This window comes from Nerophis lumbriciformis, linkage group LG13 (genome assembly GCF_033978685.3).
Source record: "Nerophis lumbriciformis linkage group LG13, RoL_Nlum_v2.1, whole genome shotgun sequence".
Classification (NCBI taxonomy): domain Eukaryota; kingdom Metazoa; phylum Chordata; class Actinopteri; order Syngnathiformes; family Syngnathidae; genus Nerophis; species Nerophis lumbriciformis.
The window spans coordinates 942,847-1,087,025 of NC_084560.2; the positions used below are offsets into that span (position 1 = coordinate 942,847).

The 144,179-nt window shown below is 42.5% G+C and overlaps 2 protein-coding genes across 4 annotated transcripts in view; both read right to left on the reverse strand.

The window, feature by feature from the left end:
- Positions 1 to 2,788: 2,788 nt before the first annotated feature.
- Positions 2,789 to 68,896, reverse strand: bard1 (BRCA1 associated RING domain 1). Its single transcript, XM_072914408.1, has 12 exons — positions 68,850 to 68,896; positions 68,676 to 68,769; positions 68,273 to 68,329; positions 57,327 to 57,475; positions 54,665 to 55,587; positions 50,390 to 50,470; positions 43,428 to 43,600; positions 26,332 to 26,455; positions 26,131 to 26,260; positions 16,417 to 16,509; positions 12,641 to 12,738; positions 2,789 to 3,176 (listed from the first exon to the last, which is right to left on the reverse strand). The coding sequence occupies exons 2-12, from the start codon at positions 68,765 to 68,767 to the stop codon at positions 2,832 to 2,834; spliced, it is 2,265 nt and encodes a 754-aa protein (XP_072770509.1). The 5' UTR covers positions 68,768 to 68,769; positions 68,850 to 68,896; the 3' UTR covers positions 2,789 to 2,831.
- A 29,164-nt stretch (positions 68,897 to 98,060) lies between these two features.
- The window catches only part of abca12 (ATP-binding cassette, sub-family A (ABC1), member 12), a 170,432-nt gene continuing 124,313 nt past the window's right edge, over positions 98,061 to 144,179 (reverse strand). For all 3 annotated transcript variants that reach the window (XM_061971824.2, XM_061971822.2, XM_061971823.2), the window contains exons 45-59: positions 136,629 to 136,737; positions 129,489 to 129,543; positions 128,455 to 128,632; positions 125,929 to 126,044; positions 121,789 to 121,951; positions 120,611 to 120,864; positions 116,127 to 116,328; positions 115,955 to 116,064; positions 114,480 to 114,630; positions 111,637 to 111,771; positions 109,468 to 109,571; positions 109,295 to 109,387; positions 100,933 to 101,038; positions 99,170 to 99,307; positions 98,061 to 98,531 (exon numbers count right to left, since the gene is read on the reverse strand). In XM_061971824.2, the coding sequence (XP_061827808.2) occupies positions 98,451 to 98,531; positions 99,170 to 99,307; positions 100,933 to 101,038; positions 109,295 to 109,387; positions 109,468 to 109,571; positions 111,637 to 111,771; positions 114,480 to 114,630; positions 115,955 to 116,064; positions 116,127 to 116,328; positions 120,611 to 120,864; positions 121,789 to 121,951; positions 125,929 to 126,044; positions 128,455 to 128,632; positions 129,489 to 129,543; positions 136,629 to 136,737 (1,995 nt within the window). In that variant the 3' untranslated portion in view covers positions 98,061 to 98,450. The remainder of the gene's footprint in view (positions 98,532 to 99,169; positions 99,308 to 100,932; positions 101,039 to 109,294; positions 109,388 to 109,467; positions 109,572 to 111,636; positions 111,772 to 114,479; positions 114,631 to 115,954; positions 116,065 to 116,126; positions 116,329 to 120,610; positions 120,865 to 121,788; positions 121,952 to 125,928; positions 126,045 to 128,454; positions 128,633 to 129,488; positions 129,544 to 136,628; positions 136,738 to 144,179) is intronic.

A 144,179-nucleotide genomic window follows, 5' to 3' on the forward strand; every position in this document is an offset into this window, starting at 1 on the left:
GGGTAGATCTTCTGTAAGTGTAAGTCATGTAGGGTAGATCTCCTCTAGGTGTCAGTCATGTAGGGTAGATCTTCTCTAGGTGTCAGTCATGTAGGGTAGATCACCTCTAGGTGTAAGTCATGTAGAGTAGATCTCCTGTAGGTGCAAGTCATGTAGGGTAGATCTCCTCTAGGTGTCAGTCATGTAGGGTAGATCTCCTCTAGGTGTCAGTCATGTAGGGTAGATTTCCTGTAGGTGTAAGTCATGTAGGGTAGATCTCCTCTAGGTGTCAGTCATGTAGGGTAGATCTTCTCTAGGTGTCAGTCATGTAGGGTAGATCACCTTTAGGTGTAAGTCATGTAGAGTAGATCTCCTGTAGGTGCAAGTCATGTAGGGTAGATCTCCTCTAGGTGTCAGTCATGTAGGGTAGATCACCTTTAGGTGTAAGTCATGTAGAGTAGATCTCCTGTAGGTGCAAGTCATGTAGGGTAGATCACCTCTAGGTGTAAGTCATGTAGGGTAGATCACCTCTAGGTGTCAGTCATGTAGGGTAGATCTCCTCTAGGTGTAAGTCATGTAGGGTAGATCTCCTCTAGGTATAAGTCATGTAGGGTAGATCTCCTCTAGGTGTCAGTCATGTAGGGTAGATCACCTCTCGGTTTAAGTCATGTAGGGTAGATCACCTCTAGGTGTAAGTCATGTAGGGTAGATCTCCTCTACGTGTAAGTCATGTAGGGTAGATCTTCTGTAAGTGTAAGTCATGTAGGGTAGATCTCCTCTAGGTGTCAGTCATGTAGGGTAGATCTTCTCTAGGTGTCAGTCATGTAGGGTAGATCACCTTTAGGTGTAAGTCATGTAGAGTAGATCTCCTGTAGGTGCAAGTCATGTAGGGTAGATCTCCTCTAGGTGTCAGTCATGTAGGGTAGATCTCCTGTAGGTGTAAGTCATGTAGGGTAGATCTCCTCTAGGTGTCAGTCATGTAGGGTAGATCTCCTCTAGGTGTAAGTCATGTAGGGTAGATCTCCTCTAGGTGTATGTCATGTAGGGTAGATCTCCTCTAGGTGTAAGTCATGTAGGGTAGATCTTCTCTAGGTGTATGTCATGTAGGGTAGATCACCTCTAGGTGTATGTCATGTAGGGTAGATCTCCTCTAGGTGTAAGTCATGTAGGGTAGATCTTCTCTAGGTGTAAGTCATGTAGAGTAGATCACCTCTAGGTGTATGTCATGTAGGGTAGATCACCTCTAGGTGTAGGTCATTTAGGGTAGATCTTCTCTAGGTGTAAGTCATGTAGGGTAGATCACCTCTAGGTGTAAGTCATGTAGGGTAGATCTCCTCTAGGTGTAAGTCATCCAGGGTAGATCACCTCTAGGTATAAGTCATGTAGGGTAGATCTCCTCTAGGTGTCAGTCATGTAGGGTAAATCACCTCTCGGTGTAAGTCATGTAGGGTAGATCTCCTCTAGGTGTCAGTCATGTAGGGTAGATCACCTCTAGGTTTAAGTCATGTAGGGTAGATCTTCTCTAGGTGTAAGTCATGTAGGGTAGATCACCTCTAGGTGTAAGTCATGTAGGGTAGATCTCCTCTACGTGTAAGTCATGTAGGGTAGATCTTCTCTAGGTGTCAGTCATGTAGGGTAGATCTCCTCTACGTGTAAGTCATGTAGGGTAGATCTTCTGTAAGTGTAAGTCATGTAGGGTAGATCTCCTCTAGGTGTCAGTCATGTAGGGTAGATCTTCTCTAGGTGTCAGTCATGTAGGGTAGATCACCTCTAGGTGTAAGTCATGTAGAGTAGATCTCCTGTAGGTGCAAGTCATGTAGGGTAGATCTCCTCTAGGTGTCAGTCATGTAGGGTAGATCTCCTCTAGGTGTCAGTCATGTAGGGTAGATTTCCTGTAGGTGTAAGTCATGTAGGGTAGATCTCCTCTAGGTGTCAGTCATGTAGGGTAGATCTCCTCTAGGTGTCAGTCATGTAGGGTAGATCACCTCTAGGTGTAAGTCATGTAAGGTAGAACTCCTGTAGGTGTCAGTCATGTAGGGTAGATCTCCTCTAGGTGTCAGTCATGTAGGGTAGATCTCCTCTAGGTGTCAGTCATGTAGGGTAGATCACCTCTAGGTGTAAGTCATGTAGGGTAGATCTTCTCTAGGTGTAAGTCATGTAGGGTAGATCACCTCTAGGTGTAAGTCATGTAGGGTAGATCTCCTCTACGTGTAAGTCATGTAGGGTAGATCTTCTCTAGGTGTCAGTCATGTAGGGTAGATCTCCTCTACGTGTAAGTCATGTAGGGTAGATCTTCTGTAAGTGTAAGTCATGTAGGGTAGATCTCCTCTAGGTGTCAGTCATGTAGGGTAGATCTTCTCTAGGTGTCAGTCATGTAGGGTAGATCACCTCTAGGTGTAAGTCATGTAGAGTAGATCTCCTGTAGGTGCAAGTCATGTAGGGTAGATCTCCTCTAGGTGTCAGTCATGTAGGGTAGATCTCCTCTAGGTGTCAGTCATGTAGGGTAGATTTCCTGTAGGTGTAAGTCATGTAGGGTAGATCTCCTCTAGGTGTCAGTCATGTAGGGTAGATCTCCTCTAGGTGTCAGTCATGTAGGGTAGATCACCTCTAGGTGTAAGTCATGTAAGGTAGAACTCCTGTAGGTGTCAGTCATGTAGGGTAGATCTCCTCTAGGTGTCAGTCATGTAGGGTAGATCTCCTCTAGGTGTAAGTCATGTAAGGTAGATCTCCTCTAGGAAGGGACTATGCATATCTGAGGAGAAGAACAAGAAAGGCTGTTTGCTGATAAAATACACACTGGAAGTGGAAGTGGCTTCCATGATTTAATAATTGTGTTTCAAAATAAAAGACAACTAGAGTGATTGAAGGTCGGGCACAGGAAGTAGTTGGAAGGCTGCGATACAGTCGATGATCCAGGAGGAAGGAGCTGACCACACTTTGCCACGTCGGAGCACATTGACCTTGTGCTGGCCCTGAGGGTCAAAGATGATGTACTGAGTACAGAGGGCCTGGTCAGACCCTGGCATGGCGTGGTAGGCTGCAGAGTCCAGGGTTTGAGTCACGTCACTGTCAGGTTTGGGCTGCCGACTCAGCAGTTGACCGCCGGCCTCCCGCAGCAGCTTGGCCAGCTCCTCCTTGCGGAGAGACTTGAAGGAGCCCAGGAGGAAGAAGAAACAACCATCGAAGAGCGGGGGGAGCTAGAAGAAGGCCAGACATGTCTTAAGTTTGGTAGGTTCTTCAGAGACTTTAGGAAACGTTGTTACTTTGATGTCTTAAGTTTGGTAGGTTCTTTCAAGACTTTAGGAAATGTTGTTACTTTGATGTCTTAAGTTTGGTAGGTTCTTCAGAGACTTTAGGAAACGTCGTTACTTTGATATCTTAAATTTGGTAGGTTCTTTCAAGACTTTAGGAAACGTTGTTACTTTTAATCCAATCCAATCCACTGTATTTCTATAGCACATTTAAACAACAAGAATGTTTCCAAAGTGCTGCACAACAATATTAAAAACAATATTCAAATAGTATCCTTAGCTCCACCAATGACTGGAAAAAAACAAAAAATAAATACATATAAAACCAATATAAAAACAATAAAAATAAATATGATTAAAAACGATTTTAAAGGGTAAAACCAATTAAAACAGTAAATAGAAATCAACATTATAAAAACCACAGAGGACAACCGAGGAGCACACAACTCACGTAGTGTTAAAAGCCAGAGAATAAAAGTGGGTCTTAAGACGAGACTTAAAACAGTCCACTGTGGGAGCAGTTTGAACATGGAGGGGCAGAGTGTTCCAGAGCTTAGGGCCGACCACAGAGAAGGCCCTGTCCCCCCTGGATTTAAGTCTGGTCTTGGGCACCACGAGCTGGAGCTGGCTCTCAGACCACAGAGCAGGATTGTAAATTTGGATGAGGTCCGAGATATACTGAGGTGCCAGTCCATGTAAAGCTTTAAAAACAAACAGCAAGGTTTTAAAATCAATTCTAAAATTAACTTTGATGTCTTAAGTTTGGTACGTTCTTTCAAGACTTTAGGAAAAGTCGTTACTTTGATGTCTTAAATTTGGTAGGTTCTTCCAAGACTGTAGGAAAAGTTGTTACTTTGACGTCTTTAAATTTGGTAGGTTCTTTGAAGACTAGGAGAAGTTGTTACTTTGATGTCTTAAGTTTGGTAGGTTCTTTCAAGACTTTAGAAAAAGTTGTTACTTTGATGTCTTAAGTTTGGTAGGTTCTTCCAAGACTTTAAGAAAAGTTGTTACTTTGATGTCTTTAAATTTGGTAGGTTCTTTCAAGACTAGGAAAAGTTGTTACCTATTTCAAGACTTTAGGAAAAGTTGTAACTTCTTTCAAGACTTTAGGAAAAGTTGTTACCTTGATGTCTTAAGTTTGGTAGATACTTCAAAGACTTTAGAAAAAGTCGTTACTTTGATGACTTAAGTTTTGTAGATACTTCAAAGACTTTAGAAAAAGTCGTTACTTTGATGTCTTAAGTTTGGTAGGTTCTTCCAAGACTAGACAAGTTGTTACATTTATGTCTTAAGTTTGGTAGGTTCTTTCAAGACTTTAGACAAGTTGTTACTTTGATGTCTTAAGTTTGGTAGGTTCTTCCAAGACCTTTGGAAAAGTTGTCACTTTGCAGATAAAGTTTGTTTTTAGCAGCAAGGTGCTGTCAGTAGGATGGAAGTACAAACAGACTTAGGGTTAATATTAGCACAACAACCTGCAAATAAAGAGCTTGTTTACGTTAGTAGGACTACTAAACAATGGAAGTCTCTTTTGCCACATCAAGACAATAAATGTCACCTCTTTTGTTGGCTTTGTTGGATTGACCAAGTAGATATGTCAGATAATCAATATTCCACCTCCTATAGCCAACTAGTCAACTCAATAGTGTGGTGGGCCACATTCCTAGTCAACTCAATAGTGTGGTGGGCTACATTCCTAGTCAACTCAATAGTGTGGTGGGCTACATTCCTAGTCAACTCAATAGTGTGGTGGGCCACATTCCTAGTCAACTCAATAGTGTGGTGGGCCACATTCCTAGTCAACTCAATAGTGTGGTGGGCCACATTCCTAGTCAACTCAATAGTGTGGTGGGCCACATTCCTAGTCAACTCAATAGTGTGGTGGGCCACATTCCTAGTCAACTCAATAGTGTGGTGGGCTACATTCCTAGTCAACTCAATAGTGTGGTGGGCCACATTCCTAGTCAACTCAATAGTGTGGTGGGCCACATTCCTAGTCAACTCAATAGTGTGGTGGGCCACATTCCTAGTCAACTCAATAGTGTGGTGGGCTACATTCCTAGTCAACTCAATAGTGTGGTGGGCTACATTCCTAGTCAACTCAATAGTGTGGTGGGCCACATTCCTAGTCAACTCAATAGTGTGGTGGGCCACATTCCTAGTCAACTCAATAGTGTGGTGGGCCACATTCCTAGTCAACTCAATAGTGTGGTGGGCCACATTCCTAGTCAACTCAATAGTGTGGTGGGCCACATTCCTAGTCAACTCAATAGTGTGGTGGGCTACATTCCTAGTCAACTCAATAGTGTGGTGGGCCACATTCCTAGTCAACTCAATAGTGTGGTGGGCCACATTCCTAGTCAACTCAATAGTGTGGTGGGCCACATTCCTAGTCAACTCAATAGTGTGGTGGGCTACATTCCTAGTCAACTCAATAGTGTGGTGGGCCACATTCCTAGTCAACTCAATAGTGTGGTGGGCTACATTCCTAGTCAACTCAATAGTGTGGTGGGCCACATTCCTAGTCAACTCAATAGTGTGGTGGGCTACATTCCTAGTCAACTCAATAGTGTGGTGGGCCACATTCCTAGTCAACTCAATAGTGTGGTGGGCCACATTCCTAGTCAACTCAATAGTGTGGTGGGCTACATTCCTAGTCAACTCAATAGTGTGGTGGGCCACATTCCTAGTCAACTCAATAGTGTGGTGGGCCAGATTCCTAGTCAACTCAATAGTGTGGTGGGCTACATTCCTAGTCAACTCAATAGTGTGGTGGGCCAGATTCCTAGTCAACTCAATAGTGTGGTGGGCCACATTCCTAGTCAACTCAATAGTGTGGTGGGCTACATTCCTAGTCAACTCAATAGTGTGGTGGGCCACATTCCTAGTCAACTCAATAGTGTGGTGGGCCACATTCCTAGTCAACTCAATAGTGTGGTGGGCCACATTCCTAGTCAACTCAATAGTGTGGTGGGCCACATTCCTAGTCAACTCAATAGTGTGGTGGGCTACATTCCTAGTCAACTCAATAGTGTGGTGGGCTACATTCCTAGTCAACTCAATAGTGTGGTGGGCTACATTCCTAGTCAACTCAATAGTGTGGTGGGCTACATTCCTAGTCAACTCAATAGTGTGGTGGGGTACATTCCTAGTCAACTCAATAGTGTGGTGGGCCACATTCCTAGTCAACTCAATAGTGTGGTGGGCCACATTCCTAGTCAACTCAATAGTGTGGTGGGCCACATTCCTAGTCAACTCAATAGTGTGGTGGGCCACATTCCTAGTCAACTCAATAGTGTGGTGGGCCACATTCCTAGTCAACTCAATAGTGTGGTGGGCCACATTCCTAGTCAACTCAATAGTGTGGTGGGCTACATTCCTAGTCAACTCAATAGTGTGGTGGGCCACATTCCTAGTCAACTCAATAGTGTGGTGGGCCACATTCCTAGTCAACTCAATAGTGTGGTGGGCTACATTCCTAGTCAACTCAATAGTGTGGTGGGCCACATTCCTAGTCAACTCAATAGTGTGGTGGGCTACATTCCTAGTCAACTCAATAGTGTGGTGGGCCACATTCCTAGTCAACTCAATAGTGTGGTGGGCTACATTCCTAGTCAACTCAATAGTGTGGTGGGCCACATTCCTAGTCAACTCAATAGTGTGGTGGGCCACATTCCTAGTCAACTCAATAGTGTGGTGGGCTACATTCCAAGTCAACTCAATAGTGTGGTGGGCCACATTCCTAGTCAACTCAATAGTGTGGTGGGCCACATTCCTAGTCAACTCAATAGTGTGGTGGGCCACATTCCTAGTCAACTCAATAGTGTGGTGGGCCACATTCCTAGTCAACTCAATAGTGTGGTGGGCCACATTCCTAGTCAACTCAATAGTGTGGTGGGCCACATTCCTAGTCAACTCAATAGTGTGGTGGGCTACATTCCTAGTCAACTCAATAGTGTGGTGGGCCACAGTTGGCTCACAATAGACAATAAACACTTAGGTATTTTTTACATGTGAATAATATAAATACAGTCTATTATACAGCATTATTCACATGTGAATAACATAAATACAGTCTATTATACAGCATTATTCACATGTGAATAATATAAATACAGTCTATTATACAGCATTATTCACATGTGAATAATATAAATACAGTCTATTATACAGCATTATCCACATGTGAATAATATAAATACAGTCTATTATACAGCATTATTCACATGTGAATAACATAAATACAGTCTATATTCACATGTGAATAACATAAATACAGTCTATTATACAGCATTATTCACATGTGAATAATATAAATACAGTCTATTATACAGCATTATTCACATGTGAATAACATAAATACAGTCTATATTCACATGTGAATAACATAAATACAGTCTATTATACAGCATTATTCACATGTGAATAATATAAATACAGTCTATTATACAGCATTATTCACATGTGAATAATATAAATACAGTCTATTATACAGCATTATTCACATGTGAATAATATAGTCTATTATACAGCATTATTCACATGTGAATAATATAAATACAGTCTATTATACAGCATTATCCACATGTGAATAATATAAATAGTCTATTATACAGCATTATTCACATGTGAATAATATAAATACAGTCTATTATACAGCATTATCCACATGTGAATAATATAAATACAGTCTATTATACAGCATTATTCACATGTGAATAATATAAATACAGTCTATTATACAGCATTATTCACATGTGAATAATATAAATACAGTCTATTATACAGCATTATCCACATGTGAATAATATAAATACAGTCTATTATACAGCATTATTCACATGTGAATAACATAAATACAGTCTATTATACAGCATTATTCACATGTGAATAATATAAATACAGTCTATTATACAGCATTATTCACATGTGAATTATATAAATACAGTCTATTATACAGCATTATCCACATGTGAATAATATAAATACAGTCTATTATACAGCATTATTCACATGTGAATAACATAAATACAGTCTATATTCACATGTGAATAACATAAATACAGTCTATTATACAGCATTATTCACATGTGAATAATATAAATACAGTCTATTATACAGCATTATTCACATGTGAATAATATAAATACAGTCTATTATACAGCATTATCCACATGTGAATAATATAAATACAGTCTATTATACAGCATTATCCACATGTGAATAATATAAATACAGTCTATTATACAGCATTATTCACATGTGAATAACATAAATACAGTCTATATTCACATGTGAATAACATAAATACAGTCTATTATACAGCATTATTCACATGTGAATAATATAAATACAGTCTATTATACAGCATTATTCACATGTGAATAATATAAATACAGTCTATTATACAGCATTATTCACATGTGAATAACATAAATACAGTCTATATTCACATGTGAATAACATAAATACAGTCTATTATACAGCATTATTCACATGTGAATAACATAAATACAGTCTATTATACAGCATTATTCACATGTGAATACTATAAATACATTATATTTCTATGTTGTTCTTCCCAGAAACACTCTGCTGTTTTTAAAGGACCTTCTGCAAGAAAGTGAGTCAAAGATCATCTCTGTGGCAGCACTCTCGTGTTTTTTAAAGGACAACTGCACTTTTTTGGAATGTTTCCTATCATTCACAATCCTTTTATATAAGACAAGAACACACGTTTTTCTTTTTCCATGCATTCAAAGTCGTAAAATACGGCAAGTAGGAGGTGGCTAACAATACAGCTAAAGGGAGTACACTACTCTGCCCATAAAGTACTCTAAAAACATCTCAACAGCAGCAACAATTCTCCATTTACATGTGGTGACATGAATATTAACAAGTATTAGCAATATTGTTATTATAAGTGCTAACACAGACAAACTATTTTTAGTAAAGTCGTAATCACAGAGAGCTAACTAACTAATAGCTGCTATATTGACATACTGAGCTGCTGCATGGCCTCTGAGTTGGTGAAAGTTAATTCTAGATGATAAATCATGTCTCTCACCTGGATAGTAGAAGGTTGTGGACATAATCCCACAAGTTGGACAACATTGACATCCAACTTAGACCCGGAGATGGCCAGAAAGACACAAAAAACTATTTTTTTTAACCATTTGTGAGGATGATGATGAGTTGTTGATGTAAAGGGGAAGATACAAACATCCCATCAGTCTTTATCTCAGTGAGAGCAGACATTGTACAGTAAGTGATTGTTTTATTATGTTTGTATATCTTGTTTAGCACTTAGCAATACTGCTACATGATGCTTAGTGTTTGACTAAAGCTGCATCTGTTTAGCTTCCAAAACTTGTACATCATCCTCCTTTTATTCAGCCTCAAAAATAGAAGTTTCTGGATCATCAAAGTAGTCTTTGTTGTCTCTCATCAAGTCTGCCATGATTAGTAGTCTTGTTGTTGTTGTTGAAGGGAAAGTGAACGTTATGATGAGCAAAATATGAAAATATTACATGTTATTATGAATGTTACTAGATACTACATATATACTTACATCATGTATATATTACATGTTATTATGAATGTTACTAGATACTACATATATACTTACATCATGTATATATTACATGTTATTATGAATGTTACTACATGACATATATACTTACATCATGTATATATTACATGTTATTATGAATGTTACTACATGACATATATACTTACATCATGTATGTATTACATGTTATTATGAATGTTACTACATGACATATATACTTACATCATGTATATATTACATGTTATTATGAATGTTACTACATGACATATATACTTACATCATGTATATATTACATGTTATTATGAATGTTACTACATGACATATATACTTACATCATGTATATATTACATGTTTCTTTTATTATGGTTACTTTGTATGGTTAGCACCTAGCAATGCTGCGGATGCTATTGTGTCATAATAAAGCTATATCCCTTTAGCACTCGGCTTCTAAAACGTATTGCTCATCCTCTTTGTGTTCGGGCTCAAAAATATAAGGTTCTGGATCATAATTTTAAAGTAAAGTCTCACAAAGTCTGCTTGATTAGCATTGTTGTTGATGGGGAAGGGATCTGTGGTTCCTCTTCTACATGGCTCAGGAATCTCTGTGAGTGATACTATTTTGATCATGTCTATTTATTCACAAACTTTGGAAGTCTTGAGGTGACATAAATCATAGATATACAAACCCTGTTTCCATATGAGTTGGGAATACAATGATTTGCAAATCATTTTCAAGCCATATTCAGTTGAATATGCTACAAAGACAACATATTTGATGTTCAAACTGATAAACCTTTTTTTTTTGCAAATAATCATTAACTTTAGAATTTGATGCCAGCAACACGTGACAAAGAAGTTGGGAAAGGTGGCAATAAATACTGATAAAGTTGAGGAATGCTCATCAAACACTTATTTGGAACATCCCACAGGTGAACAGGCTAATTGGGAACAGGTGGGTGCCATGATTGGGTATAAAAGTAGATTCCATGAAATGCTCAGTCATTCACAAACAAGGATGGGGCGAGGGTCACCACTTTGTCAACAAATGCCTGAGCAAATTGTTGAACAGTTTAAGAAAAACCTTTCTCAACAAGCTATTGCAAGGAATTTAGGGATTTCACCATCTACGCTCTGTAATATCATCAAAAGATTCAGAGAATCTGGAGAAATCACTGCACGTAAGCAGCTAAGCCCGTGACCTTCCATCCCTCAGGCTGTACTGCATCAACAAGCGACATCAGTGTGTAAAGGTTATCACCACATGGGCTCAGGAACACTTCAGAAACCCACTGTCAGTAACTACAGTTGGTCGCTACATCTGTAAGTGCAAGTTAAAACTCTCCTATGCAAGGCGAAAACCGTTTATCAACAACACCCAGAAACGCCGTCGGCTTCGCTGGGCCTGAGCTCATCTAAGATGGACTGATACAAAGTGGAAAAGCGTTCTGTGGTCTGACGAGTCCACATTTCATCTGGATTGTTCTAGGCGCAAAGTGTAAAAGCCAGCATGTGTGATGGTATGGGGGTGTATTAGTGACCAAGACATGGGTAACTTACACATCTGTGAAGGCACCATTAATGCTGAAAGGTACATACAGCTTTTGGAGCAACATATGTTGCCATCCAAGCAACGTTACCATGGGCGCCCCTGCTTATTTCAGCAAGACAATGCCAAGCCACGTGTTACATCAACATGGCTTCATAGTAAAAGAGTGCAGGTACTAGACTGGCCTGCCTGTAGTCCAGACCTGTCTCCCATTGAAAGTGTGTGGCACATTATGAAGCCTAAAATAGCACAACGGAGACCCCCGGACTGTTGAACAACTTAAGCTGTACATCAAGCAAGAATGGGAAAGAATTCCACCTGAGAAGCTTCAAAAATGTGTCTCCTCAGTTCCCAAACCTCTACTGAGTGTTGTTAAAAGGAAAGGCCATGTAACACAGTGGTGAACATGCCCTTTCCCAACTACTTTGGCACGTGTTGCAGCCATGAAATTCTAAGTTAATTATTATTTGCAAAAAAAGTAAAGTTTATGAGTTTGAACATCAAATATGTTGTCTTTGTAGCATATTCAACTGAATATGGCTTGAAAAGGATTTGCAAATCATTGTATTCCGTTTATATTTACATCTAACACAATTTCCCAAATCACATGGAAACGGGGTTTGTATATATAATCATAGCTTCAATGTGGAGGCAACGTGTTACTGCTACTTTAAACCTCTAAAGGCTTAGTGGCCACATGTGTGGACAGCACCTTTTAGCTCTTATTTCCAAAATTGTGTACACTACTGAATTGGGGTCTTATGTGGACACTTATACTGCCATCTGGTGGTGTCAGAAGAGTTTAACATACAAAAAAAATAAGAATTAGCATGTCACTAAACATGAAGTACACGTTTGTTACTTATGGACTAAGTACATCATATCAAAAGATGGTTCTTAGTTTTTATTCTAATTAGGGTCCAATAAGCCCAAATAGCAAAGAGAAATAAAAAGAGCATGTAAACAAACAGCTTGGGCCTGAAGAGGCTAAGGAGTGCTTCAGTAAGAGTCACTGCTAGTTCATCTATGCCACAGAAGCACTCTAGTTGAAAAGCAGCTGAGATAGGCGACCCGGAAAGGGACAAGCGGTAGAAAATGGATGGATAGTTGAAAGCCCTGCTCCAGGGACACCGGATGCCTAGTTTGTGTCGGACATTTTCTCATGCAGGCGTCTTCTCCTAACATTGCCTTCTTATCCTGCTAACTTGTGCTTTGTGTGTGGAGGAGAGAGTTTGAAGACGCAGGCAGGCAGGCAGGCCGTTAGTGCTTATCTGTGCCAAACACAAAGTGTCTTACCAAGCTGCATCTGTTGATGCGACTGCGCTGCGGGCCTTCTCCTGCTTCGTGCTCCCGTTCTGGCATCCTCCTGCCCGCCTGCAGACATGCCTCCACCCCTGGCATCAAGGAGAAAGCTCTCATTATATTGACATGAAAGATCTAAGGGCGACAAAGCTAATGTTTATGAGTTGGAGAACTTCAAGTCTTGGCAAAGAGAAATAAGCCCGCAGCTTGATCAAGTCAGTGGTTGTTTGAAGTATCTCACACTTCAGCACTTTTTTGTCTCTTGAGAGTCCAATTGGAAGAGCCAGCGTGGTTTTTTTTGTAGGCCACACATCATCTTTTATTGTCTGACAAAAGACACAAAGTTAAGGGAGACCAGCCAACCAATGTCATAAACATACAAAAGCAGTGAAGTTGTCAGGTTGTGTAAATGGTAAATAAAAAGAGAATACAACAAATCCTTTTCAACTTATATTCAATTGAATAGACTGCAAAGACAAGATACTTAACGTTCAAACTGAGAAACGTTGTTATTTTTTGCAAATATTAGCTCATTTGGAATTTGATGCCTGCAACATGTGTCAAAAAAGCTGGCACAAGTGGCAAAAAAGAGTGATAAAGTTGAGCAATGCTCATTAAAGACTTATTTGGAACATCCCCACAGGTGAACAGGCTAATTAGGAACAGGTGGGTGCCATGATTGGGTATAAAAGCAGCTTCCATGAAATGCTCAGTCATTCACAAACAGAACGGGGCGAGGGTCACCACTTTGTCAACAAATGCCTGAGCAAATTGCTTAAGAACAACATTTCTGCATCAAAAAGACACACCAGTGTGTAAAGGATATCACCACATGGGCTCAGGAACACTTCAGAAAACCGCTGTCGGTAACTACAGTTGGTCGCTACATCTGTAAGTGCAAGTTAAAACTCTACTATGCAAAGCCACAGCCATTTATCAACAACACCCAGAAATGCTTCGCTGGGCCCGAGTTCATCTAAGATGGACTGATGCAAAGTGGAAAAGTGTTCTTAGGTCTGACCAGTCCAAATTTCACATTTTTTTGGAAACTGTGGACGTCGTGTCCTCCAGACCAAAGAGGAAAAGTACCATCCGGACTGTTCTAGGGTGAAAGTGTAAAAGGCAGCATGTGTGATGATATGGGGGTGTATTAGTGCCCAAGACATGGGTAACTTACACATCTGTGAAGGCGCCATTAATGCTGAAAGGTACATACAACATATGTTGCCATCCAAGCAATGTTATCATGGACGCCCCTGCTTATTTCAGCAAGACAATGCCAAGCCAGGTGTTACAACAGCATGGCTTCATTCTTAATCCATGACTCCAAGCAACATTTGTCAATTTTACAATATAACTAAAACAACTTTTGCTTACTAAATCATCCCATGTGTGATGTCTGTAGGAGTGTTTTCATGCATATTTGTACGTGCCAGCTTGATGTAATGAAGCTATCTTAGTTAGCATTAGCTAATATGCTAACGCAATTACCGTATTTTCCGCACCATTAGCCGCACCTAAAAACCACAAATTTACTCAAAAGCTGACAGTGCGGCTTTTAACCCGGTGCGCTTTATATATGGATAAATATTAAGATTCATTTTCATAAAGTTTCGTTCTCGCAACTTCGGTAAACAGCCGCCATCTTTTTTCCCGGTAGAGCAGGAAGCGCTTCTTCTTCTACGCAAGCAACCGCCAAGGTAAGCACCCGCCCCCATAGAACAGGAAGCGCTTCTTCTTGTACTGTAAGCAACCACCCGCCCCCGGAAGAAGAAGAAGCGCGCGGTGCATGCTGGGATATGTGACGTTTCATTTCCATTTGTGTGTTTATGTAAAGACCCCAAAATGGCTCCTATTAAGTGTGTTGTCTGTCTAATTATAAATAATGCAGACGAGGCGTGTTAACTGAGTTCTCAACGTTTACTCACAGCGTGCTCATAACCACATTCTAACTGCCAGCATACAACAACGCTTCTCAGGGCTACCGCGCATGCTCGTCACTATCGTTGCATGCTGGGTAGTGTAGTTGTTATATTTGCTAGCTCATAACATCACATAAAGAGACACGCTTACGCGCTTAATTCAATACTCGCCGTCATTCCGGGTGGATTGACAAAAGACCTCCAGCCGCTAGATATTGGTGTCAACAGGGCATTCGAAGCTAGACTGCTAACTGCGTGGGAACAGTGGATGACAGAAGGCGAACACACCTTCACTAAGACAGGGAGGCAGCGCCAGACGACGCCAACATCTGCCAGTGGATCGTAAATGCCTGGGCAGATATTTCGGTCACAACTGTGGTCCGAGCTTTCCGGAAGGCAGGATTCACAGAACTGCTGGACAACAGTGACACTGACTCCGATGACTTCGACGAGACGGAACCGGCCATTTTGGATCTCACATTTGCCCAACTTTTCACTTCGGACACCGAAGACGAAGGATTTACGAATGAAGAATAACTTCAGAAAGTGAGCGCTATGTTTATTTTGTGTGTTGTGACATTAACGTTCGAGCAACATTATGTTGCTATTGCTCTGCACTATTTTGAATTTTACTATGTTTGTGATTGCACATTTGCGTACATTTTGGGAGTGAACAGAGTTGTTAGAACGCTGGTTTTTAATATATTATTAAAGTTTGACTGACCTATCTGACTGTTTTTTTGACATTCCCTTTAGCGCAGCGTAGGCGCGGCTTATAGTCCGGGGCGGCTTATTGGTGGACAAAGTTATGAAATATGCCATTCATTGAAGGTGCGGCTAATAATCCGGTGCGCCTTATAGTGCGGAAAATACGGTACAAGTGTCTGTTCGTATTATTAACTTACAATTACATTCTTTATGTATTGTTCCACTTTCACAAATTCCTCAGTAAATTCAGCAAAACGTCATTGTGGAGTTATTGAGTCTGTTCAGCTGATTGGAGAGCTAGCTTGCTTGCACAAGTTGGCCCCCAAGTCCCCTGTAATAAATGCACACACCTCAGAAGTGCTGAGAAGAATTATAAGGACTAAACTTTTAGACGAAAACGGCTCTTACTTGTCATCAATAGCATTATTTCTGATGAAATGTTTGGATGAGCGCACTAATTAAAGCTTGACATAATAATATACAGAAGAGCAAGAGTTAAATTGTCAATTTGCATGGATGACAGCTGACATCAAATGGAAATCATGAATAAGTTGCAGCCGATGTATTATTTATCCACACACTCCACTCACGTATGCCAAGACTAAGACAAGAAATGCAGTCTGAGCTTTCTGCTGGCAAGTCCTGCAGATTAAGAGCAAATCAGCATAAAGACCTCAGCATTGACTTGAATATTCTTTTCCCTGCATACGACTTTCCTCACACAGCCTACTTTCTGCTATTTGACTCCTGCAGAAAGGTAACTTACAGCTGTATTTGACTCCTGCAGAAAAGTAACTTACAGCTGTATTTGACTCCTGCAGAAAAGTAACTTACAGCTGTATTTGACTCCTGCAGAAAAGTAACGTACAGCTGTATTTGACTCATGCAGAAAAGTAACTTACAGCTGTATTTGACTCCTGCAGAAAAGTAACTTACAGCTGTATTTGACTCCTGCAGAAAAGTAACTTACAGCTGTATTTGACTCATGCAGAAAAGTAACTTACAGCTGTATTTGACTCATGCGGAAAAGTAACTTACAGCTGTATTTGACTCCTGCAGAAAAGTAACTTACAGCTGTATTTGACTCCTGCAGAAAAGTAACTTACAGCTGTATTTGACTCCTGCAGAAAAGTAACTTACAGCTGTATTTGACGATCCAGCAGCCGGCAAGCAGTCCCAGGAGGGTGGAGTAGGTGGTGGGCACGGGTCCTTCTGGCACCACAACATGGCTGACTGCAAAATGTCAGCATAGTGGCCAAGGTTAATAACTGCTCCTCAAGCACAAGTCAAATAGATCCAGATAGAGAGCATGCTCTGTTAGACCAATCCAGTCTCTTAAGTGAGTGATGAGAACACATTCTCAGCAGAAAGATATTTGTCCTGTCCAGCGACTCACACAAATCATATAGTAGATGTAGATGATCTATATCTGCTCCACATTGACTTTACATGATGTAGATGATCTATATCTGCTCTACACATTGACTTTAAAAGTGTGGGATACTTCTCCTGTTGCCTTGTTTGTATTGGACTTTATTACATGGATTTATATTTATGTTAGGTGCAGCTGGACCACAGCAGGAAGAGATAGAAAGAGAAGAAAAGGAAGATAGAGGGGGATAAGACAGCGACAACAACAACAACAATAGAACAACATCAGCAAATAGGATATGTACATGTTACAGTATATACATCTGCCATGGTATATATATATATATATATATATATATATATATATATATATATATATATATATATATATACAAACCCTGTTTCCATATGAGTTGGGAAATTGTGTTAGATGTAAATATAAACGGAATACAATGATTTGCAAATCATTTTCAACCCATATTCAGTTGAATGCACTACAAAGACAACATATTTGATGTTCAAACTCCATCCATCCATCTTCTTCCGCTTATCCGAGGTCGGGTCGCGGGGGCAGCAGCCTAAGCAGGGAAGCCCAGACTTTCCTCTCCCCAGCCACTTCGTCCAGCTCTTACCGGGGGATCCCGAGGCGTTCCCAGGCCAGCCGAGAGACATAAGTCTTCCCAATGTGTCCTGGGTCTTCCCCGTGGCCTCCTACCGGTTGGACGTGCCCTAAACACCTCCCTAGGGAGGAGTTCGGGTGGCATCCTGACCAAATGTCCAAACCACCTCATCTGGCTCCTCTCCATGTGGAGGAGCAGCGGCTTTACTTTGAGCTCTTCCTGGATGACAGAGCTTCTCACCCTATCTCTAAGGGAGAGACCCGCCACTCGGCGGAGGAAACTCATTTCAGCCACTTGTACCCGTGATCTTGTCCTTTTGGTCATAACCCAAAGCTCATGACAATAAGTGAGGATGGGAACGTAGATCGACCGGTAAATTGAGAGCTTTGCCTTCCGGCTCAGCTCCTTCTTCACCACGACGGATCGATACAGCGTCCGCATTACTGAAGACGCCGCACCGATCCGCCTGTCGATTTCACGATCCACTCTTCTCTCACTCATGGACAAGACTCCTAGATACTTGAACTCCTCTACTTGGGGCAGGGTCTCCTCCCCAATCCGGAGATGGCATTCCACCCTTTTCCGGGTGAGAACCATGGACTCGGACTTGGAGGTGCTGATTCTCATCCCAGTTGCTTCACACTCGACTGCAAACCGATCCAGTGAGAGCTGAAGTTTCTGGCCAGATGAAGCCATCAGGACCACATCATCTGCAAAAAGCAGAGACCTAATCCTGCAGCCACCAAACCGGATCCCCTCAACGCCTTGACTGCGCCTAGAAATTCTGTCCATAAAAGTCATGAACATAATCGGTGACAAAGGGCAGCCTTGGCGGAGTCCAAACCTCACTGGAAACGTGTCCGACTTACTGCCGGCAATGCGGACCAAGCTCTGACACTGATCATACAGGGAGCGGACCGACACAATCAGACAGTCCGATACCCCATACTCTCTGAGCACTCTCCACAGGACTTCCCGAGGGACACGTTCGAATGCCTTCTCAAAGTCCACAAAGCACATGTAGACTGGTTGGGCAAACTCCCATGCACCCTCAAGGACCCTGCCGAGAGTATAGAGCTGGTCCACAGTTCCAAGACCATGACGAAAACCACACTGTTCCTCCTGAATCCGAGGTTCTACTATCCGGCGTAGCATCCTCTCCAGTACACCTGAATAGACCTTACCGGGAAGGCTGAGGAGTGTGATCCCACGATAGTTGGAACACACCCTCCGGTTCCCCTTCTTAAAGAGAGGAACCACCACCCCGGTCTGCCAATCCAGAGGTACCGCCCCCGATGTCCACGCGATGCTACAGAGTCTTGTCAACCAAGACAGCCCCACAGCATCCAGAGCCTTAAGGAACTCCGGGCCTTAAGGAACTCCTCGGGGCCTTTCCACCGAGGAGCTTTTTAACTACCTCAGCAACCTCAGCCCCAGAAATGGAAGAGCCCACCACAGATTCCCCAGGCACTGTTTCCTCATAGGAAGACGTGTTGGTGGGATTGAGGAGGTCTTCGATGTATTCCCTCCACCGATCCACAACATCCACAGTCGAGGTCAGCAGAACACCATCCTCACCATACACAGTGTTGACAGTGCACTGCTTCCACTTCCTGAGGCGGCGGATGGTGGTCCAGAATCGCTTCGAAGCCGTCCGGAAGTCGTTTTCCATGGCTTCCCCGAACTCCTCCCATGTCCCAGTTTTTGCCTCTGCGACCGCTGACGCCACATACCGCTTGGCCTGTCGGTACCTGTCCGCTGCCTCTGGAGTCCTATGAGCCAAAAGAACCCGACAGGACTCCTTCTTCAGCTTGACGGCATCCCTCACCGCCGGTGCCCACCAACGGGTTCTAGGATTACCGCCACGACAGGCACCAAATACCTTGCGGCCACAGCTCCAATCAGCCGCCTCGACAATAGAGGTGCGGAACATGGTCCACTCGGATTCAATGTCCAGCACCTCCCTTGTGACATGTTCAAAGTTCTTCCGGAAGTGGAAATTGAAACTCTCTGACAGGAGACTCTGCCAGACGTTCCCAGCAGACCCTCACAATGCGTTTGGGCCTGCCAGGTCTGTCCGACATCCTCCCCCACCATCGCAGCCAACTCACCACCAGGTGGTGATCAGTAGAAAGCTCCGCCCCTCTCTTCACCCGAGTGTCCAAAACATGAGGCCGCAAATCCTATGAAACAACTACAAAGTCGATCATGGAACTGCGGCCCAGGGTGTCCTGGTGCCAAGTGCACATATGGACACCCTTATGTTTGAACATAGTGTTTGTTATTGACAATCTGTGACGAGCACAAAAGTCCAATAACAAAACACCACTCGGGTTCAGATCCGGGCGGCCATTCTTCCCAATCACGCCTCTCCAGGTTTCACTGTCATTGCCAACATGAGCGTTGAATTCCCCCTGTAGGACAAGGGAATCACCCGGGGGAGCACTTTCCAGTACTCCCTCGAGTGTATCCAAAAAAGGTGTGTACTCTGAACTGCTGTTTGGTGCGTAAGCACAAACAACAGTCAGGCCCCGTCCCCCCTTCCGAAGGCGGAGGGAGGCTACCCTCTCGTCTACTGGGTTGAACTCCAACGTGCAGGCTTTGAACCCCTAGCTCGTCGCCTCTCATTGCGTGCAACGCCAGTGTGGAAGAGAGTCCAGCCCCTCTCGAGAGAACTGGCTCCAGAGCCCTTGCTGTGCGTCGAGGTGAGTCCGTCTATATCCAGCCGAAACTTCTCTACCTCGCGCACTAGCTCAGCCCCCCAGCGAGGTGACGTTCCACGTCCCAAAAGCTAGCTTATGTAGCCGAGAATCAGACCGCCAAGTGCCCTGCCTTCTGCTTCCGCCCAGTTTACAATGCACCCAACCTCTATGGCCCCTCCCATGAGTGGTGAGCCCATTGGAGGGGGGACCCACATTGCCTCTTTGGGCTGTGCCCGGCCGGGCCCCATGGGGACAGGCCCGGCCACCAGGTGCTCGGCATCGTGCCCCAACTCCGGGCCTGGCTCCAGCGGGGGGGGGGCCCCGGTGACCCGCGTCCAGGCGAGGGAAATCTGAGTCCTTGTTGATGCATTCCCATAGAAGTCTTCGAGCTGCTCTTTGTCTGATCCCTCACCTAGGACCTGTTTGTCTTGGGAGACCCTACCAGGGGGAATGGAAGCCCCCGGACAACATAGCTCCTACGATCATTGGGACACGCAAACTCCTCTACCACGGTAAGGTGGCAGCTCAGAGAGGAGATGTTCAAACTCAGAAAGTTTATATTTTTTTTGCAAATTATAATTAACTTACAATTTCATGGCTGCAACACGTGCCAAAGTAGTTGGGAAAGGGCATGTTCACCACTGTGTTACATGGCCTTTCCTTTTAACAACACTCAGTAAAGGTTTGGGAACTGAGGAGACACATTTTTGAAGCTTCTCAGGTGGAATTCTTTCCCATTCTTGCTTGATGTACAGCTTAAGTTGTTCAACAGTCCGGGGGTCTCCCTTCTGCTATTTTAGGCTTCATAATGCGCCACACATTTTCAATGTCTGGACTACAGGCAGGCCAGTCTAGTACCCGCACTCTTTTACTATGAAGCCACGTTGATGTAACACGTGGCTTGGCATTGTCTTGCTGAAATAAGCAGGGGCGTCCATGGTAACGTTGCTTGGATGGCAACATATGTTGCTCCAAAACCTGTATGTACCTTTCAGCATTAATGGTGCCTTCACAGATGTGTAAGTTACCCATGTCTTGGGCACTAATACACCCCCATACCATCACACATGCTGCCTTTTACACTGACACTATAACAATCCGGATGGTTCTTTTCCTCTTTGGTCCGGAGGACACGACGTCCACAGTTTTCAAAAACAATTTGAAATGTGGACTCGTCAGACCACAGAACACTTTCCCACTTTGTATCAGTCCATCTTAGATGAGCTCATGCCCAGCGAAGCCGATGGCGTTTCTGGGTGTTGTTGATAAACGGTTTTCGCCTTGCATAGGAGAGTTTTAACTTGCACTTACAGATGTAGCGACCAACTGTAGTTACTGACAGTGGGTTTCTGAAGTGTTCCTGAGCCCATGTGGTGATATCCTTTACACACTGATGTCGCTTGTTGATGCAGTACAGCCTGAGGGATGGAAGGTCACGGGCTTAGCTGCTTACATGCAGTGATTTCTCCAGATTCTCTGAACCCTTTGATGATATTACGGAGCGTAGATGGTGAAATCCCTAAATTCCTTGCAGTAGCTGGTTGAGAAAGGTTTTTCTTAAACTGTTCAACAATTTGCTCAGGCATTTGTTGACAAAGTGGTGACCCTCGCCCCATCCTTGTTTGTGAATGACTGAGCATTTCATGGAATCTACTTTTATACCCAATCATGGCACCCACCTGTTCCCAATTTGCCTGCTCACCTGTGGGATGTTCCAAATAAGTCTTTGATGAGCATTCCTCAACTTTATTAGTATTTATTGCCACCTTTCCCAACTTCTTTGTCACGTGTTGCTGGCATCAAATTCTAAAGTTAATGATTATTTGCAAAAAAAAAAAAAAGTTTATGAGTTTGAACATCAAATATGTTGTCTTTGTAGCATATTCAACTGAATATGGCTTGAAAAGGATTTGCAAATCATTGTATTCCGTTTATATTTACATCTAACACAATTTCCCAACTCATATGGAAACGGGGTTTGTATATATATATATATATATATATATATATATATATATATATACATATATATTTATACATATATACATATATATATACATATATATATATATATATATATATATATATATATATATATGTATATATATATATGTATATATATATATATATATATATATATACATATATATATATATATATATATATATATATATATATATATATATATATATATCTATATATATAGATATATATACACTCTACACGGTGGTATTGCTTTTGTTTGTATACAATCATTTGTTGACAAGTGTACATCATTTCAGACAGCCTTAGAAGCAACATGTGGGTGGACTCTTCCTTCCTAAGGAGCAAGTCCCAGTAGCAAGAATGACATGGAATGTGCTTTTCATGGAAAAAGCATGTTGATACACCAGGATTACATTTTGTTCAAAAGTAGGGAGTCAATAGGGCCTGAAAAGAGTTCTTAGGAAAAAGGTGTGTATACTTTGTCTGTTTTCAACCTTGCAATCAAACACAAGGCAAGCTTCTCGAAATAAAAATGTCTGACCTCAGATGTAATGAATGCCTGGCATGCAGAGACATAAATGTAATGCCTGGCATGTAGAGACATAAATGTAATGCCAGGCATGTAGAGACATAAATGTAATGCCTGGCATGTAGAGACATAAATGTAATGCCTGGCATGTAGAGACATAAATGTAATGCCTGGCATGCAGAGACATAAATGTAATGTCTGGCATGTAGAGACATAAATGTAATGCCTGGCATGCAGAGACATAAATGTAATGCCTGGCATGTAGAGACATAAATGTAATGCCAGGCATGTAGAGACATAAATGTAATGCCTGGCATGTAGAGACATAAATGTAATGCCTGGCATGTAGAGACATAAATGTAATGCCTGGCATGTAGAGACATAAATGTAATGCCTGGCATGTAGAGACATAAATGTAATGCCAGGCATGTAGAGACATAAATGTAATGCCAGGCATGCAGAGACATAAATGTAATGCCTGGCATGTAGAGACATAAATGTAATGCCTGGCATGTAGAGACATAAATGTAATGCCTGGCATGTAGAGACATAAATGTAATGCCTGGCATGTAGAGACATAAATGTGATGCCTGGCATGTAGAGACATAAATGTAATGCCTGGCATGTAGAGACATAAATGTAATGCCTGGCATGTAGAGACATAAATGTAATGCCTGGCATGTAGAGACATAAATGTAATGCCTGGCATGTAGAGACATAAATGTAATGCCTGGCATGTAGAGACATAAATGTAATGCCTGGCATGTAGAGACATAAATGTAATGCCAGGCATGTAGAGACATAAATGTAATGCCAGGCATGCAGAGACATAAATGTAATGCCTGGCATGTAGAGACATAAATGTAATGCCTGGCATGTAGAGACATAAATGTAATGCCTGGCATGTAGAGACATAAATGTGATGCCTGGCATGTAGAGACATAAATGTAATGCCTGGCATGTAGAGACATAAATGTGATGCCTGGCATGCAGAGACATAAATGTAATGCCTGGCATGTAGAGACATAAATGTGATGCCTGGCATGCAGAGACATAAATGTAATGCCTGGTATGCAGAGACATAAATGTAATGCCAGGCATGCAGAGACATAAATGTAATGCCTGGCATGTAGAGACATAAATGTAATGCCTGGCATGTAGAGACATAAATGTAATGCCTGGCATGTAGAGACATAAATGTAATGCCAGGCATGTAGAGACATAAATGTAATGCCTGGCATGTAGAGACATAAATGTAATGCCTGGCATGTAGAGACATAAATGTAATGCCTGGCATGCAGAGACATAAATGTAATGCCTGGCATGTAGAGACATAAATGTAATGCCTGGCATGTAGAGACATAAATGTGGGGTGTAACGGTACACAAAAATTTCGGTTCGGTACGTACCTCGGTTTAGAGGTCACGGTTCGGTTCATTTTCGGTACAGTAAGAAAACAACAAAATATACATTTGTTGGTTATTTATTTACCAAATGTGTAAACAATGGCTTTATCCTTTTAACATTGGGAACACTATAATAATTCTGCCCACGTTAATCAACATTAAACTGCCTCAAGTTGTTGCTCAGATGAAATAAAATGACAAAACTTTTCTTCTACATATAAAAAGTGCAACATTAAACAGTTTTAAGTCAACTCATCATGCTTCATTTATTACAGCATTTGGGAAGCCTGTAGTTGATTTCTATTATGTAAATGTTATATTTGTATCAACATGTGATAGCAGGGACCCTGCCATTCAAAACTAGGCTGGTCCATTACCGTATTTTCCGCACTATTAGCCGCACCTAAAAACCACAAATTTACTCAAAAGCTGACAGTGCGGCTTTTAACCCGGTGCGCTTTATATATGGATTAATATTACGATTCATTTTCATAAAGTTTCGATCTCGCAACTTCGGTAAACAGCCGCCATCTTTTTTCCCGGTAGAGCAGGAAGCGCTTCTTCTTCTACGCAAGCAACCGCCAAGGTAAGCACCCGCCCCCATAGAACAGGAAGCGCTTCTTCTTCTACTGTAAGCAACCACCCGCCCCGGAAGAAGAAGAAGCACGCGGTGCATGCTGGGATATGTGACGTTTAATTTCCATTTGTGTGTTTATGTAAAGACCCCAAAATGGCTCCTATTAAGTGTGTTGTCTGTCTAATTATAAATAATGCAGACGAGGCGTGTTAACTTGAGTTCTCAACGTTTACTCACAGCGTGCTCATAACCACATTCTAACTGCCAGCATACAACAACGCTTCTCAGGGCTACCGCGCATGCTCGTCACTATCGTTGCATGCTGGGTAGTGTAGTTGTTGTATTTGCTAGCTCATAACATCACATTAAGAGACACGCTTACGCGCTTAATTCAATACTCGCCGTCATTCCGGGTGGATTGACAAAAGACCTCCAGCCGCTAGATATTGGTGTCAACAGGGCATTCGAAGCTAGACTGCTAACTGCGTGGGAACAATGGATGACCGAAGGCGAACACACCTTCACTAAGACAGGGAGGCAGCGCCGGACGACATTCGCCCAACTTTTCAATTCGGACACCGAAGGAGAAAAATTCGAGGGATTTATGAATGAAGAATAACTTCAGAAAGTGAGCGTTATGTTAATTTTGTGTGTTGTGACATTAACGTTCGAGCAACATTATGTTGCTATTGCTCTGCACTATTTTGAATTTTACTATGTTTGTGATTGCACATTTGCGTACATTTTGGGACAGAGTTGTTAGAACGCTGGTTTTTAATATATTATTAAAGTTTGACTGACCTATCTGACTGTTTTTTTGACATTCCCTTTAGCGCAGCGTAGGCGCGGCTTATAGTCCGGGGCGGCTTATTGGTGGACAAAGTTATGAAATATGCCATTCATTGAAGGTGCGGCTAATAATCCGGTGCGCCTTATAGTGCGGAAAATACGGTACTAATGATTAATGTAACTATAGCTGAAAAAATAGTACAATAGCAATAGGAGAGACTATTCATCCCTGAACACCATGGAGTTCATGTGAAATAACAGACAGACAGGGCTTTGCTGTCCCTCACACACACACACACACACACACACCGAAAAATGAGCTAACGTTGCGCTAAAAGCTAATTAGCCTTCACCTCAAGCCAGGACTGCGAGCGAGCTGAGCTGCTGTTTATGTTTCTAGAAGGTCAACGGGCTCATAGTGATGTTACTAGTAGTTGACTGGGAGGTGTTTATTATCATCTGGGGAGAGTCCGCTGCCTGATGATTACCTGCTAAACACCTACCTGCTCGACGCTGAAGCACTGACTACATGCGCTCTGAATACGCACTGCTGATTGGCTCTTATCGCTCTGAATACGCACTGCTGATTGGCTCTTACCGCTCTGTGTGTAACCAATCAGATGGTTGTGTGGGTGGGACAATGCTGGGTGCTGAGACCGAGGCAGAAGAAGCAAAGCAGCTTGTTAAGACTTTAGCTTAGTAACTGGTTCGGTACACCTCCGTACCAAACCGAAACCCCCGTACCGAAACGGTTGAATACAAAACACGTAGAGATACACAGTTAGCTTACAGACATAGGCAAAAAGTGTGTTATAAATGTGAGTGTGGAGCAAGACATAGTGTACACCGTGTGTTACCTTCAAATAAGCACTACCTGAGGAGGTAAAGGTGTGGCTTATACTGCCGTCCAGCAGCTGGCCCAGCCTGGACAGCTCACACTGGTCTGTTAGCGATAGCATGCTGGGGAGAAAGACCACTCCATCTTGCTTCACACATTCAGCCATCTAAGAGAGAACATCAACACTTAGTCAGGCAACGCATTGCTAGCATTGGAAATAAAAAGAGGACTTATTACAGGAAGACTGGCTGGGCTGTTTCCACTTGTGTTAGCTCTGGTGGCCTCCTTGGATGCTTCCTGGAGGATGTCCAGCATCTCCTGAGTCACAGCACAGTCTGCAGGTCTCTTGCCATGAAGATTACTGTGGACAACACCTCATTGTCATGCACCTCATGGCCAAACAACATGTGATTACTGTGGAGAACACCTCATTGTCATGCACCTCATGGCCAAACAACATGTGCTGCACATGACACAATCAGCACACCGTAGGGCCTGGAGAAGGCATCGACGTAATTAGGTATGGTTTATGTATAATGCTCTTTAAAGGGGAACATTATCACCAGACCTATGTAAGCGTCAATATATACCTTGATGTTGCAGAAAAAAGACCACATATTTTTTTTTAACCGATTTCCGAACTCTAAATGGGTGAATTTTGGCGAATTAAACGCCTTTCTAATATTCGCTCTCGGAGCGATGACGTCACATCGGGAAGCAATCCGCCATTTTCTCAAACACCGAATCAAATCAGCTCTGTTATTTTCCGTTTTTTCGACTGTTTTCCGTACCTTGGAGACATCATGCCTCGTCGGTGTGTTGTCGGAGGGTGTAACAACACCAACAGGGACGGATTCAAGTTGCACCAGTGGCCCAAAGATGCCAAAGTGGCAAGAAATTGGACGTTTGTTCCGCACACTTTACCGACGAAAGCTATGCTACGACAGAGATGGCAAGAATGTGTGGATATCCTGCGACACTCAAAGCAGATGCATTTCCAACGATAATGTCAGAGAAATCTGCCGCCAGACCCCCATTGAATCTGCCGGAGTGTATGAGCAATTCAGGGACAAAGGACCTCGGTAGCACGGCAAGCAATGGCGGCGGTTTGTTCCCGCAGACGAGCGAGCTAAACCCCCTGGATGTCTTGGCTCACACCGTCCCTTATGCCACCGAAGATGATCAAGAGAAGAATATCGACCCTAGCTTCCCTGGCCTGCTGACATCAACTCCAAAACTGGACAGATCAGCTTTCAGGAAAAGAGAGCGGATGAGGGTATGTCTACAGAATATATTAATTGATGAAAACTGGGCTGTCTGCACTCTCAAAGTGCATGTTGTTGCCAAATGTATTTCATATGCTGTAAACCTAGTTCATAGTTTCCTTTAATGCCAAACAAACACATACCAATCGTTGGTTAGAAGGCGATCGCCGAATTCGTCCTCGCTTTCTCCCGTGTCGCTGGCTGTCGTGTCGTTTTCGTCGGTTTGGCTTGCATACGGTTCAAAGCGATATGGCTCAATAGCTTCAGTTTCTTCTTCAATTTGGTTTTCGCTACCTGCCTCCACACTACAACCATCCGTTTCAATACATGCGTAATCTGTTGAATCGCTTAAGCTGCTGAAATCCGAGTCTGAATCCGAGCTAATGTCGCTATAGCTTGCTGTTCTTTCCGCCATGTTTGTTTGTGTTGGCATCACTATGTGACGTCACAGGAAAATGGACGGGTGTATATAACGATGGTTAAAATCAGGCACTTTGAAGCTTTTTTTAGGGATATTGCGTGATGGGTAACATTTTGAAAAAAACTTCGAAAAATAAAATAAGCCACTGGGAACTGATTTTTAATGGTTTTAACCATTCTGAAATTGTGATAATGTTCCCCTTTAAACGGGAACTCGACAAATTATCGGCACGATATTTGGCATTTTGAAGTTTTTTTCTAAATGTGTGTTTATGTCACGATGGAGGGGTCGCAGCTTACTGCGAGGTTTGTTCTCCCGGAATGCGGACGGACCACTCCGGACAAGGCGTGCAGGTAAGAACATGATTTAATCTTCAAACTCCAAACACGTACCAAAAACAGAAAACAAGCAGAAGGAAAACGTGCCGATCACACGGGAAGCCAAGGTTACCTCTTAGCACAGGAAGCATAAACATGGAGACAAGAACTACAAACGTAACTGTTGCATGAAGCAAACAAGACATGAACCTACACAACTGTAGCATGAAGCAAACAAGACATGAACCTACACAACTGTAGCCTGAAGCAAACAAGGAAGCCAGACTGAGCGTGGCCAGAAAGGTGAATAAATAGCTCTGTGATTAGTGCTCGACACCAGAGGCAGGTGAACCCAATTAATCCCCATGGAAACTAAAACAAACCAGAGGCGCACAAAACAGGAACTAAGGGAGTCCAAAACTAACAGAACATAACTAAACAAAACATGATCATGACAGTTTATTAATTATTATACATTTTTGACACATACAGTCCAGAATTACAATTTAACAATGTCAAATGTTCTTTCCTCCCAAACAAGTGACCCACAAACATTGAATATGAAATGAAATAAATCAATTCAAATATTGACATGAAGCCACTGACAGCTGCACTCCTGAATGTCCCCAACACAGTGCAGCATTCAACACAATCAGACAAAAGGCTCATCAATTATCTGCCTTTCAATTACTTTTCAATCAAGGTTACATTTGAGATCAGTTTTTTACATACTTTAGGAAACCACCTCCTACTTGCTGAAACTTCACAGAACAACCGTTTAATGTCAGCATCATTTTCTCCACGTTAAAGAAACAGAGAAAGGTCTAAACCAGCATCAGATAGCATCTATAAACATACCATGACAGTATTTCTAATGTATCAACATAGTAGCTCAATAATAATCCTCACCATATATATATATATATATATATATATATATATATATATATATATATACAAATCCTGTTTCCATATGAGTTGGGTAATTGTGTTAGATGTAAATATAAACAGAATACAATTATTTGCGAATCCTTTTCAAGCCATATTCAGTTGAATATGCTACAAAGACAACATATTTGATGTTCAAACTCATAAACTTTTTTTTTTTTTTTGCAAATAATAATTAACTTGCAACACGTGCCAAAGTAGTTGGGAAAGGGCATGTTCACCACTGTGTTACATGGCCTTTCCTTTTAACAACACTCAGTAGAGGTTTGGGAACTGAGGAGACACATTTTTGAAGCTTCTCAGGTGGAATTCTTTCCCATTCTTGCTTGATGTACAGCTTAAGTTGTTCAACAGTCCGGGGGTCTCCCTTGTGCTATTTTAGGCTTCATAATGCGCCACACATTTTCAATGTCTGGACTACAGGCAGGCCAGTCTAGTACCCGCACTCTTTTACTATGAAGCCACGTTGATGTAACACGTGGCTTGGCATTGTCTTGCTGAAATAAGCAGGGGCGTCCATGGTAACGTTGCTTGGATGGCAACATATGTTGCTCCAAAACCTGTATGTACCTTTCAGCATTAATGGTGCCTTCAAAGATGTGTAAGTTACCCATGTCTTGGCCACTAATACACCCCCATACCATCACACATGCTGCCTTTTACACTTTGCGCCTAGAACAATCCGGATGGTTCTTTTCCTCTTTGGTCCGGAGGACACGACGTCCACAGTTTCCAAAAACAATTTGAAATGTGGACTCGTCAGACCACAGAACACTTTTCCACTTTGTATCAGTCCATCTTAGATGAGCTCAGGCCCAGCGAAGCCGACGGCGTTTCTGGGTGTTGTTGATAAGCGGTTTTCACCTTGCATAGGAGAGTTTTAACTTGCACTTACAGATGTAGCGACCAACTGTAGTTACTGACATTGGGTTTCTGAAGTGTTCCTGAGCCCATGTGGTGATATCCTTTACACACTGATGTCGCTTGTTGATGCAGTACAGCCTGAGGGATGGAAGGTCACGGGCTTAGCTGCTTACGTGCAGTGATTTCTCCAGATTCTCTGAACCCTTTGATGATATTACGGAGCGTGGATGGTGAAATCCCTAAATTCCTTGCAATAGCTGCTTGAGAAAGGTTTTTCTTAAACTGTTCAACAATTTGCTCACGCATTTGTATGACAAAGTGGTGACCCTCGCCCCATCCTTGTTTGTGAATGACTGAGCATTTCATGGAATCTACTTTTATACCCAATCATGGCACCCACCTGTTCCCAATTAGCCTGCACACCTGTGGGATGTTCCAAATAAGTGTTTGATGAGCATTCCTCAACTTTATCAGTATTTATTGCCACCTTTCCCAACTTCTTTGTCACGTGTTGCTGCCATCAAATTCTAAAGTTAATGATTATTTGCAAAAAAAAATAAAGTTTATGAGTTTGAACATCAAATATGTTGTCTTTGTAGCATATTCAACTGAATATGGCTTGAAAATGATTTGCAAATCATTGTATTCCGTTTATATTTACATCTAACACAATTTCCCAACTCATATGGAAACGGGGTTTGTATATATATATATATGTATATATATATATATATATATATATATATATATATATATGTATATATATATATATATATATATATATGTATATATATATATATATATATACATACATACATACATATACATACATACAGGTAAAAGCCAGTAAATTAGAATATTTTGAAAAACTTGATTTATTTCAGTAATTGCATTCAAAAGGTGTAACTTGTACATTATATTTATTCATTGCACACAGACTGATGCATTCAAATGTTTATTTCATTTAATTTTGATGATTTGAAGTGGCAACAAATGAAAATCCAAAATTCCATGTGTCACAAAATTAGAATATTACTTAAGGCTAATACAAAAAAGGGATTTTTAGAAATGTTGGCCAACTGAAAAGTATGAAAATGAAAAATATGAGCATGTACAATACTCAATACTTGGTTGGAGCTCCTTTTGCCTCAATTACTGCGTTAATGCGGCGTGGCATGGAGTCGATGAGTTTCTGGCACTGCTCAGGTGTTATGAGAGCCCAGGTTGCTCTGATAGTGGCCTTCAACTCTTCTGCGTTTTTGGGTCTGGCATTCTGCATCTTCCTTTTCACAATACCCCACAGATTTTCTATGGGGCTAAGGTCAGGGGAGTTGGCGGGCCAATTTAGAACAGAAATACCATGGTCCGTAAACCAGGTACGGGTAGATTTTGCGCTGTGTGCAGGCGCCAAGTCCTGTTGGAACTTGAAATCTCCATCTCCATAGAGCAGGTCAGCAGCAGGAAGCATGAAGTGCTCTAAAACTTGCTGGTAGACGGCTGCGTTGACCCTGGATCTCAGGAAACAGAGTGGACCGACACCAGCAGATGACATGGCACCCCAAACCATCACCCAACCATGCAAATGTTGCATTTCCTTTGGAAATCGAGGTCCCAGAGTCTGGAGGAAGACAGGAGAGGCACAGGATCCACGTTGCCTGAAGTCTAGTGTAAAGTTTCCACCATCAGTGATGGTTTGGGGTGCCATGTCATCTGCTGGTGTCGGTCCACTCTGTTTCCTGAGATCCAGGGTCAACGCAGCCGTCTACCAGCAAGTTTTAGAGCACTTCATGCTTCCTGCTGCTGACCTGCTCTATGGAGATGGAGATTTCAAGTTCCAACAGGACTTGGCGCCTGCACACAGCGCAAAATCTACCCGTGCCTGGTTTACGGACCATGGTATTTCTGTTCTAAATTGGCCCGCCAACTCCCCTGACCTTAGCCCCATAGAAAATCTGTGGGGTATTGTGAAAAGGAAGATGCAGAATGCCAGACCCAAAAACGCAGAAGAGTTGAAGGCCACTATCAGAGCAACCTGGGCTCTCATAACACCTGAGCAGTGCCAGAAACTCATCGACTCCATGCCACGCCGCATTAACGCAGTAATTGAGGCAAAAGGAGCTCCAACCAAGTATTGAGTATTGTACATGCTCATATTTTTCATTTTCATACTTTTCAGTTGGCCAACATTTCTAAAAATCCCTTTTTTGTATTAGCCTTAAGTAATATTCTAATTTTGTGACACACGGAATTTTGGATTTTCATTTGTTGCCACTTCAAATCATCAAAATTAAATGAAATAAACATTTGAATGCATCAGTCTGTGTGCAATGAATAAATATAATGTACAAGTTACACCTTTTGAATGCAATTACTGAAATAAATCAAGTTTTTCAAAATATTCTAATTTACTGGCTTTTACCTGTATATATGTCTTAAAAAGGTAATCCAAAAAATAGTGCTCGATACCGTAGTAGAGCGCAATATATGTATGTGTGGGAAAAAAAATCACAAGACTACTTCATCTCTACAGGCCTGTTTCATGAGGGGGTTCCCTCAATCATCAGGAGATTTTAATGGGAGCATTCACATACCATGGTTTATATAGGGCACAGAGTGGGTGGGTACAGGCTGGCGTAGGGGCGTGGTGATTGGCTCAAAACCAACAAAGGCTGCAACTGCCGCAAGAAACCTGATTGCCCTCTCAACGGGGGGTGCTTACAAACATCAGTTGTTTACCAATCTAAGGTAACACGCAAGGACATTAACACATCCGACACATATGTAGGATTAACCGAGGGAGAGTTTAAAACCAGATGGAACAATCACAAGGCTTCTTTCAGGAACCAAAACCTGCGGAATACCACAGAACTCAGCAAACACATTTGGGACCTCAAAGACAATAATGTTGAATATTCAATAACATGGCAAATTCTTGCATCCAGCACACCTTACAATAGTGGTAATAAAAGATGCAACCTATGCTTGAAAGAGAAACTGTTCATTATATACCGTCCAGACCTGTCATCCCTCAACAAGCGCAGCGAAATTGTATCAGCATGCCGCCACAGACGGAAACACCTCCTAGGCAACACATGAGCCAATCACCACGCCCCTACGCCAGCCTGTACCCACCCACTCTGTGCCCTATATAAACCATGGTATGTGAATGCTCCCATTAAAATCTACTGATGATTGAGGGAACCCCCTCATGAAACAGGCCTGTAGAGATGAAGTAGTCTTGTGGTTTTTTTCCCACACATACATATATATATATATATATATATATATATATATATATATATATATATATATATATATATATATATATATATAATACACAATAGGTTCTTTTTTTGCTTGAGCCTAATTTTCTATTTATTCAATTAGGAAACAAAATGTTTTGTTATCCGACAGGTCATTTATTGGAGTTCTTGTGAAAAATGTTCTCCGGTCTACTTGACGGCAGCGTTCACGCGGCCACACCCGCCTTCTTGCCTACAGTACATCTTCTTTGCTCAAAACTTCTCATTTTCCTCATGAAATCCAGCGTCTCTTTTCCTGGGGTATTCCCGCCGCATTGTGGGTGTTTTGGTTTCTGCGGCGATGACAAGCCTCTGTCCACAACACTCGGAGCGTGAGTTTATTAAAGGAGCACCACGAGTTTCATGATCCATCAGTCAGTCAAATAACATGACAGAGCTCACACATTCTCATACTTTCTCTAAGGAAGAAATGTCAGTCATCTTGAATAATGTCTCAACTATAATCTACATGAAGGAGTTTTATTTAAATGTTGACAATACTTCAGGAGGAAACCTGACAACATATTGATTAAATAACTTTTACTGCAAATGAATATCACCTCCAAATGTACTTTATCGGCCTCCTCAACTACTAATAACATGAAAACAACATATCAGCTGATCTCTGCTTCTACTTGTTTGGGGACAGACCAAAGAAAGCCCAGCCCTGCAGTGACTTTTAGTGGTAAGCCAATCAGTGTTTGTGTCCACACGACTACCGCTCAATTATGAGCACCTCATAAAGACCCATGTTTTATGGGGATCTTTGTTTTTGAGGAGAAGTTTGACAGATTCCAGTTTGGAGAGTGGCCACTGCAGGATCTTCTTTGTTGCCTTGGCCTACTTATGATCTGGGTCACAACCAATTGCTGTATTCTCCAGAAGGTCGTGTTGTCTTTCTTAAAATGATGTCTCTTTCTGAAGAAACAAAGCATAACAATGACGGACTGATCATGTCTCCATGAGGAGGTGAACTTATAAAGTCAACAAGGGATTGAATATTACTTCCCTCATTGTGCATTGACTAACACCAGGAGGCAGAGCCGGCCCAAGGCATAAGCGTACTAAGCGCTTGCTTAGGGCCCCGCGGCCACCAGGGGGCCCCCAAAAGCAATTAACAAAAAAATCTTATTTTTAATTTTTTGCATGTACGAGTCTGACTGATGATTTCTAAATGATCAAAGATATATTATTGTACAAAAACACAATTTTAGGTCAACAGAGTGCTGCTGCTGATCTAGGCTTAGTGATTCTTCCTGCCTCTCTTTAAATGTAAAGCTGCCTCTGCTGCACCTCTGACGTTTGCCGCCTGCTATGGCGTCACATTAGTGCCAAAAATCCGAGCGCATGAAAACGGTTATCGCGCGTTGATTCTCCACTTCGTGCTTGGTGCCTTTTTGCGCGCGCGCCGTCTCGGTCTGTGCGCTGGCATGTTTCGTTTTGGCACTTTGGGGGCGGGTATGCTTAGACGGCCCCTTCTTTCTGATTGGTCAGGCGAAATGCTCAGAGCCAATCAGAAGTATAGCAGGGCGGGTCATCGTCAATATGTATCAAGATTGTTATAGGCGCAAAGTTTTCACTTCTTCTTGAACATTTGTTTTCTAATTTATGGAATTTCTTTTGATTCAGCCATAAAATTAATGAAATAATCTCTGAATTTTGTTTTTAAAATGTTAAAAATAGCCTTTTAATAATGTATTCTGAAACAGTTTAAAATAATCAGAGAACTGACTATCACTGACCCTACACAACTATGTTGCACAATTAAGTAATTTTTTTTATAGCGAAAGAGGTCATTTCAACAGGTGCAGCATCCTATGTCATATCTACATGTAATAAGATTTGTAACAAGGCAAACCGTTTGTAAATTGGTCGAAAATCGAGCAAGTTATGGTAATTTAATTGGTACAAGTACTAATTAAATTAAATAACTTGCTTTGACATCAATGTAATGATTGAGGCTAGCTGTCCGAGGTAAGATGGCTACAACGTTGCTACGCTGGAGAATGATTGGTCATATGAAAAATGCTCAGAGCCAATCAGAAAGGAGGGGCTGTCTAAGCATACCCGCCCCCAAAGTGCCAAAAACAAAATGACAGCGCGAGGAGAGATGCCAGGAGTACACAGAGAGCGCACAGACCGAGACGGCGCGCGCGCAGAAAGGCACCGCGCGCGCACAAAAAGACACCACGCGCGCGCAAAAGGGTGTCGCGCGCGCACAAAGTGGAGAATCAGCGCGCGATAACAGTTTTTATGCGCTTGGATTTTTGGCACTAATGTGACGCCATATCTTTCCTCTCAGATTCAGACAGGACTGAGCAGGTGATCAGAGGACCACTGTCTATTAAGGAGAACTTTTCATTCCCCAAACGGCATGATGGCCCAAGTTTTCATTATCATTATACCTACAGACAGCTAGTCAATGGGGAAAAAGTCAAGCGTAGCTGGCTGACTTATTCAAGAAGTAAAGATGCAGTCTATTGCTTTTGCTGCAAATTATTTTCCAAAAAGTCCTTAAAAGTGTCAGCCGAGGGACAGCGGGATTGGGTCAACATAGGTGCACTGCTGAAACAGCATGAAAACAGTGAAGATCATTGTAGCAACATGGTGAAATGGAAGGAATTTGCCTTGCGTCTTTCAAAGGGGAAAACTATTGATGAATTTAACTTCAGTAGACTGCGCTCTCTTTGCACAAAGTAAACATTAAATATGAACAATTAACTAAAAATGTAAACTAGTAATTAAAGACTAATAAGTACAAGACTGATGAGACAAGATGACACTTTTACTGTAAATACAAAGCTTTATCACTTGGACTGTTCAACCCCAGGCCACTCTTGTAGCTGAATGTTTCCTACATTTTAAGATTAGGAACCATATGTGGCACTCTGGACATCATTCGTTCATTCATTGGTATTATTTATGTTCTTAACTGGGCCACCCCCATATCTTTATAAATGACATGTCATTTGTAAAGACATGCCAGGCTGACAATAGGATCATGTAAACAACACTGCCAGAGCCGCAATGAGTTTATAGTAGGTGTGTGAATGATCAATCAATATTATTGGCAGAAATAGAGGGCCCCAAAATCAAATTTTGCTTAGGGCCCCATGGAGGCTTGGGCCGGCACTGCCAGGAGGGAACTTCAAACTGCCTAAAAAAGGCAGAAGCCACTTCAAGGAAAAACAACAAAAGAGTGAAAAGAATGCAGAAAAGGAACAAAAGCTACCTGGTTGTCTTTTAAAAATGAGCGTCAGCAAAGATAATACCTGGGGGACAATTAAAAGGTCCACTGGTCCATAAAATGGTTCCATTGGATTCCTCACACCAGCAACAGTTACACATTTTAAACACACAAAGTGGTTTGTGCAGGAAAAAGAGTGAGGAGACACTCTTTTCCAAGCCACTGCTCCAGCATACGACAGGAAGGAAGAATTGGTTCTTCTGGCTATTAAAGGTAACTACTTTTTAACATTTAATAATAATACACACTGACACAGCATCAAGTCATTGATCAAAAAGCATTTCAAGCAGCTGACTTATTAAGAGATACTAACAACACCATGTGTTGCTACAGCAGGACATGACCTGCTCTTTCACCAACTAGGTCTCAGGCCATACAAACATCAATGAAGCCTTTCTTGGAGCTCAACCCGTCAAAGCTGGTCATTGACTTGGGGAGGTGGAATCCAAGGTCACAACCTATTGTGATCGAGGGAGTGGAAGTACAGACCGTGGACTCATTCAAGTACTTCTGGGTGTGGGTAGACAACAAGCTGGACCGGACTGTTAACACGGAACACTTGTACAGAGTCACACATTAAGAGTGTTACTAAAACGGCCTTCTTTCATCTCCGTAATATCGCTAAAATGTGTTCTATTTTATCCACTAGCGACGCTGAGATCATTATTCATGCATTCGTTACGTCTCGTCTCCATTACTGTAACCTATTATTTTCATGTCTCCCTATGTCTAGCATTAAAAGATTACAGTTGGTACAAAATGCGGCTGCTAGACTTTTGACAAGAACAAGAAAGTTTGATCATATTACGCCTATACTGTATATACCTTTATATATATATATATATATATATATATATATATATATATATATATATATGTATATATACCTATACTGTATATACCTTTATATACATATATATATACCTATACTGTATATACCTTTATATACATATATACATATATATATATACCTATACTGTATATACAGGTAAAAGCCAGTAAATTAGAATATTTTGAAAAACTTGATTTATTTCAGTAATTGCATTCAAAAGGTGTAACTTGTACATTATATTTATTCATTGCACACAGACTGATGCATTCAAATGTTTATTTCATTTAATTTTGATGATTTGAAGTGGCAACAAATGAAAATCCAAAATTCCGTGTGTCACAAAATTAGAATATTACTTAAGGCTAATACAAAAAAGGGATTTTTAGAAATGTTGGCCAACTGAAAAGTATGAAAATGAAAAATATGAGCATGTACAATACTCAATACTTGGTTGGAGCTCCTTTTGCCTCAATTACTGCGTTAATGCGGCGTGGCATGGAGTCGATGAGTTTCTGGCACTGCTCAGGTGTTATGAGAGCCCAGGTTGCTCTGATAGTGGCCTTCAACTCTTCTGCGTTTTTGGGTCTGGCATTCTGCATCTTCCTTTTCACAATACCCCACAGATTTTCTATGGGGCTAAGGTCAGGGGAGTTGGCGGGCCAATTTAGAACAGAAATACCATGGTCCGTAAACCAGGCACGGGTAGATTTTGCGCTGTGTGCAGGCGCCAAGTCCTGTTGGAACTTGAAATCTCCATCTCCATAGAGCAGGTCAGCAGCAGGAAGCATGAAGTGCTCTAAAACTTGCTGGTAGACGGCTGCGTTGACCCTGGATCTCAGGAAACAGAGTGGACCGACACCAGCAGATGACATGGCACCCCAAACCATCACTGATGGTGGAAACTTTACACTAGACTTCAGGCAACGTGGATCCTGTGCCTCTCCTGTCTTCCTCCAGACTCTGGGACCTCGATTTCCAAAGGAAATGCAAAATTTGCATGGTTGGGTGATGGTTTGGGGTGCCATGTCATCTGCTGGTGTCGGTCCACTCTGTTTCCTGAGATCCAGGGTCAACGCAGCCGTCTACCAGCAAGTTTTAGAGCACTTCATGCTTCCTGCTGCTGACCTGCTCTATGGAGATGGAGATTTCAAGTTCCAACAAGACTTGGCGCCTGCACACAGCGCAAAATCTACCCGTGCCTGGTTTACGGACCATGGTATTTCTGTTCTAAATTGGCCCGCCAACTCCCCTGACCTTAGCCCCATAGAAAATCTGTGGGGTATTGTGAAAAGGAAGATGCAGAATGCCAGACCCAAAAACGCAGAAGAGTTGAAGGCCACTATCAGAGCAACCTGGGCTCTCATAACACCTGAGCAGTGCCAGAAACTCATCGACTCCATGCCACGCCGCATTAACGCAGTAATTGAGGCAAAAGGAGCTCCAACCAAGTATTGAGTATTGTACATGCTCATATTTTTCATTTTCATACTTTTCAGTTGGCCAACATTTCTAAAAATCCCTTTTTTGTATTAGCCTTAAGTAATATTCTAATTTTGTGACACACGGAATTTTGGATTTTCATTTGTTGCCACTTCAAATCATCAAAATTAAATGAAATAAACATTTGAATGCATCAGTCTGTGTGCAATGAATAAATATAATGTACAAGTTACACCTTTTGAATGCAATTACTGAAATAAATCAAGTTTTTCAAAATATTCTAATTTACTGGCTTTTACCTGTATATATACCTATACTGGCTCACCTGCACTGGCTTCCTGTGCACTTAAGATGTGACTTTAAGGTTTTACTACTTACGTATAAAATACTACACGGTCTAGCTCCGTCCTATCTTGCTGATTGTATTGTACCATATGTCCCGGCAAGAAATCTGCCTTCAAAGAACTCCGGCTTATTAGTGATTCCCAGAGCCCAAAAAAAGTCTGCGGACTATAGAGCGTTTTCTATTGGGGCTCCAGTACTATGGAATGTTCTAGCAGTAACAGTTAGAGATGCTACCTCAGTAGAAGCATTTAAGTCCCATCTTAAAACTCATTTGTATACTCTAGCCTTCAAATAGCCCCCTTTTTTAGACCAGTTGATCTGCCGTTTCTTTTCCTTTCTCCTCTGCTCCCCCCTATCCCTTGTGGAGGGGAGGGAATGGGGGTTTGGGGGGGGGGGGGAACAGGTCCGGTGGCCATGGATGAAGTGCTGGCTGTCCAGAGTCGGGACCCGGGGTGGACCGCTCGCCTGTGCATCGGTTGGGAACATCTCTGCGCTGCTGACCCGTCTCCGCTCGAGATGGTTTCCTGCTGACCCCACTATGGACTGGACTCTTACTATTATGTTGGATCCACTATGGACTGGACTCTCACAATATTATGTTGGATCCATTATGGACTGGACTCTTACTATTACATTGGATCCATTATGGACTGGACTCTTACTATTATGTTGGATCCACTATGGACTGGACTCTTACTATTATGTTGGATCCACTATGGACTGGACTCTTACTATTATGTTGGATCCACTATGGACTGGACTCTCACTATTATGTTGGATCCACTATGGACTGGACTCTCACACTATTATGTTAGATCCACTATGGACTGGACTCTCACACTACTATGTTGGATCCACTATGGACTGGACTCTCACTATTATGTTAGATCCACTATGGACTGGACTCTTACTATTATGTTCGATCCACTATGGACTGGACTCTCACAATATTATGTTAGATCCACTATGGACTGGACTCTTACTATTATGTTGGATCCACTATGGACTGGACTCTTACTATTATGTTGGATCCACTATGGACTGGACTCTCACTATTATGTTAGATCCACTATGGACTGGACTCTTACTATTATGTTGGATCCACTATGGACTGGACTCTCACACTATTATGTTAGATCCACTATGGACTGGACTCTTACTATTATGTTGGATCCACTATGGACTGGACTCTTACTATTATGTTGGATCCATTATGGACTGGACTCTTACTATTACATTGGATCCATTATGGACTGGACTCTTACTATTATGTTGGATCCACTATGGACTGGACTCTTACTATTATGTTGGATCCACTATGGACTGGACTCTTACTATTATGATGGATCCACTATGGACTGGACTCTCACTATTATGTTGGATCCACTATGGACTGGACTCTCACACTATTATGTTAGATCCACTATGGACTGGACTCTCACACTACTATGTTGGATCCACTATGGACTGGACTCTCACTATTATGTTAGATCCACTATGGACTGGACTCTTACTATTATGTTCGATCCACTATGGACTGGACTCTCACAATATTATGTTAGATCCACTATGGACTGGACTCTTACTATTATGTTGGATCCACTATGGACTGGACTCTTACTATTATGTTAGATCCACTATGGACTGGACTCTCACTATTATGTTCGATCCACTATGGACTGGACTCTTACTATTATGTTCGATCCACTATGGACTGGACTCTCACACTATTATGTTAGATCCACTATGGACTGGACTCTTACTATTATGTTAGATCCACTATGGACTGGACTCTCACACTATTATGTTAGATCCACTATGGACTGGACTCTCACTATTATGTTAGATCCACTATGGACTGGACTCTTACTTGTCATGATCCGTGGTCCGGATCATGTTTTGTTTAGTTATGTTTGGTTAGTTTTGGACTCCTTTTGTTGTTACTCGTGCACCTGTGAGTTTGTTTCGTCACCATGGTTACTTGATTTTTCACCTGCCTTGCACGCGCACCTGTTGCTCAACAGAGATGCTATTTAAGCCTACCTTTGTTTGTCACTCATTCTGCCTTCGTTGTATTTGCTCCATGCATTTGTCACGTGAGTTTTTGAGTTCCCTGTCTTTTGCCTGTGCTAAGTTTAGCCTTAGCTTCCCGTGCGTTCGGCACGCTTTTCTTTTGCTTGTTTTCTGTTTTTTTATGAGAAATAAATCACTTCCTACCTTTACGCTGTCGTCCGGAGCCGTTCTTACGTTGGAAGAACAACCCCGCAGCAAGCTGCGACCCCCCATTGTGACAGTACTATTATGTTGGATCCACTATGGACTGGACTCTCACAATATTATGTCAGATCCACTCGACATCCATTGCATTCTGTTTCCCCTAGGGGGGGGCTACCCACATATGCGGTCCTCTCCAAGGTTTCTCAGTCATTCACATCGACGTCTCACTGGGGTGAGTTTTTCCTTGCCCTTATGTGGGCTCTGTACCGAGGATGTCGTTGTGGCTTGTGCAGCCCTTTGAGACACTTGTGTTTTAGGGCTATATAAATAAACATTGATTGATTGATCTGTGATGAGGTGGCGACTTGTCCAGGGTGTACCCCGCCTTCCGCCCGATTGTAGCTGAGATAGGCTCCAGCGCCCCCGCGACCCCAAAGGGAATAAGCGGTAGAAAATGGATGGATGGATGATTGATTGATTGTACAGGAAAGGACAGTCTGTGGATGTACTACCAGTGTGTGGTTGTACTACCAGTCTGTGGATGTACTACCAGTCTGTGGTTGTACTACCAGTCTGTGGATGTACTACCAGTGTGTGGTTATACTACCAGTCTGTGGATGTACTACCGGTCTGTGGATGTACTACCGGTCTGTGGATGTACTACCAGTCTGTGGTTATACTACCAGTCTGTGGATGTACTACCAGTGTGTGGTTGTACTACCAGTCTGTGGATGTACTACCAGTCTGTGGATGTACTACCAGTCTGTGGTTATACTACCAGTCTGTGGTTGTACTACCAGTCTGTGGATGTACTACCAGTGTGTGGTTGTACTACCAGTCTGTGGATGTACTACCAGTCTGTGGATGTACTACCAGTCTGTGGTTATACTACCAGTCTGTGGTTATACCACCAGTCTGTCGTACTACCAGTCTGTGGATGTACTACCAGTCTGTCGTTGTACTACCAGTGTGTGGATGTACTACCAGTCTGTGGATGTACTACCAGTCTGTGGATGTACTACCAGTCTGTGGATGTACTACCAGTCTGTGGTTATACTACCAGTCTGTGGTTATACTACCAGTCTGTCATTGTACTACCAGTCTGTGGATGTACTACCAGTCTGTGGTTATACTACCAGTCTGTCGTTGTACTACCAGTGTGTGGATGTACTACCAGTCTGTGGATGTACTACCAGTCTGTGGTTATACTACCAGTCTGTGGTTGTACTACCAGTGTGTGGATGTACTACCAGTCTGTGGATGTACTACCAGTCTGTCGTTGTACTACCAGTCTGTGGATGTACTACCAGTCTGTGGATGTACTACCAGTCTGTGGTTATACTACCAGTCTGTGGTTGTACTACCAGTCTGTGGTTGTACTACCAGTCTGTGGATGTTCTACCAGTCTGTGGTTATACTACCAGTCTGTGGTTGTACTACCAGTGTGTGGATGTACTACCAGCCTGTGGTTGTACTACCAGTGTGTGGATGTACTACCAGCCTGTGGTTGTACTACCAGTGTGTGGATGTACTACCAGCCTGTGGTTGCCAGTCTTCTGTTCCACATGCTAGTGTGCTGGGGGGGCAGTACATCTAAGAAGGACAGCTCCAGACTGGAGAAACTGATCAGGCGGAATAAAAGTGGACTCTCTGGTGACAGCAACAGAGAAGAGGACTGTGCGCCTCACATCATGGATGATGGCAGCCAGAGGAGCATGTTCAGTGCTAGACTGCTTCATCCCAAGTGCAGGACTAATAGACTCAAAAAGTCCTACAACTCCTCTCTGGGGGTACTAGGATGACAACAATAACAATACTGAAATAAACTGCACCAGCAATACAATTTAAAGGTGCAATTTAAACATCATGTCTTTCATATACAGTAATTCACAGTATTACCCTTTTTCTTCATTGGTTCTCTCTTCATAACGTGGTCACTACTGCCTAGTTTCTCTTGTTATATTCTTATTTTTACTCTTATGTTTTTGTTCTTATTGGTACTTTTTATTTTATTTCCATTTATACCTGCAGTATTTACTTCTATCTCAAATCTGGAATGTTATTTTTTCCTGAGGGGACTCTGGTGTAGGAATGAATAAAGTACTGTGTAATGTGAAAGTGAGTATGAAACTTACAGCACATTCTGTGAGGCTCCTGACTGCAGCAGCACTTTGACCACGGCCATATGACCATTGCGCACGGCGTCGTGGAGTGGAGAGTCATTTTCATAGCCGGGAGTGTTGACGAGTGCGCCGCTGGAAAGCAGCACCTGCACCACCGCCACATGACCCAGGTTACAGGCTTCGTGCTGAAACACAAGCTGGGTATTATTTGGAGAGGAGAAAATATTGCTTCTCAATCTTGTTTTTAAAAGTATTAGGAACGCATTTTTTTTCCAAGCATATTCTGCACCTTGACCCAGCATCAAGGTTACAAACTACCGTATTTTCCGCACTATAAGGCGCACCTAAAAACCACAAATTTTCTCAAAAGCTGACAGTGCGCCTTATAACCCGGTGCGCTTTATATATGGATTAATATTAAGATTCATTTTCATAAAGTTTCGGTCTCGCAACTTCGGTAAACAGCCGCCATCTTTTTTCCCGGTAGAACAGGAAGCGCTTCTTCTTCTACGCAAGCAACCGCCAAGGTAAGCACCCGCCCCCATAGAACAGGAAGCGCTTCTTCTTCTACTGTAAGCAACCACCCGCCCGCGTAGAAGAAGAAAAAGCGCGCGGATATCACCGTACGTTTCATTTCCTTTGTGTGTTTACATCTGTAAAGACCACAAAATGGCTCCTACTAAGCGACAAGGATCCGGTTCATGAAAAGACGCAATCTCTCCATCCGCACACGGATTACTATTTCACAGCAACTGATATTCCTGTGAACCGCACTGTGGATACAACGGGAGCACGTACAGTGAATATTCACACCACAGGGAATGAGAAGTCCTCCTTCACTGTGGTTCTAGCTTGCCATGCTAATGGCCAGAAACTTCCACCCATGGTGATATTCAAAAGGAAGACCTTGCCAAAAGAGACCTTTCCAGCCGGCGTCATCATAAAAGCTAACTCGAAGGGATGGATGAAGAAAAGATGAGCGAGTGGTTAAGGTAAGTTTAAGTTTACGCGAAGAGGCCGGGTGGCTTTTTTCACGCAGCTCTGTCCATGTTGATATACGTATGTTTGTGATTGCACATTTGCGTACATTTTGGGAGTGAACAGAGTTGTTAGAACGCTGGTTTTTAATATATTATTAAAGTTTGACTGACCTATCTGACTGTTTTTTTGACATTCCTTTAGCGCAGTTAGATGCGGCTTACAACACGGGGCGGCTTATAGGTGGTCAAAGTTTTGAAATATGCCGTTCATTGAAGGCGCGGCTTATAACCCAGGGCGCCTTATGGTGCGGAAAATACGGTAGGCAACTTGTATGCAAAACCAACTTCCTTTAACTATTGGTGCCTGTTTTTGTGGATTTGGGACCTGCTTAAGTCCCGGAAATGTGAAATCACACAATCTTTCTTTCATTCATACTTCTTCCAAACATGCCCCATTAGTGACATGAGGGTGTCTCCATACTGTACTGTTCATCAAGGGTGGTCAAACTCCTTTTCTATTGGCTCGCCACACATTTTAAAGACACAATAAAGACATTACACACAAAATGGTGAAATGTGCAAGTTAAACTTAAACGTGAATGTTGACGCGCTAACAGTCAGCATGTATCAATTGTTCGGCTGTAAAATTGGCAAAAAAAGTTAGCATGCTAAAATGCTAACGCTAGCATGTGTCAAGTACCAAGTTATATGACTTTGATTGATTGATTGAGACTTTTATTAGTAGATTGCACAGTACAGTACATATTCATTACAATTGACCACTAAATGGTAACACCCCAATAGGTTTTTACACTTCTTTAAGTCGGGCTCCACGTTAATCAATTCATGGTAAATGACTGAGGTGTTCGGCTGTAAAATTGTCTACAACAAAAAAATTAGCATGCTAAAATGCTAACGTTAGCATGTGTCAAGTACCAAGTTATATGAATCTGAGGCTACAAAATTGCCTAAAAAAGCTAGCACACTTATGTTAGCATGCTAACATGCTGATAGTTAGCCGATATCAAGTTGGTTGGTTGAAGTTTACACACACACACACACACACACACACAGAGAGACAGAGAGAGAGAGCACTTATAAGCAAGAACAGAGTGGAGACAGAAGAGAGACAATGGATGCATTTTGGCTTAAAAACTAGCGATAAAAGTGAAGCAATGCTTTAAAACAGTTAGCTAGAAGCTAATGTCCCTTGACAATGTTTAGCTACGTCTAAATTACTCATCTTTGCCTTCAAGGCGACAAATTAACCACTTCTCTTACATATACTTATATATATATATATATATATATATATATATATATATATATATATATATATATATATATATATATATATATATATATATATATATATATATATGTATTTTTTTTTTTGTAAGAAAACATATTGCAGGACAAGAAATAGCTAACAGCAAGCAAGGGCTACTGAATGTAAACAAATGGATAGATCTATGCTATTATCGACTGTAACCATATCAAATATTACTATCACTTTTGTCATATTATTATTGTTTATAAAGTCAGGAAGTACGTCCCTGGACACAGGAGAACTGGAACTATGACCAATGTATGATCCTGTAACTACTTGCTATTGGATCCACACCCACAAGTGTGGTATCAAGCAACAGAAAAAGTGATTATTACATTTGAACAAAAGTGTAGGTAGAACATGTTCAAACAGAAAGTAAGCAAATATTTATAGTAAATGAACAAATACATTAATAATCCCTCATAATGTGTAGAAAATAATAGGTGTATAAATGACACAATATGTTACTGCATACGTCAGCAGACTAATTAGGAGTCTTTGTTTGTTTACTTACTACTAAAAGACAAGTTGTCTAGTATGTTCAACATCTTATTTAATAAATAATGTGATTGCAATAAGAAATATAAGCTTAATGTATCCTAAGATTTTCTGTTAAATAAAGCCAATAATGCCATTTTTTGTGGTCCCCTTGATTTTGAAAAGTATCAAAATACATTTTGTCAGTGGTACCAAACTATTGGTATTAGGACAACACTAGTGTGGACTATTGGTATTAGGACAACAATAGTGTGGACTATTGGTATTAGGACAACACTAGTGTGGACTATTGGTATTAGGACAACAATAGTGCGGACTATTGGTATTAGGACAACAATAGTGTGGACTATTGGTATTAGGACAACACTAGTGTGGACTATTGGTATTAGGACAACAATAGTGTGGACTATTGGTATTAGGACAACAATAGTGCGGACTATTGGTATTAGGACAACACTAGTGTGGACTATTGGTATTAGGACAACACTAGTGTGGACTATTGGTATTAGGACAACAATAGTGTGGACTATTGGTATTAGGACAACAATAGTGCGGACTATTGGTATTAGGACAACACTAGTGCGGACTATTGGTATTAGGACAACACTAGTGTGGACTATTGGTATTAGGACAACACTAGTGCGGACTATTGGTATTAGGACAACACTAGTGTGGACTATTGGTATTAGGACAACACTAGTGCGGACTATTGGTATTAGGACAACAATAGTGTGGACTATTGGTATTAGGACAACACTAGTGTGGACTATTGGTATTAGGACAACACTAGTGCGGACTATTGGTATTAGGACAACACTAGTGCGGACTATTGGTATTAGGACAACAATAGTGTGGACTATTGGTATTAGGACAACAATAGTGCGGACTATTGGTATTAGGACAACACTAGTGCGGACTATTGGTATTAGGACAACAATAGTGCGGACTATTGGTATTAGGACAACAATAGTGTGGACTATTGGTATTAGGACAACAATAGTGTGGACTATTGGTATTAGGACAACACTAGTGCGGACTATTGGTATTAGGACAACAATAGTGCGGACTATTGGTATTAGGACAACAATAGTGTGGACTATTGGTATTAGGACAACACTAGTGTGGACTATTGGTATTAGGACAACAATAGTGCGGCCTATTGGTATTAGGACAACAATAGTGCGGACTATTGGTATTAGGACAACACTAGTGTGGACTATTGGTATTAGGACAACATTAGTGTGGCCTATTGGTATTTGGACAACACTAGTGTGGACTATTAGGACAACAATAGTGTGGACTATTGGTATTAGGACAACACTAGTGTGGACTATTGGTATTAGAACAACACTAGTGTGGACTATTGGTATTAGGACAACAATAGTGTGGACTATTGGTATTAGGACAACACTAGTGTGGACTAATGGTATTAGGACAACACTAGTGTGGACTATTGGTATTAGGACAACAATAGTGTGGACTATTGGTATTAGGACAACACTAGTGTGGACTATTGGTATTAGAACAACACTAGTGTGGACTATTGGTATTAGGACAACAATAGTGTGGACTATTGGTATTAGGACAACACTAGTGTGGACTAATGGTATTAGGACAACACTAGTGTGGACTATTGGTATTAGGACAACAATAGTGTGGACTATTGGTATTAGGACAACAATAGTGTGGACTATTGGTATTAGGACAACACTAGTGTGGACTATTGGTATTAGGACAACACTAGTGTGGACTATTGGTATTAGGACAACACTAGTGTAGACTATTGGTATTAGGACAACACTAGTGTGGACTATTGGTATTAGGACAACACTAGTGTAGACTATTGGTATTAGGACAACACTAGTGTAGACTATTGGTATTAGGACAACACTAGTGTGGACTATTGGTATTAGGACAACACTAGTGTGGACTATTGGTATTAGGACAACAATAGTGTGGACTATTGGTATTAGGACAACAATAGTGTGGACTATTGGTATTAGGATAACAATAGTGTGGACTATTGGTATTAGGACAACATTAGTGTGGACTATTGGTATTAGGACAACAATAGTGTGGACTATTGGTATTAGGACAACAATAGTGTGGACTATTGGTATTAGGACAACAATAGTGTAGACTATTGGTATTAGGACAACAATAGTGTAGACTATTGGTATTAGGACAACAATAGTGTAGACTATTGGTATTAGGACAACAATAGTGCGGACTATTGGTATTAGGACAACAATAGTGCGGACTATTGGTATTAGGACAACAATAGTGTAGACTATTGGTATTAGGACAACACTAGTGCGGACTATTGGTATTAGGACAACAATAGTGCGGACTATTGGTATTAGGACAACACTAGTGTGGACTATTGGTATTAGGACAACACTAGTGTAGACTATTGGTATTTGGACAACACTAGTGTGGACTATTGGTATTAGGACAACACTAGTGTGGACTATTGGTATTAGGACAACACTAGTGTGGACTATTGGTATTAGGACAACACTAGTGTGGACTATTGGTATTAGGACAACACTAGTGTAGACTATTGGTATTAGGACAACAATAGTGTGGACTATTGGTATTAGGACAACACTAGTGCTGACTATTGGTATTAGGACAACAATAGTGTGGACTATTGGTATTAGAACAACACAAGTGTGGACTATTGGTATTAGGACAACAATAGTGTGGACTATTGGTATTAGGACAACACTAGTGTGGACTATTGGTATTAGGACAACACTAGTGTAGACTATTGGTATTAGAACAACACTAGTGTGGACTATTGGTATTAGGACAACACTAGTGCTGACTATTGGTATTAGGACAACAATAGTGTGGACTATTGGTATTAGAACAACACAAGTGTGGACTATTGGTATTAGGACAACAATAGTGCGGACTATTGGTATTAGGACAACAATAGTGTGGACTATTGGTATTAGGACAACATTAGTGTGGACTATTGGTATTAGGACAACACTAGTGTGGACTATTGGTATTAGGACAACAATAGTGTGGACTATTGGTATTAGGACAACACTAGTGTGGACTATTGGTATTAGAACAACACTAGTGTGGACTATTGGTATTAGGACAACAATAGTGTGGACTATTGGTATTAGGACAACACTAGTGTGGACTATTGGTATTAGAACAACACTAGTGTGGACTATTGGTATTAGGACAACACTCGTGTGGACTATTGGTATTAGGACAACAATAGTGTGGACTATTGGTATTAGGACAACACTAGTGTGGACTATTGGTATTAGGACAACACTAGTGTGGACTATTGGTATTAGGACAACACTAGTGTGGACTATTGGTATTAGGACAACACTAGTGTAGACTATTGGTATTAGAACAACACTAGTGTGGACTATTGGTATTAGGACAACACTAGTGCTGACTATTGGTATTAGGACAACAATAGTGTGGACTATTGGTATTAGAACAACACAAGTGTGGACTATTGGTATTAGGACAACAATAGTGCGGACTATTGGTATTAGGACAACAATAGTGTGGACTATTGGTATTAGGACAACATTAGTGTGGACTATTGGTATTAGGACAACACTAGTGTGGACTATTGGTATTAGGACAACAATAGTGTGGACTATTGGTATTAGGACAACACTAGTGTGGACTATTGGTATTAGAACAACACTAGTGTGGACTATTGGTATTAGGACAACAATAGTGTGGACTATTGGTATTAGGACAACACTAGTGTGGACTATTGGTATTAGAACAACACTAGTGTGGACTATTGGTATTAGGACAACACTCGTGTGGACTATTGGTATTAGGACAACAATAGTGTAGACTATTGGTATTAGGACAACACTAGTGTGGACTATTGGTATTAGGATAACACTAGTGTGGACTATTGGTATTAGGACAACACTAGTGTGGACTATTGGTATTAGGACAACACTAGTGTGGACTATAGGTATTAGGACAACAATAGTGTGGACTATTGGTATTAGGATAACAATAGTGTGTAGCAACTCTTTAGAACTAGTTTCCCTTTTGAAATGAAGCTTTGAAAAAGTGATATTTCATTGAGATGCTCCTGTAGTTGCACAGACTGACTTTCCCACTACTACACGGGTGTTTCCACCGAGGTGTGCAGGAATTACCAGAGGTGTCCATCCAGCATTGTCCTTCAGGTTGGGGTCAGCTCCCTGCTCCAATAGTTTTTGGACAGCCTCTACATCCCCCTGGACCCCAAAGAGAATGAACAAACATCATTGAAACATAGCAGCTGTTGTATGCCTACAGAAGGCTGTTATGGTAATGCCTTGTCTAGTATCTTGGGAGATTATTTCAAACCAGCCTAGAGTGTGTGATATTGTAGGCACTACTATAAAAACTACACACTAATCATTTATTGGACTACCTTAAGCATTGATTATATTCGCCATGACATTGTTTCCACAAGATTCTGAAACCATACCATTCATTTTTGTCCAGAGTTGATTTTTTTGTGCAAAGTTTCACTTTTTATTAATGCTTTGGACTTAACCCAATTTTAGTACAGTGGAACCTCCATTTACAAACGTAACTGGTTCATAAATGGAAAAGCTTGTATAGTGAAGCAAATGTAAAGATGAATAATGTGTTCCAGCTAGGGCTGGGCAATATATCGATATACTGGATATATCGCATGTTTGTCTCTGTGCGATATAGAAAATGACTGGTGGTCATATGATATTGAAGTATATGTTCTCACGCAGTTGCTTTTAGCTGCAGGCATTACACTACATGCTTTTATCACTCTTTCTTGTCTCTCCTTCTCACAGAGACATAAAACAAGCGCGCCTTCTTACATACGTCACATACTGTCACGTGTGCAACGTCACACGCTCCCGCGGAGCAGACAAGTTGCAGCATGGGTAATGTTAGCTGGGATGCTAACAGCTAACGGTGTGGTGCGAGTGGTAATACGCAAGAAAGAAGGTGCTAATCTGGGAACAAATGGAGGAAGAATTAATTCCCCCAAAAACAGCACAGGGTCTATTGTCTGACGGTGGTTTGGCTTCAAGTGGGAATATGTCTTTACATGTCAACATCTCCGTTCAGTGCCACACCAACTAAATGCCGAAGCAACTATTTCCAGATCAACACCGTAGGACATATACTATTTGATATGCAGCTCATTTTTATTTGACACTTATTGAAATATCTTGTGTGACATCATGCACAAAAGTGCACTTCATTTGTTTTAAACTATTGTAGTGGCGTTCTGTACAAAAAGTGCACTTTAATTTAGTGTTGTTTTGATATGTCATCTTAGTGACATCATGCACAAAAGTGCACTAATAGCTTGTTTTAAAATGTCTCTGACAATCTTGCACTTTCTGTTTGGAAATGACATGAATGTTTGTGCCACTGCTTAATAACTCTTTAATAAATATACTATGAATTGTGATTTCCCTCTCTGCATGAAAGTTTAAAAGTAGCATATATTAATGCAGTATGAAGAAGAATGTTTTAATGTAGACACATAGAATCATCATACTGCTGTGATTATATGCATCAAGTGTTCATTCAAGGCTAAGGCAAAATATCCACATATATATGGTGTCTCGTGACATGGACTAAACATATCCACATATACCGTATTTTCCGCACTATTAGCCGCACCTAAAAACCACAAATTTACTCAAAAGCTGACAGTGCGGCTTATAACCCGGTGCGCTTTATATATGGATTAATATTAAGATTCATTTTCATAAAGTTTCGGTCTCGCAACTACGGTAAACAGCCGCCATCTTTTTTCCCCGTAGAAGAGGAAGTGCTTCTTCTTCTACGCAAGCAACCGCCAAGGTAAGCACCCGCCCCCATAGAACAGGAAGCGCTTCTTCTACTGTAAGCAACCACCCGCCCGCGTAGAAGAAGAAGAAGCGCGCGGATATTACGTTTCATTTCCTTTGTGTGTTTACATCTGTAAAGACCACAAAATGGCTCCTACTAAGCGACAGGTTTCCGGTTCATGAAAAGACGCAATCTCTCCATCCGCACACGGACTACTATTTCACAGCAACTGCCTAAAGACTTTCAAGAAAAGCCGGCTACTTTCCGTGCATATTGTAAAAACAAGATAGCTGAAAAAAAGATCCGGCCAGAGAACATTATCAACATGGACGAGGTTCCACTGACTTTTGATATTCCTGTGAACCGCACTGTGGATACAACGGGAGCACGTACGGTGAATATTCGCACCACAGGGAATGAGAAGTCATCCTTCACGGTGGTTCTAGCTTGCCATGCTAATGGCCAGAAACTTCCACCCATGGTGATATTCAAAAGGAAGACCTTGCCAAAAGAGACCTTTCCAGCCGGCGTCATCATAAAAGCTAACTCGAAGGGATGGATGGATGAAGAAAAGATGAGCGAGTGGTTAAGGTAAGTTTACGCGAAGAGGCCGGGTGGCTTTTTTCACGCAGCTCCGTCCATGTTGATATACGACTCCATGCGCGCCCACATCACGCTGGTTTTTAATAAATTATTAAAGTTTGACTGACCTATCTGACTGTTTTTTTGACATTCCTTTAGCGCAGTTAGATGCGGCTTATAACACGGGGCGGCTTATAGGTGGACAAAGTTTTGAAATGCCGTTCATTGAAGGCGCGGCTTATAACCCAGGGCGCCTTATGGTGCGGAAAATACGGTATATGGTGTATCGTGACATGGACTAAACATATCCACACCACATATATGTGGATATGTTTAGTCCATGTCACGATACACCATATATATGTGGATATGTTTAGTCCATGTCACCATACACCATATATATGTGGATATGTTTAGTCCATGTCACCATACACCATATATATGTGGATATGTTTAGTCCATGTCACCATACACCATATATATGTGGATATGTTTAGTCCATGTCACCATACACCATATATATGTGGATATGTTTAGTCCATGTCACCATACACCATATATATGTGGATATGTTTAGTCCATGTCACCATACACCATACATATGTGGATATTTAGCCTTAGCCTTGAATGAACACTTGATGCATATAATGACAGCAGTATGATGATTCTATGTGTCTACATTAAAACATTCTTCTTCATTAATATATGCTACTTTTAAACTTTCATGCAGAGAGGGAAGTCACAAGTAAAAGTATATTTATTAAAGAGTTATTAAGCAGTGGCACAAACATTCATGTCATTTCCAAACAGAAAGTGCAAGATTGTCAGAGACATTTTAAAACAAGCTATTAGTGCACTTTTGTGCATGATGTCACTAAGATGACATATCAAAACAACACTAAATTAAAGTGCACTTATTGCCACTACAATAGTTTAAAACAAATAAAGTGCACTTTTGTGCATGATGTCACACAAGATATTTCAATAAGTGTCAAATAAAAATGAGCTGCATAATAGGAAATCAAATAGTGTATGTCCTTCACTATGTGGTAGGTTCCTGCGGACGTTATCTCCTTCTGTTGTTGACTATTTGTTTCATACGGTGTTGATGTGGAAATGGTTGCTTGGGCATTTTGTGGGTGTGGCACTGAACGGAGATGTTGACATGCAGAGTTTCAAGCACTCTTCATTCTCTAGCGGGTGACTTTTCAAATGATGCTACAAATTAGCAGTAATGCTACTTTTTGTAGCAACGCTTTTGCCCCACACTTGACATATTACACTTGTCTGTTCAACATATTCCCGCTTGAAGCCAAACCACCGCCAGACGATGGACCCCCTGCTGTTTTTCTTGGGAATTAATTATTCTTCCTTCATTTGTTACCAGATTGGCACCTTCTCTCTCTCGTATTACCATTAGCACCACAGCTAACGTTACCATGCCGCTACCTGTCTGCTCCGTGAGAGCGTATGACGTTGCACACGTAACAGTATGTGACGTATGTAAGAAGATGCACTTGTTTTATGTCTCTGTGAGAAGGAGAGACAAGAAAGAGTGAGAAGAGCCTGTAGTGTAATGCCTGCAGCTAAAAGCAACTGCGTGAGAACGTATACTCCAATATCACCATATAGTCATTTTCTATATCGCACAGAGACAAACCCACGATGTATCCAGTATATTCCATACATCACCCAGCCCTAGCTGAAGCTAAAAATTAGTCAATTGAAAAGTTTGCAAATAGAGGGGTTTGTAAATCGAGGTTCCACTGAGGTTTCAACCATCTACTTTGAAGGCTTCTCTCATGCTCTGAGCCAGACAAGTACGTGACCCTTCTGAACATACATGTTTGTCACAACAACAATGTGTGAATAATTAACATAGGACCATCTACTCACAGCTTCCCAGTGGAGACATAATCATAGGACAACACACACTTAAATAAAACTAGTACTGTAGTGGTCTGGTTTGGAATTGAAGCCTTACCAGAGTCATTGGAAGAGTGATGAGAAGTTACCTTAATAGCGGCCAGATGTAGCGGGGTCTCTCCTTTGTGGTTCTTCTTCTTCATGAGTGCTGGGCTGCCCGAGGTAGTGCGTCCCAGGAGTGCACGGGAAGAGGGAGATTTTTTGCTTGGGAGAAGGGGGCTCTGTCCTTGATCCTCTTGGCATGTCTTCCTGCACCTCCGGCTGGGCGAAGGAGATTTGCGGGCAAGTGGAGACGATGATCTTCTGCAGCGGCCGGGCGAGACACTTGGCCTTTTGGGTGTGGTCTGCAGGGGAACAGCCTCGCCCTCCAGTTTAGGGCGTTTGGAGGAATGCTTGGGAGAAGACACTGTGGGCGATTTCCTGGGACTGTCTTTTGGGAAGGACTCGGAGGCAGGCAGTGCTTCACAAAAGTTGTCTGCTTCATTCTGACAGAGCTTGTCGATGATTCCTTCTTTTATGGTGCTGGTGCCAGAGTCAGGGCTGACGAAGGAAACTCGTTTGTTGGAGCGCCCTTCCACTTCTGCAGCAGTCATCTCTGATTCCATGAAGGCATTTTCATCCTCTGTGATGCCCCACTGCTTGTTTATGGCATCCAGCTTGTTCTTCTTCATCCTCTCCTTCCGTCTAACTCTTTCTATTCTTGCCTGACTGCGGGAAATGTTCTTCTTCTTTTTCTTCTTGATTGTCTTGGATTTAGGAGACAAGGAGCCAGAGTCTTGGGAAGATGAAGGGAAGTTGAAAACTGTCAGGTTGTTCAATGGAGCGACTTCAGCATCTGGCTGAGCCACAGATGTTTCTTCTGAGGACTCGCTGGCAGGTGTGGCGTCTTCTGGACTTTTCTTCACCATGCAACGGACTTTACGGCTGCGAGGACTGAACCAGATCTTGAAGTTCTTCTTGTGTTTTAAGACGGTGCCCTCGTTGTGAGGCCGTACGGCAGCCTCAGGGGACTCTGCGCCATGAAATAAGAAATCAACCAATTCTTCATTCAAAGGAACTCTCTTGCCTTGAAAAGGTCACAAAGTGCAAGTGTGTTTTTAGACTTTGGTGAAGGTCACTGAAGTCAAATTCATGAACTCTGAAAGCTTGGTCAGCACCCTACGTGTGTGTGTCAAAATATGTTTGAAACATTGGAAATGTAACATTAAAGTCAAGAAAGTTTGATCTAATCTGGCAGTTTGAAAATATCACAATGTTTTTAAGTATTCCCACTTTTTTGGAAAGTTGCCCATCATTCACAATCATTATGTAAGACAAGAACACGTGTGTCCTTCTTTGTGTTGCGCATTCTAAGTCGTAAATAGTGTTCGGACCTAGTGGTACCTGTGAGCTCCCCCTGTTGACTTTGGCCCTTTGGCTTTGCACGTTAGACCATGATCACCAAGCTGGGCTTTGGTATTGACAGTGATTTGAAATTGGAGCGTCAGATTGGCACAGTGGACAGTTTGGTTGTGTTTTAGTTTTTCCTCTGTGTGTAGTATTTCCTGTCAGCGCTCTTGTTTTGGTTCTGTTTACTGTTTGTCTCCCTGAGTGCTGTGTCCCCTCAGCTGTGGCTGATTGGCACATGGTGTCAATCAGCCAGCTGCTATTTATACCTGCCCTACCCTCCAGTCACTGCTGGATTATTGTCATTGTCGCTAATACTTGTTGTCACTACTACATGTTATAATACTTGTCGTTGTAGCTCTGTCTACTTTTGTTCACTCTGCTCATGTCATAGTTCCTTCGTGTCACAGTAAGTGTTTTTGTTTCTTGTCGACAGTTAGCCTTCGTGCTATTTTAGTTCATAGCCAAGTTTGTTCTCCGCCTTGTGCGCGCCTTTTGTTTGTTTTTTTGCTATAGTGTTAAATTAAATCATGTTTTCTCGCTCAATGCCTGCCGTCATCTCTGCATCTTGGGGTTCGTCACCAACAAACTCTGACAGAGAGACAGCTTTTTTTTTATTTACATCAGCTGGCTAAGGTTAAAAAACTCTTCTTTCTAAGCAACAGTTAGAGACAGTAATCCATGCCTTTATCACATCTGGGCTGGATTACTGTAACTCTTTGTATTTTGGAATTAGTCAGTCCTCCCTCTCACGTCTGCAGCTGCTCCAAAATGCAGCTGCAAAAAAGCAGCAACAATTCTCCATTTGCATGTGGTGACATGAATATTTACAAGTATTAGCCATATTGTTATAATGAGCGCTGACACAGACAAACTATTTTTAGTGGATCACAGAGAGCTAACTAGCTTATGTTGCTATATTGACATATAGAGCTGCTGCATGGCCTCTGAGTTGGTGAAAGTTAATTCTAGATGATAAATCAAGTCTCTCACCTGGATAGTAGAAGGTTGTGGACATACACCCACAAGTTTATTTCCCGCCATGGGGGTGCGGACTGCTAACTTAAAAGCAGCTTTGCACTGTGGAGGGACATTAGCCGCTCGCTAGCGAGGACGCAACATTGCGACAAGAATGCATTTGTTTGCTTGTCGCTGCAAAATTTGTGGGCCAATTTTTGCTGGAATATGTCATCAACATGCATTATTAACAAATAACTGTAATACTAAAGGCTACATGGTCAGCTAAAGGCTGTGTCGTATATGATCAGTATGTATGGACCGTGCTCCCATTGTGTTACAACCATATATTTCACTCAGCCACCAAGACGACGTAACAAAAGCCATTAAATATTGAGCAATATTTACCTGCCTGTTGGCCGGGGTGGAACATGGACTCCAAGCCACTGAAGCGCTGTATGATACTGCTGAGCTGCCGGTTGATGTGGATGTCCTTTACCCAGGCGGGGCTCTGACAAACCACACAGCCATCCCCTGCCTGTGGGCCTGCACAAGACCTACGGATCGAACGCACCTTTGAAAACATTTCAATTCACAGCGCACTAAAAACAGCTCACTCAACTGCAAAGTGCACTACACATGTATTTGAAGTACAGCATATCATTATTCAGAGGGGCACGATAAATATCGGACGGATAATTATCGGTCCAATATGAGAAATGATGACTTCATACTGATAAATCCGATAATAAAGGGGAACTTCACTATTTGGGGCATTTTGCTTAACATTCACAATGCTCATGTAGGACAAGAACAATTATGTTTTGTTTTTTAATGCATTCTAAGTCGTAAAATATGGCAAGATCTACCCCTGTGTCAACTATGCTTTTGTGTATATATACACTAGGGCTGCAAAGTGTTGGGAATATTCAAAGTTGAAAACTTTCCATGGGAATTAACGGGAATGAATGGGAATAAACATTGAATGCAACATGCTAGATCTTGCAGCATGATTATTAGCAAAAACAACCTGATTTCATGCAAATTCAGTAGAATTTCAACCCTGCACTGTGCATTCCTCCATCACATGTGCAGTGCGTTCTTCCATCACATGGCCAGATAATTCCCAGCATGCTTCACACTACAGCAGGGCTATTGAGGCTACACTTGTATTTGAGCCCAAGGACTTCATCCAGTCAGGTAAGTGTTGATGGTGTAAATATATTTGATATATGGTATTTAAGTGTAATATTGCTTGTTACTGTATGACTGTAGACTACTCCAGCAGACTTACACTCAAGCTAGCTAGCTGTTCCTGTACTTGTTCAATGATTTTGGGGCCAATATCTCTAGCTAGCTAGGTTTATGTACCACCACAGTCTCATAATGAACCCAAAATATTCCTCCGTTAGCCGTGATGCTAATTTTCTCTATGTTAAATCCCATTAATTTATGCTAACAACGTTGGCAATCTGAATTGACCTTTTCTGTGATGTGTAAAGTTCAAGTAGCAAATACTAAATGAAAAGGTGTAGTTTCCTCTGCCTTCTGTTCTTCTAGCCATTCTGTTGTCATACAAGAATGTAGCTTATAGTTTGATTTAGCATGCTGATTGACTGTTCATTTATTCATCTAGCCTATTTCTATTCATTTGTCCATCAGTAACATATCTTTAGAGCATGGGTGTCAAACTCTGGCCCACGGGCCAAATTTCACTTGGCCCGTGGGGTGATATCAAATTAACACTAGAGCTGGCCCGCCGTGTGCCGCGGTACACCGCTAATTCTCATACTTACCAATCCTCCCGGGAGACTCCCAAATTTCAATGCCCCTCCCGAGAATTGTAACGTCCCCTTTTCATCCAGTCCAACATGTGCTGGCCCAATCACATAATATGTGCGGCTTTGGCACGCACACAAAAGTGAATGCAACGCATACTTGATCTTCAGCGATACAGGCTACACTGAGGGTGCCAGTATAAAAAAACTTTAACATTGTTAGAAATATACGCCACACTGTGAATCCACACCAAACAAGAATGACAAACACATTTTGGGAGAACATCCGCACAGTAACACAACATAAACACAACAGGACAAATACCCAGAGCCCTTTGCAGCACTAACTCTTCCAGGACGCTAAAATATAGCGTCCCGGAAGAGTTAGTGTTGCAAAGGATTCAGTGTGGCGTATATTTCTAAAAGTGTTAAAGTTGCTTATACGGCCACTCTCAGTGTATACTGTATCGCTGTTGAAGAAGTATGCTTTGCATTTACGTGTGTGTGCCGCTCATATCTTGTGACTGGGCGGGCACGTTGTTAGAAGGGATGAAAAGCGGACGTGACGTCAGCTCGTAGAGGACGTTAAAAGCAGTGCCTGTAAGGCACGCCCCCAAGACTGTGGAATACGAGATATAATGACTGATGAACACCTTCGTTCGATAATGAAGGTTGCCTCAGCTCAAAGCCTGAACCCCGACATTAATGAACTAGCATCCCAGAAAAGATGTCAGGCATCTGGCTTGGGCACATCAGATTAGATCAGTGTGTTGGAAACTGAGCCGTTTAAAGTCCTGAATGGTTGGTTTATTCATTATTTTATTTTCTAATTTATTAGCCTGTGGAAAAAGTTCACGTTGATATTTACCTCAGAAGGCTGCAAATAGAAAAGAGGCATTCAATTTTTATTTAAATTGTATTTGATATGCCATTGATATTTTTTAATTATTATTATTATTATTATTTTAAACTCGATTTTGCATGTCACTATAAAGTTATATAAGCCTTGCTTGTTCAATATTTATTGCAAAACTTGTTTGGGTCCCTATTAAAAGGTTAATTTGTTCAACCTTGGCCCGCGGCTTTGTTCACTTTTAAATTTTGGCCCACTCTGTATTTGAGTTTGACACCCCTGCTTTAGAGACTACTCCAATTGTTCAGCTGACTATCTATATCTGTGTGTGGCATTGCATTAGTCTTTTACAAGAATAAATAAATACAAAGAGAATAATGCCACGTACACCATCTGATGTGTGGAGACATTTCACTCCAACCAATGTAGGCAGAAAGGCTGTGTACATTTGCAAATACTGTGCAAAGGACACAAAGGACTTAAATGACTCCCAAAAACATCAAAGGACTTCAAAGGCCCTCTCCATCCGAGAGGAGGATGTACACCGGCAGTTCTTGAAGCTGAACACGCGGAAGGCCCCCAGGCCGGATGGTGTCTCCCCCTCTACCCTCAGACACTGTGCGGATCAGCTGGCTCCTGTCTTCACTGACATTTTTAACACCTCTCAGGAGCTATGCCGTGTGCCGTCCTGCTTTAAGACCTCCACCATTGTCCCTGTCCCCAAGAAAGCAGGGATCACAGGACTTAATGACTACAGGCCAGTTGCACTGACGTCTGTGGTCATGAAGTCCTTTGAGCGCTTGGTCTTGCCCCACCTCAAGGACATCACCGCCCCCCTCCTGGACCCACTGCAGTTCGCCTACAGAGCCAACAGGTCTGTGGATGATTCAGTGAACCTGGCCCTCCACTTCATCCTGGAGCATCTGGACTCCCCAGGAACCTACGCTAGGATCCTGTTTGTGGACTTCAGCTCTGCCTTCAACACCATCCTCCCTGGACTGCTACAAGACAAGCTCTACCATCTCAGCGTGCACGACTCCCTCTGCAGTTCGATCAATAACTTCGAGACAGAGCGAAGACAGCACGTGCGGCTGGGGAAGATTGCCTCGGACAGTCGAACCACGAACACTGGTACTCCTCAGGGCTGTGTACTTTCCCCCCAGCACTATTCCCTGTATACAAACTGCTGCACCTCCAGTCACCAGTACGTAAAGCTGCTCAAGTTTGCGGATGACACTACCCTCATCGGGCTCATCTCAGATGGCGATGAGTCCGCCTACAGGAGACAGGTGGACCGGCTGGCGTCCTGGTGCAGCCTCAACAACCTGGAGCTGAACGCCCAGAAAACAGTGGAGATGATCATGGACTTCAGGAAAGTCACAGCCTCACCATCCCCCCTCACCCTGATTGACTGTCCCACCCCCGTCTCCATTGTGGACTCCTTCCGTTTCTTGGGCACCACCATCACCCAGGACCTCAAGTGGGAGCCGACCATCAGCTCCCTCATCAAGAAGGCCCAGCTGAGGATGTACTTCCTGCGGCAGCTGAGGAAACTTAAGGTGCCGACCGAGATGCTGGTGCAGTTTTACTCAGCCATCATCGAGTCCATCCTCACCTCCTCCATCACCGTGTGGTTCCCCGGCGCCACAGTCCAGGATAAGCATCGACTGCAGTGCATAGTACATGCTGCTAAGAAGGTGATTGGCTGCAAGCTCCCATCCCTCCAGGACTTGTTCTCCTCCAGGACCAGGAGGCGTGTGGGTCGGATCACAGCTGACTCTTCTCACCCTGGACACAAACTATTCTCCACTCTCCCCTCAGGCAGGAGACTACGGTCCATCCAGACCCACACCTCCCGCCACCTCAACAGTCTTTTCCCCTCCGCCATCAGGCGCATTAACATTAACAAGATCTGATCGCTCAGTTACAGTTATTCTTATTACCTATTCTGTGTTATATGTGCTTTATGTTGCACCATTGCACCAAGAACAATTCCTAGTTTGTGAACCCGTTCTCAAACAATGGCAATACAAATATTCTGATTCTGATTCAAAGAGCTACGTCAGGTATGCCACAAAGATGCAGCAGCATATAGACAAGTGCCCAATAGTTTATCATTATTCCATCCATCCATCCATTTTCTACCGCTTATTCCCATTATTGTCATTCCCCATTCATTCCCATATATTCCCATTCATTCCCATGGACGCTGTCCAACTTTGAATAATCATAAAATGGTCAATATTTCCAAACTTCCCGAGCTTAACTTCCCGTAGTCAATATCCGGAAACGTTCCACCCCTTTGCAACCCTACATATATATAATTTTATTTTTGTGTTGTTTTTTAAAGAAACTTTTGTGTTATTACTAGCTGATGTCAACTTTTTTTTCCTAATTGTGCTTTTTGCCAAAAACATGCACCTGGGGATAGGTTGATTGGCAACACTAAATGGTCCCTAGTGTGTGAATGTGAGTGTGAAAGTTGTCTATCTGTGTTGGCCCTGTGATGAGCTGGCGACTTGTCCAGGGTGTACCCCGCCTTCCGCCCGATTGTAGCTGAGATAGGCTCCAGCACCCCCCGCGACCCCGAAGGGATTAAGCGGTAGAAAATGGATGGATGGATGGATGCTTTTTGCTGTTTTCCCAATGTTTCTTGGTGTTTTTAAGACTGTTCCCAGGGCCAATGAGAAATGAGTGACGGGCCACAGACGGCCCCTGTGCCGCACTTTGGGTAGCACTGCTGTAGACGCTGTTTATGGCCACTACAGTCCCAGTACTGCAGTATATTTGTTCATCCTATGGTCACAAGGTTGTGTTGTGTCTTACCTGGTGAAATCAGCTGTGTGATAAACAAGGAAGACCTTCTTTAGCTGTTGTATCATTTGTTACTGCCTGTGCACATGTCAATGTGCACAATACATCAACACAAAATCTCTACTTTGTAGCAATGTTCACGGACTTTAGTATTCGGCTTGTTAGTTCCTGACGCAGGCGAGCGATGATGGTCGAGGGAAGAGCTGTTTGATGTTGGATGCTAGAAATGTGGGATGTGTTGCAACAGACTGCATTGTTGCAGCTCCATGATGTATGTGTGCGCCTCATGCAAGGTGCGTTAGCCAGAAGAGCGAGTAAAGTGTGCAGCAGTGTTCAGGGGTAAAAATGAGTGCTTGTTGGAGGGTCTGTTGGTCATTTTCCGGGTGGGGTGTCACTCATGTCATAATAATTATATATATATATATATATATATATATATATATATATATATATATATATATATATATATATATATATATATATATATATATATACTGGTGCATTGCGATGGACGGGCTGGCGAAGTACACCATTGCTCCCATAATCCATCCAAAAAGCACCAACAATACTCCATGTTAACCAAGTATTAGCAATATTGTTATTATACAGGTAAAAGCCAGTAAATTAGAATATTTTGAAAAACTTGATTTATTTCAGTAATTGCATTCAAAAGGTGTAACTTGTACATTATATTTATTCATTGCACACAGACTGATGCATTCAAATGTTTATTTCATTTAATTTTGATGATTTGAAGTGGCAACAAATGAAAATCCAAAATTCCGTGTGTCACAAAATTAGAATATTACTTAAGGCTAATACAAAAAAGGGATTTTTAGAAATGTTGGCCAACTGAAAAGTATGAAAATGAAAAATATGAGCATGTACAATACTCAATACTTGGTTGGAGCTCCTTTTGCCTCAATTACTGCGTTAATGCGGCGTGGCATGGAGTCGATGAGTTTCTGGCACTGCTCAGGTGTTATGAGAGCCCAGGTTGCTCTGATAGTGGCCTTCAACTCTTCTGCGTTTTTGGGTCTGGCATTCTGCATCTTCCTTTTCACAATACCCCACAGATTTTCTATGGGGCTAAGGTCAGGGGAGTTGGCGGGCCAATTTAGAACAGAAATACCATGGTCCGTAAACCAGGCACGGGTAGATTTTGCAATTTTGAAATCTCCATCTCCATAGAGCAGGTCAGCAGCAGGAAGCATGAAGTGCTCTAAAACTTGCTGGTAGACGGCTGCGTTGACCCTGGATCTCAGGAAACAGAGTGGACCGACACCAGCAGATGACATGGCACCCCAAACCATCACTGATGGTGGAAACTTTACACTAGACTTCAGGCAACGTGGATCCTGTGCCTCTCCTGTCTTCCTCCAGACTCTGGGACCTCGATTTCCAAAGGAAATGCAAAATGTGCATGGTTGGGTGATGGTTTGGGGTGCCATGTCATCTGCTGGTGTCAGTCCACTCTGTTTCCTGAGATCCAGGGTCAACGCAGCCGTCTACCAGCAAGTTTTAGAGCACTTCATGCTTCCTGCTGCTGACCTGCTCTATGGAGATGGAGATTTCAAGTTCCAACAGGACTTGGCGCCTGCACACAGCGCAAAATCTACCCGTGCCTGGTTTACGGACCATGGTATTTCTGTTCTAAATTGGCCCGCCAACTCCCCTGACCTTAGCCCCATAGAAAATCTGTGGGGTATTGTGAAAAGGAAGATGCAGAATGCCAGACCCAAAAACGCAGAAGAGTTGAAGGCCACTATCAGAGCAACCTGGGCTCTCATAACACCTGAGCAGTTCCAGAAACTCATCGACTCCATGCCACGCCGCATTAACGCAGTAATTGAGGCAAAAGGAGCTCCAACCAAGTATTGAGTATTGTACATGCTCATATTTTTCATTTTCATACTTTTCAGTTGGCCAACATTTCTAAAAATCCCTTTTTTGTATTAGCCTTAAGTAATATTCTAATTTTGTGACACACGGAATTTTGGATTTTCATTTGTTGCCACTTCAAATCATCAAAATTAAATGAAATAAACATTTGAATGCATCAGTCTGTGTGCAATGAATAAATATAATGTACAAGTTACACCTTTTGAATGCAATTACTGAAATAAATCAAGTTTTTCAAAATATTCTAATTTACTGGCTTTTACCTGTAAGTGCTAACACAGACAAACCATTTTAGTAAAGTCGTGATCACAGAGAGCTAACTAGCTTATGTTGCTATATTGACATATTGAGCTGCTGCATGGCCTCTGAGTTGGTGAAAGTTAATTCTAGATGATAAATCATGTCTCTCACCTGGATAGTAGAAGGTTGTGGACATAATCTGACAAGTTGGTCAACTTTCACATCCAACTTAGACCCGAAGGTGGCCAGAAAGAAATGGAAAGATGCTTTTTAAACCTTTTTTTATATACCTGCATGAGGATTACGATGAATTGTTGATGTAAAGTGGAAGATATAAACATGCCACCAGTCTTTATCCCAGTGAGAGCAGACATTGTACAGTAAGTGATTGTTTTATTATGTTTGTACATCTTGTTTAGCACTTAGCAATACTGCTACATGATACTTAGTGTTTGACTAACGCCGCATCACCTCTCAGGGGGTGTTCAAGGGTGATGGGTCAAATGCAGAGAATCATTTCGCCACACCACACCTAGTGTGTGTGTGAGACAATCATTGCTACTTTAAATTAACTTAATCTGTTTAGCAGACAGCTTTTAAAACTTGTGCATCATCTTCCTTATATTCAGGCTCAAAAATAGAATTTTCTGGATCATCAAAGTAGTCTTTGTTGTCTCTCATCAAGTCTGCCATGATTAGTAGTCTCGTTTTTGTTGTTACATCATGTGTATATTACATGTTATTATGAATGTTACTACATGACATATATACTTACATCATGTATTTATTACATGTTATTATGAATGTTACTACAATACATATATACTTACATCATGTATTTATTACATGTTATTATGAATGTTACTACAATACATATATACTTACATCATGTGTATATTACATGTTATTATGAATGTTACTACATGACATATATACTTACATCATGTATATATTACATGTTATTATGAAAGTTACTACATGACATATATACTTACATCATGTGTATATTACATGTTATTATGAATGTTACTACAATACATATATACTTACATCATGTATTTATTACATGTTATTATGAATGTTACTACAATACATATATACTTACATCATGTATTTATTACATGTTATTATGAATGTTACTACAATACATATATACTTACATCATGTGTATATTACATGTTATTATGAATGTTACTACATGACATATATACTTACATCATGTATATATTACATGTTATTATGAATGTTACTACATGACATGTATACTTACATCATGTAAATATTACATGTTATTATGAATGTTACTACAATACATATATACTTACATCATGTATTTATTACATGTTATTATGAATGTTACTACAATACATATATACTTACATCATGTGTATATTACATGTTATTATGAATGTTACTACAATACATATATACTTACATCATGTATATATTACATGTTATTATGAATGTTACTACAATACATATATACTTACATCATGTGTATATTACATGTTATTATGAATGTTACTACATGACATATATACTTACATCATGTATTTATTACATGTTATTATGAATGTTACTACATGACATACATACTTACATCATGTATATATTACATGTTATTATGAATGTTACTACATGACATGTATACTTACATCATGTAAATATTACATGTTATTGTGAATGTTACTACATGACATATATACTTACATCATGTATATATTACATGTTATTATGAATGTTACTACATGACATATATACTTACATCATGTATATATTACATGTTATTATGAATGTTACTACATGACATATATACTTACATCATGTCTATATTACATGTTATTATGAATGTTACTACATTACATATATACTTACATCATGTATATATTACGTTATTATGAATGTTACATTACATATATACTTACATCATGTATATGTTACATGTTATTATGAATGTTACTACATGACATATATACTTACATCATGTAAATATTACATGTTATTGTGAATGTTACTACATGACATATATACTTACATCATGTATATATTACATGTTATTATGAATGTTACTACATGACATATATACTTACATAATGTATATATTACATGTTATTATGAATGTTACTACATGACATATATACTTACGTTATTATGAATGTTACTACATGACATATATACTTACATCATGTATATATTACGTTATTATGAATGTTACATGACATATATACTTACATCATGTATATGTTACATGTTATTATGAATGTTACTACATGACATATATACTTACATCATCTATATATTACATGTTATTATGAATGTTACTACATGACATATATACTTACATAATGTATATATTACATGTTATTATGAATGTTACTACATGACATATATACTTACATCATGTATATGTTACATGTTATTATGAATGTTACTACATGACATATATACTTACATCATGTATATATTACATGTTATTATGAATGTTACTACATGACATATATACTTACATCATGTATATATTACATGTTATTATGAATGTTACTACACTACATATATACTTACATCATGTATATATTACGTTATTATGAATGTTACATTACATATATACTTACATCATGTATGTTACATGTTATTATGAATGTTACTACATGACATATATACTTACATCATGTAAATATTACATGTTATTGTGAATGTTACTACATGACATATACACTTACATCATGTATATATTACATGTTATTATGAATGTTACTACATGACATATATACTTACATCATCTATATTTTACATGTTATTATGAATGTTACTACATGACATATATACTTACATAATGTATATATTACATGTTATTATGAATGTTACTACATGACATATATACTTACATCATGTATATATTACATGTTATTATGAATGTTACATTACATATATACTTACATCATGTATATGTTACATGTTATTACGAATGTTACTACATGACATGTATACTTACATCATGTAAATATTACATGTTATTGTGAATGTTACTACATGACATATATACTTACATCATGTATATATTACATGTTATTATGAATGTTACTACATGACATATATACTTACATCATCTATATATTACATGTTATTATGAATGTTACTACATGACAAATATACTTACATCATGTATATATTACATGTTATTATGAATGTTACTACATGACAAATATACTTACATCATGTATATATTACATGTTATTATGAATGTTACTACATGACATATATACTTACGTTATTATGAATGTTACTACATGACATATATACTTACATCATGTATATATTACATGTTATTATGAATGTTACATTACATATATACTTACATCATGTATATGTTACATGTTATTATGAATGTTACTACATGACATGTATACTTACATCATGTAAATATTACATGTTATTATGAATGTTACTACATGACAAATATACTTACATCATGTATATATTACATGTTATTGTGAATGTTACTAGATACTACATATATACTTACATTACATGTTATTATGAATGTTACTACATGACATATATACTTACATCATGTATATATTACATGTTATTATGAATGTTAATAATAGTGTATCACCTGCACAGCATATCATAATAGTACATTACCTGCACAACATATTATAATATAGCATATTACCTGCACAACATATTATAATATAGTACATTACCTGTACAACATATTATAATATAGCATATTACCTGTACAACATATGATAATAGTGTATTACCTGCACAGGACATGCTCACAAGTTCCGAGACAAACAGGTTCCTTCAGCAAGTGCGAGCTGGATCGAAATAAAAATAAAAAGTGGTCATTATGTTGTTTTCATTCTTGTCTTTCCAACTGCTATCTTTAAAGTGGCGTCACAAAATCATCACACATTGCGTCACTTTTAACGGACGGACTTGACGTGGTCACAAATGTGCACACGTCATGACTTGATAACCATCACCAAGTGTCACCATACAATGCAGCCTGACTATTTGACTTACTAACTGTAGTTAGTTACACAACTCAACATGATTTAAGTGTAACAATGCTTTACAACATGATTTAAGTGTAACGCTGCTTTACAACATGATTTAAGAGTAACTAGTTTAGTTACACAACACAACATGTCATCAACTTACCATTTTGAACAAAGAAGCAGTCGTCGAAAGTTGCCAACTGCCTCCTTGGTCTTCTCCCAGGCATTATTGTGCTCCACAACACGCGTGTCCATGTCTGTCAAACATTTGTGTGTCAACTTTGTAGACTTTGTGCTTCGTTCAGTCGGCAACACAGACAAAGCGGCAGCGACTCACTTCCTGTTGGCTCGCAAACTCCCGCCAGGTGACGTCACAACTTCCTGTTTGCTCGCAGCTCCCGCCAGGTGACGTCACTACCGCTACGTTAGATGACCTGCTTCCGGATTTTCTCCCACGGGACTGGAACTCCGAAATAAAGTTCTAAAAAGGTGTTATAATATGAGTACACTTTTTAGACACGGAGATAACATGACATTGTAAATTAAAACTTATCTACTTGCATTTTTATGTCAACATTGAAAGAACTAATACATTTAGCCAGAAAGTGTTTTTATTTCTTTATTTCCTGCCTCGTGCAGGCCACATGATGATGATGATGATGATGATGGCCCGCCACCTCATTTTACAAATGATCAGATGTGCCACATAAATGATGTGGCGGGCCGAGTCAAAATTATGAGATGTGCCACATAGAACGATTTAGCGTAGCACATTAAAATAATATGGCAAGCCACTATAAAATGTTATCGCGGACCACATAAGTGATGTGGCGGGCCAATATAAAATGTCAATGTGGACCACTTGAAATTATTTAGTGTGGCACATTAAAATAACATAGTGGGCCACAATAAAATGTTATCACCAGAACACATAAATGATGTGGCGGACCACTTGAAATTATTTAGCATGGCACATTAAAATAATATTGCTGGCCTGGCCACTATAAATGTTATCGCGGACCACATAAGTGATGTGGCGGGCCAATATAAAATGTCATGGTGGACCACTTGAAATGATTTAGTGTGGCACATTAAAATAACATAGTGGGCCACAATAAAATTTTATCACCAGAACACATAAATGATGTGGCGGACCACTTGAAATTATTTAGCATGGCACATTAAAATAATATTGCTGGCCACTATAAATGTTATCGCGGACCACATAAGTGATGTGGCGGGCCAATATAAAATGTCATGGTGGACCACTTGAAATTATTTAGTGTTGCATATTAAAATAACATAGTGGGCCACTATAAAATTTTATCGCAGACCACATAAATAATGTGGCGGACCACATGAAATTATTTAGCATGGCACATTAAAATAATATGTCTGGCCACTATAAAATGTTATCGCAGACCACATAAGTGATGTGGCAGGGCATGATAAAATGTCATGGTGGACCACTTGAAATTATTTAGTGTGGCACATTAAAATAATATGGCGGACCACATAAATGATGTGGCAGGCCAATATAAAATGTCATGGTGGACCACATGAAAATATTTAGTGTGGCACATTAAAATAATATGGCGGACCACATAAATGATGTGGCAGGTCACTATAAAATGTCATGGTGGACCACATCAAATGATTTAGCGTGGCACATTAAAATAATATGACTGGCCACGATAAAATATTGCGGACCACATAAATGATGTGGCAGGCCACATAGAAGGATTTGGCGGCGCACATTAAAATGACGTGGCGTGCCACGATAAAATGTTATCGCAAACTACATACAATTATGTGGCGGGCCACATGAAATTATTTAGTGTGGCACATTAAAATGATATGGCGGACCACATAAATGATGTGGCAGGCCACTATAAAATGTCATGGTGGACCACATGAAATTATTTAGTGTGGCACATTAAAATAATATGGCGGACCACATAAATGATGTGGCGGGTCAATATAAAATGTCATGGTGGATCACATGAAATTATTTAGTGTGGTACATTAAAATAATATGGCGGACCACATAAATGTTGTGGCAGGTCACTATAAAATGTCATGGTGGACCACATGAAATGATTTAGTGTGGCACATTAAAATAATATGACTGGCCACAATAAAATATTGCGGACCACATAAATGATGTGGCAGGCCACATAGAAGGATTTGGCGGCGCACATTAAAATGACGTGGCGTGCCACAATAAAATGTTATCGCAAACTACATACAATTATGTGGCGGGCCACATGAAATTATTTAGTGTTGCACATTAAAATGATATGGTGGACCACATGAAATTATTTGGCGGGGCACATTAACATGATATGGCGGGCCACCATAAAATGTTATCATGGACCACATAAATGATGTGGCAGGCCACAAAGAACGATTTGACGGGGCAAATTAAAATGATGTGGCAGTCCATATAAAATTATGTGGCGGGCCACATAGAATTATTTAGTGTGGCACATTAAAATTGTGTGGCAGGCCACCATAAAATGTTATTGCTAGCCAAATACAATGATAGTATTTTATTGTGGACCACATAAAATTATGTGGCGGCCCACATAGAATGATTAGTGTAGCACATTTAAATTATAGTGTGGCACATTAAAATTATGCAGCAGGCCACCATAAAATGTTTTTGCAGTCCACATAAAATTATGTGGCAGGCCACATAGAATTATTTAGTGTGGCACATTAAAATTATGTGGCAGGCCACCTTAAAATGTTATTGCAAACCAAATACAATGATAACATGTTATTGTGGACCACATAAAATTATGTGGCGGCCCACATAGAATGATTAGTGTATTTAAATTATAGTGTGGCACATTAAAATTATGCAGCAGGCCACTTTAAAATGTTTTTGCAAACCAAATAAAATGATATGGCAGGCTACAATAAAATGTAACGGCGGATCACATGAAATGCTGTGGCGGGCCACATAAAATTATTTAGTGGTCCACGTCAAAAAGACGTGGCGGGCCACTTTAAATAATGTGGCAGGGCAGATTTGGCCACCGGGCCTTGAGTTTGAAACATGTGATCACACAGTCTCTTGTCACACACCGGCTAGGATTAAAATACATGCACACACAATGAATGCATAGATTTGCTTGAAAGCAGCTTTTTAAAACACACTTATTTATTTGAATAATAATAATAATAATATTAATAATTATAATAATTATAATAATTATAATAATTATGTTTCTGGAATGTCAAAGTGCTACAGAGTGGAGAGGACACGGAAGCAGCAACTAGAAAGTGTTACACAAATAAACTTACATGGACTTTTTAGCAAAATACATTTTTAAAAAGATGGGATTAAAATATCTAGAACATACTAAAATAAACCATCTAAATATTTGGTTTGAAAAAAGACAAACAAATCCTAATGAAAAAGTGGTCAGAATACGAAACAAAAATGTATATAAATGTGGTTATTCACGTAAATGTGGTGCTAAATGTGTCAAGTTGTGCTAAAATGAGCTGATAGGTTATCTAAAGCATCATAATTATTATTATTGGGATTAGATTATATTTGAGTTTAATCTCATTTTTAAATATTGTGATGCCTCAGTTTCCAACTTTAATCAAGAGTCTTTGAACGCACCACAATGAGATGTAAAAGTGAAAGTGGTACAAAATATACAGACAATAAAAATTGATCATATTTTACTTCTTCTTTTACCTCTCATTCCTAAACATCAGTTAAGTCCTTGAAGGTGACCTTTGATGACTTTATGACGTCTATGTTGTGAGGTATTTGACGCCATCCGGTGGAACCAACCTTTTTTCCTATTTTGGACATTCTTACTTTGATCCAAGCAACCTTAATGGGTACATTTATTCTAAAGGAATATTTAAGATGTCTTTTTGTGTGCATGACATCTCCAAATGTCATGCACACATCTTCATGTTTCCATGACATGTGTCACGGCCAAGGTGTATTCCAATGCACCCTCCTCTTTGCGCTCTGCTGGTTGCGCCTCCAGGAGTGCGCCTGTCTGCCCTGCAGCAGCCGGCAGCTGCAATCATTCACTGGCTATCTACGCTCCTGGCGCTAATGAGAGGTCCTGCCTTCAACAGCCTGTTCAACCTGCTATCCGTCGCCAGAACGTAATCATCTGTTATCGTATGCTTCCATGATCGAGCTGTGCGCCTCGACTTACCCTTTGGACTTTGGACTGCCTCCCTCGATCCTCGACCCCCGCTTTGCACACGGACCTTTTGACGTCTCTCTCAGCCCCACAAACCTCCCGCTTGTTTCACGGAATTTCTTCTGGCCTTGTTCCTCCTCTCGATTCAACACTACGGTAAAACACTGAAGTAATTCTCACACCTAGTCTAACACCACACACTCTTGGATTTAGGTCACACTCCAATCTTTAGTTGATTTATATTATTATTGTGGATTATTATATATATAATAAAATACATAAAATACATAGAGCTATAGTGCTCCCCCTGTGGTTCTGTGCCGTCAACTCCTTCTCCAACCACAACAACAAGCACTAAAAACTCAAATTGTGTGCATGATATCTTCAAATGTCAGAAACACATCTTCATGTTTACATTACATGCACTAAAAACTCATTATTGTTTCAATCAAACCTTCGCTTTTTAAATCACACTGAAGGGAGAACTGGGGGTGGGATTAAATAAGTTATCTTCTTCCCACTCCCTTTCAGGCAAAATTGGACAATCATGCATTACATACTATACATTACCTTTTGCATTATATTAATTTATATTATTATTTGTTGTCAACTTTGTAGTTTTTTATGTCAATGCCTGAAATAAATAAATACATGGGGAAAAAAATGAATGAACACTTCAAAACTTAAATCATATTTTTGACTTTTTTCAAAGAATAGTGAACATAGTCTTTTGAATTATAACCCAGGGATCTCAGCGTAGGAAGATCGCGATTAGTAAAAATCATTATTAAACATCAATAAAAGTTAAAAGGAGAAAAATGGGGACTTTTTAGAAAAACGTTTTTAAAGATTGGATTAACATATTTAAATAAACCCTCAAAAGAAATGCCATCCATCCATCTTCTTCCGCTTATCCGAGGTCGGGTCGCGGGGGCAGCAGCCTAAGCAGGGAAGCCCAGACTTCCCTCTCCCCAGCCACTTCGTCCAGCTCCTCCCGGGGGATCCCGAGGCGTTCCCAGGCCAGCCGGGAGACATAGTCTTCCCAATGTGTCCTGGGTCTTCCCCGTGGCCTCCTACCGGTCGGCCGTGCCCGAAACACCTCCTAGGGAGGTGTTCGGGTGGCATCCTGACCAGATGCCCGAACCACCTCATCTGGCTCCTCTCCATGTGGAGGAGCAGCGGCTTTACTTTGAGCTCCTCCCGGATGACAGAGCTTCTCACCCTATCTCTAAGGGAGAGAGCCGCCGCCCGGCGGAGAAAACTCATTTCGGCCGCTTGTACCCGTGATCTTGTCCTTTCGGTCATGACCCAAAGCTCATGACCATAGGTGAGGATGGGAACGTAGATCGACCAGTAAATCGAGAGCTTTGCCTTCTGGCTCAGCTCTTTCTTCACCACAACGGATCGATACAGTGTCCGCATTACTGAAGACGCCGCACCGATCCGCCTGTCGATCTCACGATCCACTCTTCCCTCACTCGTGAACAAGACTCCGAGGTACTTGAACTCCTCCACTTGGGGCAAGATCTCCTCCCCAACCCGGAGATGGCACTCCACCCTTTTCCGGGCGAGAACCGTGGACTCGGATTTGGAGGTGCTGATTCCCATCCCAGTCGCTTCACACTCGGCTGCGAACCGATCCAGTGAGAGCTGAAGATCTTGGCCAGATGAAGCCATCAGGACCACATCATCTGCAAAAAGCAGAGACCTAATCCTGCAGCCACCAAACCAGATACCCTCAACGCCCTGACTGCGCCTAGAAATTCTGTCCATAAAAGTTATGAACAGAATTGGTGACAAAGGGCAGCCCTGGCGGCGTCCAACCCTCACTGGAAACGGGTCCGACTTACTGCCGGCAATGCGGACCAAGCTCTGACACTGATCATACAGAGAGCGGACCGCCACAATCAGACAGTCCAATACCCCATACTCTCTGAGCACTCCCCACAGGACTTCCCGGGGTACACGGTCGAATGCCTTCTCCAAGTCCACAAAGCACATGTAGACTGGTTGAGCAAACTCCCATGCACCCTCAAGGACCCTGCCGAGAGTATAGAGCTGGTCCACAGTTCCACGACCAGGACGAAAACCACACTGTTCCACCTGAATCCGAGGTTCGACTATCCGGCGTAGCCTCCTCTCCAGTACACCTGAATAGACCTTACCGGGAAGGCTGAGGAGTGTGATCCCACGATAGTTGGAACACACCCTCCGGTTCCCCTTCTTAAAGAGAGGAACCACCACCCCGGTCTGCCAATCCAGAGGTACCGCCCCCGATGTCCACGCGATGTTGCAGAGTCTTGTCAACCAAGACAGCCCCACAGCATCCAGAGCCTTAAGGAACTCCGGGCGGATCTCATCCACCCCCGGGGCCTTGCCACCGAGGAGCTTTTTAACTACCTCAGCAACCTCAGCCCCAGAAATAGAAGAGCCCACCACAGATTCCCCAGGCCCTGCTTCCTCATAGGAAGACGTGCTGGTAGGATTGAGGAGGTCTTCGAAGTATTCCCTCCACCGATCCACAACATCCGCAGTCGAGGTCAGCAGAACACCATCCTCACCATACACGGTGTTGACACTGCACTGCTTCCCCTTCCTGAGGCGGCGGATGGTGGTCCAGAATCGCTTCGAAGCCGTCCGGAAGTCGTTTTCCATAGCTTCCCCGAACTCCTCCCATGTTTGAGTTTTTGCCTCCGCGACCGCTGAAGCCGCACATCGCTTGGCGTGTCGGTACCTGTCTGCTGCCTCCGGAGTCCTATGAGCCAAAAGAGCCCGATAGGACTCTTTCTTCAGCTTGACGGCATCCCTCAAAAGAAATGGATTTTGAAAAGTTTAAAATGTTTCTTTTCTAATTTTGTGTTTTATTTCTGTAGCTGTATGTAGAAATGGCTCCGCTGAAGCTTCGATGTCTTTTTACGTGTTTTTTTGAAGTTTCCCACTTGTTTTTCAAGCCTTTTGAACTTTTTCAAATACTTTTTGTAGCTGGACTGCAACACCATCATTTTTGAGGATAAATCCATCCATCCATCCATTTCCTACCGCTTGTCCCTTATCAGGTTATCTTATCCTATTTCTGCTGCGTCCGAGCGCTGACAACAGTTTGTCATTTGGGACGGCGTGGCGAAGTTGGTAGAGTGGCCGTGCCAGCAATCGGAGGGTTGCTGGTTACTGGGGTTCAATCCCCACCTTCTACCATCCTAGTCACGTCCGTTGTGTCCTTGGGCAAGACACTTCACCCCTTGCTCCTGATGGCTGCTGGTTAGCGCCTTGCATGGCAGCTCCCGCCATCAGTGTGTGAATGTGTGTGTGAATGTGGAAATAGTGTCAAAGCGCTTTGAGTACCTTGAAGGTAGAAAAGCGCTATACAAGCAGAGGTGGGTAGTAACGTGCTACATTTACTCCGTTACATCTACTTGAGTAACTTTTGGGATAAATTGTACTTCTAAGAGTAGTTTTAATGCAACATACTTTTACTTTTACTTGAGTATATTTATAGAGAAGAAACGCTACTTTTACTCCGCTACTTTTATCTACATTCAGCTCGCTACTAATTTTTATCGATCTGTTAATGCACGCTTTGTTTGTTTTGGTCTGTCAGACAGACCTTCATAGTGCCTGCGTTTCAACAAATACAGTCACTGGTGATGTTCACTCCGTTCCACCAATCAGATGCAGTCACTGGTGACGTTGGACCAATCAAACAGAGCCAGGTGGTCACATGACCTGACTTAAACAAGTTGAAAAACTTATTGGGGTGTTACCATTTAGTGGTCAATTGTACGGAATATGTACTGTACTGTGCAATCTACTAATAAAAGTTTCAATCAATCAATCAAAAGTGTGAAGGAAAAAAGACAATTTTTTATTTCAACCGTACACCCGTCAAAAGCCTAAAGACTGACTGCACAGTTCCTGTCTTCACAATAAAAGTGCCGCTCCATCGCGCCTGCGCTTTCAAAATATGAGTCTCCGAAAGCCTGCGCAAACAAGCTAGCAAGCTACGGAGTTTGCCGCCAATGTATTTCTTGTAAAGTGTATAAAAACGAATATGGAAGCTGGACAAATAAGATGCCAAAAACCAACCACTTTCATGTGGTACTAGACAGAAAGGAGGAACTTTTTTTCTCCTCCATTTGGAAACGTGGACGTTTGTCATCACTACTGTCTGATTACAATCAATGCAAGTCATCAGAATCAGGTAATACACCAACTTATATTCTTGTCTTCATGAAAGAAAGGAATCTATATGTGTTAAACATGCATGTATATTCATTAAAACACCTTTAACATGTAAACAAAAACGGCAAAAAAAAAATATATATATACTGTATATATCAATGTATGTATATATATATACATATATATATATATATATATGTATATGTGTGTGTGTATATATATATATATGTATATATGTGTGTGTGTGTGTATATATATATATATATATATATATATATATATATATATATATATATATATGATATGTGTGTGTATGTTACTCATCAGTTACTCAGTACTTGAGTAGTTTTTTCACAACATACTTGTTACTTTTACTCAAGTAAATATTTGGGTGACTACTCCTTACTTTTACTTGAGTAATAAATCTCTAAAGTAACAGTACTCTTACTTGAGTACAATTTCTGGCTACTCTACCCACCTCTGTATACAAGTATAACCCATTTATCATTTATTATCATTTCAAACATAAAACATCAATAAATGACAATTAAAAAGACTAAAGATGTTGTCTCCACAAAACCAAAACCCCCTCAACTCCTCAGGAAAATATATCGACATGTTTATTATACTTATATCAACAAAGAATACTATTATTTCTCTATTGTCACCATTACTTTCAACTCAGATGTATAAATTAAAGGGCTGCACAAAAAAATCCAAATCACGATTCTTATTCATCTCGATTCTCTTTCGGATCAATTTCAAACAATCAGTTAAAAAAAAAAGTTTTTGTTTTTAGAAACTTGATTATGAATATTAGACCAAATAATAAGTTTGAATCAATAATGGCTTCTAAGTGGACTGATTGGGTGGTAAAGCTGCCAAAGATTCACTCTCTTAGTAGATACATAAGTAGATTATAAGAGAAAGGATCAAAAAGCTTAGTGAACAAGTGGAATGAAAGCAAAATGAAGTAAGAAAATGAAAGTAGTGACAGGGTGAATAAGAGTAGTAACACCATCATAACACACGTCTTGCACACTTCATTCATACTGCAACAGACAATTGTCCTCCTCGATGTCGGGCAGTGGGCAGCCTAGGACAGGGTTAGCTCTTCTGATCAGTTTGTACAACACGCGTGTGTTGTGTCAGAGCCAAATGTCCTAGAACAAAGAACACAAAGCCTTTCAGTGACCAAAACAAAGACTATGTAACAAAGTCTGTGACATCATTCACTTCAAATTAGAGATGCTTCACTCATCACAAATACATTCTCTGACACTCACCTACAAATACAACGTTCTTCTATTGCCACTCCAAAGGTCTGCAAAGGAGAGGACAAGTTGGAAGGACAAATAACTGCTGACACAAAGCAGTGAAGTTCTTCACATCTCACTTCCTGTTGCTGCTGATTGGCTGACAAACATGGAAACTATGACCCCTAGTGGCCTGGAAGAACAATGACATCATTTTCAATATACTCCCCGCTAATACTATCGTATTGTCCAGTCTATAGCGCGCACCGGTGTTTAAGCCACACCCACTACATTTTAGAAGGGAAAATGTTTTCCATATATTAGCCGCACCGGACGATAAGTCACACACATATACAGGTAAAAGCCAGTAAATTAGAATATTTTGAAAAACTTGATTTATTTCAGTAATTGCATTCAAAAGGTGTAACTTGTACATTATATTTATTCATTGCACACAGACTGATGCATTCAAATGTTTATTTCATTTAATTTTGATGATTTGAAGTGGCAACAAATGAAAATCCAAAATTCCGTGTGTCACAAAATTAGAATATTACTTAAGGCTAATACAAAAAAGGGATTTTTAGAAATGTTGGCCAACTGAAAAGTATGAAAATGAAAAATATGAGCATGTACAATACTCAATACTTGGTTGGAGCTCCTTTTGCCTCAATTACTGCGTTAATGCGGCGTGGCATGGAGTCGATGAGTTTCTGGCACTGCTCAGGTGTTATGAGAGCCCAGGTTGCTCTGATAGTGGCCTTCAACTCTTCTGCGTTTTTGGGTCTGGCATTCTGCATCTTCCTTTTCACAATACCCCACAGATTTTCTATGGGGCTAAGGTCAGGGGAGTTGGCGGGCCAATTTAGAACAGAAATACCATGGTCCGTAAACCAGGCACGGGTAGATTTTGCGCTGTGTGCAGGCGCCAAGTCCTGTTGGAACTTGAAATCTCCATCTCCATAGAGCAGGTCAGCAGCAGGAAGCATGAAGTGCTCTAAAACTTGCTGGTAGACGGCTGCGTTGACCCTGGATCTCAGGAAACAGAGTGGACCGACACCAGCAGATGACATGGCACCCCAAACCATCACCCAACCATGCAAATTTTGCATTTCCTTTGGAAACCGAGGTCCCAGAGTCTGGAGGAAGGCAGGAGAGGCACAAGATCCACAGTGCCTGAAGTCTAGTGTAAAGTTTCCACCATCAGTGATGGTTTGGGGTGCCATGTCATCTGCTGGTGTCGGTCCACTCTGTTTCCTGAGATCCAGGGTCAACGCAGCCGTCTACCAGCAAGTTCTAGAGCACTTCATGCTTCCTGCTGCTGACCTGCTCTATGGAGATGGAGATTTCAAGTTCCAACAGGACTTGGCGCCTGCACACAGCGCAAAATCTACCCGTGCCTGGTTTACGGACCATGGTATTTCTGTTCTAAATTGGCCCGCCAACTCCCCTGACCTTAGCCTCATAGAAAATCTGTGGGGTATTGTGAAAAGGAAGATGCAGAATGCCAGACCCAAAAACGCAGAAGAGTTGAAGGCCACTATCAGAGCAACCTGGGCTCTCATAACACCTGAGCAGTGCCAGAAACTCATCGACTCCATGCCACGCCGCATTAACGCAGTAATTGAGGCAAAAGGAGCTCCAACCAAGTATTGAGTATTGTACATGCTCATATTTTTCATTTTCATACTTTTCAGTTGGCCAACATTTCTAAAAATCCCTTTTTTGTATTAGCCTTAAGTAATATTCTAATTTTGTGACACACGGAATTTTGGATTTTCATTTGTTGCCACTTCAAATCATCAAAATTAAATGAAATAAACATTTGAATGCATCAGTCTGTGTGCAATGAATAAATATAATGTACAAGTTACACCTTTTGAATGCAATTACTGAAATAAATCAAGTTTTTCAAAATATTCTAATTTACTGGCTTTTACCTGTATATATATATATATATATATATATATATATATATATATATATATACACCGTATTTTCCGCACTATAAGGCGAACCTAAAAACCACAAATTTTCTCAAAAGCTGACAGTGCGCCTTATAACCCGGTGCGCTTTATATATGGATTAATATTACGATTCATTTTCATAAAGTTTCAATCTCGCAACTACGGTAAACAGCCGCCATCTTTTTTCCCGGTAGAACAGTCAATCAATCAATCAATCAATCAATCTTTATTTATATAGCCCTAAATCACAAGTGTCTCAAAGGGCTGCACAAGCCACAACGACATCCTCGGTACAAAGCCCACATACGGGCAAGGAAAAACTCACCCCAGTGGGACGTCGATGTGAATGACTATGAGAAACCTTGGAGAGGACCGCATATGTGGGTAACCCCCCCCCCCTCTAGGGGAGACCGAAAGCAATGGATGTCGAGTGGGTCTGACATAATATTGTGAGAGTCCAGTCCATAGTGGATCCAACATAATAGTGTGAGAGTCCAGTCCATAGTGGATCTAACATAATAGTGTGAGAGTCCAGTCCATAGTGGATCTAACATAATAGTGAGAGTCCAGTCCATAGTGGATCTAACATAATAGTGAGAGTCCAGTCCATAGTGGATCCAACATAATAGTAAGAGTCCAGTCCATAGTGGATCTAACATTATAGTGAGAGAGTCCAGTCCATAGTGGATCCAACATAATAGTAAGAATCCAGTCCATAGTGGATCTAACATTATAGTGAGAGAGTCCAGTCCATAGTGGATCCAACATAATAGTAAGAGTCCAGTCCATAGTGGGGCCAGCAGGACACCATCCCGAGCAGAGACGGGTCAGCAGCGCAGAGATGTTCCCAGCCGATGCACAGGCGAGCGGTCCACCCCGGGTCCCGACTCTGGACAGCCAGCACTTCATCCATGGCAACAGGAAGCGCTTCTTCTTCTACGCAAGCAACCGCCAAGGTAAGCACCCGCCCCCATAGAACAGGAAGCGCTTCTTCTTCTACTGTAAGCAACCACCCGCCCGCGTAGAAGAAGAAAAAGCGCGCGGATATCACCGTACGTTTCATTTCCTTTGTGTGTTTACATCTGTAAAGACCACAAAATGGCTCCTACTAAGCGACAGGGATCCGGTTCATGAAAAGACGCAATCTCTCCATCCGCACACGGATTACTATTTCACAGCAACTGATATTCCTGTGAACCGCACCGTGGATACAACGGGAGCACGTACGGTGAATATTCGCACCACAGGGAATGAGAAGTCATCCTTCACTGTGGTTCTAGCTTGCCATGCTAATGGCCAGAAACTTCCACCCATGGTGATATTCAAAAGGAAGACCTTGCCAAAAGAGACCTTTCCAGCCGGCGTCATCATAAAAGCTAACTCGAAGGGATGGATGAAGAAAAGATGAGCGAGTGGTTAAGGTAAGTTTAAGTTTACGCGAAGAGGCCGGGTGGCTTTTTTCACGCAGCTCCGTCCATGTTGATATACGACTCCATGCGCGCCCACATCACGCTGGTTTTTAATATATTATTAAAGTTTGACTGACCTATTTGACTGTTTTTTTGACATTCCTTTAGCGCAGTTAGATGCGGCTTACAACACGGGGCGGCTTATAGGTGGACAAAGTTTTGAAATATGCCGTTCATTGAAGGCGCGGCTTATAACCCAGGGCGCCTTATGGTGCGGAAAATACGGTATATTGTCAAATGACTTATTTACACAGAAATGTTTATTTACATACCTTCATTGTTTCCAAACGGTGTCTGTAACAAGGCAGTAAAACGGCTGATCAAACAAAACAGAAGTCATAGTCATGGAGCCACTAGCTGCGCAAGCTAGCTCTCCAATCAGCTAAACAGACTCAATAACTCCACGCTGACGTTTTGGTGAATTTACTGAGGAATTTGTGAAAGTGAAACTGTGGAAAGGGGGGTGGCCTGCGGGCCTGCCGCGGAGCGCGGTGTGCAAGGACCGGCCTCGAAGACAGCGACAGGCGAGTAGATGGCCCAGGCGGGCCTTGCTATCTAATCACCTGTCGCCTTTATTAACGAGACACGGAGGGGGCGCTGGAGTGGGAGCCAGAGAGAGAGAGAGAGAGAGAGACGGACTCAGAAAAAGTGTTGTACCCTGAAATCCAGGCTCTCGTGGCAGTGTGTGGTGGTCCGAGGAACCCACTGGAGGGCAACCTCTACAGAAGCAATAGAACATTGTTTCTTTTTTTTCCCGCTGACATAATGCAAATAAATAATTTTTTTTTTTTTAAATGAAAAAAAGAACAAAGTGTGCTATTGTTTGTGCTATGGTGCCATTTTTTGGACAAGTTTGCTTTGAACCGGAAGTACAATTGCCGTTCCATCTTTTAGCCGTCCATAGCATTTTAACTTGTATGGATTCTTCATTCATCACTCCAAGCAACGTTTGTAAGTTTTACAATATAACTAAAACAATGTGTGATGTCTGTAGGACTTTTTAGGCATTTTTACCAGTGTGCTACATGGCCTTTCCTTTTAACTACACTTAGTAAAGGTTTGGGAACTGAGGAGACACATTTTTGAAGTGGAATTCTTTCCCATTCTTGCTTGATGTACAGCTTAAGTTGTTAATTTTAGCCTTCACATATTTTCAATGTCTGGACTACAGGCAGGCCAGTCTAGTACCCACACTCTTTTACTATGAAGCCACGTTGATGTAAGACGTGGCTTGGCATTGTCTTGCTGAAATAAGCAGGGGCGTCCATGAAAACGTTGATGTTGCTCCAAAAGCTGTATGTACCTTTCAGCATTAATGGTGCCTTCACAGACTGAAGTGTGTATGCTACGATGTGTGTGTATGCTATGTGTGTGTATGCGACTATGTGTGTGTATGCAACTATGTGTGTGTATGCTATGTGTGTGTATGCGACTATGTGTGTGTATGCAAGACTATGTGCAGGAATTAACAAGGTAATATTATCAGGAGGTTGTTGTAAGTGCGTGTTGGTTGGAACGACAAACAAGTACATACCATGAATTGTTTACGTGGACCCCGACTTAAAGAAGTGTAAAAAATGATTGGGGTGTTACCATTTAGTGGTCAATTGTACGGAATATGTACTGAAATGTGCAATCTACTAATACAAGTTTCAAAGTTTCAATACAAAGGGGCTGGGCAGAAGAAGGTCCGTGATCCAAGCGGGAGGTCCGTGAGGCTGGAGAGAGAAGTCTTGAGGTCTGTGTCCAAAGCGAAGGGGTCGAGGATCGAGGGAGGCCGTCAGAGTCCACAGGGGGATCCATGGAAGTGAGGCGAACAGCTCACTTCCAAGGCAACAGAGGATACTGCGGGAACAGGGAAAGGACAGGAACAAGTGAGCACAAGGAGCAGAGGAATATGGAGAGCAAACACGGGAGAGGAGCCAGAGACGCGAAGCTTACTGTCGGACAGAGAACTATGTTCTGGCACTGGATCGTCGGCTGCGTTGGTCTTTATGCTGTCAAGCCTCATTAGATTTAGGTGCGCGGATTGCAGATTGCCTGGAGCCGTGTAGGCGCGTGGCCATGGTCTGAGCGAGACACGCAGGGGCGTGTCCAGCGGTGGTAAAGATGGTATGCGCATGCACCGCAACACATGCCTTGGGCACTAATACACCCCCGTACCATCACACATGTTGACTTTTACACTTTGCGCCTAGAACAGTACGGATGGTTCTTTTCCTCTTTGGTCCGGAGGACACGACGTCCACAGTTTCCAAAAACAATTTGAAATGTGGACTCGTCAGACCACAGAACACTTTTCCACTTTGCATCAGTCCCTCTTAGATGAGCTCAGGCCCAGCGAAGCGTTTCTGGGTGTTGTTGATAAGTGGCTTTGGCTTTGCATACAAACCCCGTTTCCATATGAGTTGGGAAATTGTGTTAGATGTAAATATAAACGGAATACAATGATTTGTAAATCCTTTTCAAGCCATATTCAGTTGAATATGCTACAAAGACAACATATTTGATGTTCAAACTCATAAACTTTATTTTTTGTTGCAAATAATCATTAACTTTAGAATTTGATGGCAGCAACACGTGACAAAGAAGTTGGGAAAGGTGGCAATAAATACTGATAAAGTTGAGGAATGCTCATCAAACACTTATTTGGAACATCCCACAGGTGAACAGGCTAATTGGGAACAGGTGGGTGCCATGATTGGGTATAAAAGTAGATTCCATGAAATGCTCAGTCATTCACAAACAAGGATGGGGCGAGGGTCACCACTTTGTCAACAAATGCGTGAACAAATTGTTGAACAGTTTAAGAAAAACCTTTCTCAACCAGCTATTGCAAGGAATTTAGGGATTTCACCATCTACGCTCCGTAATATCATCAAAGGGTTCAGAGAATGTGGAGAAATCACTGCACGTAAGCAGCTAAGCCCGTGACCTTCCATCCCTCAGGCTGTACTGCATCAACAAGCGACATCAGTGTGTAAAGGATATCACCACATGAGCTCAGGAACACTTCAGAAACCCACTGTCAGTAACTACAGTTGGTGGCTACATCTGTAAGTGCAAGTTAAAACTCTCCTATGCAAGGCGAAAACCGTTTATCAACAACACCCAGAAACGCCGTCTGCTTCGCTGGGCCTGAGCTCATCTAAGATGGACATCTTAGATATATATATATATATATATATATATATATATATATATATATATATATATATATATATATATATATATATATATATATATATATATATATACACACATTGTTACAACACACATTATACACACATTTTTACAACACACATTATACACATGTTGTTACAACAAACATTATACCTACATTGCTACAACACACCTTATACACACATTATACACACATTGTTACAACACACCTTATACACGCATTGTTACAACACATATTATACACACAATGTTACAACACACATTATACACACATTGTTACAACACACCTTATACACACATTGTTACAACACACAGTATACACACATTGTTACAACACATTCTACACACATGTTACAACAAACATTATATCCACATTTTTACAACACACATTATACACACATTGTTACAACACACATTATACGCACATTATTACAACAACACACATTATACACACGTTGTTACAACAACACACATTATACACACGTTACAACACACATTATACACACATTGTTACAACAACACATATTATACACACATTGTTACAACACACATTATATACACGTTGTTACAACAGACATTATACACACATTATTGCAACACACAATATACACTCATTGTTACAACACACATTGTTACAACACACATTATACACACATTGTTACAACACACATTATACACACATTGTTACAACAACAAACATTATACACACATTGTTACAACACACATAATACACACATTGTTACAACAACAAACATTATACACACATTGTTACAACACACATTATATACACGTTGTTACAACAGACATTATACACATATTATTGCAACACACAATATACACTCATTGTTACAACACACATTGTTACAACACACATTATACACACATTGTTACAACAACAAACATTATACACACATTGTTACAACACACATTATACACACATTGTTACAACAACAAACATTGTACACACATTGTTACAACAACAAACATTGTACACACATAGTTACAACAACACACATTATACACACATTGTTACAACAACACACATTATACACACATTGTTACAGCAACAAACATTATACACACATTGTTACAACACACCTTATACACACATTGTTACAACAACAAACATTGTACACACATTGTTACAACAACAAACATTGTACACACATAGTTACAACAACACACATTATGCACACATAGTTACAACAACACACATTATACACACATTGTTACAACAACACACATTATACACACATTGTTACAACAACACACATTATACACACATTGTTACAACAACACACATTATACACACATTGTTACAACAACAAACATTGTACACACATTGTTACAACAACAAACATTGTACACACATAGTTACAACAACATACATTATACACACATTGTTACAACAACACACATTATACACACATTGTTACAACAACAAACATTATACACACATTGTTACAACACACCTTATACACACATTGTTACAACAACAAACATTGTACACACATTGTTACAACAACAAACATTGTACACACATAGTTACAACAACACACATTATGCACACATAGTTACAACAACACACATTATACACACATTGTTACAACAACACACATTATACACACATTGTTACAACAACAAACATTATACACACATAGTTACAACAACACACATTATACACACATTGTTACAACAACACACATTATACACACATTGTTACAACAACACACATTATACACACATTGTTACAACAACACACATTATACACACATTGTTACAACAACACACATTATGCACACATTGTTACAACAACACACATTATACACACATTGTTACAACAACAAACATTATACACACATAGTTACAACAACACACATTATACACACATTGTTACAACAACACACATTATACACACATTGTTACAACAACAGACATTATACACACATTGTTACAACACACATTATACCCACATTGTTACAACAACACACATTGTAACAACACACATTATAACAATAACACACATTATACTCACAGTGTTACAACAGAACACATTGTTACAACAACACACATTATATCGTCCGGGCTGACACGCTGAGAATTGGACAGCTCTTGCAACCTTCTGGACAGACTCACTTGGCCAACACATCAATCAAGGTAAGCAGAGCCTTTTTCTAAAATCTGCATTAGGAGTCTGTCCTGAAGTCTGTAAGTCCAACACTGTTTTGTACCCCAGACACAGAGTGGGGATTTTTATAGACTGATTGCATTTTTGCCGTTACCGCCATTACATAAAAGTTGTAAATAAGTGGTCAACTCAGGTCATTGTGTCTGGACTACCATGACGGGCAGTTTCATTGACGAGTGAACTAATAGTTGGGTGTAGCTTGCCCTGGGTGATTGGTCTTCCCTTAATGAGCTCGGCTTGAGAGATCCTAGTGACGATTGGGCACTGAAACGTAAGAAAACGGCTGGAGGCCATTTCTAAAAGATACAATAAAGATTCCCGGGTTGTGAGATCCTTGTGACTTTGGACACTAGAATTAAGAAAAAATAGACACAATGGCCACAGAGTTTGACAGACAGGAATGTGATGGATGGTTACTGTTTAATGATCAATTGAATGTACTGTTGTCGACAATGAAATTAGCAGGTAGAGTTTAAAAGGAAAAAAGAGAACATTTCTTGAAAGGGTTAAGAGGGAGTTTACAACACTCGTAAAGTCGTGAACTCAAACGTTTGGTAAATTAAGAAAAGTAACTGGAAGTTTGATGGTAAAGTGAAACGCAGAGAAAGAGCTTTCGTGCAGCTTTTTCCTTTTGTGCGTGAGCGCTTGCTTGTGCTTGTGTGTGTGCGCTTGCTTGTGTGTGTGTGTGTGTGTGTGTGTGTGTGTGTGTGTGTGTGTGTGTGCGCTCGCTTGTGTGTGCGTGTGTGTGCCACTGGTAACAATGGAGTCCGCGGGGAGAGACAAAAAGGAACGAAGTAAAGTAGTTAAGGAGATGACTCGAGCACAGGCCAAGGTGCCTAACAGGCTGGAAGAGGGCTTACAGAACTTATGTGCTCAAGAATTTAAGCGTTTGACGAACGAGAATAGGAAGTTAGAGGGAATAAAAGTAAGCGGAAGTTACGTGGACAAACGAAAGGCAGCGAAAGAACTGATAAGAATTGAGACAAATATGAAAAAATGGACTGACTGCTCTCTCGCCTGTCGCGCATGCACCAGACAATTCAAACGACCCGCCCAGACTTTGACTAAGCCACCGCCCCCTACTCCAGTGACAAGCGAGGGCGGTACTCCCACACCCCCTCTAAGATTGATCCTACCTCCGAAACTTAAAATGTCTCCATTGGCTCAAATTCTTGACCCCTCCTTTTGCACGTCTGACCATTTTCCTCCGTCAGATGGCAACCTCGCACGTGCACACCAGACATTTTTGACGCATGACATACATTCTTATAACACACGCTACGGAACGCAGGAAGGCCACACATATCCACTTTTTCCTGATAATAGGGGCAGATTTCAATATAAGTCTTTTGCCGTCGCAGACAAGCAAGCCATTGTTGACAAATTCCCACCTGTACCTGAAGGAGGGAGCCTTTGGCTCAACACTTTAGAGAAAGCTAACCCTGATGTACACGGTGCCGAAAGCAACACATGGGAGGGACATCTTATTCATCATATGCAGAATTGGACAGAGCAGGATGATGACAACAAGGCTGGTGGTGGAGTAGCAAGGAAACAACTCCTTAGTTTACAGATCACTGAAGGTAAAAAATCAGTTAAGGTATATTCAGCAGTGGGTGACTTTGAGCTCCAGCAGGTGGAGGAAAGAATCCTCAACAGACGTGAGACCAGACGGTTGGACTCGGGTGGTGGATGACGCTGTACTTCAAGGCCAGTCCGGGGTGGAAACTGTTTCATCTTTGACCAGCCTGGTCACTGGAGTCGAGACTGTCCGAACATTTCCGAACAGGAAAGGTTCCGTTATGCCACCAGACGAACACGAAGACGTGGCAGAGGGCACCCACAGCAGAAGCCCCAGCAGGAAATACAGACAGGCCCCCTGCTGGACATAAGTGTCAACGGACAATGTTATCAGTTTGTGATTGACACTGGTGCCACCCACTCATTTCTGAATGCAGATGTACCAAAGAAACTGTGTGCTTCCTTTTTGAAGGTCGAAGGCTTCGCTGAGGTCACAAGAATGTTACCTGTCACCAAACCACTTCCGGTTCAAATTGCTGGACACTAGAGATGCGCGGTTTGCGGGCACAACCGCGGAGTCCGCGGATTATCCGCGGATCGGGCGGATGAAATAAAAAAAAATTAGATTTTATCCGCGGGTCGGGTCGGGTCGGGTGGTTGAAATAAAAAAAAAAAAAAGATTTTAAATAGATTCAGGCGGGTGGCAGTTAAACCAATTGGTAAATATATATACATAGTTAAATGTTGTTACCCACATACGAAAAACGAGCAGGCACCTGCAGCATATGCCACAACAGAAGAAAAAAAAAGAAAAGAGATGGACACTTTTACGGAGCGGAGAAGGGACGCCTCGCCGGGGTCCGGGACCGAGGCCCCTTCCCCCGAGAGGGCCCCAACGGGAGCCGTAGCTGAGGCGATCCGCGAGAAGGGACCGACGCACGTCCAGGGTCACCACCGCGCCCACCGCACCGACACCCCGCCTCGTCCGCCTTCGCCGCGGCCGGCGTCACGCGCAGCAGGTAAGCAGCTTACCTGCCTGCCACCCCCGTGGCCGGGGGCTCGTAACAGGGGTCACTCCGCGCGCTCCGCCCGCGCAGCTTACCTGCCCGCCACCCCTGTTGCCGGGGGCGCGTAACAGGGGTCACTCCGCGCGCAGTGCGCTCACGAAAGGGGTGGGGTTCACCCTGGTTGATATAGACAGCAGCTAGGACGGTGGCCATGGAAGTTGGAACCCGCTAAGGAGTGTGTAACAACCCACCTGCCGAATCAACGAGCCCTGAAAATGGATGGCGCTGGAGCGTCGGGCCCATATACCCGGCCGTCGCCGGCAGCGAGACGCGCTTGGAGGTGCGCTCAGCGCGGCTCCCATATGATTGCGCACTGGTGTGCGTCTGGGTCGTGACAGCGTGGCACGCGAATGTCTGTGCTGCATTGGATCAGTCTCCTTTCTTTAACAGGCAAAAGCTTTATAACCTCACTAATGCCTTGCATCGTCTATATTAGATATATAACAACGGGCGGGTGCGGGCGGATGCGGTTCTGATCAAATGTTAGATCGGGTGGATTGCGGATGGTTGACGACTTTCTGATGCGGTTGCGGATGAAATAATTGCCTATCCGCGCATCTCTACTGGACACACACTGAAGCACCCCTTCGTGGTCGACCTGCACACACCTTGCCTGCTTGGTCAATATCGCACTGAAGGAACCTTCCTGGTGTTACCTGACGACACAACCACCAAGCTGCGACACCACTACCAAGGCTCCTCCATGAGCATGAGCTCATACCACAGCCTAAGGTATCACAAATGCTGACATCTACTGGACATGCCTCCTCCCAAGAATGAGTGGAAGACGAGTACTGCTCTATCAGTGAAAACCCTGGCTGACTGAGCTGTTTCCGTGTGTACCGCCACCCGACTCGCCACATGTTATGATCACCAGTTAGACACTCATGCCAGGAGGCCTTTGACTCCTATTTATATATATGTTGGAACTCAAGGTGTGGCTGCTCATGTTGACCTATCTTTGCAACAACTAGCATGGTATAAGATGGACACAAATGCTGTCCCACATTGTTCCCTTGCTCTCTGTCCCGCCTACGAAACCAAAGACTTAGGTCCATTGATAAAACACGGCGTAGCTGCCGCTGATTGAACCGACGCACAAATACCACATTTTCAGTTGTCTGTTAAACTCATAGCTATGGGCTGCACTTTGGACGCCCCGGCTGTAGGCTACGAGGAGCTAGCAGCTACACAACAGCTGAGCTAAAACGACACATTACATTTAAGCATATCAAACAATTATAGTTGCTTATTACATACACAAAGTGGACTAGACAGAAGTCTGATAGAAAGTATTCAGTAACAAACGTGTCCGCATCATTCAACTTTCTACAACATGAGCTTGACTTAATGAATCATTGTGGCCACCAGGTGTGGTAAAATATCAAATTACTATTGCGAAAGCATCCGCCATAAGGTTAGTATTTTTCTAGTATTTGTGTCCATATAAATATAAGCATATTTTGTCGCTTTCACCATATTGAATAATTTACATAAAATTTAGGGTTGAGTTGAGTTTGAGTTTATTTCTGATATCGCTAAGGGGTCCCCTACCCTAATACCACCCTCCAGTGGTCCACAGAGGCTGAAAAGACTTTCATTGACCTCAAACATGACCTGTCCTCTTGCTGTACTTGACTATTAGCTGCCCTTTTTCTTGGATGTTTCTGAAAGTGATAGTAGTACTAACACAGTCCTTTTTCAGAAACAGAAGGGGGAGGAGGTGAGGGTGGATTCAGACTCCTTACAACAAAATGGACAATCTGTTGTGTTTACTGAGAGAGGTGACGGCTCAGACACCAGGGGGCAGTATATACAATAATTTATTATATATAATAAATATATATAATAATAAACATTTACAACTAAACTATAGAAATAGAGTGTGTGACTAAAATACAAGAGTGTGTGTGTAGTGTAAGACTATGTGTGTAGATATCTGAAGTGTGTTACCAAGTGTTGATGAGAAAAGGCAGACAAGTCCAAAGAGGGCAAGGCAAAAGGGGTCCAAGTTCAGCGAGGGGTCCGTGGGGCAGAGAGAGACGTCAGAGTCCAGGGGCGAGTGAGGAGTCGGGAAACGAAGAAGGCAGTCCAAAACACCGGGGAAACAACGGGAGATCTCGAGGAGGGAAGACTCGGGAAGGCACTGCGGAAAAGCAACAGACGTCAGAATCACGGAGGGAAACAACACAGTAAGAGCGCATAAGGCTTACGGTACACCATGAGAAAAACTAAGTTCCCGCGACGATCCTTGGGTCCACTGGTCCTTTATTGATCTCGCTCTGATCAGTCGCAGGTGTGCAGATTGCCAGCGAGTGATTGCAGCTGGTGGCTGCAGCAGGGCGGAGACGCGCGCGGCGCGTCCCTGGATGTGCGCACCCGTGGGCGTGTCCCGAGGTGCGCACAGACGGATGAGCGGCGTTGGCAGGAGCCTGAGCCGTAACACAATCATCCGACTCTGACACATTCCATAGTTTTAAAATTTTTCCCGTAATTAAGAAGTTATAACTAATTTTAATTTAAAAATAACGATTTTGCACATCGATAGTAGTTCAGTAGATTAATTTGGTATGTGGAGGAGGTGAGGGTGGATCGTGTCGAGATATTGATTTCATTGATATGATCAATCCGGTAAAAGGGAAAAGGTACTTGCTGACTTGTGTTGACAATTACAGTGGTTGGCCGGAAGCAACCCCAACCTCAAAAGAGGATGCAAAATCAGTAATTAAATGGCTTGTGAATGACCTAATAACCCGACATGGTTTCCCCAAAAAGATTAGGTCAGACAACGGCACCCATTTTAAAAATACTCACTTAGCCTTGGTCGAAAATGCTCTCGGACTAGAACACAGGTTCGGTTTGGGGTACCATCCTCAGTCCCAAGGTAAGGTTGAAAGGATGGACCAGAACATAAAAAAACAAATTGGCTAAAATCTGTGCACAGACCAAATTGAAGTGGGTTGACGCATTTCCATTGGCTTTAATGACCATCCGAATGTCCATGAACAAAACTGTTTTTTCACCCTATGAACTGCATTCAAGTCAGCTCTTCCCAGGACCAGCAGCCCCCCTGGAGGGAGGAATCAGCGTAAAACCAAAATGGTACTTTGATCAAATTCAGAATTTGTGTAATAATTTCTCTGCACAGATTCGTGGGCAACAATCCACCACTCCAGGAACCCTTCCTCCCGTTGAGTGGGTCAAGATCAAGGTCATCAAACCCAAGTGGACGGAGCCCAGGTGGACTGGTCCCTTCAAGGTCGTAGAAACGGACGTCCCACGCCCTTCGACTGGCTGGTAAAGGGGACACCTGGTACCACCTCTCCCTCTGCACTCCTGTTGAAGAACCCGACAGATCTCCAGCAGATGTCATTGCCGACATCGCCACGTCATCTGCCCCACTCGACCCCCTAACAGCGCCTTTTGAGCTTGAGGCATCTGAAGAAGAACGGGAGCGGGCAGAAGACTCACTTTTAGCCACTGAAGGGGGTGATGTGCTGGTAACCTCTCCCCCAGGTCATAGAAGAGCGAGGCTGTAGTAACTCACTGCACATAGTCTCACAGCCCAGAAGACGACGCCGAGAGAGATCTCCCTCCGTTGAGCTGCCGTCTACCGTCGTTAAATCTACCAGACCTGCTCAACTGCTGTATCGTATATCCTTACTTGAGACCAGCCTATGTACTCGATGTTATTCAACTTCTCTTGCTTGTTTTCAGCATAACTATTTGTGTCGTTACAATAAGTGAAAAGTTTGGTGTTGATCCCCGTTTCGTTACCTACATTACTCTGATTTTGATAGACGAAAGGCAGGATGTTACACCCAGTAGTATTCCCTGACGGACTGGTGCTTGGGCTTGTTCTACTGTCCTTGTGCCTCAGTCCTTCCTTCCTGACGACAGTGACTGACAAGTGTCTTAGAACATATGGCGGACTTGAAATAGACTGGGTCAAGGGGGACAGCAAGACTTATTTTTTTGACTTGTGCAGTGTGATTGATTGCAGGGGACATACTAGCTATTACCGTGGTAGTAACCTCTATCTTTGTTACGAATCAACCCTGAACCATTGGTGTCGGAAGCAGACAACATACTCTGGTAAGTGGTGCCCCTCATGGACGCAAGTAACCCACTACATAGGGCATTGGAATCCCCCTGATCCCTATTATTACAGCAGACCTCCACAATTCAAAATTGTTCTGAAAGGGATGACCTTTCAGAGGAATTTTGATCGTTCCCAGAACCCCCTCCCCCTTACAATTGCCAACGTGGGTGTCATACCTAGTCCCTTTTATGTTGTTTTGGGGGTTGACCAGACTGGTACAGACCCTAAAGGGATTATTAAAATTAATGTCCTTGAGAGGGCGTTAACTACCTCTACACCCTTTGTAGCACCTAAAGTGCCACTCCACCTCGGTGACGTTTCAAAGGCTCTCACATCTGTGTATACTAATGACATCACCACCGAAGACCTGGTAGCTTTGACCTTAGGAGCAGGTACAGGCAACCTGTGGCTCAGGTGGATGACTAGCATGGCCAAGAGCCAAAACCTGGGTGACTGTGTTGCTTGTTCTGCTGGACGTCCCTTTCCCCACACTTACCCCGCCCCTTTTAAGTTGACTGACACAAATGGCTCAAACTGTCTTATCTCCTTGTTTTCTGAACCCATGCCGCCAGGGTGCGATTTGTTGGCTAGTGTGTACCTTCCTGTTGACAATTCCACCCGACTTCTTCCCTTTGTGGCCCAAAAGCTGAATTACCCGTGTTTTCAATTCACAGGACCCTCTTCGTCCCCCAACAAATTGGGTGACATTGACCCTTCCTGGTGCACCACACTGATAGATGGCTCAAAGATAGGCCCTTGGGCACGGGCTGACTTATTCTGGTATTGTGGGAAGCACAGATTGTACATTAGAATCCCAACGTCAGCCGTTGGGCTTTGTGCTATGGTTAGACTGGTGACCCCACTCACCGTAGTGGGTACCAAATTAACACCCCTTGGAACTCCTGTTTCAGCGGCCTCTCTAACTTCCCGCCGACACCGCCATGTTTTATCTCGGAGGAGTGTAACGGGCTCCTTTGATTTGATAAGAAACCCTGATGGTGTTTACTTTGATGCAATAGGACAACCAGGAGGTCCCCTCACAACACAAATTGTGGTGTGAATCCTGTGCAGGTTTCGAGAACCTTCCTATCATTGGTGCTATTTTCCCTGTGACTGCTACTAAAAATGTAGAACGCATTAACTATGTTTTTTATAATCTGTTGAGACTGACCAACCTGACTCGCGAAGCTGTTGAGGGACTTGCGGAACAACTTGCCCCGACCTCCCTCATGGCCGTCCAGAACCGCATAGCCCTTGACCGCATCCTAGCTGTGAGAGTATGTTGGTGACGAACCCCAGGATGCAGAGATGGCAGGCTTTGTCCAAAAAAACATGATTTAATTTAACACTATGGCAAAAAAACAAACAAAAGGGTTCAAACAAAAGGCGCGCACAAGGCGGAGAACAAACTTGGCTATGAACTAAAATAGTACAAAGGCTAACTGTCGACAAGAACAAAAACACTTACTGTGACACGAAGGAACTATGACATGAGCAGAGTGAACAAAAGTAGACAGAGCTACAACGACAAGTATTATGACAGGTAGTAGTGACATCGACAATGACAGGTAGACACTACCATAATCCAGCACTAACTGGAGAGGAAGGCAGGTTCAAATAGCAGCTGGCTGATTGACACCAGGTGTGGCCAGGTGCCAATCAGCCACAGCTGAGGGGACAAAGCACTCAGGGAGATAATCAGGAAATGAAGACATAATAAAAGCGCTGACAGGAAACTAAGACAAACGCAGAGGAAAAACTAAAACACAGTCAAACTGTCAGGGACAAGCCTGACAGTAGCCCCCTTCCCATAACGGATACCAGACGTTCTAGAAAACCCACCCTCCCCCCAAAAAAACAGTCCAAAGTCACGGGAGGGTGGAGGGAGGACAAGGAGGTGGGCCGCCAGGCCAAGTGTCCCCGCAACCAGCGAGGAAGAGTCAGGTGGCGACGGCGAGTTGAACGGCGCTGCAATTGGCGAGGCGGTCGCCCATGAAACGACCACATTCGTGGCCGACAAGAGGATGGTGGCGCCGTTTGCTGCTGGCCCACCGGAGAGGAGGATGGTGGCGCCGTCTGCTGCTGGCCCACCGGAGAGGAGGATGGTGGCGTCGTCTGCTGCTGGCCCACCGGAGAGGAGGATGGTGGCGCAGTCTGCTTCTGGCCCACCGGAGAGGAGGATGGTGGCGCACTCTGCTGCTGGCCCACCGGAGAGGAGGATGGTGGCGCAGTCTGCTGCTGGCCCACCGGAGAGGAGGATGGTGGCGCAGTCTGTTGTAGACCCACCGGAGTGCATGGTGGCGTCTGCCGGCCCACCGGAGTGCATGGTGGCGTCTGCCGGCCCACCGGAGTGCTTGGTGGTGGTGCCCTCTGCTGGCCCACCGGAGTGCATGATGACATCGACAATGACAGGTAGACACTACAATAATCCAGCACTGACTGGAGAGGAAGGCAGGTTCAAATAGCAGTTGGCTGATTGACACCAGGTGTGGCCAGGTGCCAATCAGCCACAGCTGAGGGGACAAAGCACTCAAGAGGATAATCAGGAAATGAAGACAAAATAAAAGCGCTGACAGGAAACTAAGACAAACGCAGAGGAAAAACTAAAACACAGTCAAACTGTCAGGGACAAGCCTGACACTAGCCAAGGAAGAAGGTGTGTGTGCAATGTTTGGTGATCAATGCTGTACCTTCATTCCTAACAACACCGCCCCCGATGGCTCGGTCCAGAGGGCCTTAGAGGGCCTCCAAGCCCTGTCTAAGGAACTTACTGAAGTTTCCGGTTTTCTTGGCCATCATAGCCTCATGCGGTTGCTTTATTGCCCCTTGTGCTAGGTCTCTATGCACCCGCATCATTGTTAGAGCTGTAGAAGGTCAACCCCACCCTGTTTCTGGGTTTGCTATGTCTCTGAAGGGGGTCAAGCAAAGTGGTTTTGAATTGCTAGTTTCCTTCCCTGACCATGACGACATTGACGTGGACTCCTTCCATCTATCTCCCATGTAATTATGCTGTTATTTTATTGCTACCTTGCTAAAAAAAACAGCACCTACTTTAATGTGGGGCGTGCTTTAGAAGTGTTGTAATTGTGATAGAGATCTTTTGTGGAAGATCTAAAGGGGGATTGACGGAGATAGATACCTACATATATCCATATTTAAGAGTTATTTCTTTCTATAGTCATGTTGGAAATAACTAGCGTTTTCTCTTTGTGCTCCTTCTATTTTTTCTCCATCTCATGACCGAGGGTACACTGTGGACTACCTTGAGCTCGGAATGCAGGGAGTAGCAGTACTCCCTTTTATTTGTTAACTCATCCTGCCTCTAGCTAAGGAGAACAATAGACATGTGTATTCGTTCAGGAGGGTGTGAAGAACACAGCACTTGGGTAATGTTTTTGAGATCAACTTGGTTATGCAATTGAATGGGTTGTCCTAGGCTGGTCTCTCCAAAGCTTTGGAAATAAATTGCAAAATACCTATTCTGTTCTGGGTGATCATTTAAACTCAGCTTATATGTCATCAAAAGAACTTGGGATTGACCAGTAACTTAAATTCCCATAGAGGAACATTTGGTCCAAACGCAATAATACCCACATTGTAACAACAACATACATTATACTCGCATTGTTACAACAAAACACATTGTTACAACACACATTGTACCCACATTGTTACAACAGAACACATTGTTACAACACACATTGTAACAACAACATACATTATACACACATTGTTACAACAAAACACATTGTAACAACAACACACATTATACCCACGTTGTAACAACACACATTATACTCACATTGTTACAACACACATTGTAACAACAACAACACACATTATACACACATTGTTACAACAACACACATTGTAACTGTCAGAATAATTGTGTAGAAGTTATCACACAACTTCTGTGTTACATTGAGTCCAGGTCCCCTGCGAGAAGAAAACAGCTGTCTTTAGTCTTATCAAGCAAAAGGCTTGTAAAAGTCCACTTTGTGTAATGGCTCTCTTTGATCTATTGTCAGCCACGGGAGGATCTTGTCCTGACCCGAGATCTACAAAGCGCAGAGGAAGCAGGACCTGACGCAAGCTCCAGGCATCTTTTCTTTGAACTGTTTATGGCCGAGTGCAACAGCTGTTTATGACCACCTCCCCTTTGGAGCATCTGCGTAATGTAATGTAATGTGATGTAACCAGAAAAGGCCCAAATAAAAGAGGAGGCGTGCAACTCCCTCGTCAGAGCGTGGGGCGACACTGTGCAAGGGTACAGGTCTACGCGCTCTCCTCGTGAGCTAAATTGAATCCTGTCTCTGTTTGATTTCTTTGCTTCTTGTCTTGTCTAATAGATGTCATCGGTGTTTGAACCTGACAATAACAACAACACACATCTAGTCAACACTGAAATGAACAAACTACACAGAGCAAGTGCATTTGAAGTTGTAATGTTTGATACAAATGGTCAACAACATGTTCTACATCCAACATGGTCAACAACAACAACATGTTCTACAAGAACTAGTCAAGTTGAAGGTGTAGGAAAAGAACATCAATATTGTGATTGTCAAATCAAGGTTAAAGATGAATAGATGAATAAAACTAAATCAAAGATGAATACATGAATAAAAGGAAATTCAAGATGAATACATGAATAAAACTAAATTACAGATGAATACATGAATAAAACTAAATTACAGATGAATACATGAATGAAACTAAATTACAGATGAATACATGAATAAGTGACACTTCTGGAGGGATGATTGACAGGACATATTTAGGAGATGTTCCCATTCCAGCGCAGAGAAGATCATCTCCTCTAAGCCTCCACTTCCTGGTGGCACGCTCCTTGGCTGCCAGCTGCTTCCAGAATGTTCCCCATGGCGAAGTTGATGAAGACCTGTGAGCAGAAGGATTGATTGATTGGTGACGTCCTTCTCCTCCTGGTGGTATCTTCACTCCCACAGCTCCAGAGGAGCAGATTGTGGAACATCAACACTCTCACATGGCGTGCTCTTCCACTCCCACTCAGGCTGTCCCCGTTGACCTCCTCTTTCTTACCTGGTCCAAAGTGGTCTGGCTCACAGAGAAGTGTTTGACCTCCTCCTTCTTACCTGGTCCAAAGTGGTCTGGCTCACAGAGAAGTGTTTGACCTCATCCTCCTTACCTGGTCCAAAGTGGTCTGGCTCACAGAGAAGTGTTTGACCTCCTCCTTCTTACCTGGTCCAAAGTGGTCTGGCTCACAGAGAAGTGTTTGACCTCATCCTCCTTACCTGGTCCAAAGTGGTCTGGCTCACAGAGAAGTGTTTGACCTCCTCCTTCTTACCTGGTCCAAAGTGGTCTGACTCACAGAGAAGTGTTTGACCTCCTCCTTCTTACCTGGTCCAAAGTGGTCTGGCTCACAGAGAAGTGTTTGACCTCATCCTCTTTACCTGGTCCAAAGTGGTCTGACTCACAGAGAAGTGTTTGACCTCCTCCTTCTTACCTGGTCCAAAGTGGTCTGGCTCACAGAGAAGTGTTTGACCTCCTCCTTCTTACCTGGTCCAAAGTGGTCTGGCTCACAGAGAAGTGTTTGATCTGCAGACATCTTTTGTTGCTCTCCAACTGGTGGAAGATGTCAGCCACGCCTCCCGGTGCCACAGGAAGGTGGTACTCCACCATGGACGAGTGCAGGTCCTGGTAAGACAACACATCAGTCTCCATGCTTCTCAACATGCATCAGGGTAAGCTGAGATGTCACTTCCAGAACAAACATGCCCAAGAACAGACTCAGTATGCGGGAGACAGAACAGGACGGATGATGGCTCGCCACCAGGGCGCTGCCCCGTAAAAAAGGTAAGAAAAAGGTAAATGTAGAGGAGGAGGAGGAAGCAAATCTAAAAAAGTGATAAAGAGGTAATCATGTAGGAGGAGGAGAAGGAAGCATATCTAAAAGGTAAGAAAAAGGTAAACATGGAGGAGGAGGAAGCACATCTAAAAGGTAAGAAAAGGGTAAACATGGAGGAGGAGGAAGAAAATCTAAAAGGTAAGAAAAAAGTAAACATGGAAGAGAAGGAAGCAAATCTAAAAGGTAAGAAAAAGGTAAACATGGAGGAGGAGGAAGCAAATCTAAAAGGTAAGAAAATGGTAAACATGGAAGAGAAGGAAGCAAATCTAAAAGGTAAGAAAATGGTGAACTTGGAGGAGAAGGAAGCAAATCTAAAAGTTAAGAAAAAGGTAAACATGGAGGAGAAGGAAGCAAATCTAAAAGTAAGAAAAAAGTAAACCTGGAGGAGGAGGAAGCAAATCTAAAAGGCAAGAAAAAAGTAAACATGGAAGAGAAGGAAGCAAATCTAAAAGGTAAGAAAAAGGTAAACATGGAGGAGAAGGAAGCAAATCTAAAAGTAAGAAAAAAGTAAACCTGGAGGAGGAGGAAGCAAATCTAAAAGGCAAGAAAAAAGTAAACATGGAAGAGAAGGAAGCAAATCTAAAAGGTAAGAAAAATCAAATCAAATCAAATCAACTTTATTTATAGAGCACATTTAAAATTTACCACAGGGGTAGCCAAAGTGCTGTACAATGAGCAGGTTAAAAGATAAAACGAGTACCGAGCAAACACAACACAACACAAACAGAACACGATAAAAAATAAATAATTAAAATAGAATTAATAAAAACATAAAAACATAAAAACAGGATCACAGCAGGTGTATTATGGGGCGCCATAATAGGTGAAAGCAAATCTAAAAGGTAAGAAAAGGGTAAACATGGAGGAGGAGGAAGCAAATCTAAAAGGTAAGAAAAAGGTAAACATGGAGGAGGAGGAAGCAAATCTAAAAGGTAAGAAAAAGGTAAACATGGAGGAGGAGGAAGCAAATCTAAAAGGTAAGAAAAAAGTAAACATGGAAGAGAAGGAAGCAAATCTAAAAGGTACGAAAAAGGTAAACATGGAGAAGGAAGCAAACCTAAAAGGTAAGAAAATATATAAACATGGAGGAGGAGGAGAAGGAAGCAAATATAAAAGTTAAGAAAAAGGTAAACATGGAGGAGAAGGAAGCAAATCTAAAAGGTAAGAAAAGGGTAAACATGGAGGAGGAGGAAGCAAATCTAAAATGTAAGAAAAGGGTAAACATGGAAGAGAATGAAGCAAATCTAAAAGGTAAGAAAAAAGTAAATATGGAAGAGAAGGGAGCTAATCTAAAGGTTAAGAAAAAGGTAAACATGAAGGAGGAGGAGAAGTAGGTATCAGTACTGGTAGCCATGGTTACAATGTCGTCATGAGAAAGTCATGTGACCAAGATCATGTGACTTCACATTCTCACCTTCAAGTAGGTGCTGGGAAATTGTCTCTGCATGAAGTCAGTGATGGCCTCCACGTCCCTGGCAGCCTCCGCCAAGTACATCTTCACCGTGAAGCCTCTGCCAAACCTGCAGTGGAGCACAAGGAAGGTCACCTGATGTGAAGTCCAGGTACAGGAACATCACGTCATGTGAAGTCCAGGTACAGGAACATCACGTCATGTGAAGTCCAGGTACAGGAAGGTCACGTCATGTGAAGTCCAGGTACAGGAAGGTCACGTCATGTGAAGTCCAGGTACAGGAAGGTCACATGATGTGAAGTCCAGGTACAGGAAGGTCACATGATGTGAAGTCCAGGTACAGGAAGATCACGTCATGTGAAGTCCAGGTACAGGAAGGTCACGTCATGTGAAGTCCAGGTACAGTAAGGTCACATGATGTGAAGTCCAGGTACAGGAAGGTCACGTCATGTGAAGTCCAGGTACAGGAAAGTCACATGATGTGAAGTCCAGGTACAGGAAGGTCACATGATGTGAAGTCCAGGTACAGTAAGGTCCCATGATGTGAAGTCCAGGTACAGGAAGGTCACGTCATGTGAAGTCCAGGTACAGTAAGGTCCCATGATGTGAAGTCCAGGTACAGGAAGTTCACGTCATGTGAAGTCCAGGTACAGGAAGGCCACGTCATGTGAAGTCCAGGTACAGGAAGGTCACGTCATGTGAAGTCCAGGTACAGGAAGGTCACGTCATGTGAAGTCCAGGTACAGGAAGGTCACGTCATGTGAAGTCCAGGTACAGGAAGGTCACATGATGTGAAGTCCAGGTACAGGAAGGTCACGTCATGTGAAGTCCAGGAAGGTCACATGATGTGAAGTCCAGGTACAGGAAGGTCACATGATGTGAAGTCCAGGTACAGTAAGGTCACATGATGTGAAGTCCAGGTACAGGAAGGTCACGTCATGTGAAGTCCAGGTACAGTAAGGTCACATGATGTGAATTCCAGGTACAGGAAGGTCACGTCATGTGAAGTCCAGGTACAGGAAAGTCACATGATGTGAAGTCCAGGTACAGGAAGGTCACATGATGTGAAGTCCAGGTACAGGAAGGTCACGTCATGTGAAGTCCAGGTACAGGAAGGTCACGTCATGTGAAGTCCAGGTACAGTAAGGTCACATGATGTGAAGTCCAGGTACAGGAAGGTCACGTCATGTGAAGTCCAGGTACAGGAAAGTCACATGATGTGAAGTCCAGGTACAGGAAGGTCACATGATGTGAAGTCCAGGTACAGGAAGGTCACGTCATGTGAAGTCCAGGTACAGGAAGGTCACGTCATGTGAAGTCCAGGTACAGTAAGGTCACATGATGTGAAGTCCAGGTACAGGAAGGTCACGTCATGTGAAGTCCAGGTACAGGAAAGTCACATGATGTGAAGTCCAGGTACAGGAAGGTCACATGATGTGAAGTCCAGGTACAGGAAAGTCACATGATGTGAAGTCCAGGTACAGACGCTTAGTAGTGCCAGAGAAATATTTTCCCTGGGAATAAGAGCTGTGGAGTCTCTGCTAGAAACCCCCGATCAGGTAAGAGTTCCCACAGGGCCAGCAGCCAAAGTGACAGCAGAGCTCAACACAGCAGGAGGAGGCGGAGCCTAGGCAGTGTCATTGAGTGGAGCTATGTCCCAAATTTCCTCTTCAATCAGCATGATTGTCAGTACCTGTTCAGAGCACACCTGCTCTGAGTCAGGCAATTTTGCTACTTAAGCTCAGAGCTCTGCCTCACTGTGTCGCTGGCTCTCCTCAGAGAAGGAACTCCTGCATCAGGGGTAAGCTAAACTCCACTAGGTCCTCCTCCTGTTGAACATTTGCCATATTTTGACAATCTTACTAATAGTCGTCTCTCTGCCTCCTTTGTAGGCAAACTAGCCCTGCATGTGAGTGCATGGAGAGCACTCCCAGGTGCTACAGGAAATACGTGGTTAGAATGAACATACTGTGTGATTGTGTTTGAAAAGCCCAGATTGGGAAGAACTTTATTTGCCATTCAAGGGGAACACCCCCTTGAATAAACAGCACTGAGTGCGTTTTGTACCTGCAACCCCTGCTTCTGTGTGCTGGTTTGGGTTCAGACTTTACAACTCTGCAGCAGGCAGTAGCAGAACTCCTAAAGAAACGCACAGTCCCACGACTTTCGGGGGCCGTCCTCACCAAACAGAGATCAGAAGATGACATCGAAGCCTACATCGAACTGTTTGAGCGCACTGCCACCAGGGAAGGCTGGCCAGGCACGAAATAGGGCGGCATCCTCGCACCGTTCCTGACCGGAGGCTCAGCATGCCTGCCGGGACCTGCCAGCAGCCGACGCCCGGGACTTTGCAAAGCTGAAGGCAGCCATTTTAACCAGCCATGGTTACAGCCTCCTGGCCAGAGCACAGAGTTCTCGCAATTGGGCCTACGAAGCCGGACAGCCACCCCGAGCCCAGGGAGCGGACTTGCTGCGCCTAACTAGAGATTGGCTGACAGGTGGATCGAAAGACTTGTTATAGACCGATGCATACGCTCACTCCCGCCCGATGCACAGAAATATGCTGCCCAGTTGAGCACCTCGACATTGGACGCCTTGGTCACCCTACTGGAGAACTACCAGGTCAGTGCTGAAATGTTGCGGACCACGAGGGCAGAGCCAGCTCAAAACAGCCCTGATGACCGAACCAGCCAGGATCGACGCCAACGGGCTCCACCTACACCGACCCTCCCTCCGCCCAGGAGCCCCAGACTGACAGAGAGGACGCCCTGTACCCCCAGAAGGTGCTATGTCTGTGGCCAGGAGGACCACATTTCCTGGGCGTGCCCGGACAGAGACCGCAACATCTCTATGCCCTCTGCCGCCAGCACGGATTCCGTCCGGCCCTACTTGCATACTGGCACCACCGACCGTCAGCACGCCACCCTCCCCGTCAAAGTCGGCGGCGTTGACACCCACGCCTTGATCGACTCCGGCAGCGTCGTCACGTTGATGCAGACCGACGATGCAGCCACCCTGACCTCCACTACTTTCCCGGCTGCGTGCGCCCACGGGGATGGGTGGTGCTACTCGATCAGCCACATCCAGGTCCAAACACCACGGGGAGATGCTGTGGTGGATGCCTGCGTGGTTCCTAACCTGCCTGTCCCACTTCTCATTGGCACAGACTGTGTGCTGTTCAAGCGCTACTGGTCTAGAGGCCTCCGGGCCCCTCCTCCCCGACAAGCGGAGCGACGAGGCCACCGTCCTGCCGCTTCAACCCCGAGAACCGCCTGTCCAGCCTTCCGGCCCAGCACTGACGGAGCCCCCTCTGAGAGCTCTGCGTCGGAGAAAGATGACACAGGAGGGGAGACTCCTCTGCTGAACGAGGACCCATTTGCCGAGTTCCCGGTGGTTGAGGCTGCAGCTACAGCCCGAAAGGGAGAGTTTGCCACTGCACAGTGGTCTGATCCGAATCTGGAGGCTGCCCGCCATGATGTCGCCACCATAGATGGCCAGCTGTCTCCAGGGGTAAGGAATTTAACCTGGCCCCACTTTATGGTAAAGAATGAACTAATGTATAGAGGGATCAAAGCTAAGGGGGGGCTCATTGAGCAACTACTCGTACCAAAGAATTATGTGTCTCGAGTCCTGTATTTAGCGCACACCCACCAGTTAGGGGCCTATTTGGGGGTCCAGAAAACCTACGACCGAGTGGTCCCCTGTTTTTACTGGCCTGGGGTGAAACATGCAGTAGAATACTTTTTTGTCAGTCGTGTACAGAATGTCAGAAAACGGCGCCCCGGTCTTTGCTCAGAAACCCGCTGATCCCACTCCCCATCATCTCCACGCTCTTCTCACAGATCGCTATGGACATCGTGGGGCCACTGCCTAATCAGCCCGGGGACACCGCTACATTCTGATAATACTCGACTATGCTACTCGTTACCCAGAGGCTATCCCCTTACACAGTGCCAGTGCTAAAAATGTTGCACATGAACTGTTGATGCTCTTTAGCCGGATGGGCGTAGTTGATGAAATTTTGATGGATCAGGGGACTTGTTTTATGTCCAGAGTAATGTCCGCACTGTATAAATGGTTGAAGGTGAAACAACTCCGAACCTTTGTCTACCACCCTCAGACCGGCGGCCTCGTGGAGAAGTTCAACCAGACACTTAAAAAAATGCTCAAGAAGCTGACCAACGTCAACAGGAAAGACTCGGACCAACTCATCCCGTATGTGCTCTTTGACATGAGAGAGGTACCACAAGCCTCTACAGGGTTCTCTACCTTTGAACTCCTCTATGGGCGCAACCCCCGAGGGCTCCTGGACCTGGCCAAAGAGGCTTGGAAGAGCCAACCCTGCCCCCACCAAAGTGTTATTGAACATGTAGACCGCCTCCAGGAAAGGGTGCAGAAGATATGGCCACTTGTTCCCGAACACATGGAAAAGGCCCAGGCATCCCAGGCGCACACCTACAACAAAGGCGCCTGCCCCCGGGAGTTCCAGGCCGGGGTAAAAGGTTTTGGGTCTCAGCCGACCCTGTACTAAACCCAGCCCTATTAACACATGTTTCTACTGTCGGAGGCAGATATTTACATATATCCGTATTTAAGTGTTACTTCTTCAATTTCATAATCATATTACAAAACAGCTAGTGTTTTTCTTCCAATTGTGGTCTTTTGGTTGTCTGCAAATACTGTGTGCTAACCTTGGGTATGGAATGTAAGAAAGAGAGATACTCCTTCTTCTTATCTATTCTTATGTCCAGGTGCGGAGGACAATGGGCATGTGTTTGGGCTGGAAAGACAAGACAGCAAGGGTGGGAGGGAGAGACACTTTATAGAATAGAAGGTTTCCATATTTTTGATCAGACCATCTTAGCTGCGTGATTGAATGTTCTATGCTGGACTGGTCTCATGATATTTACAAAGCTTTGCAAATATATTACAAAATACCTATTCTGTCTCTGGTGGTTCTTTTACTCAGCTTTAAGTGTCGTAAAGAGCTTGGGAGCGACGACCAGAAACTTGAATTCCCTGGGAGGAACAACTGGTTCGAACGCAACACTACCCAGAATCCCCCCGTCCAAATAGGCAAAGACCTTGGCCCAGACCAGGTACAGGACATCAAGGAGCTCCTAGGACAGAGGCGAGATGTCTTCTCTGAACTCCCCGGACACACCACTGTCATTGAACATGACATTGAAACCCCACCAGGGCGAGTGGTGAGACAACGGCCCAACCGAATCCCTGAGGCCCGGAGAGACGCAATCCGGGAGGAGGTGAAGACCATGCTCAGACTAGGGGTGATCAATCTTACAGCTCCCGGTCCAGCCCTATCATAATCGTCCTGAAGCCAGGTGGGTCTCCACGCATCTGTAACGATTTCCAAAAGCTGAATGAGCTCTCAACATATGATGCCTACACCATGCCCAAAGTCGACGAGCTAGTTGAGCGCCTGGGCCCTTCCAAGTTTGTCAGCACCCTGGGCCTGACAAAAGGGTACTGGCAGGTACCGCTGACACAGAGGGCGAAGGCCAAGACCGCTTTCACCAGACGGCCTCTTCCAATACCGGGTACTGCCACTTTCCAGCGCCTGATGGACTGGGTCCGTGCTCACAGCTCTTACGCTGCAGCCTACCTGGATGATAGCATAATCCACAGTGTGACCTGGACGCAGCACTTGGAGCACCTTGAGGCCATCCTGGGGGCTTTGCGACGAGCGGGACTCACAGCAAATCCCAAGAAGTGTCGTCTGGTCTGGACCGAAACAGACTATCTCGGCTACACCATAGGGAGAGGGTATGTCAAGCCCCAGACCCGGAAGGTCGAAAGGATTCAGAGTTGGCCCACAAACAGCTCAAATCGTTCTTAGGCCTGATATCTTACTACCAGAAATTCATTGAAAATTTTGCGACTATTGCAGCTCCTATGTATCAGCTGACTTGCCAGAAGGGGCCTCACCATATGAGATGGACCAGCGCTTCGGAGGCGGTGTTCCAGACCCTGAAGCAGGCCCTATGTGGGTAGCCTGTCCTGGTGACTCCTGACTTCACACTGCCTTTTACTCTCCACACTGACGCCTTCGGTACTGGGATTGGCGTGGTCCTGGCCCAGACCATAGATGGTGATGAGCACCCGGTCACCTTCATCAGCAGGAAGCTCTTAAAGCATGAAATAAATTACTCTACGGTGGAAAAGGAATGCTTGGCCATGAAGTGGGCCATACACCACTTGCGGTACTACCTGGGGGGCAGGAAATTCACCCTGGTTAGCGACCATGCGCCCCTTAAATGGATGGCAACAAACAAGGATCGCAATGACAGGGTCACCAGGTGGTTCGTGGAACTGCAGGACTACAAGTTCAAAGTTGGGCACCGCCCTGGGAAAAAGATGCTGCACGCCGATGCCGTGTCCCGCCTACACGGGCAAGAGGATCTCTAAGGTCCTGGCCCGAGCAAAGAGCTTAGGGGGGATATGTGGAGTTTCATTTTCCATGCCTGTTGAGGCGGAGGCAATCAAGGTGGACAAAAGCATGAAAAACGGGCGACCATTTTGGAAATTGTTCCGACGTTTGTACTAGCTCCGTTTGGTCGAATAAATTACATTTTAGTCACCTCCAATCATTTAAACTGTGGTACATGTTCCACTAGTGGTACCCTACTTGACTAAAGTACAGTGTTTTTATTTTCCTATATTCAAACTTAGTGTGGGCAGCACGGTGGAAGAGGGGTTAGTGCGTCTGCCTCACAATACGAAGGTCCTGAGTAGTCTTGGGTTCAATCCCGGGCTCAGGATCTTTCTGTGTGGAGTTTGCATGTTCTCCCCGTGACTGCGTGGGTTCCCTCCGGGTACTCCGGCTTCCTCCCACCTACAAAGGCATGCACCTGGGGATAGGCCCCTCCCACCTCCAAAGACATGCACCTGGGGATAGGTTGATTGGCAACACTAAATGGTCCCTAGTGTGTGAATGTTGTCTGTCTATCTGTGTTGGCCCTGCGATGAGGTGGCGACTTGTCCAGGGTTTACCCCGCCTTCCGCCCGATTGTAGCTGAGATAGGCTCCAGCGCCCCCGCGACCCCAAAGGGAATAAGCGGTAGACAATGGATGGATGGATGGAAAGTCAGTGTTACTGTTCAAACTGTGTGTAATGTTACAGTGGATAAAAATATTCAATATACCCTACATACCCTCTGCTTTGAAACCTTATACAACCAGTGTGGCTAATTAGCGGATTTTTCTGCACTGACGCCCATGATGCTAATAGTTTTAAAAAAAAAAAAGACCAAGTAAAGACACTGAAAAGGTGTATTATTGTTTATGCTAAAGCACCATCTTTTGGAGGAGCTCGTTCACTGAAGGTGCTGCAATGCCCTTCTGTTTCGCTTTTAACCGGAAGTATAAGTGCCGTTCTGTCTTCAAGCCGTCCATAGCGTTTCTACTCGTATGGATTCTTCATTCATCACCCCAAGCAACGTTTGTAAGTTTTACAATATAACTAAAACTCTTCTTACTTACTATACCGTCCCATGTGTGATGTCTGTAGGAGTGTTTTCATGCATATTTCTACATGCTATCATAACGCAATCAAATTAGCATCGTTAGCATTAGCTAATATGCTAATATGTTTACAAGTGTCTGTGTTAGTAATATTAGCTTACAATGACATTCCTTTTGTATTGTTTCAATTTTGTAAATTCACCAAAATGTCACCGTGGAGTTATTCAGTCTGTTTAACTGATTGGAGAGCTAGCTTGCGGAGCTAGTGGGTCCATGACCATGACTTCTGTTTTGTTTGATCAGCCATTTTACTTCCCTGTTACATACACTTTTCAGAAACAATTAAGGTATGTAAACGTTGACAAAATCTTTCTGTGTGAGTAACTCATTTCACAACATATATATATGTGGCTTATAGTCCGGTGCAGCTAATATATTGAATATATTGAATATATATTGAATATATATATATATATATATATATATATATATATATATATATATGGAAAATATACACAGTATATATATATATATATATATTTATTTATTTTTTTATTTAGTGGTTGTGGCTAATATACAGTACGGTATATAGTACGGAAAATGTAATACTTGTTAAAGAAAACCTCTGCCTTGCTTTTATTGAATACTTGGTGTACTACGCTACTGTATTTCAATGTGGCTCATCATGGTGGTACTTGGAGAGCCCAGTTTTTCTAAAATGGTACATGGTGAAAAAGTTTGAGAAGCACTGCTTTAGAACTTATGAATCTGGGATGACTCTCCCGTCCTAAAGGAGGGTGTGGTCCTACAAATAGGTGCCGTGACCCGGATGGTTAGGAAGAAGAAAGAGGATAGAAATGAGTGTATTTGAGAGGTGACAAACCTGTTCTTGATGTGCTGCAAAGAGCCCAGGCAGCGGAACTGACCTTTCACCATGATGGCCAGACGGCTGCAGAGCGCCTCACACTCCTCCATGCTGACAAGTGGACAAGGTCACATTTAGCCCAAATACAGATCATTTTGATGGACGCTGCTTCAATGTGGCGGCTCTCCAACCTGTGAGACGTGAGGACCACGGCACATTTTCCTTTCACCTCCTCAGAGATGATTTTCCACAGGTGACGTTTGGTACGGGGGTCCATGCCTGAGCTGGGCTCATCCTGACGCGGGAGGAGAGAAACATCTGGATCATCAGCTCAAAATGGGAATTTCCTTTTTTTAGACTATAATTTAAAAATCAGTACCATTGTTATTTTTACTGCAATATTCTGGCGACTGAACTTCTACTTTTTCACCGTGAAATCTACGTTCCCTGCTTTTAAAAGTGCACTACTCTAAAGCAGGGTGTCCAAACTACGGCCTGCACGCCAAGTGTGGCCCACAGACGTCTTCAGTTTGGCCGGCAAGACTTTGTGAGTTTAAATAAGAATATTGATGGAAGGAGATTGCATTCATTTTAAAAGTTTGTCAGTATAGGCGCTACTCCTTTGTCACCACCTAATGGACAATGTGGGTACATCAGATCAATGTATGACCCAATGCAAACAACCTGCCCTAGTCATGGTGCAATAAAAGATAAATACAATTACACCAACACAAAAAGTCATCAGACATGGTCACACATAACACAACCTGCTCACTGAAATTTGTGGATTTTATGAAAAACATCCATGCACTATAAAAACAAAAATGTAAATGATACCCATTTGAATCCATTAAAATATATGATGGGAAAAATGCAAACTCTCCTCACTTATCAATGTTTGGCACATTTAAGCTGCTTGATATTTCTGATTGATTACACAACTTTAAGGAGGTTGTCGCGGAAGTAAACAAGGTAGGAGTCCAACTTTCACATACTCTTAAAATCAATTATATTAATTATATATCCATTATAGTAATATTATATATATATATATATGGTAGACGGCTGCGTTGACCCTGGATCTCAGGAAACAGAGTGGACCGACACCAGCAGATGACATGGCACCCCAAACCATCACCCAACCATGCAAATTTTGCATTTCCTTTGGAAATCGAGGTCCCAGAGTCTGGAGGAAGACAGGAGAGGCACAGGATCCACGTTGCCTGAAGTCTAGTGTAAAGTTTCCACCATCAGTGATGGTTTGGGGTGCCATGTCATCTGCTGGTGTCGGTCCACTCTGTTTCCTGAGATCCAGGGTCAACGCAGCCGTCTACCAGCAAGTTTTAGAGCACTTCATGCTTCCTGCTGCTGACCTGCTCTATGGAGATGGAGATTTCAAGTTCCAACAGGACTTGGCGCCTGCACACAGCGCAAAATCTACCCGTGCCTGGTTTACAGACCATGGTATTTCTGTTCTAAATTGGCCCGCCAACTCCCCTGACGTTAGCCCCATAGAAAATCTGTGGGGTATTGTGAAAAGGAAGATGCAGAATGCCAGACCCAAAAACGCAGAAGAGTTGAAGGCCACTATCAGAGCAACCTGGGCTCTCATAACACCTGAGCAGTGCCAGAAACTCATCGAGTCCATGCCACGCCGCATTAACGCAGTAATTGAGGCAAAAGGAGCTCCAACCAAGTATTGAGTATTGTACATGCTCATATTTTTCATTTTCATACTTTTCAGTTGGCCAACATTTCTAAAAATCCCTTTTTTGTATTAGCCTTAAGTAATATTCTAATTTTGTGACACACGGAATTTTGGATTTCATTTGTTGCCACTTCAAATCATCAAAATTAAATGAAATAAACATTTGAATGCATCAGTCTGTGTGCAATGAATAAATATAATGTACAAGTTACACCTTTTGAATGCAATTGCTGAAATAAATCAAGTTTTTCAAAATATTCTAATTTACTGGCTTTTACCTGTATATAAATATACACATACATACATGTCAATGTTCTTGCAGAAGAGAAGTGTAGAATATTTGAGGGGAAAAAGAGGTAAGAAAGAACTAGATGGTGATGACAGAGATGGATTAGAATATAATCCAACACAGAGTTATGACTATTTAGACCTTGGCTGAACACTAATTAACTACATGACATCTGTCAAGTTTATGGAGCCAATATGGACTTAGCTACTGGAAGGCTGCAGTCAAAGTGATTGAAGTGTGCATGCTCACCAAGAGTAAGATGTGTGGGTGTCCCACCAGAGCCATGTTTTAAGTGTGCATGCTCACCAAGAGTAAGATGTGTGGGTGTCCTACCAGAGCCATGTTTTAAGTGTGCATGCTCACCAGGAGTAAGATCTGTGGGTGTCCCACCAGAGCGATGGCGGTGGAGAGTTTCCTGCGAGTTCCACAACTGTAGCCCTGAGTGGTCATCTTCTGATGCTCCTGCAGCTGCAGCTTCTTCACCAGGTACCTCACCTCCTGCATCACAAACACTGCTGAGCACTGACTGCTGCATTCATCTACTTCTCACATGGATGTGCTTATTCAGCAGTAAAAAAAACTAATGAAGACAATTCAAACAGTTTATGGTAAAAAAAAATGGTAATTTGACTCCAGCTGAGATGCCTTTTCCCCATAAGTCAGTCAGTCTGATCTAGGTCACTTCTCTTTAATTGTAGAGCAAGTGGAAGGAACAAACGTCCACATTAGTGCAGTGTTTCTTAACCTTAGGGCCGGGGCCCGTTTTTGGGCCGACAAAAAAATATATTGGTTTATCTGCTGTGGCTGCAGCGGTACTTAGGTGTAATACACTTTCCCACCACTGGTGGCAGTAATGACAACATCAAACAAACAGAGGAAGTCTGGAGCTAAATTCATAGAGAAGATCCTTAAGCACAAAAATTATGACTAAAGTGGTAAAGATAAGATTTTATTGACAGTTTAGTTAAGAAACATATTCATTGTTATTTAGTTTAGCACGTTAAAGTTATATGTACATTTATTTTACATCGGTTATTAGTCCTTTTTTATGCAGTATATTTGATTAGTACTTATTTTTGTAATCGGCCTGACCTAAGTCTAAAGTTTGTGTCAAATAAATAACAATTTTTGTGACTAACACATGCTTTCATATCATTTGACACGTTTGCTAACCTGTTAAAGTGTAAGTAGGTTAAATGTAAATATAGAATTAAAACTACTAATTCTGTGTTAATATTGGTGGGGATCCTGGGCCCCTCTAGAGTGGAAAAGCTCCTGATGTATATATTTACACATACATACATACATATATATATATATGTATGTGTGGGAAAAAAATCACAAGACTATTTCATCTCTACAGGCCTGTTTCATGAGGGGGGGTACCCTCAATCGTCAGGAGATTTTAATGGGAGCATTCGCATACCATGGTTTATATAGGGCACAGAGTGGGTGGGTACAGGCTGGCCTAGGGGCGTGGTGATTGGCTCATGTGTTACCTAGGAGGTGTTTCCGTCTATGGCGGCATGTTGTTACAATTTCGCTGCGCTTGTTGAGGGATGACAGGTCTGGACGGTAAATAATAAACAGTTTCTCTTTCAAGCATAGGTTGCATCTTTTATTACCACTATTGTAAGGTGTGCTGGATGCAAGAATTTGCCATGTTATTGAATATTCAACATTATTGTCTTTGAGGTCCCAAATGTGTTTGCTGAGTTCTGTGGTATTTCGCAGGTTTTTGTTCCTGAAAGAAGCCTTGTGGTTGTTCCATCTGGTTTTGAATTCACCCTCGGTTAATCCTACATATGTGTCGGATGTGTTAATGTCCTTGCGTATTACCTTAGATTGGTAGACAACTGATGTTTGTAAGCACCCCCCGTTGAGAGGGCAATCAGGTTTCTTTCGACAATTACATCCTTTATTGGTTTTGGAGTCGCTCTGTCTGAGGGCCGGCGGCTCATTTGCAATTGTTTTGTTGTGGTTTGAGATGATTTGTCGTATATTGTTCATGCAGCTGTAGCTCAATTTAATGTTGTTCTTGTTGAATACTTTTCTTAGGATGTTGTCTTTGGGAAAGTGTTTGTCAATCAGATTGAGGAATTTGTGTCCAAAGTATTCAACAAGAACAACATTAAATTGAGCTACAGCTGCATGAACAATATACGACAAATCATCTCAAACCACAACAAAACAATTGCAAATGAGCCGCCGGCCCTCAGACAGAGCGACTCCAAAACCAACAAAGGATGTAATTGTCGAAAGAAACCTGATTGCCCTCTCAACGGGGGGTGCTTACAAACATCAGTTGTCTACCAATCTAAGGTAATACGCAAGGACATTAACACATCCGACACATATGTAGGATTAACCGAGGGAGAATTCAAAACCAGATGGAACAATCACAAGGCTTCTTTCAGGAACAAAAACCTGCGAAATACCACAGAACTCAGCAAACACATTTGGGACCTCAAAGACAATAATGTTGAATATTCAATAACATGGCAAATTCTTGCATCCAGCACACCTTACAATAGTGGTAATAAAAGATGCAACCTATGCTTGAAAGAGAAACTGTTTATTATTTACCGTCCAGACCTGTCATCCCTCAACAAGCGCAGCGAAATTGTAACAACATGCCGCCATAGACGGAAACACCTCCTAGGTAACACATGAGCCAATCACCACGCCCCTAGGCCAGCCTGTACCCACCCACTCTGTGCCCTATATAAACCATGGTATGCGAATGCTCCCATTAAAATCTCCTGACGATTGAGGGTACCCCCCCTCATGAAACAGGCCTGTAGAGATGAAATAGTCTTGTGATTTTTTTCCCACACATACATATATTGCGCTCTACTACGGTATCGAGCACTATTTTTTGGATAACCTTATTAAGACATATACATATACATATATATATATATATATATATATATATATATATATATATATGTGTGTGTGTACATATATATATATATATATATATATATATACATATACATATATATATATATATATATATATATATATATATATATATATATATATATATATATATATATACGAGATGAATATAATATGTATATATACAGTATATACATATATAAAGACAGCAATAAATATGTCAAACATGAGTGAGTCAGTCTTGCAGCATTATTGCTGATGAGAAGTCATGTCAGAAGTTTTCTTGATGATGAACAACTCACCTTCTCTATCTCACTCTTGCAGATTCCACGAATCCCAGCGTAAAAATACAAATGCTCTTCTCCAGTGAGCAGATGATCCAGAGCATCCACCTGGGGACAGTAGCCCATGTTGATGCCTCTCTGCTGGCTCTGCATGATGTCCACCAGCCCCCTGGAGAACACATATTCATCATCTTGTTCCAGCTCCTCAGCTTTATTCCACTAATCCTCACATCACTGGTTTATTCATCATGTTGTTCCAGCTCCACTGCTTTATTCCACTAATCCTCACATCACTGTCTTATTCATCGTGTTGTTCCAGCTCCTCAGCTTTATTCCACTAATCCTCACATCACTGTCTTATTCATCATGTTGTTCCAGCTCCACTGCTTTATTCCACTAAACCTCACATCACTGGCTTATTCATCATGTTGTTCCAGCTCTACTGCTTTATTCCACTAATTCTCACATCTGTCACGGCGCAGGCTCGAACCCGCTTTTCTCCGGCAGCTGGGTCTGCCAGCACTCCTGTTGGCAGCACGCCGAGACACGCCCCTGCTTGCACTGGCCTCGTCATACCCACATCCCGGCATGTGGGCGATCAGCAATCTGCACACCTGGGACTGATGTGGGGGAGCTGTATATAGACCAGTGGACCCAAGGATCCTGGCCGGAACTTAGTCTGTACCGTAAGCTGATTACCCAGCTTTATGCTCTCTCTCTCTCTGCGTATTCCCCTCCGTGTTTCATTGTTGTTCCTTGTCATCCTCCCCAGCAATCTGCCTTCGTCCCCGCGTGATCGAGCTGTGCGCCTCGACTTCTCTTTGGGACTTTGGACTGCCACCCTCGATCCTCGACCCCTCGCATGGACACGGAATCTGACGCCTTTCACTTGCCCTGGATCATCTGCCTGCCCCACGGACTGCCTTCATGCCTTGTTCCTCCTCTCGAGTCAACACTTCTGGTTAACACTCAGCAATTAATTCCTACACATAGTCTTACACCATACACCCTTTGGGTTTTGTCACACTCCATTTCTTATATATATATATATATATATATATTGTTCTTTATTTATTATATTATATTGTTTATATATATATATATAATGAATACATAGAGCAATATCGCCCCTTGTGGTTCTGTGCCGTCACAACTCCCCCCAGCAAACATAACAACGTCACTGGCTTATTCATCATGTTGTTCCAGCGCCACTGCTTTATTCCACTAATCCTCACATCACTGGCTTATTCATCATGTTGTTCCAGCGCCACTGCTTTATTCCACTAATCCTCACATCACTGGCTCTCTTAAAGGTGGTCTGTCAGGATCAAATGGATTTACCATCGTGGAAATTTGAGATATAAGTCAGTTTCTCTCCTAAGATGTTGTGAGCGCCATGAGAGCGCCATGTGAGCGCCATGTGAGCGCCATATACCTTTATCTTGCGTGCTGTGCTTTGAGGGTAATAAACAAGTCATGAAAGAGCGCCTCACCCGTCCCAGTCCCTGATCTGAGCGCTGCCATCCGTGGGACTGACATCTCCAGTGAGCATCTTGAAGGTGGTGGTCTTTCCCGCCCCGTTGACTCCCAGCAGACCGAAGCACTTTGGAGAGAGATGAATCATTCACAGGTGTGACCACCATGGTCCACAGTCCCAGAACTTACCTCTCCTGCAGGAACTCCCACAGAGAGACTCTGGACCGCATAGTTCTTCTTGTTGAGGTGTTGGTAGATCTTGGTGAGCTGCTTGACCTGCAAGATGTCGCAGTCTGCAGCGCCGCTTGCCACTCGCACGTGCTCGGCAACTACATCTTGGTCCTGGTCCTCCATCGCCCGCGGTAGACTTTTCCTGCCCACGATAAGATGCCTACAAAGAAGAAACAGTTTGTTTGGCCTCAGGTACTTCTGCCTGCCAGGTACAGAACTCATGTTGTCCTGGTTCTGGGACTGAGGTTGAAACATAGTACCAATATCAGCGTTACACATCTACAGTATAGTCAGACCTCCATTTACCAAGCACTCACCAAAGTCTGGTGAGCTCAGACACTTGGTTCACTCACGGTGTGTGCAGACACTTGGTTCACTCATGGTGTACACAGACACTTGGTTCACTCACGGTGCACTCAGACACTGGGTTCACTCACGGTGTGTGCAGACACTTGGTTCACTCATGGTGTACGCAGACACTGGGTTCACTCACGGTGCACTCAGACACTGGGTTCACTCACGGTGTACGCAGACACTGGGTTCACTCACGGTGCACGCAGACACTGGGTTCACTCACGGTGCACGCAGACACTTGGTTCACTCATGGTGTACACAGACACTGGGTTCACTCACGGTATGCGCAGACACTGGGTTCACTCATGGTGTACGCAGACACTGGGTTCACTCACGGTGTGTGCAGACACTTGGTTCACTCATGGTGTACACAGACACTGGGTTCACTCACGGTGCACTCAGACACTGGGTTCACTCACGGTGTACGCAGACACTGGGTTCACTCACGGTGCACGCAGACACTGGGTTCACTCACGGTGCACGCAGACACTTGGTTCACTCATGGTGTACACAGACACTGGGTTCACTCACGGTATGCGCAGACACTGGGTTCACTCATGGTGTACGCAGACACTGGGTTCACTCACGGTGTGTGCAGACACTTGGTTCACTCATGGTGTACACAGACACTGGGTTCACTCAAGGTGCACTCAGACACTGGGTTCACTCACGGTGTACGCAGACACTGGGTTCACTCACGGTGCACGCAGACACTGGGTTCACTCACGGTGCACGCAGACACTTGGTTCACTCATGGTGTACACAGACACTGGGTTCACTCACGGTATGCGCAGACACTGGGTTCACTCATGGTGTACGCAGACACTTGGTTCACTCATGGTGTACGCAGACACTTGGTTCACTTATGGTGTACACAGACACTGGGTTCACTCACAGTGCGCACACAGACACTGACTTTACTCATGGTGCGCTCAGACACTGGGTTCAGTCATGGTGTGCGCAGACACTTGGTTCACTCATGGTGCGTACAGACACTGGGTTCAGTCATGGTGTGCGCAGACACTGGGTTCACTCATGGTGCGTACAGACACTTGGTTCAGTCATGGTGTGAGAGATAAAGGATGTCACCCACCACTTGAAAGTCTGGAGCCCCGCCCATAGGAGCCCAGTCTGAGATCAACTTTTTTTACTCATCCTCCCCCATGTCCACCGTTTCTTCTTCTTCTTCTGGTTTTTCTTCTTCAGGTTCTTCTTTTAGTTCTGGTTCTTCTTCTGGTTCTTTTTCTTCTTATTCTTCGGGTTCTTTTTATTCTTCTTCTTCGGGTTCTCCTTCTTCCGGCTATTTTCTTCTTCTTCTGGTTCTTTTTCTTCTTATTCTTCGGGCTATTTTTATTCTTCTTCTTCGGGTTCTCCTTCTTCCGGCTCATTTTCTTCTTCTTCTAGTTCTTCTTCTTCTTCTGGTTTTTCTTCTTCAGGTTCTTCTTTTAGTTCTGGTTCTTCTTCTGGTTCTTTTTCTTCTTATTCTTCGGGTTCTTCTTGTTCTTCTTATTCTTCTTCTTCGGGTTCTTCTTCTTCTTCGGGCTCATTTTCTTCTTCTTCTGGTTCTTCTTCTTCTTCTTCTGGTTCTTCTTCTTCAGGTTCTTCTTTTAGTTCTGGTTCTTCTTCTGATTCTTATTCTTCGGGTTCTTCTTCTTCTTCTTCGGGCTCATTTTCTTCTTCTTCTGGTTCTTCTTCTTCTTCTGGTTCTTCTTCTTCAGGTTCTTCTTTTAGTTCTGGTTCTTCTTCTGGTTCTTTTTCTTCTTATTCTTCGGGTTCTTCTTCTTGGGTTCTTCTTCTTCCGGCTCTTTTTCTTCTTCTACTGGTTCTTCTTCTTCTTCTGGTTCTTTTTGTTCTGGCTTTTTTTCTTCTTCTTCTTCTTGTTCTTGTTATTCTTCTTCTTCTGGTTCTTCTTCTTCTTCTCCTTCTTCTGGTTGTGGTTCTTCTTCTGCTTCTTCACGTTCTTCTTCTTCTTCTGCTTCTTTTTCTACATGTTCTGGTTATTCTTCTTCTGGTTCTGGTTCTTCTTTTTCTTCTTCTGTTCTTCTTCTTCTGGCTCTTTTTCTTCTTCTTCAGGTTATTCTTTTAGTTCTGGTTCTTTTTCTTCTTCTTCTTCTTCTTCTTTGGGTTCTTCTTTATCTGGCTCTTTTTCTTCTTCTTCTGGTTCTGGTTCTTCTTCTTCTGGTTCTGGTTCTTCTTTTTCTTCTTCTGTTCTTCTTCTTCTGGCTCTTTTTCTTCTTCTTCGGGTTATTCGTTTAGTTCTGGTTCTTTTTCTTCTTCTTCTTTGGGTTCTTCTTTTTTGGCTCTTTTTCTTCTTCTTCTGGTTCTTCTTCTTCTTCTTCTCCTTCGGGTTCTTCTTCTTATGGCTCTTCTTTTCTTCTTCTTCTGGTTCTTCTTCTTCTTCTGTTTTTTTTCTTCTTCTTCTTCTTTCCGTCTCGGCTTTTCCTTCTGTTTCAAGTGGGGAGCAAACCCAGGTCGCTGGCATGAGAGGCGAGCGTGGTGACCGCCGAGCTAAAAGGCCTATCTACCCGATGGCCAGCACTGCTCTTGAAGTTGTGGATGAGAGTGACAACAACGTACACATGGTCCAGCCACACTGGCCTCCTGCTGTGACGTGTCTAAGAACAGTCAGGAAACTTTCAAAATAAAATTCCCCGACCTGGCCATATCTGCGTCTCCGGTAAAAGGACAGGCTGCCATTGGAAACTTTGTCTGCACACAAGAATCTTACACCTAATTATTTGAGAAGACATGATGATACTGTAGATTGTGTGTGCAGTAAACATGGGGCGTGGCCATTTTGAGGAGGCGGAGCCCCTTACGTCAAATCCTGTCAGGCACTCTTCACTGTTTCTTTCCTCGCCATTCACAAAGTTTTGTTACTCAATATGGGTTCAAAATATATTCTACAAAATGGTGCCTCCCCCTGGTAGAAAGAGTTTAGACACCTTGGATGTAAAATAATACAGAAGCTCAAAATAAAAATTAAATACACTTAAAATACACTATATTGCCAAAAGTATTTGGCCGCCCATCCAAATGATGAGAATCAGGTGTCCTAATCACTAATCACAGGTGTATCAAATCAAGCACTTAGGCATGGAGACTGTTTCTACAAACATTTGTGAAAGAATGGGCCGCTCTCAGTGATTTCCAGCATGGAACTGTCATAGGATGCCACCTGTGCAACAAATCCAGTCCTGAAATTTCCTCGCTCCTAAATATTCCAAAGTCAACTTTGTTATAAGAAAAGTGAAGAGTTTGGGAACAACAGCAACTCAGCCACCAAGTGGTAGGCCAGGTAAACTGATAGAGAGGTCAGCATAGTGCAAAGACTTTCTGCACAGTCACTTGCTACACAGCTCCAAACTTCATGTCACCTTCCAATTAGCCCACGTACAGTACGCAGAGAGCTTCATGGAATGGCTTTCCATGGCCGAGCAGCTGTATCTAAACCATACATCACTAAGTCCAATGCAAAGTGTGGGATGCAGTGGTGTAAAGGACATCACCACTGGACTCTAGAGCAGTGGAGACGCCTTCTCTGGACTGATGAATGACACTTTTCCATCTGATGGACCAGTCTGGGTTTGGAGGTTGCCAGGAGAACGCTACATTTCGAAACAATGACTTCCTGTCTCTAAGAATACATGAACAATGACTTCCTGTCTCTAAGAATAAAAATAATAATGACTTCCTGTCCCTAAGAATACATGAATAATGACTTCCTGTATCTAAGAATAAAAATAATAATGACTTCCTGTCTCTAAGAATACATGAATAATGACTTCCTGTCTCTAAGAATAAAAATAATAATGACTTCCTGTCTCTAAGAATACATGAATAATGACTTCCTGTGTCTAAGAATACATGAATAATGACTTCCTGTCTCTAAGAATAAAAATAATAATGACTTCCTGTCTCTAAGAATACATGAATAATGACTTCCTGTCTCTAAGAATAATAATAATAATGACTTCCTGTCTCTAAGAATACATGAATAACGACTTCCTGTCTCTAAGAATACATGAATAATGACTTCCTGTCTCTAGGAATAAAAGACGAATGACTTGTGGAGCCATGGACCTCACCTGAGTCTGCGGAGGAGGGTCCTGTTGAGCAGCAGGCGCAGTGTGAAGAAGACCACACCTTGGATGATGGAGGAGATGATCATCCAGCCCAGGGCGTCTGTAGAGAAGGGGTTCTTGTAGGCGTCGATGCCGTAGCCGCTGAGGAGCTGGACCTGGATGTTCATTCTGGCCAGCTCCATCAGTCCATTTCCAAAGTTGAATTGAGGGAAGATGAGGAAGGCCTGGCTGAGTATCCTGAAGGTGTCCTTGATGCTCTGCCAGAAGACCAGAGGAGACAATTAGCCACAATATTAGGAAAGAATGCACTGGAATTCACTTTCTATAGGATATATATCATCAATTACGGACTATAAGCCGCAACTCTTTTCCTATGCTGAGCACCCTGCGGTTTATAAAACGGTGCAGCTAATGTATGGAGTTTTCTTTGCTATTAGTAAAAAAAAAACAAGCAAATACACAAAATAGGTGTGTTATTGTTTGTGCTATGGCGCCATCTTTTGAACTAGTTCACTCACTACAGGTGCCGCATTGCCCTTCTGTCAAACTGAACTTTGAACCGGAAGTACCAGTGCCGTTCTGTCTTCTAGACGTCCATGTGAATGCATTCTTCATTCATCACTCCAGACAACCTTTCTAAGTTTTACAATATAACTAAAACAATTCTTACTTACTAAAGTTTGTGGGAGTGTTTTCATGCTTATTTCTACCTGCTGTCATAATGTAAGATAGCGACATTAGCATTAGCAAATATGCTGGCACATTTTACGAGTGTCTGTGTTAGTATTATTAACTTACAATAACATTCTTTTTATATTGTTTCACTTTCACAGATTCCTCAGTAAATTCACCAGTTATTGAGTCTGTTTAGCTGATTGGAGAGCTAGCTTGCGCAGCTACGATGACTTCTGTTTTGTTTGATCAGACGTTTTACTGCCGTGTCCCAGACAGCGTTTGGAAACAATGAAGGTAACTGCGGCTAATATATGAAAACATATTTGGTGGGTGGGGCTTATACACCAATGCGCCATATAGCCTGGAAAATACGGTACTTCAAATCAGTATTGAAGGGACAAGCGGTAGAAAATGGGTGGATGGAAATCAGTATTGATTGTCTTTATGGGAGGAAGATGAGCATTTGAGAGAGCGTGAGTAAAGGGGTTGAGGTCATGGGTGCTGACCTCAGGGTGGTCCGTGGACACCTGACTGAGGAAGAAGAGAATGGAGCTGGACATGATGGTGTTGATGCTGATGAAGAGGTTGATGCACACGTAGGAGATGAAGGCCATCTCTGCATCTTTGAAGACCCCTGAGAGGAGGTACATCCAGGGGAAGGTGGCAAAGCTGAAATACAAATTGACATTTTGAACAAAGTCAATAGAGACAAGACACAGGCTGGACCTCATGGATCATGTGCAGAGTGACCTCATGGATCATGTGCAAAGTGACCTTATGGATCATGTGCAAAGTGGAGATGAAGTATACACACCCTTTCCAAAATATGAGAATGTCTTGGAAACATTTATTTATTTCTATAATTCCATTCAAAACATTAAACCTCCATAGATTATAGATTCAGGGCCCACGACTTCAACCATTTCAGGTATTTAGTTATTTATTTGTACTCCATTTGGACCTCCAACTCACAAAACCCAGGAAACATGATTTCCACAGATGAGAATACTGTGAAGACATCATCTACTTCTCTGGCAGATTGATGGATCTTCTCTTCTGGGTTTGATCATCCATGCTCAGATCTTCTGGGTTTGATCATCCATGATCAGATCTTCTGGGTTTGATCATCCATGATCAGATCTTCTGCTGGTGCATCTTCTCCTGCCACCTTTTGCCCTCCCACTAGACTTCCATTGACCTGCTGGACACTCTGTGGACCTCCTCAGCCAGGAACTTACATCCTATGGAGGCTCTCAATGGTGGTCTTCTGGACAAGTCTTCATCATAGTCATCCTGACTCAGACACTTGGACCAAAGTCAACCTGTGCAGGTGCTCTGACTTTAGTAGATGAGTAGTGTGTGACACTTAATTTAAAACTTGAGTAGTGTGTGACACTCACTTTAAAACATTCATGCCCTGTCAAATGTGGGCTGACTTCTTCACAGTATTCTCATCTTTGGAAATCCTGTTTTCGTGGGTTTTGTGAGTTGGAGGTCCAAATGGAGTACAAATAAATAACTAAATACTTGAAATTGTTTAAGTTGTGGGCCCTGAATTATGGAAATAAATACAAATTTCCATGATATTTAATTTTTTTGGAAAGGGTCTGTACAAAGAGAAATGTTTTATTCTAAGATGGTGTGGTATATACTGCTGTGCCTAAAGTCGGGAAAATAGGGTATTTATTTTGCTTATGCAGCAGTACGTCACTATGCAAGTATATCTAATAGTTACGTCACTACGCCAGCACATCTAATACCGTATTTTCCGCACTATTAGCCGCACCTAAAAACCACAAATTTACTCAAAAGCTGACAGTGCGGCTTTTAACCCGGTGCGCTTTATATATGGATAAATATTAAGATTCATTTTCATAAAGTTTCGGTCTCGCAACTTCGGTAAACAGCCGCCATCTTTTTTCCCGGTAGAACAGGAAGCGCTTCTTCTTCTACGCAAGCAACCGCCAAGGTAAGCACCCGCCCCCATAGAACAGGAAGCGCTTCTTCTTCTACTGTAAGCAACCACCCGCCCGCGTAGAAGAAGAAAAAGCGCGCGGATATCACCGTACGTTTCATTTCCTTTGTGTGTTTACATCTGTAAAGACCACAAAATGGCTCCTACTAAACGACAGGGATCCGGTTCATGAAAAGACGCAATCTCTCCATCCGCACACAGATTACTATTTCACAGCAACTGATATTCCTGTGAACCGCACTGTGGATACAACGGGAGCACGTACGGTGAATATTCGCACCACAGGGAATGAGAAGTCATCCTTCACTGTGGTTCTAGCTTGCCATGCTAATGGCCAGAAACTTCCACCCATGGTGATATTCAAAAGGAAGACCTTGCCAAAAGAGACCTTTCCAGCCGGCGTCATCATAAAAGCTAACTCGAAGGGATGGATGAAGAAAAGATGAGCGAGTGGTTAAGGTAAGTTTAAGTTTACGCGAAGAGGCCGGGTGGCTTTTTTCACGCAGCTCTGTCCATGTTGATATACGTATGTTTGTGATTGCACATTTGCATACATTTTGGGAGTGAACAGAGTTGTTAGAACGCTGGTTTTTAATATATTATTAAAGTTTGACTGACCTATCTGACTGTTTTTTTGACATTCCTTTAGCGCAGTTAGATGCGGCTTACAACACGGGGCGGCTTATAGGTGGACAAAGTTTTGAAATATGCCGTTCATTGAAGGCGCGGCTTATAACCCAGGGCGCCTTATGGTGCGGAAAATACGGTAGTTACGTCACTACGCCAGTATATCTAATAGTTACGTCACTACGCCAGTACATCTAATAGATTCTGCCATAATGCCAGAAGAGAGTCAAATAGTCCTTTAGTCCCTTTTCTCTCCCTCTCAGGTAGTCTGCTTGCTTGTTATGTCTGGCTGCAAACAGCACGGAGAGAGCGAGGGAAATAAACGAGGGAAGGAGATGAAAAGGCAAAAAGTAGCACAGCAAAATAAAGAGACAGACACATCTGGGAACCATGCCCCAAAAAGGTGCTGGGTAGACACAGGAGGTGCCAAGGCCGGGTGGAAACAGAGCAGGTGGTGCCAGATGGAGGAATGTGATTATTCGTGGCTTGGGAGGAGACATCTGTCTGATAAATGACTTGCACTGTGCAAGCTGAACACTAACTAGTCACATGACATCATGTCCATCATGTCACACAATGAACACTAACTAGTCACATGACATCATGTCCATCATGTCACACAATGAAGAGCTTTTACTTTCTAAACCATGTCCATCATGTCACACAATGAAGAGCTTTTACTTTCTAAATCATGTCCATCATGTCACACACTGAAAAAGTTTGTGTACAATAGTGTTGTCCCCATACCAATAATTTAGTACCGGTACCGAAATATATTTTGATACTTTTCAATACAAAAAATGTCATTATTGTTAAATGTTAGTGTACATGAAACATATGTTTATTATTGTCATTTAGTCCTTAAATAAAATACTAGACAACTTGTCTTTTAGTAGTAAGTAAACAAACAAAGACTCCTAATTAGTCTATGCAGTAACATATTGTGTCATTTATACACCTATTATTTTCTACACATTATGAGGGACAAACTGTAAAAAATTGATTATTAATCTACTTGTTCATTTACTGTTAATATCTGCTTATTTTCTCTTTTAACATGTTCTATCTACACTTCTGTTAAAATGTAATAATCACTTATTCTTCTCTTCTTTGATACTTGACATTAGTTTTGGATGATACCACACATTTAGGTATGGATCATGTTGATACCAGGTAGTTACAGGATCATACATTGGTCATATTCAAAGTCCAGGGATGTATTTACTGACTTTATAAACATAATATCATTTTTTTTTAAAGGAAAAAAGGTTTTGTGATGACAATAAATATTGATGTAATCATAGCAGTATCGACTAGATACGCTCCTGTACTTGGTATCATTACAGTGGATGTCAGGTGTAGATCCACCCATTTGTTTACATCTAAATGTGCTAGCTTGCTGTTAGCGGTTAGCTATTGTATCCTCCTACGGTGTGTAGTGAAGCATGTTTAGCTATTCCTCGTCCTCCAGTGATAATGTAACTTGTAAGAAACTTACTTTATTTGTCGCCGTGGAGGCCAGGATTAGTGATTTAGAAGTAGCTAAAACACTGTGGATGCTAGCTAGCTAGCCATGTCTTAAAGCAGCTCTTCCTGAGGGTGTTTCAGTGTTATAACTTCACCTTTATCTTGACTTTTTACACCAAAATGCGTCCATTCTCCCTTTTCTGTCTACACACTGTGTCTGCTTGTAAGTACTCTGTGTGTGTGCGCTGCCCAACATGCTCCTCTGATCCTAAAACCAGCAATGTCACCACACGGTGTCATGCCCGTTAAAAAATATATGTGGAACAGGTACTTTTCAAACAGAGTATAGTACCGTCTTTGATTCATTGGTACCGCGATACTATACGAGTACCGCTATACCGTACAACTCTAGTGTACAACAGATTGATCCAATTGTTGGCATAGAAAATGTGTTTACAAACCTTGAAAGAAAATGTTGGTAAGTTGGAATGTTGACATGAGATCAGATATGAGTACTACAGGTCCTTCCTATGGCTTGTAGACCTAGAAAAGGATTGATCCGCGGGCCCTGACTCACCCAAAGAGCACCAGAAGCAGTGCAACAGCAGCCAAGTTCTGTCGGTCTGCAAATGCTGGAACCTGGAAGGCTGCAACCACAGCCACAGTCAAAGCCACGGGAACCATGTAGATGATCTGTGGGGAAAGATCCAAGTCATATAGCAGTTATTACTTAAAAGTTCTTCTTGCTTGGCTCTCAACCAAGGCGGTCACATTACCCTCCCTTTCCTACCTCCCCTGCATTGCTTCTTTCTCTTGTACTAACTTTTTAAGAGCCTCTCTTTTGCACTGTTCCCTGGAATCTAAAACATGGAGTTGATAAACTGCTCTCGCAACTCAATTGACTAGATTTTCTCGACCAGAAGCACAAGTTGGCGGGAACCTGCCTGTCCTGACGGGATACATGAGCCGGAGAGGTGGCGAGTCATGTGCCTGGCAGATCTTTCCGTCCAGGACATTGAAGATCTATTTGGGACTGTGATGATTGGAACAAGACCGTGGCAGACGCTCAAGGAGCCCAAAAGCTGCTGTCACGATGGATGGGTTAAGCAGAGCTGTGAGCACCCGGACTTTGGCAAATTGTAGAAGCTTTCCACTCTGCAAGGCGAACTTATGTTCAATTTGAGAGCCAACATTGACAACTCGAGCAAACAAATTGTTGGAATATGTTCGCTTGCCTAACCAAACCAATCCTGATCTACAGTCCAACCCCTCTGCTATCCTAATATACAGTCTGGCCCCTCTGCAATCCTGATCTACAGTCCGGCCCCTCTGCAATCCTGATCTACAGTCTGGCCCCTCTGCAATCCTGATCTACAGTCCAGCCCCTCTGCAATCCTGATCTACTGTCCGGCCCCTCTGCAATCCTGATCTACAGTCCAGCCCCTCTGCAATCCTTATCGACAGTCCGGCCCCTCTGCAATCCTTATCTACTGCCGGCCCCTGTGCAATCCTTATCTACAGTCCGGCCCCTCTGCAATCCTTATCTACAGTCCGGCCCCTCTGCAATCTTTATCTACAGTCCGGCCCCTCTGCAATCCTGATCTACAGTCCGGCCCCTCTGCAATCCTTATCTACAGTCCGGCCCCTCTGCAATCCTTATCTACAGTCCGGCCCCTCTGCAATCCTGATCTACAGTCCAGCCCCTCTTCAATCCTTATCTACAGTCCGGACCCTCTGCAATCCTGATCTACTGTCCGGCCCCTCTGCAATCCTGATCTACAGTCCAGCCCCTCTGCAATCCTTATCGACAGTCCGGCCCCTCTGCAATCCTTATCTACAGTCCGGCCCCTCTGCAATCCTTATCTACAGTCCAGCCCCTCTGCAATCCTTATCTACAGTCCGGCCCCTCTGCAATCCTGATCTACAGTCCAGCCCCTCTGCAATCCTTATCTACAGTCCGGCCCCTCTGCAATCCTTATCTACAGTCCGGCCCCTCTGCAATCCTTATCTACAGTCCGGCCCCTCTGCAATCCTTATCTACAGTCCGGCCCCTCTGCAATCCTTATCTACAGTCCGGCCCCTCTGCAATCCTTATCTACAGTCCGGCCCCTCTGCAATCTTTATCTACAGTCCGGCCCCTCTGCAATCCTGATCTACAGTCCAGCCCCTCTGCAATCCTGATCTACGGTACTGTCGGCCCCTCTGCAATCCTGATCTACAGTCCAGCCCCTCTGCAATCCTTATCTACAGTCCGGCCCCTCTGCAATCCTTATCTACAGTCCGGCCCCTCTGCAATCCTGATCTACAGTCCGGCCCCTCTGCAATCCTGATCTACAGTCCGGCCCCTCTGCAATCCTGATCTACAGTCCGGCCCCTCTGCAATGGCTTTGGCGGGGTCCTGCCGTAAACACCCCAGTGAACGACACTGAAATGTCATCTCTTCAAAGACACCTGAAATGTTGACTGTTTTGGGACACCGAGCATAGCGGCATCCAGGCTTATGGACAAAACACACACCCACGGTCTACTATACCCACAAATCCCCCACCCTTTTGCCGCGTCAACCCCTCGTGGTATGGAGGACTTACGGAGCAGCATCCTAACGGGTGTAGTTTTCAACCGGATGCCCTGTTGCAAGTCTGGAGTTTTTGTGTGCCATAGTTTGTGTTCTTATGAGCTTATTGTTGCTCAAGTTTTTTTACTGGTCTCAAACTGAGCCCCGTGCTTTGGGAGCTTTTTTCTCCTCCTCCCGCCAAGTTCTACCTTTTGTTATGGGGCGCCGCCCCGCTGGGGACCCATCAGTCTTCCTGTTCTCTGTAACTTTGTTGTACTGAGCGGTAATTGTAGGTGGAAAGACAATAAACTTCTCTTCTCTTCAAAAGGTGTGACACTTAAGTCCTACCATGTCATAGTAAAGGTGTGAGGTGACACTTAAGTCCTACCATGTCATAGAGAAGGTGTGAGGGGACACACATAAGTCCTAGAGAAGGTATGAGGTGACACACTTAAGTCCTACTATGTCGTAGTGAAGGTGTGAGGTGACACTTAAGTCCTACCATGTCATAGAGGAAGGTGAGGGTCCAGTAGAAGGTGTGACACCTACCATGTCATAGAGGAAGGTGAGGGTCCAGTAGAAAGGTTCACTGATGCCAGCGATGTGCTGCAGCCTCTTAGAACCGTTGGTGTGCTCAGTCACCACGTAGATGGCGAAGCTGGCAGTCGTGATGGAAAATCCTGCCAGCACACAAATGGCCACAAGGATCTGCAACATTCCCTGGATGCTGCAAAGACACAAGTGTGAGGTGGTGGCACAGCAACACAACACAACACAACACAACATCAACACAACACAACACTACATGTTCTAATGACCACTACTTCAATGTCATCATGACTATTCACATTGTTTGATACGACCACTACTTCAATGTCATCATGACTGTTAGAATAATTGTATTTAAGTTATCACAAAAACTTCGTGTTGAAATGAGTTCCCAGCAAGAAGACCAAAAGCTGTCTTTGAAACCTACCAAGAAGAAGGCTTGTAAAACTCCACTGTGTAGGGGGGGAAGCAACATGAAGGTGTTCTGTTTCTTTCATGTATTGTAATCAACAGAAAGATATTGTTTTAACCCAAAGACTACAAAGAGGAGAGAAGGCAGGATCTGCCCAGTTTCCAGGCGACCTCTTTTTGAACCTTCTTTTTCAACTGTTTTACGAACCTCTATTTGAACCGTTTTACGAACCTCTTTTTGAACTATTTTACGACCTCTTTTTTGAACCAACCTTTTCTGTGAACTATTTACAAGCCTCGTCTTTTAGAAACAGCTGTGGTCATGTGGTCAGGGAAAGTCCAAATAAAAGAAGGAGGCGTGCAATCTTTTGGCAGAGCGGGCTGAGACACTGTACAAGAGTACAGACCAGACGTTTCTCCTCAAATTGAGCCAAATTTAATTCTGTCTCTGTTTAATTCTTTGCTTCTGGTGTTGTTTAATAGATGTCATCAGTGTTTGAACCTGACAATGACTATTCACACTGTTTGATATAACTACTACTTCAATGTCAACATGAATGAAAAAGATGACTCGTCAAGTTGTTGGCGGTCATTTAGGTGGAGGTAAGAATGAAAATACTTACATAGAGTCCTCCTCAATGACCCGGCCAAAGTAGGGATGACTGGACACTGAAATAGCTGCAAGGAAAAAGAGTTGATTACAGATAGAAAAGATCAAGATACTGAGGAAAGTGCATGAAGTGCATAAAAGTGGACTCACACAGATAATATTACCTCATGGTGTGCATACAAAGATCCTAAAGTGCATAAAAGTGGACTCACACAGATAATATTACCATTCCTACCGTCAAGCATGGTGGTGGTAGTATTATGCTCTGGGCCTGTTTTGCTGCCAATGGAACTGCTGCTTTAAATGGGACAATGAAAAAGGAGGATTACCTCCAAATTGTTCAGGACAAGCTAAAATCATCAGCCCGGAGGTTGGGTCTTGGGCACAGTTGGGTGTTCCAACAGGACAATGACCCCAAACACACCTCAAAAGTGGTAAAGGAATGGCTAAATCAGGCTAGAATGAAGGTTTTAGAATGGCCTTCCCAAAGTCCTGACTTAAAGGTGTGGACAATGCTGAAGAAATAAGTCCATGTCAATACATTTAGCTGAAGTGCAGCAATTTAGTGGTCAAGTGGTCAAGCAGAAGCTTGTGGATGGCTACCAAAAGCGCCTTATTGCAGGTCAACTTGCCAAGGGACATGTAAGCAAATATTAACATTGCTGTATGTATACTTTTGACCCTCACATTTTCAGTAGAGCCATAATAAATTCATAAAAGAAGCAAACTTCATGAATGTTTTTTGTGACCAACAAGTATGTGCTCCAATCACTACATCACAAACAAATAAGAAATGATTGTAAAGTCAAGACAGCCATGACATGATGTTCTTCACAAGTGTATGTACACTTTTGACCACCACTGTATATACACACATGTGCGCACACACACACACACACACCCTTGCTGTGATTCAGGAATACACCAAATATCAAATGGAATTTCATGGAATTAAAAATGTTCTTCTTTCAATTGGATATTGAATTGCAATTCAACTTCCTGTTTGCATCCTCAATTCCAATGGAACACTTGGTTTTAATCAGAGGACGTTTCTGATCGGTGTACACATGCCAACCTGTTATTACCCCCAGCTGTAATCACACGTGCCACTTTGCCAACATGGCACACTTGTCCAAGAACCCTTGAGGCTGGTGAATAGGTGAGACTGTCTCTCTAAGTGTTTTGGGTGTGATGACACATCCGTAGGCAGGTTCTAACCTCCAGTAGGACGTCTATTACATAAGGGTGAGGAGTTACAACTATGATAAATCATCTCCATGGATACACCAGATTCTGGAATAAAGCAAACCCAAAAACTGAAAGTCTGCATGCAAATATATTTTCTTTTCAAATGTGAGTTGGAGGTTTTTGTACTAAATGTCTTTGGATACATGCTAATGGTGATAGCAGTGATACATTGATACAGTGACAGAATGATAGAGTGTATTTATATATATATATACATACATATATATATATATATATATATATATTGATATCGAGGAATTTTACCCTTCCATCACGCAAGACCTACTGACTCAAGCACTAGACTTCGCCTCAGACTACGACTCAATCACAGGCAACGAAAGAAACATCATCATCCACGCAAAAAACTCCATTCTCATCCACAACAGTACACCATGGCAAAAAAAGAACAATGCAACATTTGACGTCACTATGGGAAGTTTTGACGGAGCAGAAACGTGTGAACTCGTTGGGAGTTTCCTCCTCTCCCAGCTCGCTAGCCTCAATCTGAACCTTGGTATTTACCGTGATGACGGACTGGCAGTGTGTCGCGCCTCGCCAAGGAGCAGCGAGAATACCAAGAAGCGCATATGCCAAATTTTCAAAGAGAACGGCCTACGGATCACGATTGAAGCCAACAAGCAAACCGTCAACTTCCTTGACGTCACTTTCAACCTGAGAAATAACAGCTACCAACCATTCACGAAACCCAACACAACACTCCAATACGTGCACCATGACAGCAACCACCCACCCACCACCACGAAAAGAATACCTACCGGAATCAATAAAAGGCTATCGATGCTGTCATCTAGCAAAGCTGAATTTGACCAAGCAACCCCCCCGTACCAAAAAGCCCTTGATGAAAGCGGATACAATTTCACCCTCACCTATGAACCCACGCCAGGAAACCAGACAAAAAAGAACAGAAAACGAAACGGCATCATCTGGTACAACCCCCCATACAGCAAAAACGTCTCAACGAACATTGGACACAAATTCCTCAACCTGATTGACAAACACTTTCCCAAAGACAACAACCTAAGAAAAGTATTCAACAAGAACAACATCAAATTGAGCTACAGCTGCATGAACAATATACGACAAATCATCTCAAACCACAACAAAACAATTGCAAATGAGCCGTCGACCCCCAGTCAGAACGACTCCAAAACCAACAAAGCATGTAACTGTCGAAAGAAACCTGATTGCCCCCTCAACGGGGGATGCTTACAAACATCAGTTGTCTACCAATCTAAGGTAATACGCAAGGACATTAACACATCCGACACATATGTAGGATTAACCGAGGGTGAATTCAAAACCAGATGGAACAACCACAAGGCTTCTTTCAGGAACAAAAACCTGCGAAATACCACAGAACTCAGCAAACACATTTGGGACCTCAAAGACAATAATGTTGAATATTCAATAACATGGCAAATTCTTGCATCCAGCACACCTTACAATAGTGGTAATAAAAGATGCAACCTATGCTTGAAAGAGAAACTGTTTATTATCTACCGTCCAGACCTGTCATCCCTCAACAAGCGCAGCGAAATTGTAACAACATGCCGCCATAGACGGAAACACCTCCTAGGTAACACATGAACCAATCACCACGCCCCTAGGCCAGCCTGTACCCACCCACTCTGTGCCCTATATAAACCATGGTATGCGAATGCTCCCATTAAAATCTCCTGACGATTGAGGGTACCCCCCTCATGAAACAGGCCTGTAGAGATGAAATAGTCTTGTGATTTTTTTTCCCCACACATACATATATATATATATATATATATTTATATATATACACGTTAGGTCAGGAAAAAACACAGAGGCTATATCATCCCTACAAGCCTGTTTCGCAGGTTTCTCTGCTCGTCAAGGGCTTTTTTATAAAAATCCCCATGTCGAGCGCTTTCAGGTCACGCTTGCAGACATACTTGTAGCGGAGATGTGGCTGTCCTGTTGTCCTCTTGCCAGAGGCAAGCTCTGAGTAGAGGATGTCTTTGGGAATCCGGCCAGCGTCCATTCGACGCACATGCCCCAGCCATCGAAGGCGACGCTGACGGAGGAGAGTGACCATGCTGGGAATCTTGGCTTGCATCAGCACCTCCTTGTTTGTCACACGATCACTCCATATAATCCTGAGTATGCGACGGAGGCAGCGCATGTGAAAGGCACTTAGCTTCTTCTCCTGCGAGGAGAACAGAGTCCAGCATTTGCTGGCGTACAAGAGAGTGCTTAGCACGCAGGCACGATACACAGCCATCCTGGTGTTTATTGTCAGCATGCTGTTGTTCCACACTCTTTGTGACAACCTGGCCAAGGTTGTGGATGCCTTGCCGATCCTCTTGTTGATCTCTTCTTCCAGTGAGAGGTTGTCGGTGATGGGGGAGCCAAGGTATGTGAACTGGCTGACGACCTCTAGTTCATAGTTGTTGATGGTGATACAGGGTGGTTCAGCATCTTGGGCCATCACATGTGTCTTCTTCAGCCTGATAGTTAAGCTGAACTCCCCGCATGCCTTTGCAAAGCGGTCCATCAGGCTCTGTAGCTCTTCTTCTGTGTGGGTGGCCAGAGCAGCGTCATCTCCAAACAGCATGTCTCTGATGGTTACCTCCCAGACCTTGCTCTTTGCTTTTAGGCGAGCCAGGTTGAACAGTCGGCCGTCTGACCAAGTGTGGAGGTAAACAACCTCGGTCGATGATCCGAAGGTGTGCTTCAGCAGAACGGCAAAGAAGATGCCGAAGACAGTGGGAGCGAGGACACAGCCCTGCTTGACGCCACTGCGGATGTCGAAGGCATCAGCCCTGCTTGACGCCACTGAGGATGTCGAAGGCATCTGACGTCGAGCCGTCATATTGAACTGTGCCTTTCATGCCGTCATGGAAAGACTTGATCATGCTCAGAAGTCTCGGTGGGCAGACAATCTTCGCTAGGACTGTGAAAAGCCCGTCCCTGCTGACAAGATCGAACACCTTGTTCAGATCTATGAAGGCCAGAAAGAGGGGCTTGTGCTGCTTTCTGCACTTCTCTTGCAGTTGCCTGATGGTGAAAACCATGTCAATGGTTGATCTTTCCGAGCGGAACCCGCACTGTGACTCTGGGTATACTCTATAAGCAAGCTTCTGCAGTCTGTTCAGGAGGACGTGTGCAAAGACTTTGCCTACGATGCTTAGGAGAGATATTCCTCTGTAGTTGTTACAGTCCCTTCTATCACTCTTGTTCTTGTACAAGGTAACGATGTTGGCGTCTCTCATGTCCTAAGGTACTGCTCCTTCCTCCCAGCGCTGACATAGGAGGTCATACAGATGTTCCATCAGTGTGCTGTCGCCGCACTTGATGACTTCTGGTGGTATGCCATCATTCCCAGGCGCTTTCCTTGAGGACAGGCTCTCAATGGCTTTCTTCAGTTCAGCCACATTGGGTTTCCCGTCCAGTTCAGCCATGAGAGGGAGGCTTTCAATGACATCAAGGGCATTGTCTGTGACTTGGGTCTGTCTGGAATACAGTTCGGAATAATGTTCCACCCATCTCTCCATCTGCTTGGCCTTGTCCTGGATGGTCTCGCCCATGGCAGACTTCAGTGGCGCTGTAACCTTCTTGGTGGGGCCCATGGCTTTCTTGATGCCTTCGTACATGACCCTGATGTTTACAGTATCAGCCGCTGACTGGATGCTCTGGCAGAGCCGGAGCCAGTACTCGTTAGCACATTGCCTTGCTAGTCTCTGTACTTTGCTCTTGGCAGATTTGTACACCTGCAGAGTCCTCTGGCTGGGGGATCGCTTGTATTCCAGGTGAGCTCTGCGGCGTTCTTCTACGGCTGGAGTGAGTATAGAGGAGTTGGCCATTTATTGTGTTGTTGCCTAGTGCGGCAATCACAGTCCACTTGTCGGATACTTGTACCTTAAGCCCTCTGTAAGGCAGGTGGACCCTTTTGGCTGGGGGCTGCCCAGATTGAGGCGGGCGGTAGTTGTCCAATGAGACATGGTGATCTCTCCCACCGATGAAAGCAACCCCTGGCGCCAGCTCTACGCCAATCAAGCGGATGGCTTGTAACCGGTAACTGTTGCTTCCCGTGATGCTTCGACGCTTTGCAGCGAAGCTGGAGTGTCCTCTCCAAGGCGCTAGCCTGGGCAAGGTGGTATGGAGAATCAGCTGTTGCCCATGCAGCAGACCCCCCCACCCCTCCACGCAGCTGATGGATCCAAGGGAAAGGTAAAACCGATACATCTTGGCACCAGCGGTGTCGCAGGAGTTGAGATATCCAACAATATAATTTCTATCTTTTTCTTCACAGACGTTCTTGTTATATTATAGTATTGTTTGTTTTGTTTGTATTAGAGGCCCTTCTGTAAAAAGGGAATCCCTAGAAGTGTAGAGCTTCTGCATAGGCACCCACAGTTCAAATAAACATCAACATGTAATGTACAAAATTCAGTAAAATACATCCATCCATCCATTTTCTACCGCTTGTCCTGTTCGGGGTCATGGGGGGTGCTGGAGCCTATCCCAGCTGCATTTAGGCGGAAGGCGGTGTACACCCTGGACAAGTCACCACCTCATCACAGGGCCAACACAGATAGACAACATTCACACACTAGGGAGCATTTAGTGTTGCCAATCAACCTATCCCCAGGTGCATGTCTTTGGAGGTGGGAGGGGCCTATCCCCAGGTGCATGTCTTTGCAGGTGGGAGGGGCCTATCTCCATGTGCATGTCTTTGCAGGTGGGAGGGGCCTATCTCCATGTGCATGTCTTTGCAGGTGGGAGGAAGCCAGATTACCCAGAGGGAACCCACGCAGTCACGAGGAGAACATGCAAACTCCACGCAGAAAGATCCCGAGCCTAGGATCAAACCCAGGACCTTTGTATTGTGAGGCACCTGCACTAACCCCTTGTTCCACCGTGCTGCCTCAATAAAATACAATTACAAAAAAAATCTATTCAAAACGACCTACCCAAAATCGAATCACAATAACATAACATGTTAATATTGAAATGTGATTATAAAGTTGCGTCTTTTAGAGATAATCTTCATACATGCAAGGGTCAAGACAGAAAGATGCCACCAATGGGAATCGTCAGCCATGTGGGGTGTGCAAAATATACTCAGCAATACTTTTTAGATATCATCGGCCAGTATTGTCATAAAAATGGGGTCCAATAATAATATCAGATAAGATATTGCTGCTTTATCGCCTCAAATGAATATGGCAACGAGTTGTTTATGCAAAGGGAGTTTAAGGCCTCGTCTAATGAATTCTGGGACCTGAGATTAGTTTAAAGGAAGTTTCATCAGGTCGTTCTTCGTTTAGTTTATGGGTGTTTTTTGGGTTCATATCCTGTTTTGCGCTCTTATTTTGGTTGCATTTCCTGATTTTTGGTTCTGCTTTTAGGAGCTTTACTCTATGAGCGCATCCTTCCTCACCTGTGGCTTGCTTGCATTGATTGTCTCACCTGGCGTTAGAACTTGATTCAAATCAGTCTCCCTTCTTTGGTCGTGGGATTGTTCCAAAAGTTGGTGTCTTGGTTGTCAGAGAAGTAGTAGTTTTGACTTCTTGGTTTTGCAGTTGGCGCTCCCATGACTTACCATATTTACCTTATTCACCATGACTCACCATATTTACCATGACTTACCATGTTTACCATATTCACCATGACTTACCATATTTACCATATTCACCATGACTTACCATATTCACCATGACTTACCATATTTACCATATTCACCATGACTTACCATGTTTACCATATTCACCATGACTTACCATATTTACCATATTCATCATGACTTACCATATCTACTATATTCACCATGACTTACCATATTCACCATGACTGACCATATTTACCATATTCATCATGACTTACCATATCTACCATATTCACCATGACTTACCATATTCCCGTGGATCCTTGTCTGCTGGCAGGTTGGCACGTAGGATGAGATTGTTCAGGCTGTTGAGGTATGCTGGCATGGTGTGGTGGCCTTCAGGGTTGAACCACACCTGCAAACACAATCATGTGGTCATTCATCAGTTTGTTCCTAGAGATCGAGCGCTGTGCTTTATTCAGGGTTGATTATTGGTAGTGGAGAAGGTCATATTGGAGGTGATATTCAATTGCAGTAAAAGTTATTTAAACATACAGTAAATATTATATGTCAGGAAACATCTGGACAAATTGTTTTATTAACATTGTTTTTATGAAGACCACTAGTGACATAATGTTTGATGTTGTGTTTCATTTATCATCAAAAACATCAAACAACTTTTTATTTATGTTTATTTTAGGGCTAACCAAAGACTGTTGTTTGGGATTTGGATGAATTATGATTAATCACAGGTAACAACTCGTTTGCAAAACAAAAATAATCCGAATACATATTTGTATACATTTTATTGCCAGAATGTCAGCCAGGAATGTTTGAAACGTTTTCAACACGTCGTTTATTTAGTTTCATGTAAAGTTCTTTCAGGATGGATCTTGAAGTGAAACTTATCAGTGAGTCTTCTGGCTCTTGTTTGTAGTGACGTATGCCAGAATCTGTGTAGCGCGTCAAGTTAAGTCGTGGCATGATTCATCCACAGGAAGTTAAGTCATGGCATGATTCATCCACAGGAAGTTAAGTGATGGCATGATTCATCCACAGGAAGTTAAGTCGTGGCATGATTCATCCACAGGAAGTTAAGTCATGGCATGATTCATCCACAGGAAGTTAAGTCATGGCATGATTCATCTACAGGAAGTTAAGTCATGGCATGATTCATCCACAGGAAGTTAAGTGATTGCATGATTCATCCACAGGAAGTTAAGTGATGGCATGATTCATCCACAGGAAGTTAAGTGATGGCATGATTCATCCACAGGAAGTTAAGTGATTGCATGATTCATCCACAGGAAGTTAAGTCATGGCATGATTCATCCACAGGAAGTTAAGTGATGGCATGATTCATCCACAGGAAGTTAAGTGATTGCATGATTCATCCACAGGAAGTTAAGTGATGGCATGATTCATCCACAGGAAGTTAAGTGATTGCATGATTCATCCACAGGAAGTTAAGTGATGGCATGATTCATCCACAGGAAGTTAAGTGATGGCATGATTCATCCACAGGAAGTTAAGTGATTGCATGATTCATCCACAGGAAGTTAAGTCATGGCATGATTCATCCACAGGAAGTTAAGTGATGGCATGATTCATCCACAGGAAGTTAAGTGATTGCATGATTCATCCACAGGAAGTTAAGTGATGGCATGATTCATCCACAGGAAGTTACTGTAAGTGATTGCATGATTCATCCACAGGAAGTTAAGTGATGGCATGATTCATCCACAGGAAGTTAAGTGATGGCATGATTCATCCACAGGAAGTTAAGTGATGGCATGATTCATCCACAGGAAGTTAAGTGATGGCATGATTCATCCACAGGAAGTTAAGTGACGGCATGATTCATCCACAGGAAGTTAAGTGATTAGTGATTCATCTACAGGAAGTTAAGTGATGGCATGATTCATCCACAGGAAGTTAAGTGACGGCATGATTCATCCACAGGAAGTTAAGTGATTAGTGATTCATCTACAGGAAGTTAAGTGATTGCATGTTTCATCTACAGGAAGTTAAGTGATTGCATGTTTCATCTACAGGAAGTTAAGTGATTGCATGTTTCATCTACAGGAAACTAAATGATTAGTGATTCATCTACAGGAAACTAAATGATCAGTGATTCATCCACAGGAAGTTACTGTAAGTGATTGCATGATTCATCCACAGGAAGTTAAGTCATGGCATGATTCATCCACAGGAAGTTAAGTGATTGCATGATTCATCCAAAGGAAACTAAGTGATTAGTGATTCATCTACAGGAAGTTAAGTGATGGCATGATTCATCCACAGGAAGTTAAGTGATTGCATGATTCATCCACAGGAAGTTAAGTCATGGCATGATTCATCCACAGGAAGTTAAGTCATGGCATGATTCATCCACAGGAAGTTAAGTCATGGCATGATTCATCCACAGGAAGTTAAGTGATTGCATGATTCATCCACAGGAAGTTAAGTCATGGCATGATTCATCCACAGGAAGTTACTGTAAGTGATTGCATGATTCATCCACAGGAAGTTAAGTGATGGCATGATTCATCCACAGGAAGTTACTGTAAGTGATTGCATGATTCATCCACAGGAAGTTAAGTGATGGCATGATTCATCCACAGGAAGTTAAGTGATTGCATGATTCATCCACAGGAAGTTAAGTGATGGCATGATTCATCCACAGGAAGTTACTGTAAGTGATTGCATGATTCATCCACAGGAAGTTAAGTGATGGCATGATTCATCCACAGGAAGTTAAGTGATTGCATGATTCATCCACAGGAAGTTAAGTGATTGCATTATTCATCCACAGGAAGTTAAGTCATGGCATGATTCATCCACAGGAAGTTACTGTAAGTGATTGCATGATTCATCCACAGGAAGTTACTGTAAGTGATTGCATGATTCATCCACAGGAAGTTAAGTGATGGCATGATTCATCCACAGGAAGTTAAGTCATGGCATGATTCATCCACAGGAAGTTAAGTGATGGCATGATTCATCCACAGGAAGTTAAGTGATTGCATGATTCATCCACAGGAAGTTAAGTGATGGCATGATTCATCCACAGGAAGTTACTGTAAGTGATTGCATGATTCATCCACAGGAAGTTAAGTGATGGCATGATTCATCCACAGGAAGTTAAGTGATGGCATGATTCATCCACAGGAAGTTAAGTGATTGCATGATTCATCCACAGGAAGTTAAGTGATTGCATGATTCATCCACAGGAAGTTAAGTCATGGCATGATTCATCCACAGGAAGTTAAGTGATGGCATGATTCATCCACAGGAAGTTAAGTGATTGCATGATTCATCCACAGAAAGTTAAGTGATGGCATGATTCATCCACAGGAAGTTAAGTGATGGCATGATTCATCCACAGGAAGTTAAGTGATTGCATGATTCATCCACAGGAAGTTAAGTGATTGCATGATTCATCCACAGGAAGTTAAGTCATGGCATGATTCATCCACAGGAAGTTAAGTGATGGCATGATTCATCCACAGGAAGTTAAGTGATGGCATGATTCATCCACAGGAAGTTAAGTGATGGCATGATTCATCCACAGGAAGTTACTGTAAGTGATTGCATGATTCATCCACAGGAAGTTAAGTGATGGCATGATTCATCCACAGGAAGTTAAGTCATGGCATGATTCATCCACAGGAAGTTAAGTGATGGCATGATTCATCCACAGGAAGTTAAGTGACGGCATGATTCATCCACAGGAAGTTAAGTGATTAGTGATTCATCTACAGGAAGTTAAGTGATTGCATGTTTCATCTACAGGAAGTTAAGTGATTGCATGTTTCATCTACAGGAAGTTAAGTGATTAGTGATTCATCTACAGGAAACTAAATGATTAGTGATTCATCTACAGGAAACTAAATGATCAGTGATTCATCCACAGGAAGTTACTGTAAGTGATTGCATGATTCATCCACAGGGAGTTAAGTGATTGCATGATTCATCCAAAGGGAACTAAGTGATTAGTGATTCATCTACAAGAAGTTAAGTGATTGCATGTTTCATCTACAGGAAACTAAATGATTAGTGATTCATCTACAGGAAACTAAATGATTAGGGATTCATCTACAGGAAACTAAGTGATTGCATGAATCATCCAAAGGAAACTAAGTGATTAGTGATTCATCTACAGGAAATTAAGTGATTGCATGATTCATCTACAGGAAACTAAGTGATTAGTGATTCATCTACAGGAAACTAGGTGATTGCATGATTGATCTACAGGAAGTTAAATGATTGCATGATTCATCTACAGCAGTGGTTCTTAACCTGGGTTGGATGGAACCCTAGGGGTTCGGTGAGTCGGGCTCAGGGGTTCGGCGGAGGTCAATCATCGCGTAAATGAAAACTTCTCCTTATGGGCGTATTATGGACACGACAACATTTGACTGATTTGCAGGTGTGTCATTTGTTGTGAGTTTATGCACTGTGTTACTTTTGTTCTTTGAACAAGGTGATGTTCATGCACGCTTCATTTTGTGCACCAGTAATAAAACATGCTAACACTTTAGTATGGGGAACATATTCACCATTAATTAGTTGCTTATTAACATGCAAATTAGTAACATATTGGCTCTTAACTAGTCATTATTAAGTACTTATTAATGCCTTATTCGGCATGGCCTTATTATAATCCTAACCTTCTAACCCTAACCCTAACCCTAACCCATACTTGCCAACCCTCCCGGATTTTCCGGGAGACTCCCGAAATTCAGCGCCTCTCCCGAAAACCTACCGGGACAAATTTTCTCCCGAAAATCTCCCGAAATTCAGGTCCATGAGGACCTGAGTCCGCTAACCCACAATATAACCAGCATACCTGCCCAATCAAGTTATAACTATAGAATGATGGAGGGCGAGTTCTTGGTTTCTTATGTGGGTTTATTGTTAGGCAGTTTCATTAACGTCCTCCCAGCGTGGCAACAACACACAACAACAGCAGTCACGTTTTTGTATACCGTAAAGCAGTTCGTCTGCCGTAAACAGCAATGTTGTGACACTCTTAAACAGGACAATACTGCCATCTAGTGCATTTGATGAAAGCACTTTTGTGCGTGCCACACAGCAATGCATCATCAGAGTTCAGCATGGTTGGAAAAACAGTGACAGAGAATAGAACAAGGATGGACAATTCAACCCTTAACTCAACAATGAGTAGATGAGTGTTATGTGTGTGTATATGTGTAAATAAATGAACACTGAAATTCAAGTATTTATTTTATATATATATATATATATATATATATATATATAGCTAGAATTCACTGAACGTCAAGTATTTGTTATATATATATATATATGTATATATATATATATATATATATATATATATATATATGAAATACTTGACTTGGTGAATTCTAGCTGTAAATATACTCCTCCCCTTTTAGCCACGCCCACCCCCACCCCCTCCCCCCACCTCCCGAAATCGGAGGTCTCAAGGTTGGCAAGTATGCCCTAACCCTAACCCAAAAAACTCTAAATTAAGTCTTTGTTACTTAGAATATGTTCCCCATACTAAAGTGTTACCAGAAACATATAACTTTGTCTTGAATTTGAAAAAACCCAACATTTTATTATTCACTAAAGAAGGGTTGGGTGAATGCGCATATGAAACTGGTGGGGTTCGGTACCTCCAACAAGGTTAAGAACCACTGGTCTACAGGAAACTTAGTGGTTGCATGATTCATCTACAGGAAGTTAAGTGATTGCATGATTCATCTACAGGAAACTAAGTGATTAGTGATTAATCTACAGGAAACTAAGTGATTAGTGATTCATCTACAGGAAACTTAGTGGTTGCATGATTCATCTACAGGAAGTTAAGTGATTGCATGATTCATCTACAGGAAACTAAGTGATTAGTGATTAATCTACAGGAAACTAAGTGATTGCATGATTCATCTACAGGAAGTTAAGAGATTAGTGATTAATCTACAGGAAACTAAGTGATTAGTGATTCATCGACAGGAAGTTAAGTGATTGCATGATTCATCTACAGGAAACTAAGTGATTAGTGATTAATCTACAGGAAACTAAGTGATTAGTGATTAATCTACAGGAAACTAAGTGATTGCATGATTCATCTACAGGAAGTTAAGAGATTAGTGATTAATCTACAGGAAACTAAGTGATTAGTGATTCATCGACAGGAAGTTAAGTGATTGCATGATTCATCTACAGGAAACTAAGTGATTAGTGATTAATCTACAGGAAACTAAGTGATTAGTGATTAATCTACAGGAAACTAAGTGATTGCATGATTCATCTACAAGAAGTTAAGAGATTAGTGATTAATCTACAGGAAACTAAGTGATTAGTGATTCATCGACAGGAAGTTAAGTGATTGCATGATTCATCTACAGGAAAGTAAGTGATTTGTGATTAATCTACAGGAAACTAAGTGATTAGTGATTCATCTACAGGAAAGTAAGTGATTGCATGATTCATCTACAGCAAACTCTGGCTTGCGGGCCAAATTTGGCCCGCCGTGTAATTTCACTTGGCCCTTGAGGCGATATCAAATTAACACTAGAGCTGGCCCGCCGATTATATTCAGCGGCGGTGCCGCGGTAACACCACATTCACCGCTAATTCTCATACTTGCCAACCCTCCTGGGAGACTCCCAAATTTCAGTGCCCCTCCCACAAATAGGCACGTCCGCTTTTCACCCAGTCGAGTGAACGCTGGCCCAGTCACATAATATGTGCGGCCTCAGCACGCACACATACGTGAATGCAACGCATACCAAAGCCCGCCCCCCTCAACCGACGCACAAAGGGGGGGAGGGGCGGGGTTTGGTGGTAGCGGGGGTGTATATTGCAGCCCGGAAGAGTTAGGGCTGCATGGACTTCTGGGTATTTGTTTTGTTGTGTTTATGTTGTGTTACGGTGCGGATGTTCTCCCGAAATGTGTTTGTCATTCTTGTTTGGTGTGGATTCACAGTGTGGCGCATATTTCTAACAGTGTTAAAGTTATTTATACGGGCATCGTCAGTGTAACCTGTATCGCTGTTGGCCAAGTATGCTTTGCATTCACTTGTGTGTGCGTGCTGAAGTCACACATATTTTGTGATCGGGCCAGCACGTTGTTAGAAGAGATGAAAAGCAGACGTGACGACAGCTCGTGGAGGACGATAAACGTAGTGCCTTTAAAGCACGCCTCCAAGACTGTGGACGAGATATAATGACTGATGAACAACTTGGTTGGATAATGAAGGTTGCCTCAGCTCAAAGTCTGAGCCCCGACATTAATGAACTAGCATCCAAGAAAAGATGTCAGGTATCTGGCTTGGGCACATCAGATTAGATCAGTGTGTTGCAAACTGAGCAGTTTAAAGTCCTGAATGGTTGGTTTATTCATTATTTTATTTTCTAATTTATTAGCCTGTGGAAAAAGTTAATGTTGATATTTACCTCAGAAGGCTGCAAATAGAAAAGAGGCATTCAATTTTTATTTCAATTGTATTTGATATGCCATTGATATTTTTTAATTATTATTATTATTATTTGAAACCGGATTTTGCATGTCACTATAAAGTTATATAAGCCTTGCTTGTTCAATATTCAATGCAAAACTTGTTTGGGTCCTTATTAAAAGGTTCATTTGTTCAACCTTGGCCCGCGGCTTTGTTCACTTTTAAATTGTGGCCCACTCTGTATTTGAGTTTGACACCCCTGATCTACAGGAAACTAAGTGATGACCCAGAATGCACCACAAGGAAGAGATGATACAGTATTATCTGCTGCCTAGTGGTTGTTTGAGCACACTGCAGCGTGCCCTGGATAGTCTCGCTCTTTAATGCTTCAGTTACATGCAGGATT

Coding starts and splice junctions, on each gene's coding strand:
- bard1 (XM_072914408.1), bottom strand. CDS start 68,767: ATGGACACGCGTGTTGTGGAGCACAATAATGCCTGGGAGAAGACCAAG. Junction 68,330..68,675: donor CTGCTTCTTTGTTCAAAATG/GTAAGTTGATGA, acceptor ATTTCGATCCAG/CTCGCACTTGCTGAAGGAAC. Junction 12,739..16,416: donor CTGGATCGTCAAATACAGCT/GTAAGTTACTTT, acceptor CCTTGATGCCAG/GGGTGGAGGCATGTCTGCAG.